Source organism: Macaca nemestrina, chromosome 10 (assembly GCF_043159975.1).
Source record: "Macaca nemestrina isolate mMacNem1 chromosome 10, mMacNem.hap1, whole genome shotgun sequence".
Lineage (NCBI taxonomy): Eukaryota > Metazoa > Chordata > Mammalia > Primates > Cercopithecidae > Macaca > Macaca nemestrina.
In genome coordinates this window covers 41222912-41367090 of record NC_092134.1, presented here as the reverse complement: position 1 = coordinate 41367090, position 144179 = coordinate 41222912, and the positions used below count along the sequence as shown (strand labels likewise).

Genomic DNA, 144179 nt, shown 5'->3' with positions numbered 1-144179 from the left:
TAAAGCAGATCTCTAGGACCAGGCAGCAGTTGTCACTAAGTAGTGTAGGATAAACACTGAAAATTCTTCTTCTCCCTCTTGTACACAGTTGTCCTTTTCTGAGTAACAGTTGCTTCAGTTACATTCCAGACCTAAGGATGCCACTGTGATTCTAATGGAGACTTTCCTAGGCTTCCTCAACAAAATATTCATAAACAATATTGATATACATAATTTTTCAGAGGAATCCTTTCATCTTCCTTACTTTGATTTTTTATCAGTTTTATCATCAGAAAATGACCTTTCATGATTGCATGAGTGTGTGTGTGTGAATGTGAAATATGAACTACAACTTGATAACTAACAAGAACATTCTGTAAACAAAGACCTAAATAAATAAGAGATGGAGTCAAGAGTCAGAAACTAGATGGGACCAGAATTAAAGACAGAAGAAGTATAGCGGTAATAAATAAAGACAGCCCAAGACGGCTGCCACAAATACTACTAGTATCAGAGTTGTCAGCTAATGTGCAAACTAGTATGTCTGGAGGTGTTAGGCTGGATGAAAATAGAAGATCAAAATGTACCTATGTGAATACAGCATAATGTGAGATTGCCAAGAACTAATCCATTGGAATTATGAGGAAGCAATCATACAAGCAATCATACACTATCTACCAAAATAGCTGAAACTGGTTGTACAAGTGGTATACTTCACAGATCTAAGGAACACTTCACATGTTAGTTAAAATAAACTTCTATATTTCTTATACATCTATGGCAGATAATAAGGATACATCTTAAGGAAAAGGTGTCTTTTTCAAATTCACATAAAGTTGCCCTACCAGGTAAAGTAATACCAACTATCACTTTTGTATAGTTGGAATGCAAATGAGAGTAAAGGCTATAAAGGAAACAGTTACCTTAGTATCTGGTCAATGTTAACAACTGTATTTTTCAAGGATAGACAATATATCAATATATTAAGTACTGGGCAGGAAATCAGGCATTTAATTTTTGTCCAAAATCAATTCAGACCACCAAGTTATTTGTTAGCCACCTAGCTGTGGTAACAGCAATTGGTACTTTTAGGATTTGAGTTAGATGAATTCTGAGCCTATACTTTGATTCACAATAGCTAAAATTTCTATGTTCATGATAAAAAAATTTCCATCTTTGAACTTTATTTAAAATTTGAAAGAAACTCTCTATATTTCTCTCTCTCTCACACTCTCTGTCTGTCTTCTTGAGGTAAATTGGACATCCTGTGAGTTTTTAGGAATTCTTTGAATTTTCTTAAAGCATGTGATTTTTGTGGCAGAGATTAAGGAGAGGAAGAGAGATCACAAGAGAACAACTTTAACAATTGGGCTTGAGATGCTGGTGAAAGGAGGCAGAGGATGTCTCTATTAACAGTGCTTCAGTGACATATCACCGCTATTGCGAGGTTGAAGAACCAGTGGTTTATTTTATAATTTCAAAGCCAAACTAAAGGTGAATGGAAACTCCTTCTGTCTTGGACATATTCCCATGGGAGACAAGCAGCAGGTGTGAGAGCATGGGGCTACTGCTGTTGGCTGTTGACTACTCTCTGTGTAATTGGAAAAGCTCTCTATTCCCATAGCTTTATGTAATATATCAACAGTAATAGATTCATAATCATTATTCTGTCTACTGGAGGTTTGGCCACTGTGACAGATGTCTTCTCAATTTCATGTTGTATGCTCTCAGTGTTCTCCCCTTTTCTATGGAAAATATTTTACATAAAAGTTCAGCCTTAATGAATCTGCTAGGAGATTTTCATATGATGGTGACACTAGTTATCAATCTCAAACTTCAAATGAATAGTTAATCATAATGAGCCAATGCCCAAGCACCAATTCAGCTTACTTTATTTCCACTAGATTTTATAGCAAAGACTACTAGACGATGCAGAGTTAAACTACGCGGTATGCCTTTGTTTTGAATATTTGAGATGATCAATTTTGGGCCTATATATTTAAAGGCATTATCTTGTGTTAGAGTCTTGGAGATTTTATCTTAAATTTTATTGTGTGTCTCAGATTTTTGTCTTAGAGATATTCTATCACAGGATGGAAAACATAGAGTAGTTCTCTAATATCTTCACCATGTCCAGCAGTCATCCCAAGACAGAAAAGGTTGTCTGTAGTACCTATGTAACATGGACAACCTCTGTAAGGGCAATTGACGTCTGTTGTAAGGGAAATTCCAAATATACTCAACACACTTCATATTTTAAACTCTTATCCAGTGGACTTTCAGTGAATATATAAAAAAGGAACAACTATATTTCCCTGTGTTTATTTAGTTTCTTAAGAAACTCTTGAGTTTAAGGCACACATATATTTACTATAAATATCCATAAAACTAATTAGGCTTGAAGGAATACCTTTGGGTTTCTGATATTATTCTTATAATTGTCATTCTTTTAGCTCTGAATAAAAATTGTTATTATTTTTAAGTATCTGCCACCTGATCTGTTTCATCTAATTGCTGCCTCTGTTCTCATTTTCATTGTATTTTTTAAATAGAATTAACCCTTGAGCAAGGCAGGGGTTAGGGGCACTGATCCCCTGCACAGTCAAGAATCTGCATACAACTTTTGACTCCCCAGAAACTTAACTACTAATAGCCTATTGTTGACCAGAAGCCTTAGCAATACCATAAACAGTTAACACATATTTTGTATGTCATATGTATAATAACTGGATTTTTACAAAAAGTAAGCTAGAGGAAAAAAATGTTCTTAGGAAAGTAATAAGGAAGAGAAAATATATTTACTCTTCATTAAGTGGAAATGTATCATTATAAAAATCTTCATCTTTGCCTTCGTCACACTAACAGGCTAAGGAAGAGCAGAGGTTGGTATTTGCTGTCTCAGGAGTGACAGAGGCAGAAGAAAATCTGCATATAGTGGACCCATGCAGTTTAAACCAGTGTTAAGGGTCAACTGCATATTGTACTAATTGCTTCTTTTAAATGGTTTGGAGAATCTTAGAAACAGGCTTGGATAATAATAATGAGTATGTACCATACAGAGAGAGAGAGAGACAGAGACATAAAGAAAGACCTCAACAGAAATTAGGTCCTTTGTAAAGTTTTCTTTCTTTCTTTCTTTTTTTTTTTTTGTTTTTGTTTTTGTTTTTGTAGCTTACCATCACATCACCCAGAAAGCAGGTTAAAAGCTTTAAAAAAATCTCTCTCACTTGAGTTTGAATGCTTTTTAAAGCGCTTACAACATTGCTTCCCAATTTGCATGTTTTATTGCTCTGACAGTCAGTGGGAGGTGAACTGGAAAGAACTGTAAAAAAATATATACACTTTGTATGGAAGAGTCTGAGATTTCCATAAGCATTTCCATTTTCTAACAACTAAGATCAATTTCTTACAATGACATTGAATAAAAACCTGTTAATGCATCACTTGTAGGTTCTAAGCTGCCTATTCTATGAAGCATTTCTTACATTGATTTTCATTTCTTCTTTAACCCATTAGGAAGCATATCTAGTTGTATTAAAACTAATTTATTGAATGACACTAAAAATATGCCTAAATATTAAGATTACTTTTGTTTATGTATCAAAGGTCATGGTCTAATGGGAGAACCAGAAGCACCTTTCTGTTAAAAGACTGGATATATTCAGAAGATACCGAGGACAGAGAAAATCATTTTCCATCAGTAGGTCAAAGGTAGCTTGCATAGTGGTTAAAACTTTGGCAATAAGACTCCCTGGTTGCAAATAGTAGTGTTCATTTAAATCCCATGTTACCTTGGGCAATTTATTTATTCTTTCCACAGGTTGGTTTTCCTATATGTAAGGTGGGTATAATAGTACCTGCCATTAGGGTGAGGGTTTAATGCAAACTTCTTAAACAGTAAGCTGAACACTGAGGAGTGATAGATATGAGTTACTATACACCATAAGTATAGACAGCATTTAGAAAAGTTGGACTTAATCCATTAGGAACTTGGATAAACTCCATTTTCTCTGGGATAAAAGGAAGGGAATTATTTCCATTTGAAAGAATGCTCCAATAATAAACCTGTGCTAAAAAAAAAAAAAAAAAAAAGGCTACAATGAAGTCTAAGTGGAAAATCAGGGAACTTTTCTAACTGGGAGATTTGATTATTTTTCCCAAGTTTTGAGATTATTGAAGGGGGAAGTAAGAAGACTGCTAAGATAAACTGACAAACAGGGAAAATAACTTGGCAATAAATTCTCAAAGAAGAGTAGGAACCACTGATTTTAAATTTCTTCCTCCAATGAGAATTTTAGCCAAACGGAAAGGATTGGTTCTGTTGCAGTAGATCTGGAAATTTATTTAGTAAGATCTTGAGTTCCACCATATTTGTTAAAATCTAGCCACTATACTCCCAGTGACTGGAGGTGGTAAAATGGTCAAATTCTGACTGTTATCTGAAAGAAAACGGTCTTGATCGTAGCTTAACATGATCGGGCGAGTGTCTTCTCAGGCCACAGAGAATCAATTTTTAATTGGATACCTAGAGTCCTGATTTCACAATCACCTTCTCCTTTTCCTTTTTCTACCTTTTCTTCAGGGTCCAGAGTCTGTTCTGCTTTAACACTTTGTGATCAAAGTTCCATCCTAAAGAGAATATGTTAGATTTTTCCACTCTTCCAAAAAGATCAGCTACAAAATAAACAAATGTCTTATTGCTAATATTGAGTGCCTCTTCTGGCAAATTCCTGATGCTTGAGTGTGGTAAAAATAAAAGACATTCTCCATGATAACAGTGAGGATTCAAAGGAGCAAAGGCAAGAGGGAATCATATCCTGCCACAATTTAAGAAATAAGTAGGAGAAGAAGTTCTCTAAAGTCATGTCCAACCCTGATATTTCCATAGTTCTATAATTCCTCCCACTATACAGAAAAAAAAAAAAATAGTCTTGTTTATGCTAAAACCAGGGCCTTCTGTTTAACCAGACAGTTTGCCTGGAAATAGTTGATAAATTTAAAAAATCAATGTTTCAATCAAATTTAAAAAGACTTTCAGGTGATCTATGAGTTTCAATAATAAAGAAATAGTGATAAAGAGAAAAGAAGAGAGAAAAAGGAGAAGAATTAAAGAAAAGGAAATGAATACTAAAATAAACACTGCCTATTCAAAGTACAGAGAACTAACCTTGCTGTATTTTAAGGTAATCTTTTTGTTTCACATAATTTAGGTATACCATTTGACACTATATCTTCTCTAAATTGTATTGCAGTGATTTTCTTAAAGGAAACAAAATCTTAATTTTTTCCATCTTAGATTGAATAATGCAGCGTAAAGGCTCAAAACATGAAATCTAATCCCATATGACCTCCAAGGTTTTTTTGATCTTTACTCCTCAAGATGCTAGGAGTTTATGAAATGCTAAACACGCAACCCAAATCTGCCATGACCAAGTTGATTTCAGATTTCCATTGTTACCAAGCTTGTGGAATAGGTGGATATGGGCTTCGATGAGTGGTTTATAATTTATCTGGTTGTCTTTCTGTGCTTAATCCGTCTGTGGGAGTGACGGCTTGACATAATCACTAGCTTCAAATAAGTAATTCCATTCACTATCAGTTTTTAATTTTATTTCCTCATTCCTTTATTGATGCAGTAAAATGCTAGTTAATCTGCAGAGCCCAGGCAAACCCAGTGTTGTCAGTATTAATTTCACACTACTGCATCTTCATGTTTGGTCCTATATCGTAATTAAACGAAATCATTATAAAGTTGAAATTAAGCTGCAAGTATAATCCTTGGTTTTAGTTTGCATGAGGCCAATAGATGATTCATAGCAGTCTTCATTAATTTCTTCACATAGCCAAGGTCTTTCTCTTTAGTAAAATATGCAGCACAGTATTTAGTCACATGCATTTCTTTGTTTCATATTTTGTCTATTTTATTTTGTAATGTGTGACATCCCCTAAAAAAATACCTATCTTCTAGGCAGATGGAAGTGATTCTTATAACTTGATGAAGAAGACTTACATTTGCTAAAAGCAGTGGTTCTCCGAATGTAGTCCCAAGAGGAGTAGCATCAAAATCACATGAAGTCTTGGAAAATGCAGATTCTACCAAATCAGAAACTCTGGGGATTGAGCCCAGCAATCTGTGTTTTAAAAAACTTTCTGGCCAGGCGTGGTGACTCACGCCTGTAATCCCAGCACTTTGGGACGTGGAGGTGGGTGGATCACAAGGTCAGGAGATCCAGACAATCCTGGCTAACACGGTGAAACCCCGTCTCTACTAAAAATACAAAAAAATTAGCTGGGCGTGGTGGCACACACCTGTGGTCCCAGCTAGTCGGGAGGCTGAGGTAGGAGAATCACTTGAACCCGGGTGGCAGAGGTTGCAGTGAGCCAAGGTGGTGCCACTGCATTCCAGCCTTGGTGACAGAGCGAGAATCCATCCATCTCAAAAAAAACCCCCAAAAAACAAAAAACAAAAGCAAAAAAGTAACAAGCTCTCTAAGTGTCTCTGATACATGCTTAAGTGTAAGAATGACTCTGTTGGAGTTTTTAAAGCATTTCACATGTTAAGCCTAGTTCCACCCTCCGGACTGCCTGCAGAGTGACATCATTAATCCCATTTCCTACATGAAGAAACTGAAGCTCAGAAAAGTTCAGGGACTTGCTTAATTTCACAAAAATGGCAATTGTAGAGGCAGGAATCAAACCCGGAATTCTCTACAGTGTTCCTTCTACCACATTAATATATTTCAAAAATATTTCATAGAAAATGTATTGCAGATACCTAGTATATACATTATTAAAAATCAGGTATTTCATTTATTGAGATGAAGTTAAATGAGCGTACAAAGCCACATCCACTTGCTCTACCCTCCATCCCCGATATATATACACATTCTCATCTACTCCCGTGGTGGACTCAACCATTTGTTAGTAAATTTTTCAAACTATAATAGGCAGACTTTACTTCAGATTCTGTCCACACTGGTAAATGCCTTGAATGTCATGCTAAAGAATGTAAGCTTTACCTGTAGTTGAGTGATTCCACCTTTCTGGGACATGGATCCTTTGTTATGGAGAGGACTGAAATTTTATAAAAGGTCCACCAATCCAAAAAGGGAAGCAAGCAGTGACTTTAGACAGGATGATGAATATCTCATTCAAATACATACTACAGCTCTTCAAATGTCTAGTGATTAATAATATATATATTTACCTAAGAGTGCACTAAAAAAATAATTTTATGTCATCATGGATTTTTTCAAGCAACAAGTACTAAAAGTTAAACTACTAGCATGTAGTCACCTGCAGAATTTTCTCATGTTGAAAGGGAAATTCAGACTCAAAGTTTGACAATTCCTGTCGTTTAAATCTCTATTCTTGGTTTTCTACAATCTATTCACCACCATCTCCTGCTGTCATCCAAATTCAGGACATAATTTGCCTTGACTATCAAAATAAATTGGGTGACCAAATAATTTATGGGACATTTTTGAGAGGGAAAGAGGGCATTAATAATTACACTGGATAGTTGCCGTAAGCCAAAGGAACTCTCAGCAAAGGGTAGGGGGATATGGTGATTCCAACAAGAACCACTCACTTCTCTCCCTCTAGCCTCTCTCTGTTCTTATACAGAATGCATAGAGTTTGTTTCGTTCATACATAACCCTAGTCATATTATTCCTCTGTTCAAAGCTCTCCTCATTCCCAGACACAGTAAAATTTAGGTGTCTTACTCGGCCACTTAAAATCCTGCAGTATTTCAACAATTTTATTTTAATCATTTTTTTTTTTCCAGTCAGGACCAGCTATGTAATTTTCCAGGCCCAGTGCAAAATGAAAATGCAGGGCTTCTTGCCAAAATATTATTTAGAATTTTAACATAGTGGCAACCGAGAAATAAATCAAGCACAAAACTCCGTAGAGCCACATAGGCCATGCTTCCATGAAACCTGGCCTGGCATCCAATCAAACCAGACCATCCACTGGCCCCTTTCATGTCTGGGCTTTCCCACCTTAGCCCAGGCCCTCCTAGATGCCTTTTCTCTAACAGCTTTCCTTCGAAACTCAACTTGTATGTTTTAAAGTCTTGCTTAGAAGCTATTTCATTCTCCATATACTCCATCTTGATTCTGCCAGCTCGAAATAATCATTTCTTCTTCCTTTGAAATCCCAGTTCTATTTCGTGTGCATGCTTCTCTTACGTCATGTGACATTTTTGACTATATTACTTTAATCATTATCGCCATCTATTTTCCAGTTCAGTTTAGTTATATAAACACAAAAAGAATTTCAAGAAAGTTTGCTGAAAGCTTTGGGAAATTTTTTTAAACTCACTTCCTTTCTAAATATGTAGAATATTATTTGTTGATATTTTTAATCCCAATTTTACCTTACATTTTTCAACAGTGCCTAAGGATATTGGTTCATCCGCATTCAGGGGAAATTCTTCCATTTATACTTCAGTAGATACACATGTTACCTAAAATTTTCTTTCTTCTTGTTTTCTATGGAGAAGGGAAATATTATTCACTAAGCACATATCAAACAAGTAATGGAGTACGAATGTTTATAAAATTGATCTAATTTACTGTTTGCAAAATGTATGTGTTAATATGTCCATATTATAAATGACAAAACTAAGACTCAAGGGGTAAAGCTACCTGCTCAAAATCACTTTGCCAGTGACAGTCGGGATTCAGAGCAGTATCTGCTTGTCTCCTGCACCTTCCACCATAAAATACTGCATTTCTCAGAGCAGCCTGTCAAATGATAGGTGGTGACAACCCATTCATTTAATCTTCAGTTTATGAATCGATGACGACAAACTGTTAGGGCCATTAAGTTAAGGGAATAGGAGACCATTGGCCTAATGCTGACTCTATTTTGAGTGCCTGTGTCGCAAACCACAACCGAACTTAGGAGTATATTTTTATAACAAACAGCTTAGTTTCAGCCAATCGTAAACAGCTAAGCTTCAGCCAATCACAGGCAGCCAACCAAACACACCATGTCCAAATAAGGTAAACACCTGCCTGTGGGCAATCAGATGATTTCTCTCCTTCATGTCCATGTTGGGCCAATAAAAGCTGACTGTTCATGCTGCTGGGCAAAGCTCTCTGAGCCTCTTCTGCTTCTGAATGCTACTTGATTCATAATTTGTTATTTGCTCAAATAAATTCTATTCTATTTGTCTGAAGCATTTCTTTTAACAGTGCCAAAGATTGGCATTTTCACAGGGACATCTATCTGGCTGCATCTTTTCCTTACATTTCGGGTAAAGAAACAAGGTATCCTCAGGATATGATCAGTACTGAGACCACTCTAGAAGATTGGGTGACCTGGCAGGGATTTTCAGGATACCCACAAAATTCTGACCTCCTCTCCCTTCTGAATATAAATGGATGAATTAAAACTTTATGCTGATCCCAGCAATGCTCTGTAGCCTCTAATATTTGTTGGCTAAAAGTGAATGAATGGGGATATTATAAAACTCCTGAGTGTCCACAGCTGACTCTAATGAGAAACACACCTCTGCTAACAACTCCAGATGGAAATAAACATTCAGATTCCACAGAGCTCCTCCACCACCCATGGCCAGCCTCCTTAGGCAAGGAAAGTTTCTCTGCGGAACTCCCAAATCCTGATTACAATATATCCTTAGTTGTTGGGTCCTTGGCGATGTAAAAGATCTTGCCTTTAGATCAGAATTCGTAATCCCGATTTTCCGAATAACTGCCCAGCCCCAAGAATTGCCCTCAGAATCAATACATTAGCATTTGCATTTCACAATTAAGAAATACCTGGAGCTCAGGAGACAGGCCAAGAAAAATTTTTCAATAGTTGTAAGAGGTTCACTTCAGGGTAATTACTCTGAGGGTCTGAGGTCCCGGAGAAATGGGAACAGGTCAAAACAATCAGAGGAAAAGTTATGCTATACTGACTAATTAGAAACCTCTGTTTCTAAAATGAGGCGGTCCTTGTGAGCTAAACAATGCCCCTGGGGTGAATGGGGCTTTTAACTCATACTTCAGAGACCTGCCACCTTCTCTTTAGATCCCAGGTTATCACAGAGCTTATCACTTATTTCTAAGGCAAATCACAAAGGCTCAGAAAAGTCAGTGAGAGACCATTTACTCTCTAATTCTAACACTGATCCATTCCCTAAGATTCAGCTCTGAAGTCAAATTTCTCTGAAGCATTCTCAGTTCACAAAGAAGAGATTGTAAAATGTTATAGGAGGAAAAAGCTGTGAATTTGGGAAATAGTTCAGATGTGGATCTACTTGCTGCTGACCTCAGGCACACAACTTAACTTCTCTTTGCCTCATATTTCTTCTATGGTGATTCTCAGGCAATCAGACTTGTATGTGGTGGGTGTCTGGTTAATGAAAGTTGGCTTTCTTCTCCTCATTGTGTCCCCATCATAACCAGTACCAACACTGTAACACATCTTGGACTTTGCCTTAGAGTAGGTTTGATATACATGACTTGTCTCCTCCTTTATGGTTTAAACTACTTTTCAAGAAGGGCATATGTATACCCCTGTGGGCCCAGTGTACCTTCCACAGCATATGTTCAGTGCATGCTCACAGCAAGGAATTAAATTAATTTTTATTTATAGGAAAAGAGTGAACTTTGCTTCAAAAGGCAAAGTAAATGATAATTAATGTAGACATTTCTCCAAACAAGATGCGCAAATGGCCAATAGGTATATGCGAATATGTTCAACATCACTTATCATCAGGGAAATACTAATCAAAACCACAATGAGATATTATTTTACACCTGTTAGGATGCCCATAATTAAACAAAAAAGGAGAAAATAACAGTGTTGGTGAAGACATGGAAAAGTTGGAACTTTTGTGCACTGTTGTGGTAAAGTGGTATAACTTCTATGTAAAATAACATGGAGGTTCCAGAAAAAATTAAAAATAGAACTACCATGTGATCCACCAATCCCACTTCTGGATATGTATGCAAATGAATTGCAAACAAGATCTCAAAAAGGCATTTGCATCCACATAATTATTTCAGCGTTATTCACAATAGCCAAGAGGTGGAAGCAACCTAATATCTATCAGTTGATGAGCGAATAAAGAAAATGTGGTATATACACCTATGGAATATTACTCAGCCTTAAAAAATATGGATATTCTGCAATATGTGATAACATGGATGAAACCTGAGAGCAGTATGTTAAGTGAAATTAAGCCAGGCACAGAAGGACAAATAGTACCCAATGATTCCATTTCTATGAAGTATCTAAAGTAGTCAACCTCATAGAAGCAAAAAGGAGATTGATGGTGTTGGAGGCTCAGAGAGGAAATGGAGACTTGCTGTTCAATGAATATAGAGTTTCAAGCACGCAAGAGGAAAGAGTTCCAGAGATCTGCCATACAATATAGTGCATACAGTTAACAACACTGTGCTGTGCGTGCGAAAATGTCTTAAGTGGGTAGAGTTCATGTTATATGGTTTTACTACCATGAAAATAATAATCATTAATAATCTTTTTCTAATCCTGATTCCTTGTCAATCTTCTTACATTGATTATTTTCTTAAAAAAATATATTGGAGGGGGGCCAAGATGGCCGATTAGAAGCAGCTATGGTCTGCTGCACTCGAGGAGAGGAACAAAAGAGGCTAGTGAATACAGCCCCTTCAACTGAAATATCCAAGTAGTCACACTGGAACTGATCAGGGAAACAACTCAAACCACGGAAAATGAAGAAAAGCACGGTGGGGCTATGGCCCATCCTGGAGCAACATGGAGCCAAGGGAACTTCCACACCCAGCCAAGGAAAGCGGTGAGCGACTGTGAAACCCTGGGAAACCACACTTCTCTCACAGATTTTTACAACCCATGGATCAGGAGATCCCCTTGTGAGTCCACACCATCAGAGCATTGGGTGGGATACACAGAGCTGTGTGGAGTTTCAGCAGAGCAGATGCTCAGGCACACAGAGACCCAGGAGTTTTATGTACTCCAGCCCCTAGATGCGCAACAAACGTGTCTGCAACCCAGACAAGGCGAGAGGTCTGCACATACCCCTAGGAAGTGGGCAGAATCCAGAGAGCTGATCAGCCTTGTTCTGTTGGCCCCACTTCCAGGGCACCTCACAAGATAAGACCCACTGGCTTGGAATTCCAGCCAACCACTGGCAATAGGGTGGAGCCTGCCTGAGACTGAATGGAACCCCCAGGAGAATGGGTATGCACCATCTATGCTGTTTGATTGACTCAGCCGCTCAGGCTTTGGAGAGTCCAAATGGTCCAAATGAGGAAGGGTTCCCCAGCAGCTCAACACAGTGACTTAGCCAGATCATGGCCAGACTGCTTCTCTAAGTAGGACCCAGATCCATTCCTTCTCACTGAGTGGTTCCTCCCAGCCAGACCCACTGGCAGGTATTATTATGGACAGAGCTTTGATCTCTCCCTGGAACAAAGTGCTGGGGGTTGGGGAGGGCCGCCACCTGGGTTGGTTGGATGACTTAGTCATTCCAGCCTGATGGCTTTGGAAAGTCCAAGCTGACAGGTACAGAGACCATTCCTTATCACAATATAGCTGTTTTTGTCAAGGCATGGCCAGACTGCTTTACGAAATCTCCTCTTCTTCAGAGGGTGGGTCCTCCCAGCCAGGGACTCCACTCACCCTTGCCACTGTTCTTTGAGGGGACAGAGCTCCAATTTCTCCCTGGGATGGAGTGCCTCAGGGGTGGTGCAGGTGTTCACCTTTGCTGTTCTGGCTCCTCAGCTGGTCCAGCCTGGGGGCCTTGGAGAGCCCAGATCAATCAGGGGCTGAAGGGGTCCCCAGCATAGCACAGCTGCTCTACCAAAAAGCAGCCAGACTGCTTCTTTAGGAAGGACCCTGATTACATTCCTCCTGACTGAATGGACCTCCCAAATGGAGTCTCCAACCACTTCTTAAAGGTGCATTCCAGCTGGCAATGGGTCAGTATTCCCTGGGACGGAACTTCCAGAAGAAAGGGCAGGCTGCCATCCCTGCTGTTTTACAGCCTTCATTGGTGATACCTCCAGGTATGGGAAGAACTGAGGCAACTATGGTCTGGAGCAGACCCCCAGGAAACCACAGCAACCCCATGGAAGAGTGGCCAGATTGTTAAAAGAAAACAAAACAAACAGAAAACAACAACAACAACACAGAAAAACCATGAAAACCTCATCCAAAGATCAGCAGCCTCAAAGACTGAAGGTAGATAAGCCCACAAAAATGATAAAGAATCAATGTAAAAACAGTGAAAACTCAAACAGCCAGAGTTCCCCTTTTCCACCAAATGACTGCAACACCTCTCCAGGAAGGGCTCAGAATTGGGCTGAGGTTGAAATGGCTGAAATGTCAGACATAGAATTCAGAAGATGGGTAATAACAAACCTCACTGAGCTAAAGGAGCATGTTATAACCTAATGCACAGAAGTTAAGAATCATGATACAACAATACAGAAGGTGACAGCCAAAAGAGCCAGTTTAGAGAGAGACATAACCAACCTGTGTAAAAACACACTACAAGAACTTCACAATGCATTCACAAGGATTAATAGCAAATAGACCAAGGAGAGGAACGAATATAAGAGCTGGAAGACTGGCTTTCTGAATTATGACAGGCAGACAAGAATAGAGAAAAAAGAATGAAAAGGAATGAAGAAAACCTCCAAGAAACATGAGATTATCTAAAGAGACCAAATCTGTGATTGGGGTACCTGAAAGTGGAGGGGGAAGAATGGAAACATATTTGAAAACATAATTCAGGATATCATCCAGGAGAACTTCCCCAACTTAGCAAGATAGGCTAACATTCAAATTCAGGAAATGCAGAGAGTATTTGTAAGATACTCCACAAGAAGATCATCCCCAAGACACATAATCGTCAGATTCTCCAAGGTCAAAAAAAAAAAAAAAAAAAAATCTTAAGGGCAGTCAGAGAGAAAGGCCAAGTCAGCTACAAAGCGAAGCCCATCAGGCTAATAGCAGGCCTCTCAGGGGAAACCCTACAAGTCAGAAGAGACTGGGGGCCAATATTCAATATTCTTAAAGAAAATAATTTTCAACCCAGAATTTCATATTTGGCCAAACTAAGCTTCATAAATGAAGGAGAAATAAGATTCTTTTCAGACAAGCAAATACTGAGGGAATTTGTTACCACCAGACCTGCCTTGCAAAAGTTCCTGAAGGAAGCACTAAATATAGAAGGGAAAAACCATTACCAGCCACTACAAAACACACTGAAATACACAGACCAGAGACACTATGAAGCAACCACATAAACAAGCCTGAAAATAACCCACAAGCATGACGATGATAGAATTAAATCCACATGTAACAATACTATATTTAAATGTAAATGGGCTAAGTGCCCCCAATTAAAAGACACAGAATGGTAAGCTGGATAGAGTCATGACCCATTGGTATGCTGTCTTGAAGAGACCCATCTCACATGCAAAGACACACATAGACCAAATATAAACGGATGGAGGGAAAATTACCAAGCAAATGGAAAACAGAAAAAAACAGGAGTTGCAATTCTAGTTTCTGACAAAACAGACTTTGAACCAACAAAGATCAAAAAAGACAAAGAAGGGCATTACAAAATGGTAAAGGGTTCAATTCAACAAGAAGAGCTAACTATCCTAAATATATATTCACCCAATATAGAAGCACCCAGATTGATAAAGTAAGTTCTTAGAGAACTTCAAAGAGACTTAGACTCCCACACAATGATAGTGGGAGACTTTAACACCCCAATGACAATATTAGATTGAGGAGACAGAAAATTAACAAAGATATTCAGGACCTGAATTCTGCTCTGAATCAAGTGGACTCTGGATCAAGTAGACAAAACTCTCCACCCTGAAACAACAGAATATACATTCTTCTCCTTGTTACATGGCACTCACTCTAAAATTGATTACACAATCAGAAATAAAGTAAAACACTTCTCACAAATGCAAAAGAACTGAAATCATAACAGTCTCTCAGATCACAGGGCAACCAAACTAGAACTCAAGATTAAGAAATTCACTCAAACCCACACCAGGACATGGAAATTGAGCAATCTGCTCCTGAATGACTCTTGAGTAAATATCAAAATTAAGGCAGAAATCAAGATGTTATTTGAAACTAATAAGATCAAAGAGACAATGTACCAGAATCTCCAGAATGCAGCTAAAGCAGTGCTAAGAGAAAAATTTATAGCACTAAATGCCCACATCAAAAAACTAGAAAGATCTCAAGTTAACAACCTAACATCACAACTAAAACAACTAGAAAACCAAGAGTAAACAAATCCCAAAGCTAGGAGAAGACAAGAAATGATCCAAATCAGAGCTAAACTGAAGGAGATTTAGACATAAGAAAAAAAAATTCAAAAGATCAACAAATCCAGAAGCTGGCCTTCTGAAAAAATGAATAAAATAGATAGGCCACTAGCTAGACAAATAAGTAAGAAAAGAGAGAAGATTCAAGTAAACACAATCAGAAATGATAACAAGGATATCACCACTGACCCCACAGAAATATAAGCAACCATCGGAGAACACTATAGATACCTCTATGCACATAAACTAGAGAATCTAGAAGAAATGGACACATACATTCTCCCAAGACTGAACCAGAGGAAACTGAATCCCTGAATAGGCCAATTAAGTTCTGAAATTGAGGCAGTTAATAAATAGCCTACAAACTAACAACAACAACAACAACAACAACAAAAACCCAGGACAGACAAGGCAGATTCACAACTGAATTCTACTAGAGGTACAAAAAAGAGAAAGAAGAGTTGATGTCATTCCTACTGAAATTATTCCAAAAAATTGAAAAGGAAGGAATCCTTCCCAACTCATTCTATGAGGCCAGCATCACCCTGATACTGAAACCTGGCAGACATACAACAGAAAAAGAAAACTTCAGGCCAATATCCTTGATGAAGATCAACACAAAAATCCTCAACAAAATATTGGCAAACTAAATCCAGCAGCACATCAAAAAGCTTAGTCACCACGATCAAGTAGGCTTCATCCCCAAGATGCAAAGTTGGTTCAACATACACAAATCAATAAATGTGATTCATCACATAAACAGAACTAAAGACAAAAACCACATGATTATCTCAATAGATTCAGAAAAGGCCTTCAATAAAATCCAATATCCCTTCATGTTAAAAACTCTAAGTAAACTAGGTATTGAAGGAATATACTTCAAAATAATAAGAGCCGTGTATGACAAACCCACAACCAGTATCATACTGAATAGGCAAAAGCTGGAAGCATTTCCCTTGAAAACCAGCACAAGACAAGGAAGCCTTCTGTCACCACTGTTATTCAACATAGTATTGGAAGTTCTAGTCAGGGCAATTAGGCAGAAGAAAGAAATAAAGCATATTCAAATAGGAAGAGAGGAAGTCAAACTATCTTTGTTTGCAGATGACATGATCCTGCATTTAGAAAACCCCATAGTTTCAGCCCAAAAGCTTCTTAAGCTAATAAACAACTTCAGCAAAGTCTCAGGATACTAAATCAATGTGCAAAAATCACCAGCATTCCTACATACAAATAACAGGCAAGCCGCGAGCCAAATCATGAATGAACTCCCATTCACAATTGCCACAAAAAGAATAGAATACCTAGGGGTAGAGCTAACAAGGGAAGTGAAGGACCTCTTCAAGGAGAACTACAAACCACTGCTCAAAGAAATCAGAGATGACAAAAACAAATGGAAAAACATTCCATGCTCATGGATAGGAAGAATTAATATCATGAAAATGCCCATAGTGCCCAAAGCAATTTATAGATTCAATGCTAATCCCATTAAACTACCATTGACATTCTTTACAGAATTAGAAAAAAAAAAAAAACTCTTTTAAAATTCATATGGAACCAAAAAAGAGCCCGTATAGCCAAAACAATCCTAAGCAAAAAGAACACTGCTGCAGGTATCACATTAGTTGACTTCAAATTATACTACAGGGCTACAGTAACCAAAACAGCATGGTACTGGTACAAAAACAGACACATAGACAAATGGAACAGAATAGAGAACTCAGAAATAAGACTTCACACATACCAGCATCTTATCTTCAACAAACCTGACAAAAACAAGCAATGAGGAAAGGATTACCTATGTAATACATGGTGCTGGGATAACTGGCTAACCATATGCAGAAAATTGAAACTGGACCCCCTCCTCATACCATGTACAAAAATCAGCTTGGGATGTGTTAAAGGCCTAAATGTAAAACCCAAAACTATAAAAACCCTAGAAGAAAACCTATGCAATACCATTCAAGACACAGGCATGGGCAAAGATTTTATGATGAAGATGCCAAAAGCAATTGCAACAAAAGCAAAAATTGGCAAATGAAATCTAATTAAACTAAAGAACTTCTGCACAGTAAAAAACAAAAAACAAAACAAAAAAAAACACACACTATCATCAGAGTAAACAGAAAACCTACAGAATGGGTGAAAATTTTTGCAATCTATCCATCTGACAAAGGTCTAATATCCAGTGTCTATAAGGAACACTTAAATTTAACAAGCAATAAACAAACAACCCCATTAAAAAGTGGGCAAAGGACATGAACAGACATTTCTCAAAAGAAGACATACATGCAGTCAACAAACATGAAAAAAAGCTCAACATCACTAATTATTAAAGAAATACAAATCAAAACCACAGTGAGATACCATCTCACACCAGTCAGATGACTATTATTTAAAAGTCAAAAACAACAGATGTTAGCAAGGTTGTGGAGAAAAAGGAACACTTTGACACAGTTGGTAAGAGTGTAAATTCGTTCAACCATTGTGGAAGACAATGTGACTATTCCTCAAAGACCTATGTGCAGAAATACCATTCAACCCAGCAATCGATTACTGGTTATATATCCAAAGGAATATAAATCATTCTATTATAAAGACACATGCACACATATATTCATTGCAGCACAATAGCAAAGACATGGAATAAACCTAAATGCCCATAAATGATAGACTGGATTAAAAAAAATGTGGTTTGTGTACACCATGGAACACTGTGCAGCCATACACAGGAACAAGATCACGTCCTTTTCAGGGACATAGTTGGAGCTCGATGCCGTTATCCTTAACAAACTAACGCAGGAACAAAGAATCAAATACTGCATGTTCTCACTTATAAGTGGGAGCTGAATGATGAGAACACAGGGACACATGGAGGGTAACAACACACTCTGGGGCCTGTCAGAGGGTAGTGGGTAGGAGGATGGAGAGCATCCAGAAGAATAGCAAATGGATGCTGGGCCTAATAACTTGGTGATGGGATAATCTATGCAGCAAACTACCATGGCACACGTTTACCTTGTAACAAACCTGCACATCCTGCACAGGTACCCCTGAACTTAAAAGTTGAAAAAAAATCTTAAAGAAATAGAAGCTTTTTTTGTGCCTTGCTACTTTACTACCCTGGGACTAATGAAAATGAAAATGTAGGCTTCTGTGATCCAACTTGCCTCGAGAACAGTGGTTCTTAACCTGAGCACCACAACAATCCAACTTGGTGATGTACAGAAAGTAAAACCATACAGCTGAGTAGGGGAGAACCCAAGCTAAGAAGGCAAACCCCAATTTCATCTCGTAATGGCTATTTTCCTTTGAGCAAATTCCTAGGCTTTGGGGCCCCTGATTTACTCAGATGAAAAATAAAAATAATAACAATGCTTCTCTCATAGCACTATTATAACAATTAAACGAGATCATAAACACAAAGCACCTAACTCAGCCAATGTAACTCTTACTGTTAATTTGTACTCAAAATCAGTAAAGAACCCAGGTTGCAAGTATGTGTGTGTATGTGTGTGTGCACTCATATATAATCGATTTATTTTAGACATATTATCCCTATGGCACCATGAGTGTTACTTTTCTGCTATGGTACAAATAACTACTTCATAATTCATTCATTTTGTCGAGTTTAATTTTTTTCAAAGTGGGCCACTTTTCTCTAAGCTTGTCATCTACAAATTATGGATGCTTTTAAGACAGATTACACATGTTTTTTTCTATTCTTATCTCTCTCGTCATCTGCACTCCAATGTGTAGTAGAATAGATTGTCTATTTAGACTTTCTGTAAAATCTTTTCAAATGAATAAATAACTACACATTTAAATTTTGAAAAAAAAATGTAATGAAAATTTTTTTATCAAAAGATAAAATGTGTTCATTTTTCTCCAAATATTTTAAGTTGAGCATACCTTAACTGAAATATCTACGTCACATTTTCCTTCTTGGGGAGCAATTATGAGAGAGTTTCTATTTCATAAAATTGTTTAACAGTCGGGAAGATGCTAAAGAACTGACAGCTCATTTATTATGATTTCTTATTTTGTAAAATAGGAAACTAAAATCCAAATTGACCTAGAGAGTTGGCTTACCAAAGACTCAATTCATAGTCTTCAGGTTTCTGTACCAGGCTGCATTTAATCAAAATCTCTTGCTAGACACAGCTGAGACCATGGTTAATCTAACAGCTTCTAATGGATTTAAGAGTATTTGTGTTTATCGGGAAAGAAGTACATTAGCATTCACTTCATCACACCCTCTCAAAAATCTCTTCCCCTCCTTTCAAAAGTACACACACACACACACACACACACACACACACACACTCAGCCAAGAGCCGCTTGTAAAATCCATCCGGCCACCAGGGGGCCACCAAGAGAATGAAAAACCAGAATAAACTCCTGCCTAAGATATCCCCCTTATTTTGTCAAGAAAACAATTGTGTGGATTACTAGAATATAAAAAATATTGTCTTCCAGAAACTGGAATCTTAGTTTAAATGACAGTACTATAGCTGCGTAAAGTCATTCTGCCGGTAAAATGTAGTGTAGCCCACGAATTTAGATTCAATACATTTCCATTCACTAACTGAATTCAAATTGTAATTTTCTTTCAACAGTAACTGGATAGTCTATAATTTTAAGAAATTACTATTCATTTTTATTAGATAAATTGTATTGGGGATAGTTTTTAAAAAGTCCTCAGCTTTTAGAAATATATTTTAACTATGTATTTATTTATAGGTTTGTGGCCTAGGAGCAATAAGCTATACCATATAGTCTAGGTATGTAGTAGCTAGATCATGTAGGTTTGTGTAAGTGCACTCTGTGATGTTCACTCGATGATGAAATCACCTAACAACACATTTCTTAGAACACATCCTTGTCATTAACATATCACCTTATGACTGCATTATAAGAATTTGGGGACATTAAAAATTATATACAAATGAGTGTGTGTACGCATAGCTACACTTATTTCCCCCGAAGTAGAATATTGTCATGTTGGACCACTTCTGAAATAGGTGCTTTACATGCAAACTACAGGCAGATTCCTTCTTTCCTCCAAGTGTATCTATGCCTTAAGGACTTAAGAGTAGTGATTGTCAAGCAGCATCCTGCCTCTGGGGGTTATATGGCAATGTTTGTCAACATATTTGGTTGGTACATCTTGGAAGGGAGGTGCTGTTGGCATCTAGTGGGTAGAGGCCAGGGATACTGCTAAACAATGTACAGCACAACCTCCAAACACAGAATTATCCTGCTCAAATTATCAGTAGTACCAGCGTTGAGGAACCCTGTCTCAGAGTCACATTATTTTAGATCTGGAAGGAGCCTTAGTTCCATACAATACCTTCATACTTGAGATCAGAAGGCAAGAAAGGTTTCTTTTTTTTTTTTTTTTTCTCAATAACTATAGAGTCAAATGTTCTCTGATACTGAATTAGGCCCAAGTCCCTGAAAATCCTGTTAAAAATAGCTCAAGGTAAATGTGTTTTTCTCAGATTTATATTTTGTAGTACATAGTGCTCTCAACTGAGAAGATTCCAAACTCAAAGATACCAGTGTGGTTAATTTTGGCCTCTCCCTTGTACAAAGTAAGTGCTCAGGAAAGCTGTTGAATCAAATCCAAATTTTAGTACTCACTACAATAAGCAACTTGATTTTTTCCCCCAACAATTTGGATCAAAATTCATTGTCCGAGTTTGATATGTTGAAAGAGATTGTTTTGGGGAGAAGATTTATGAATATTCATGGTCATCTTTAAACATGGGAAATCAATTTAAAGATCAATTTTCAGCACTTTTAATTGGCTTCTGCCAGTATCATTCAAATCACACGGAGTCTCCACAGAATTATGGAGTGAGATGGAGATAGCAAGGCTAACCTACATTAGGTAATGTTAGAGAAATAACATAAACATATCTAAACATACCAACATGATAACATAACAAGGACATATAATTTCAATATATCAGTGATTTATATAGGCACTTTAAATGGTCTTGAAATAGAAAATCAAGCCCAAAACATCCCCAGTAGATTTATGAATCTGAGCACAGAAGCTCTTAACAACTATCAGCATCACAAAAACAGAGGTGACCGGCCATTACATGCCCCTTGTCAGAGGAACACATCACTACCTTTGTATTTCTCCCCATCACCCGAAAAAGAGACTGGAGCATTATCAAGATATGTAACTACCAATTTACAAGAAACCCAGACTATGGGACATTCTGTGGATCAAATGACCTATGTTCTACCACTAAAAAATTGCAAAAAAGTTTGCAAAAGAAATGAAGATGAGGATGGATGTTTAGATGAAAGAGATTTAAATGACACATGAATCAAAAGCAGAGCCAGGCACAGTAGCTCTAGCCTGTAATCCCAGTGACTCAGAAGACTGAGGTGGGAGGATCACTTGAGGCCAGGAGTTCGAGACCAGCTTGGGCAACAGAGCAAGAACCACCCCCCACCCCATACTCTAAAATAAATAAGTGAAAGCAGGCAAAACTGAACTTCAATGTTTAAGGGTGCACATTTGGGTGATAAAACTGTGAAAAAAGAAAGAAAATTATTAAAGTACAAAATAATAATGTCTTTTAGGAAGGAAAAAGAGCGCCTTGATTGAGACGGGATACCTAAAGGATTGCTTGGTTCACGATCAAAAGTCTGTGTCTTCATCAGAGAGATATAGGCGTTTAATAATCCACTAAGCTCACACTTGCTTTTTGCAGTTTCCTGTATATTTTATAATAAATAATACTTTAAATTTTACAATAAACATTTTATTAAAATTATACTTTATTATAGATAACTATTTTACAAAAACAAACAACTTAGAGTCTAACATTTACTCAGATATCCCAGGTGATCTCACAGACTCGAGGGAGTCACATACAAAAGTTCTGTGCAGTAACCACAGTGCCACAGAGTGGGCATTGCCCACCCAGATTGGCATGATACAAGCAGAGTTTGAGTTGAATGTTCTTAAACCATACTTTTAACACAAACTTTTTGCTCATATTTGCAGTCTCTTAGTACTTTAACTGACACAAGCTGGGGAAAAAAAATGACTTTCTGATATAAAAGGTAGTAGGTGTTCCCATAATTGTAGTACTTAATTACTATTTCTACGACAGTTTACTACTATTGAAAACTCATATCTCTAATCCATCATGTATAATGATAAGTACTGCATGTTTAGCAAAATTACATTAGCATTTCATTAAATATACAGAGTAAAATGGGTGACATTTCAAAAGCCCTAATGACTTGTCATTTGCTGAAATTGTTTAAGCCAGCAACCCTGATCGCTTTGCTCATTTGTAGCCCAGTCTCGATTATCCATGGGTAGCTTACCCATAGCAGACATTGCGTTAAAATTCACATTAACAGTCATCCTTTTTTGTCTACAGATGTGAGTTCAGAAGGACACTTTAGAAAACATTTGTTCCAATGCCTAATTTCACAGTGAGGACAGCAAAACTTGGAGAAGTTAAATGACTCGCCCAACATCCATCACCTGATAGATGGTAAAATGATGGAACTAGAACCCAGGTTTGTTTGATGCCAGGACAGCATTCTTTCCATCAGCACCATTTGATCATTTCAATAATATATACACTTTGTTATTTTTCAAGTCTTATAGAATTTAACTTGTTTCTAGGAAGTTTACAACACATGTTACTTGTGATCCAGAAATAACTACCACCACTCGTGTTTGTGCTTCAGTGGAAAAATACACAGTCTCTAGCACAGCTCTCCCCAGTTTTAAAGTTTTGATTCTATGGAATCTGTTTTGCAATTCTATGAGTTGTAGATAACTGATAGCAATGCAAAAATAAGTCTTATCTCTAGACATTTAAGTTCTCTACAGTGGGCATTCAATTGTTTCCCCATCTCCACTACGGAAGAAATCAGTTTTGCCTCAATTTTTACAACCATATTAATATTACAAATCTATAAATGTGTCTATTCTTAGGATTCTCTTTTGAACTGGTTATGATATCTGTTTGGTTGTTTTATTGATTAATAAGTTAAATAAAATTTTTAAATAAAATTGTTCATTTTCAGCTGTATGAATGTCATGATTTCCCTGTTTATTGAAATTATCTTTTAACAACAATTACTACTTCCTGATACCACATTGTAAACTAAGGAAAACAACCAACAACTGCTACTCCTAATTACTTGCACTAGCTCATCTGACTTCCACAAAAATCCTATGAGGTAGGTAAATCCTATTATGACTTCCCTTTCACAAATAAAGTGCCTGAGGCCCAGGGAGGTTAACCAACTTGCACATGGTAACACAACTGTTGTCAGACCTAGACCTTGATGCCCAGTTGCATCTGACTCCAGAACTTACGATGTTACTCATAACACTGTATCGACTGTCAACACGACACCCTTTTAAACCAAGGTGTTCTGTCTGCTGGAGAATAGGAGCAGAAGTACTATTTACAAAAAAGTTAGGCCACTCAAGTAAAACTGATGTTTGGAAACATTTATTATATGACTGCATTCATACTTATTCTGAAATATGAATCTGAATCTGGACAGGGAGGGAGGATCACCACAAGGCCAAGAGAATGAAGTTGAATCTACTTAGCTCTCCATGAGTTTATTATGTTTCAATTATTATATTAAAGATATTTTAAATTCTTATACTATTACAACCTAAATAATATGGTACAATAATACAAGAAAAAAAAATATTATCTTAATGTCAATAGAAAAATGTGTTAGAATGTTTGCTATCAATGGTTATTTCCTAATTTCCTTCATTATTCTTAAAAAACATAGTTGGACCATATCACCAAGTTCAATAAAATATAACCAAATTGTACACAGATCACATCTTTATTTATCCAGCAGACACTTTCAAAACATTATTTGTAAACATTTTCATATAGAAAAAGAGATGTAAATTTCTGACATTATTTGTCATTATTATTATTATTTTATTTATTTTTGAGATGGAGTCTCGCTCTGTCACCCAGGCTAGAGTGCAGTGGCACAATCTCCGCTCACTGCAAGCTCCGCCTCCTGGGTTCATGCCATTCTCCTGCCTCAGCCTCCTGAGTAGCTGGGATTATAGGAGCCCGCCACCACGCCCGGCTAATTTTTTGTATTTTTAGTAGAGATGGGGTTTCATCGTGTTAGCCAGGATGGTCTTGATCTCCTGACCTTGCAATCTGTCTGCCTCAGCCTCCCAAAGTGCTGGGATTACAGGTGTGAGCCACCATGCCCGGCCTGTCCTTGTTAATTTTTGTGTGTTGCCTGAGATTGAAAGCCCATCTTTTTGCTTTCCATTTTTGCATTTCTAAATGTTACCAAATTTCACCATCTTCTGGATTTTCATGGTATTCTTTTTCATTTTTCTCTTTTGGAACTAATTACATTCCATCTTTATTATCGGGGTCATTTTACCCCAAATCTTTGCCTTCAGGGCTATTAGCATAGGACTGCAAAGTAATGTGGTAGTAAGTCATAGCTCCAAGTTTATTGAAACTTTTAACTACCCACTGATGAAAACATTCCCCCACTGAGAATTAAGACCTGTAATTTGGCAGAACCTAAGGTCGAGGTAATGGGAAACATAAATCTGCAAGTGGGTTGGTCAGTAAGAATTATACTGAGAGGCTAATGATAATTTTCATCCATTGGTTCCTAAACTCATGTGTTCTAGCTCTTGAGTGAATACTTATTAGCCAGAGGTTCAACATGCACTTCGCATTCTGCAAGACGTTGTCCCTGAGCACGATTGGAGCATTTTCTAGGTCTGTCTCCTCAACCTCATATTCGTTATTTAACAAGTGTGATGCATGCTGTCTCCAAAACTTTTCTCACACTTGACCCTACTGATACTGCTTTGTTTCAAGTCCTTTTCCATCTCCTGCTTGACTTTTGCAGTTGTTTTCTAACTGATCCTTTTGCTTCCTCTCTTTCATCCATTTTCAGTGGTGTCAGTAAGCATGATCCAAATGAAATGGACCTCCTGCCCTGTTTCTCAACCTGCATTTGGAACTGCTTCCAATCCCTATTTATTTTTTACTGTATTACTCGTTACCCCACCTACAGCTTCAGCTGACTCTTCAAACTTGACCACTGGCATCACCTTTTGCTTACTTTGGCTGCATTTTTCAAACTGTATTTTAAATCCTCCCTCTGGCTACGCTGCCTTAAGCTATCTTGGTCCAGTCTACACCGGGACTATGACAATGAGGTCTGGACTGGACTACTGTGGACAGTTCTCTTGCCAAATATGCCCTGGCCTGCCAAGAAAGACCTGGACTTTTTACCACTGAATTGGCTGTTTGTTATGCCATGGATGCTTTATATATGCCAGTGTCTGTCTAAATGTCCTCTCTTGCTCCCTACTGGCAGGATCACCATTCAAGAATCTGCTCATGTATTGCGTTCTCTAATACATCTCCCCTAGGCACAATAAAAGTATTCAGACATTCTTATAATACTTGACACATAGCAGTCATAGTGCCGTTACTTTTAATGGCAAAACTGCAACTACTTTTGCACCAACCTAATAGGATTTGTAAATGTCTATTATATGCTGGTCTGTGTTAATCACAGGGATTTCACTGGCGTATGTGAATCAGTCAGCTCCCAAACTGTGGGCTTCTTAAGGGGAGAAATCTATTCTCTTTTCCTTCAATGTAGCCCAATGCAAAGCCATATAATTAGTGTTCATAAATACTGAACTAAATTAAATCAAATTGTTTGAGATGTACTCAGTTTACCACCTTTTCTTAGACATAGTTAACAAAACAGTGATTCTTTCATATTATGCCACTTAACACATTCAAATTTCAAACTTAATTCTTGCCTGAGTCATTCTTCCAGATGACTGGGTTCAGTCATTCATAGCAATTCAATTTACCCTAATTTTAGCCTCTTGTTACGATAGTGGCTTCCAGGTCAACAGAAATAACTTTAAAACTTATTCCAGTAAGTATCGGTGAAGGTGAGGGGAGAGGAGAACAAGCAATAGCCCGATCACGTTTGGTACACGGCATGTTTGCTGTACTTTCTGTCGTGTGTGCTAGGGCCTCTGTTTAACTGACTTGAGGACTGAAGTATTTAACAAGCAAAGAATTGCTCAACTCCCTGGGTAGGAGGGTCTCAGTTAGTATTTGACAGGCAACCCTGTCATTTGAATGTGATCTGTACTTGTTGGGAAATCACTGTATGATCTATGTACAACGTCTTTGCTGCTCACCAAGGTTGAAAACATTTAGTAGTCCACCTATGGGAAACTGAAAGTCTGTCTTGCCTCCAGCCATTGAAGCTTGAAACAAATTAAGTTCCCATCTCTCTCCTGGCTATCTGGGTTTGAACAATCTCTAAAGTAGTCTAGTAAACAGGCAGACAAGATTCCACTTGAGATGTAACCCTATGTATAACCTAAAGCTAAGGAGTTTATGGAATCAACAGGCTGGGGCATGTTAGCTCTATAGTGAAAAATCAAAGAATCACAATTTAGAGGTAGGGGTAGGGCAAGGCTGTGCTGTTGAATAAAAATGAATGCAATGTGTTTTGTATTTTCAACATGTCTCGATGTGAGAAGGAGGTCAGAAAAGCTATGGGAGTGTTCAGAAAGTGATCTGTGTCACTGAAGTGTGGCAATGGGCCTGTGTAAATTAAAGATCTAAGCCAATGTGGAAAACACATTTTCAGCAGTAAATAATGTCATTTAAGGAGGCTGATTGCCAAAGCAGCCTCATTGCCTAATGGGGGCCTAGTCTTTCATTCAACAAATATTTACTGCCTGGTCCTGGAGCTGGCACTGCAATGCATTGGTAAGCAATAACCCCTGCCCTGTAGTTGTAATATTTTTATATAAGAGACTAATAAGGAACAAATACAAAGATTTTTTTTAAACCCTACAATTTGGAGTAAGGGCCTGAAAGGGGTGAAGGGAGTGCTGGAATGCTGTTCTTTCAGTCACTTGGGCAAAATACACAAGAATATTTCTATTCTGACTTATGTTTGTAGAATGTCTCTCCCCAAAACAATGATCCAGACACACACACACACATACACGCACCAAACCCTAATCCTTGTGATGCCTCAATTCAGATCTGTTCCAGCCATGAGTTTTGATTGTTCTGCACTTTCCCATCAGTCAATATGAAAGACTAGAAGACCTGAATTATATTCATAAAGGACGCAAGTGCTTATGGAAATATGACTCTAAGCTTAGAGTTTAAAAGTTTAAATTGCCCAGATCAAGATCATATAAATAACATAAAATAAATGACAGACCTGTTTTTCCATTTCATTTAGTCTAGGTACCTATGGATAATGCTTGTTTAATATGTAGTAATTATAATGTCACCTTCACACAAAATGCAGTAACTCTGTTAACAGTCTAAAATAAAAAAAAAATCATATAGGGGAAGAATTGTAGAGGAGCTGCCAAGAAGCTAAAAGCAAGAAAATTATCATTAAAAGATAAACTTAACAGTACCACATGGCAGAACTAATCTCTCCTAACCTAATGATCCATCTATTATGTTACTGAAATGGCATTTTTCAGAGGAAACATTTCTCCCCATCCTCTCACCCAGAACAAAATCCTAATAAGATTTGGATTTTGAAGAGCTGGGTGCCTAGCTCTGTGGTACACATTCTGTAATTGTTCATGAGTATTTATCAATCAGATTGTAAATATTTCAAACACAGACATCCATTCAAAGTCTTATTTTTAAATGTCACAAGTATATACAGTCAGGTTCACTGTGCCTTTAATATCTTCAGCTATTTTATTTAGTTATTCATTCATTTATTTCAACAAATAATAAACATTTGTGAACACAATACCCAGGCCAAGAGCTAGAATACTGACAACTGGTTACAGGTATCTGGGTTCCTTCCCATCCTGTCCTTGGGCGGAAGTTTCCAATACGAGCTATCCATCATTCTGCCTTTTGTATTTTTATTTTTCGTGTGTGTTATGGACTGAATATTTGTGTCTCCCCAAGGTTCATATGATGAAACCCTATCCCCTGATGTGACGATATGAAGTGGGGAGGCTTTAGAAGGTAATAATAATTAGGATTAAATGAGGTCACAAGGGTGGAGCCTCTTAGAAGGGATTAGTGCTGTCCGCTCTACACTGTGTAAGGATACAATTCAAAGTTGGCTGTCTGTGACCTGGAAGAGTCCCTTCACCAGAACCAGTCTAAATTCTAGAGATGCAAATTTGCTAGAAAACCCATGGCACTTCTCCAGGTAAAATGATAATGATGTATTCATATCCTGCATGATGATATAGCCCCACTGGGAGAAAAGGTAGAAATTATGCAGTGAAAACTCAGTTACTAGCCTCTCAGAAGAAAGAGATTTTCCTTTTCATAAATGAATTTGTTCTTATTTTTGGCAAAAATTAGAGATAGATTTGTTTTTGGAACTCAAATATCATTCGCTCTGTACTAATCAGTACAGAATTGTTTGGTTGCTTTTCAGAAGAAAACATAGTTCATATTCCAGTTGCAAATAATATCTCCTCATAGACAAACTTAAAGTCAGTTTGAACAATAAATAATCTTTCGATTTGTTACACCTTTCATTTTATGATTTCTAATATTTGCACAAAATAACTCAACCAGTATTGTTTAGTTGAATATCTTGTTTCTTCATTTTCACAAATGTAGACTTTTGTGATTATTCCTAGTGTAAGTACATATTGTCGTCATCCATAGATAGAAATTAACTGTTTTGTAAATTAATTCTCACAAATTAGTTATAGTATACACTTTTATTTAAAGTGTCCACTATTAATGTGCAACTTGCTTTAAGTCATCTTTAATGTAAACTGAAAGCTTTCTTCAATAGGTGTAAAGGATATCGATGATAGTGCCAGAGTGGTAGATGATTTGAACAGGAATGAAGAGAAACAGAATGGAAAGTAAGTTGTTAATCATGGTGACCAGTGGAGCTTCGGCAATAAGGTGGTGCCTGGTGATCACTATCCAAACCACTTTCAGTAAAAATCACATCCAAAGAATCAAACAACATGCCTGACGAATGGTCTGTGGGAAGGGATACAGCAGGTACTCAGTGAATTCTGACTTTGAGATAGATTATATATCCCTTAGCTTTCCACTTTCTAGGGTAAAATAGCGCTCTGGCAGGTTTTAACCAATCAACCAACAAGTATGTATTGAGTATCTACAATGTGCCTGGTACTTTGAGGGAAACAGACAAACACACCCTATTCTCAAAGAACTCACAATTTACATGAAAAAGCCTGATTATAAGTATATAGTTAATAGTTTCAACTTTTAAAACAATTTTGTGCATTCCTTTTTTTTCCCTTATCTTGTCATTCAACAAACATGCTTTTTACATATTCAATACAGAAAATACAAGAAGTCCTACAGGGGACAAAAATATAAGTGATGTAATTTCTCTCCCTTAAAAAAGTTTAATGACTACTAGGGAAGGTAAATATAATCATACAGGTAACCACAATAGCACTGAATTTGGGGTTAGATAAAGTGTGTCGATACATTTAAAATGCTTACTGTTTGACACATACAAAAATTCATGAATTATTTATTATTATTATTTTGTTAGTATTATTACAGCTGAGTCTGCACAGATGTGTGGGTCAAATGGAGAAGAGAAAGAAGGGTATGACTTCTCCTACATATACATTAACCTCCTTAACTCTGTGTGTGTTTGTAGCCTCCTCCTCTCTCCTAAACTTCAGATCTACACTCTCAGCTTTTTATGGCCTCTCTCCTTGGATGACAACATGCAGGCTATAGTTTAAGGGAAGGCAAGAGAGGGATTAGGCAATTAACAGCATATACTAAGGGAAGATCCAGGATGCTTAAAAATTTCCTAAATGTCAAGGATAATAGAAGACAGAAAAAATCAAAGAAGAAAGCAGAGCAAAGGCATTCGGGGATAAAATATCACAAATGCCAAAGTGAAGGCAGAGGGTTAGGGTAGAATGGAGGCATTTATACAGTCAGATGGCTTCCTACATATAACAGGATGAGCTTTTTCCTCCCTACTTTGAGGTATATCCAAACATAAGTTTGTTATTTTCTGAAAGTCTCTGCAGCTCAAACGTGTACAATAATAAAGTATCTTTTTACCCCAATCTCTTCTAAACCTAGGACATTTAATCCTTTGTGGAACTTGTGGGATTATTTTAGATCCCTTCTCAACAGCACCAGCAGCCATTGTGCAGTGATTTAAATTTTGCAAACAAAATCAACAGCTGGTGAGGGCATTGCTGCTTATATTGCAAAGCTGTGCCATCTGTTTAGGCAGTGCAATTCGCAAGATTTCTTAGATGACATATTTCATGATCATTTCATATGTGGAGCTCATGTTAAATCCTTCTAGCAGTGTCCTTGGAGGAATCAAAATTAGCATTTATTATGGCTTTAAAAAGGACCCCATCCAATATGAGATATTGTTGTATATCACTGAAATTAAAAGAACAATTCTGCACATAAATATCCGCAACATACATGCAGAATTATTGATGCTGAGAGCTGTTAGCATAAAATCACATAACCGGGGACATTTCAGATTCATGATCTCCAATCTTAGTTGTTGCCAGGCTACATTTCTCTTGACTGCTCCTCCCTCACCCTTACTTATGATGTTATATTCTATTTGATTAAGATGAGACCATAAAACAAAAGTTCCTTCCACCTTTATCTCCTAGTGCTTAGAGTACATTTTAATCACCACATTCTCCCAGAATCTCCTCCTGTCTTTGTGAAAGGGGATTTTCTCATTCTACTCCAAGTTCTTTCACCTGTGAATTCCAATTTCTCTTCTGGGACTTTATTTCATCAGGTACTCTCTCTTTTCTACCCCGGTCCTCTTCTTTTTTTCTTTTGCTTCCTCTCTCTCTCTTCATCATTCTCACACACACACTCTTCTTTTCTTTTTTTCTCTCTTCTGGATCTTTTCTAAAAATTTATGTACATGTTTGAGTATACATGCATAGTTCAATAAAGAAATGCCTTTCAAGGACACCATATTCCCCTCTACCTCTACTTTTTGACTGTCGAGCTTCTTAAAAAATTTCCCGCTACTTGCTATCTCTACTTCATAATAATCAATTTATTCCTCACCCTGCTGTGATCTGCCCTTTGTTCTCTAGCTCCACTGCAACTTTTCTTGCAAAGGTCACTAAGGATTTTTGTATTTCCAAAGACAATGTATAATCTCAGTTCTTATCTGACATGACTGAAGCAGTTGCCCATCTGAATATTTTCTCTCCATTCTGAAAACATCTGCCCTCTTTGTGTCTGTGAAACATCATACCTGTTGGTGCTGTGTAACTTCATAGATGTCAGGCCCTCTTGGGTTGAATTTGGCTTGGTTTTCTTCTCCCCGCCTTAGTTAGACTAGTACACTGACTCTAGACTGGATGCAACAACTCATTAATTCTGTTTTGTGCTTCCACTCAGAGCTGTCAATGTATTCAGTGTTCTTCAACCCCAATAATTATGATCCGAACTCCTTTTACCAAGGGCATCTAAACAATCCAGGCCACATACTTTGCTAGGGAGAGATATAAAAAAGAACATAAGAATTTCTCTGTGTTCTGCAAATGGTGGTGTGGAATTAAGTATTCTCTGTCAGTAATTTAGATGTGCTACTTGTTTGGTTCTCCATTCAAAGTCAGTAGTGGGAAAATGATGATTAATATGGTGCATTGGGTGGGATGGAGGGTGGCTAAAAACATGTGCTTGTTATTGTTGGTATATAGGGTTCAAAGTAAAGTGTAATGAGAAGTGAAGTTGGACAGGTAGAAAGTCTAACCATGAAGAGCCTTGTATGTTATGACAGTGTGTTCTGTTCATTAAAGGCAAAGAAAAATATGGAAGTTGTAAAAAGACATATGGTATATGTCATACTCAGAGGTTTTATATTATTAGTTCTGAGATTCAGGTCAGAGAAAAGCTTTCCCATACTTCTAAAGAAAATCACCATTTGAGAACCATTATACTAAGAAGTTTGGATTTGAGGGGAAATTATATAACTAGGTAATTGACATAGTTAAAAACTTGTGATGCAATCTGGCCACTTCTTTCCACATAGTTTCTATTTCCACTCTCTACAAGTTGCCACCATCAAACAGAGACTCGTTAATTTCCCCTCAACCAGAATCACAACCTATCTTACCTGGATCCATCCTTTTCTATTTCCCCTCATGTAGCTATAGAATCAATGTCCCTTTCCTAAGACTCACCCCCCTGCCTGTGTGTGCATGCCATTCCTTCTTCCTCCTTCAGAGACCTCTTTTCTTTGGTAATAACTTCTTATGGATGGTTCTTCAAATTATCTCTTGTTTTTCTATGAGATCTTTCTTATCAGCATTCAAAGGCCTAGCAACCCTAGTAACCTTTAAAAATAAACAAAACTTTCATGACCTGATAACTCTCTTCAGTTACCATCCTTTCTCTTGCCTATCTTTCCCAGCCAAATGCCTGGAAAAGATGCCTACTTCCTGTCTCCTATTAACTCTCTTACTAAGTCCATTCTGACTACTCTTATTTTGCTAATACAACTTCTCTTGCTAAGATCACAATGACCAACCTATGACTAAGCATAATAGATACTTCTTAGACAGTTTGGACATCTCAGAAGTATTCAACATAACTTACCATGATTCTCTCTTTGAAAGAAACTCTTTATTTTTGGCATATATGATTCCACCTTATGCTAGTTTTCCTTTTACTTCTTTAGTCTCTCCTTCTCAATATGCTCTTTTGGTTCATCCTTCCCTGCTTAACCTCTAATTGTTAGAATTCCTGATAGCTCCATCCTGGACATTCTTTCTTCTCGTTCTTTATTGTAAATTCAGACTTATATCTATAACTGCAATCTCAAACCTAACTCTTCTTGCTTATCTCTTCAGCATGCTCTTTACCCACTTTGCTTCATGATGCAAAAGCCAGGATGTCTGAAAAGCCCTAACGCCACTTTATTTACCAGCTTATGTCTATCTTAATACCTAAATGTGTCTTAAATATATCCACCTCCCTGTGATACCACAGTCACCTTACAGTCTAAGGCACCATCTTGTCTTGGCTGGAATATTGAGCCATGAAATCCCCCCCCCCCCATCCAGATCTACTATTTTAAAACTCAGCCAGAGTGATTCTTATAAGCTACAATTGGATTCTGTCACATTCCTACTTAAAATTCTACGACAGCTTCCCATAGCACTGGAGATGAAATACCACATCTTTTATATGGCCTATTACCCCGTATCATCTAGACTACATCTCCCTCTCTAGTCTCACTGCATTCCATTTTTCCTGTCATTTGCTATACAACAGATGCACAGATGTTTTTCCCTGCTCCTTAAACATGCCACGTTCTTTACCACTTTAGGATCTTCATATGGAGGCTACTCCTTCTATCTGAAAAGTTCTGCCTGCCTCTCCTATCTTCATACTGCCCCTCCAACCTTCTCCTCATGTTTTGCATTATGAACCTCTATTCCTGCTTCAGGACACAGTTTAAATGTTACCATGTCTGCAAGGTTTTTTGTCTTGACTCTCCTTGCTATGTAAGGGCCTAATTATAATCTCTCAACACACTCATTGCTTTTTCTTTGTGCTTCTTATTGAAGCTTATTGCTAAACATTAATTTCTGTGGTTGTTTAATAGGTCTTTCTCTCATCATACTATATGCCTCATGAGACCAGAGAACCAAATATCTCATTTGTTTATATCCTACCCTCAGCATAGCACAAGATTTAACATACAGTAATTACCAACACATATGAGATAGACATTCAGAGGTGTTAAGCTAATTGCCATGATAAGACTTAAATTTCAAGGGATCCAGGTAGTGACATTGAAGAGAATGGAATAGAGAAGGGAAATACTCCTAGTAAGGAGAGAATTTTAAGAAGCTACGGTAGCAATCTGAGCAAGATATAAAGAGAAGTTGAATCAGAAAAATGTCCACAGAAATGGGAAAGAAATGACAGATTTTAAAGATGGTTAGAAGATATTGTGAACAGGGCTTGATGAGCAATTTAATATGGTTTTATAATGAGAGAAAGGAGCCAGAATGACTTCCAGTTTTATAGTGTGAACAAAGAGAACTGTGATGCTATTAATAAGGTCAATGGCATACAAAAAGAAGAGAATTTTGAGATAAGTGGATGAGAATGGTTTCAGACGTGTTGAGTGGAAGTCCCTGTGATACGTATAAGCAAAGATGCCTGGTTGGCATTTAGATACATATCAGGATGGATTGGAAGTTTTCTAAGTATGAATGCCACTGGGAACAATGAGAGAGAATAAAATATGTCTTAGGGAAAGAGAACAGTGTTTAGGAACAGTAGATAAAATTATAATGTTATCAAGAAATACCTTCTAGAAACCTATGAAGATGTAAGCTTTTTAAAAAGTAAACACACTCAGACAAAAATAAGAGAAAGGAATACAACAGTGACAAAAGATGCCAACAAAATTTACAGACGTATTGAGGCATAATAAATAATTTTAAGTAGTAAAGTCAAATTTGCCAATGAGATACAAATCAATTGAGCCTCCAAAAGTTTTTTAAAAATTATGTGGAAGGCAAAGATAAAGGGTAGGGCTGGAAACCAGATTGTTAGCTAAAATTTTAAGGTTCTCAGACTCATAACCAGATAAATACTTCTCCTTGGCCTAGGTAAGAGAACAGTATGTATGCATGTATGGATGGATGTATGGATGTATTTATTTTTGAGACAGTCTCACTCTGTTGCCCAGGCTGGGATGCAGTGGTACAATTTCGGCTCACAGAAACCTCTGCCTCTCCAGTTCAAGCAATTCTCCAGCCTCAGCCACCCAGGTAGCTAGGATTACAGGCATGCACTACCATGTCCAGCTAATTTTTGTGGTTTTTAGTAGAGATGGGGTTTCACCATGTTGGCCAGGCTAGTCTTGAACTCCTGACCTCAAGTCAAGTGATGTGCCCACCTTGGCCTTCCAAAGTTCCAGCATTACAGGTGTGAGCTACCACGCCCAGACAAGAACAGTTTTTAGTCTTTAAAACAACTGAGCCAGAGACATTATGGGTCATGGGACAAAAGGTATAGCAGAAGGTAAGTGTAAGTATGCAAGCTGAACCAAAGGGAAACTAATAAGTCTACAGGTTTAACTAGAGAATACCAGCTGCCTTTGTCGGCTCAACACCCAAATACAACCAGATTTACATATCTGAAAAGACTTGTAGGTACTGAGTTTTAAGGATTATATAATGAAGTGGTATCGTCCTCAATTGATCAACACAGAGTGAAGCCCAGTGTTCAACAAGCCCATGGCCCAATACAGAAAGTGTTTGTTATTCCAATATTGTTAGACATCTAAGGAACAACAAACATAAGAAGAGAGTATACAACATGAAAAAAATCAGCTATAAAAGAGGAACAAATATTGTTAAAAAAACTACGACTGACATACCCAAGGAGATAAAAGAAGACAACTGCATTCTTAAAACACCACATTCTTAAAACATATCATTAAAAAAGTTATTGAACCATAAAAAGAAAATTCTGGAGAATAAGAAAAACGTTTTAGAAATTAAATTACATAGATAAAATTAAAACTGTTATAAAATAATTGAAGATAAAGTCAGGGAATAAATGAAAAGACAAAAATATAAAAATAGAAAAAATAATCAAGATTAATTTAGGAAGTCTAAAAATTGATTAATAGAATTCTATAAGATGACAATGGAGAAAAATAGAAGAAAAGAAGTTATCAAGACATAACACCAGAAAACTTTCCAGATTAGAAGTTTGTAGTATCAAGGCTAAAAGTACCCACCCATTAGAAGAAAAATCAAATTAAAAAGATCTCCACCAAGGCAGGTCATCATAAAAATTTAGAATACCAAGGACAAAGATGAGATTATGAAAGCATCCAGAGTTAGTTTGTAACATGTTTTTGTCATGGACTTCTAAATAGCAACACTGAAACCTGAAATGACATTGGGCTTCTAAGCAGCAACACTGAAATCTGGAGAAGAATGTGGCTGGCTACAGTGGCTCATGCTTATAATCCTAATTCTTTGGGAGTCCAAGGTGGGAGGGTAGCTTGAGACCAGGAGTTCATGACCAACCTGAGCAGTATAGCAAGACACCATCTCAAAAAAAAAAAAAAAATTAGATCAGTGTGGTAGTATGCACACGCAGTCCTAGCTACCGAGGAGACTGAGGCAGAGTCCAGGAATTCAAGGCTTCAATGAACTATAATGGTACCATTGCGCTCCAGCCTATGCAACAGAGTGGGACCCTGTCTCTGAAAAAATAAAATAAAATAAAATAAAATAAAGAAGAAAGGAAAAGGAACAATGTCTTCAAATTTCCAAGAAAAAGTATTTTTAGCCTGGAATTTTAAATCCAGCCAAACTGTGTGAAGTAGAAATATAGGATAAACATATTTTCAAATAAACATGAATTCAAAATGTTTATCTTCCTTGAACATACTTGTAGGAAGCTATAGGAAGATATACAATGTCAAAATGAACGAATTAAAAAATAAAGAAGGGAGATATAGTGTAAGAAAAAAAAAAAAATCCTACACAGGAGAAGCATGGGAATTTCCCAGAATGATAGATAAAGAGAAAACCAGATTTTTCTAATTTAAAAATTACAAATTATTAAGCACAAAAATAAAAACTTTAAAGTTTGTATTTATATTACCTCTAACACTCATTTGAACTCTCACCAGAATTAAAAATAAATGCCCACTGAGAAAATAATTATATTACCTTAAAAATTTTGGATTGCAATTTCAAGGTACTTTTGGGGTTCTGATGTATGGTAGGAACAATTCTAAATTGATCCCCAAGATCTCTCCATGGTGTACATAACTTCTATAATCCTCTCCCCATGAGTGTAAGCAAGACATATGAACAAAATGAGATTTCACTCTTGTGATTACATTATATAGCAAAGATCAATGAATTTTACAAGTGTAAATAAGGTGACTAACTTGGAGTTAATCAATCAGAAAAGACATTTGCCTAGGTGACTCAAATCTAATCAGGTGGGCCATCTAAAATACAGTCCAGGCACTCCCTTAAGAAAGAGATTCAAAGAAACACAGATTCTCCTGGAGTCTATAGAGAAACAAACAACCATATTGTGAACTACCTTTCTTTCTTTCTTTTTTTTTTTTTTTTTTTTGTTTCTTTTTTATTATACTTTAAGTTCTAGGATACATGTGCACAACGTGCAGGTTTGTTACATATGTATACACGTGCCATGTTGGTGTGCTGCACCCATTAACTTGTCATTTAATTAGGTATATCTCCTAATGCTATCCCTCCGCATTCCCTCCACCCCACAACAGGCCCCGGTGTGTGATGTTCCCCATCCTGTGTCCAAGTGTTCTCATTGTTCAATTCCCACCTATGAGTGAGAACATGCGGTGGTTGGTTTTCTGTTCTTGCGATAGTTTGCTGAGAACGATGGTTTCCAGCTGCATCTACGTCCCTACAAAGGACATGAACTCATGCTTTTTTATGGCTGCATAGTATTCCATAGTGTATATGTGCCACATTTTCTTAATCCAGTCTGTCATTGATGGACATTTGGGTTGGTTCCAAGTCTTTGCTATTGTGAATAGTGTCACAATAAGCATACGTGTGCATGTGTCTATAGCAGCATGATTTATAATCTTTTGGGTATATACCCAGTAATGGGATGGCTGGATCAAATGGTATTTCGAATTCTAGATCCTTGAGGAATCGTCACACTGTCTTTCACAATGGTTGAACTAGTTTATAGTCCCACCAATAGTGTTAAAGTGTTCCCATTTCTCCACATCCTCTCCAGCACTTGTTTCCTGACTTTTTAATGATCGCCATTCTAACTGGTGAGAGATGGTATCTCATTGTGGTTTTGATTTGCATTTCTCTGATGGCTAGTGATGATGAGCATTTTTTCCTGTGTCTGTTGGCTGCATCAATGTCTTCTTTTGAGAAGTGTCTGTTCATATCCTTGGCCCACTTTTTGATGGGGTTGTTTGCTTTTTTCTTGTAAATTTGTTTGAGTTTTTTGTAGGTTCTGGATATTAGCCCTTTGTCAGATGAGTAGATTGCAAAAATTTTCTCCCATTCTGTAGGTTGCCTGTTCACTCTGGATGGTCAGTGAAATACCTTTCAAACGAAGCACATAGCAAGGCTCTAAAGTCAGTCTCTAGCACCTGAGGGCAGTCTCCAACACACAGCCAGAAATAAAATGGGACTTCAGTCCTACAACTACAAGGAATTGAACTCTGCCAACAACCAATAAATTAAAAAGATGATCCCAAGCCTCAAACAAGATTGTAGTTCCAACCCATATTCTGCTCAGACCCTGAGCAGACAACTCAGTAAAGCCATAACCAGACTCCAGACTCACAGAAATGCTGAAGTAATAAATATACATCTTTTTAAGCCCCTAAGTTTAGGATGATCTGTTAATTGAGCCAAGAGAAAACTAATTCATCATTTCAGCTGATTGAGTTGGCTTAGCAACCAGAGATTTCACTGCCTTAAGATCTAGGAGTGAAGGTATTTGAGACAAATCCTCTTACTATTAGAAGCACAATCTTGAGTCTCCTATAATTTCTACATTGCAGAAAATAAAATTTAAAGAATTCATGTCCTCTGTCAGTTTGAGTCACTTCACATATGTATCCACACCACTTGTTTCATTCAATTAATCTACTGCTTCATTCCATCCTTCCTGAATTCCTTTTCTTTTTTCTTTTTTCTTTTTTTTTCAACATGGAGTCTCACTCTGTTGCCCAGACTGGAGTGCAGTGGTGTGATCTCGGCTAACTGCAACCTCTGCCTCCCAGGCTCAAGCAGTTCTCCTGCCTTAACCTCCTGAGTAGCTGGGATTACAGGCGTGTGCCACCACACCTGGCTAATTTTTGTATTTTTAGTAGAGACAGGGTTTCACCATGTTGGCCAGGCTGGTCTTGAACTCCTGGCCTCAAGTGATCCACTCTCCTTGTCCCATCTAATTTTTTCTTATATTAAAGTACTATTGCCTAATTTTACATCATCACATCTGGCTGAATATTGGATTGTGAATAGTTTTTATAGTTTATACTACTTTGAGTCATTCTGCTAAGAAGAGGGCTAATTTAAAGTTATAAAATAGGAAGAAATAACTAATGGTGTCAAACTCAAAGAAGATCATAGTGGATAGGACCCGGAGAAGAGGTGACAAAATTAGCATTAAACTGAATGTTGAATATGATTTTGACCAAAATGGTAGAGAAGAGAGCAGATAAATGAATTTCGTGAAAGACCCACAGCAAAGATAAGAGGCTACTTGCTAAAAGATCTCTAATTGTTCTTTGAAGTTGGAGACTACTCTGTTTGGCCAATTTAAGGTGGGTTAATGAAAAGACTGGGATCTTGAAAAAAATTATAAATGGCTTTTTGGGAAAATTATAGAAAACATTAACTGGAGACACATTGAATAAAAGACAGCTAAGAAAGTCTACTGAAATATTGGGAAATATTATATATTATTGCATAGCCTCTATGTGAGAAGTATTTGTCTTTGCTTTATAATGTTTGGCTTGGCCCGGTGACATGCTTTGGACAATGGAATATAGGCAGAAGAGACAGTGTGTCAGTTTTCTTTGTAGATCTGAAAGTTACGATATATTTCTATTTCATGTCTCCGGGAGTTTCTGACCCTACCGTAAGAACTTGCCTCAGGTAGTTCCTGCTCCTTCAGCCTGGGCCTTAGAAGAAAAAATGGAAAATGAACCAAAGCCTAGAGCCGAGTCAGCCAACCCACAGACCTTTCCAAACTGACCAGTACAAGTGTCAATTGTGAACTGCAGTAATGGCCCAGAAGCCTGTGTGAATTTTGTCTGGCAGTGATCAGTAATTCAGTAGAGGACAAGGTGTATAGCTAACTTGATCCAGGGACAGAATTTTTCCAGGGCAAAGCTGAAAGAAAAATGGAAATTGAGGGCCATGGCAAAGAGCCATTGATAATGATGAATGTTTCAGTCTTGGCTGAATAGAAAAGGAAGTGAAAGTAGAAGGGAATTGTAGGTTAACATAGAGCCTCACACCACACTGTTTTTACTGCAGAAGAAAGCTTCACTCATTATAAAGCCAACACGATTAATTTCCAGTTCCTTTCTTCTCACATTCCTTATTTTCTTCTTTGCAACCTCTATATTCTCAATTCAAGCATTTTTTTTTTTTTTTTTTTTTTGAGTGTTTGGTGTTGGGGATATAAAGAAACCAAGTGGACTTTCTTGAGCTTGAGTTTTAGGTTAGGCCAGGTGACAGGTGACAAAGCAACCATATTTGAATAAATGTGGACTCTTGTATTTTTCACTAGATAATCGCACAATATCTATGTCTTCACAAGTCCTTCTGCAGTAAGACCCTGCTACATCCCGTTAAGGAGTTGACTCCATGGACCCTCTCCTAGAATCTGGGTGGACTTTTGATCACTTTGAGCAGTAGATTATGGTGGAAATGTTTTTATGTGGCTTGGAATGCTCCCCTCCTGACATTTTCCCTCAGAATGCTTTCTCTTGGAACTTGGCCACCATGTTGTGAGAAAGTTAAGAAATTACATGTAGAGGAGTTGTGGTCCACCATTGAAGGTAAGCTCAACTTCTGAGTTATTAGAGTCCAAATACCAGTTATGCAATTGAAGAAGTCTTCATATGATTCCAGTCCCTTAGACATTTTGGTTGTCTCAGCATTGCCCCAGGTACTGTGGAACAGACCAAGCCATCTGTCCGTACCCTGACCAAATTTTTGTCCTGCAGAATTAATGAGTATAATAAAATGGTGATTGCTTAGATAGTAAGATTAGGGTGGTGTTTTGGAGGCTGGAACGATATGATATATGCTGGCATAAAAGTTGGTGCAGAGTGCTCTGACAGAACTGAGAAGGCAGTGGATAGCTCTAAATGAAGAAATGGGTCTGATAACCCAAGGAGATTTGGAGGGTGAAAAAGAAAACTGGAGATCTCAGAAAACACTGAAACCACTTCGAGGATTTGGTAAGTATATTTTATCACCATTCTATTAGTTTATTGGGGCTGCTACAATAAGTTACTATAAATGTGTTGGTTTAAAACAGCAGAAATGTAGGCTCTCATGATTCTGAAGACCAGAAATCTGTGATCAGCATCACTGGACTAAAATCAAGGTGTTGTAGGGCTGCATTCTCTCTGGAGGCTCTAGGAGAGAATTCCTTCCTTGAATCTTGCATCTTCTGATGGTTGCTGGCAACCCTTGGTTTGTGGCTGCGTCACTTCAATCTTCAAGGCCAGCATGTTGGAATCTGTCTTCACTTTGCCTTCTCCTCTGTTGTGTATTGTCAAATCTCCCTCTGCAGCCTCTCTTGCCGTCTTATAAGGATTCATACATTTGCATTTAGAGCCCACCCTGATCTTCCAGGATAATCTCTCCATCTCAAGATCCTTAACTTAATCAAATCTACAAACAACCTGTTTCCATGTAAGGTAACATTTATAGGACTTGGAAATTAGAATCTGATACATTTGAGGGACCATTATTTAATCTAACACAAACAATCTTAGGGTGAAATTTCTTCATTTTGAGGACTGCTTCTTAAAGCATATTGATGGGATTCTATTTCAATCTCAGCTCTCTAATGTAACAGTCAAAACTCTTTTCTAATTACCCCAAATTAAAATGCAGTTCTGTTAGTGGATGTGTTTCCCTTAGCTAAAGTTTTATGCACCAATAAGTCAAACTATTACCCAATATGCCCTTTAACCTCCAGCAAATAATAAGCCCATCAAGACAGTGCAGTCTGTTAAGGTTACCCCGATTGCCATTATTGGAAGAAATACACAAGATTTTTTAAATTACTCAATATATCATTCTATGTTTGAAAATAGACATTAGGCTTTCTACATTTTCACAATGGAATAATGCTTCAAACAAAAAATCCTGTCTCAAATGTCTACAAACAGCCTGAACTAAAATCTAGCAAGACAATATTTTATTTGGATGGTTCTTAGGTCCATATTTATATTTGCATTATTACTATTATTACTGTTATTTTAAGTGATAAGAAAGTGCTACACTGGGATGTAGGAATGTTAAAAAGAAAAACCTTAGACAAATTACATTTAACAGAGTTCAATTGAGCAAATAACAATTTGTGAATGTGGCAGCCACAAACTAGGTTCAGAGAGATTCCAGTACTACCTCATGGTTGAAAAAGATTTATGGACAGAAAAAGAAAAGTGATGTACAGAAAATGAAAGTGGAGTACAGAAGCAGCCAGACTATTACAGCTCTGTGTTTGCCTTATTTGAACATGGTTTGAAGAGCTGGCCACCTTTGATTGGCAGAAACGCCATGATTGGGACAAGAGTAGGTTACAGTCTATTAGCTCATCCAGTTAGGTTACAGATCACTATGTACAAAGAAGGCTTTAGGCCTAACTTAAAATATATGAGAAGGCAGGTGTAGAGTAAACTTAATTTAACAATTCCCCCTTTTGGTCAACCTCTCAAAATTGGGAGGTTGACCAAAAGTTTAGGCATTGACACCACCCTGTTACTATAGTAAATGTACTTATTTAGTCTCAAATCTCACTGGGAAATAGTAGAACAGCAGATTTTTATAAGGTGGATAATAGTTAGAGTAGATGGGGGACCTCCTTGCCCTGGAATCTCCTGTTTATAGAAGAACAACAAAACCTGGTGTGTTTTAGGACCTATCCACTTCCTTAAAGTTTCAGTTTGATGATGTTGCATTTAGCATGAGGGATTCCATTTTGGTTTTGTTTGGTCTGTTGTGGACAGGCCAAAACAATGGCCTTTCATAAAACTTAGATGTTTAAAAATTTTCTCCTTTGGGTCAGGTTTCTCATTTAAGTGAGAGTGTGACAAAAACTTAGGGCTTTAGCACCACTCTCAGTTACCATCTTTTTGGGTTTCTGGTCTCATCACCTCATTTATAGGTTATGGTGTTTTCATAATCACACATTTCTTTGCCTATTTATTGTTTCAGTCAAAGAGAGACCATTCGACATTTTACAGATGGCTCCATACAAACATTTACAATTTTTGAGGGAATGTGATGCACCATGAAGACAACTGTTATAACTATCAGGAGAATGATACCAAGAGTTTGGAGTATGCTGCTTAGTCAGGTTCCCCATAAGCCAAACCAACTCAAATCAAATAGATCAAATAATGAGCTAGATAAAGAGTCTACTAGTTTTAACCAGACAGTCTGTTCATTAATCTCCTCAACTGACTCTCTATAATACACAATGTATTCCTCATGTGCAACTAGAAGCATCAGCAACTGCACAGATATTTCTCTGTTTAGCCAGTAAGTAATCTAGGGCAATTCTATTATATAGCACAATTTTAGTAAGAGAAATTAAAGTATGTTGTGTAATCATAGCCTTTGTAGTAGAATCTGCTATAGAGCCTATTATAAGGGATACATTTCTAGTCATTGCTTCATTTACCCCAAACCATGGAAAAAGAGGCCTAATAAATGATGCCCATCCAGAAGAGTGAAGGACTCTTGGCAATGTTCTTTTTAACCTATGATACAGGTCAAGAGGAGTGGCCCAATGTTCTGTTTCTCAGTGATTAAGAAGGAACGAAGATTTTACTAAAATTTCTCCCCACATTAGCCCTTTATCATCCATCTGTCAATACATAAGGTTGTCCATGTATAAGGTGGGTTGCAAAATCCTCCACAAATGAAAGTACACCCCATGAGTACACACAAAATATCCATTTTTAAGTTCTATTGTTTATACAGATATAAGCTAGGAAAAATTGAGAGATAAGAGTTTCATGATAGCAGGGAAGTCTTGACTTGTGATTGTGGGTTAAAGCTATCCATGTCTAGGATATTGTTTACTTCTGGGGAGAAACTTCTCTAGTTAGCTTTACCTTAAGGTCTCCAATGAAGGTTCAAATCTAAGAGTCTGAAGTCCTTCTGAATTGCGAGATTATGAACCCAAGATCCAAGGTCCCAAAGTTTTGTTGCAGTGTGGGTGGCAAGGGCAGTCTTTCTCTGATGTCATTCTCAGAAGACTCAATCTCTGGGTGGGTTCTGGAATGTAAAGGATTTGGTTGTCTTCAGTTAGCGGACAATCAAATCGTTTCTTTACCTGGGAAAATACACTGTGGCATAATGCATTAAAGCCTTCCAGCATTTAGTCATATTAAAGTTTAGGAGCAGAAGACACATGAGATTTTATCCTTAGGGGCATAGGTTCTCTAGTGACTATTTCGTGAGGGGTCGGTCAGCTTCTATTTTCCCCTGGAAGTAGATCTTATTGTCATCAGTCTGCAATAACTTTGATCATGGCAATCCAATTAATTCAGTTGCCTTTGCCTAATGTTATTGTATCTGTAATACATTGTTTAATAATTTTACAACTTGACTAGTGAAATAAATGCCTTTATCACTGGAGATTTTGTTACAAATTTCTCATGCTAAAAACACATTTTCCAATAACCTTTTAACTACAATTATAACATCTGCATTCTTATACTGGAAAGCTTCTATACTACCAGAAAACATACACTGAAAATGACAATTGAATGAAATCCCTCTATAAATGTTTGAATGGCCCATCAGGTAGTAGAGATGTACCTGAAGTTTTGATTGTTTTCCCAAGATTATGGGCTTTACAAACCAAACATTCAATTCTGATTCTTTTATCTCTTCCATGATGATTCATGGTATGTAAAGCTTTAAATAATAAAAGCTTTAAGAACTCAGAAGAACCAAGCGGCAGAACAAACTCTCCATGAGTCCAGACTTAACACTGGGTTTATATCCTCCTAAATATGAATTTTGTTTCTCCAATTAAGGTAGATAACAATGTCTATTAGATGGGTTATCATAGGTAATTTCACTTGGACCATGGAGTTTATTCAAATTGCCTAAACAAAAATTGTTTAATTTCAGGTCTGGCTGATTTAGCATGAAAATCTGCCAAAGTGTTTTCTTGATATTTAATTAATTTTTGCCCTGCTTAGGTTAACATTTTAAAAACCAGTCAGTCTCTTTATTAAAGTTCTTGGAATTCTTTCCCAGACCAAATGATCCTAACGTTATCAGAAACTTACATTTCAGATTGCATTATTTTCATGAATCTTTTTGAAAACACAATACACTAGAATTTTATATGCTTGTAAAGTTTTCAAAACTCCACTAGAATTAAGCAATTAACTGTGGAAATGACTTTAAATGATTATACTTAAAGACACAATCAACAAATAAGTTTGGTTATTTCTGTAGCCTATAATAATTAAACATAATAACCATAATTATAAGTGATAGCATATACCCAGACATATCAGAATTTTAGGGGTCCCATACACTGTTGGAACATATATTAATAACATATTCATAAAAATATAAAGAAGAAGGTTAAACATTATTTTTTATTTGAGAATGCTTTCTGTGTAAGTTAACACATCAGTTAAGCCTGCCTATTATCTCTCTTTTGTATGCCACCAGAGCAAAGCCCTCCATAGCATTCCAAAGCTAGAGGTCAATAAAAAGAATGTTGAACTTATAATTTGATTTTGGGGAGTCTGTCAAGCATGTCAAAACGCTTGACCAAATATGTTTAAAACGTTTGACCAAAACAAGATCCCACACAGTGTAAAATAATAGTCATTCATTTAGCCAAAATGATAATTAAAAATTTTACCAGCTACTCGGGAGGCTGAGGCAGGAGAATGGCATGAACCTGGGAGGTGGAGCTTGCAGTGAGGCGAGATCGCACCACTGCACTCCAGCCAGGGCAACAGAGCAAGACTCTGTCTCAAAAATTAATTAATTAATTAAAAAAGCAAAAGTTTTATTCTTTAATGGAGAAGAAACTCAGTTTTCCAAACAATCAGCAGACCTGAGAAAGACAGCATGAGACAAAATTTGTCTCTCCTTAATTCCTCTTTTTTGTTTTGTGTGGTTTACTCAAAAGGTAAACAAAAATATTTTACTGTGTCTTATTAATACTATAAAAATTTTTGTTCAAAAGATAAAACCAAGCATTTCTTTTTTATGTGTATTATCAATAAACACTGAAGCTCATTTTAATAAAACTTTGTAAACAAATCTATCCAATTTCAGTCAGCTTTTGATCCTACTAGATTTCCATAAACTATTTATAATTTCTTGTAAGTATTTTTATTATTATTTTTAAAGATAGGGCCTTGCTCTGTCACCTAAGCTGGAATACATTGGCATGATCATAGCTCAGTGCAACCTTGAACTCCTGAGCTGAAGTGATCTTCCTAATTCAGCCTCCCAGGTAGCTAGGACTACAGGCACATTGCCATTATGCCTTGTTAATTTCTTTTTCTTTTGTTTTTTTTGTAGAGAAAGTGTCTCGCTATGTTGCCCAGGTTGGACTCAAACTCCTGGCCTGTCAAACAGACACAGGCAGATCTGTTTATTAACAGATCTGAATATCTATAGATTTTCTATGTATGCCATATAACAATAAGATGCCAAAGTACATAAACTTAAACTTATGTTTAATAATTAATATTCTAGTATTTTAACTTCAAATGACTCAGACATTTTATGATGATCACTTATTTAATTTAATATAACATGACTTTAAGATTTTAAATTACTCAAAAGAATTTTGAAATAATTTCCCCAATCATCCTGGTAGTCAAACAGCCACACTGCACTTAGGATGGCTATGAGAGGTAGGGCCTGAGTCCTGAATTTACATACCAGGTATGGAGTTCAAGGTAAAAGACAGATCTGTGAAGATGATGTATGGAGGATAGAACCACTTGGAGAATAGCCAAAAGGCAAAGCTGAGCCAGGAGGAAGGGCCATATTGGTCTTTATTCTGCCTTGTAGCTGCTGGTTCAGGCATGGAGAATACGTCCTCAGGTCTCACCATGGTAACCTATCCAGACCCCAGAGTGCAGAGGCTCCACATCAAAAGCATAAACTCACAGTCAAATCAAGAAGTCTCAAAAATATTACAGGAACAGAAGTTTTATGACCTTAAAACATGTAGCAGAGGCAGCATGAACCTGTCTCACCAGTAATTTCAGGCGAAATAGCCTGAATTATATTTAACTTACAATTTTGAAGCCATTCCTATTTTTTCAACAACTTAAAAACTAGCTTTATGTACCAAATATTATCACTTACACTTAGCAACGAAGACATGTGGACATACTGACACAGAAGCAGATCTTATAGGTTCCATACAAAATTTTTATTTGCCAGCTTTTAAGATATTTTTTTCAAGCAAAATTTGACAAATTGGATCTAATTAAAATTAAAGAGTTTCTGCACAGCTAAAGAAACTATCAACAGTGTAAAGAGACAACCCAAAGAATGGGAGAAAATTTTTGCAAACTATGTATCTGACAAAGGTCTAATAGCTAACATCCATAGAAACTTAAACAAATTTACAAGAGAAAAACAACCCCATTAAAGCGTGGGAAAAGGATATGAACAGACACTTTTCAAAAGACATACATGCAGCCAACAATCATATGGAAAAAGCTCAATATTACTGATCATTAAAGAAATGCAAAGCAAAACCACAATGAGATACCATACCAGTCAGAATGGCTATTACTAAAAAGTCAAAAAATAACAGATGCTAGAGAGGTTGTTGAGAAAAAGGAATATTTTTAAACTGATGAGAGGGTAAATTAGTTCAACCATTTTGGAAGCCAATGTGGCAATTTCTCAAAGACCTAAACAGAGAAACCTCATTTGACTCAGCAATCCCATTACTGGGTATATCCTCAAAGGGATATAAATCATTCTGTTATAGAGACATATGCACACATATGTTAATTACAGCACTATTCACAATAGTAAAGACATGAAATCAACCTAAATGACCATCAATGATAGACTGGGTTAAGCAAAATGTGGTACATATACACTGTGGAATACTATGAAGCCATAAAATGAATGAGATCATGTCCTTTGTAGGCACATGGATGGAACTAGAGGCCATTTTTCTTAGCAAACTAATGCAGGAAAAGTAAACCAAATATCACATGTTCTCACTTACAAGTGGGAGCTAAATAATAAGAACACATGGATACATAGAGGGGGACAACACACACTGGTGCCTATTGGAGGGAGGAGAGTGGGAGTAGGGAAAGAATCAGGGAAAGTAACTAAGGCGTACTTGGCTTAATACCTTGATGACAAAACAATCTGTACAACAAACCCCCAGGACACAAGTTTACCTGTGTAACAAACCTGCACACATACCCCTGAATTTAAAAGTTAGAAAAAATAAAATATATATATTTTTCCATTTAGACTCTCAATTTTCCAATTAGCTGTTTTATTGTCTTAGGTAATTGTTAGCTAGGTGATATGGTTTGGCTCTCTTTCCCCACCCAAATTTCATCTCAAATTGAAATCCCCATGTGTCGAGGGAGGGACCTGGTGGGAGATAATTGGATCATGGGGGCTGTTTCCACTATGCTGTTCTCATGATAGTGAGGGAGTTCTCATGAGAGCTGATGAAACTTCCTAGAAACTTTTTGAATGGTTTTGACCAAAATGTTGATAGTGATATGAAAAATGAAATCCAGGCTGACGTGGTCTCAGGTGGAGATAAGGAACTTATTGAGAAATGAAGCAAAAGTCACTCTGATTATGCTTTAGCAAAGAGACTGGCAGCGTTTTGTCCCTGCCCTAGAAATCTGTGGAACTTTTTACTTGAGAGAGATGATTTAGGGTATTTGCAGAAGAAATTTCTAAGAAGCAAAGCATTCAAGAGGTGACCTGGATTTTCCCAAAAGCATACAGTTATATGTGTTCACAAAGAGTTTTGAACACATATATGATTTGAAATTGGAACTTATGTTTAAAAGAGAAGCAGAAAATAAAGATTTGGAAAATGTGCAGCCTGACCATGTGGTAGAAAAGAAAAACCCATTTTCTGGGGAGGAGTTCAAGCCAGCTACAGAAATTTGCACAAGTCACAAGGAGCTGAATGTTAATAGCCAAGACAATGGGGAAAATGTCTCCAGGGCATGTCACAGACCTTCGTGGCAGCCCCTCCCATAACTGGCCCAGAGGCCTAGGAGAAAGCAATGGTTTCGTGGGCCAGGCCCAGGTCCCTGATGCTCTATGCAGCCTTGGAACTTGGTGCCCTGCGTCCTAGCTGCTCCAGCTCCAGTCATAGCTAAAAGGGGCCAAGGTACAGCTTGGGCCATTGCTTCAGAGTATGCAAGCCTCAAGCTTTGGGGCTCCCACATGGTGTTGGACCTGTGGGTACACAGAGGATGAGAGTTGAGCTTTGGTGACCTCTACCTAGATTTCAGAGGATGTATAGAAACACCTGAATATCCAGGCAGGAGTCTGCTGCAGGGGCAGTGCCCTTATGGAGAACCTCTGCTAGGGCAAGGAGGGAAAATGTACGGTCAGAGCCCCATGCAGAGTCCCCAGTGGGGCACTGCCTAGTGGAGCTGTGAGAATAGGGCCGCCATCCTACTGACCCTGCAATGAAAGATCCATCAACAGTTTGTACCATGCGACTGGAAAAGCCACAGGCACTCACCATCAGAACATGAAAGCAGCCATGGAGGCTGTACCCCACAAAGCTACAGGGGTGGAGCTGCTCAAGGCTTTGGGAGCCCACCCCTTGCATCAGCATGTCCTGGATGTGAGACATGGGGTCAAAGGAGGTCATTTTGGGCTTTAAGATTCAATGACTGCCCTGTTGTATTTTGGACTTGCCTGGAGCCTGGGGCCCCTTTGTTTTGACCAGTTTCTCCGATTTGGAATAGAAATATTTACCCAATGCCTATGTCCCAATTGTCCTTGGAAGTAACTAACTTGTTTTTGATTTTTACAGACTCATAGGCAGAAGGGACTTGCCTTGTCTCAGATGAGACTCCGGACTTGCATTTTTGAGTTAATGCTGGAATGAGTTAAGACTTTGGGGGACTGTTGGGAAGGCATGATTGGTTTTGAATGTGAAAAGGGCAGGAGATTTGAGAGGGGCCAGGGGTGGAATGATATGGTTTGGCTCTGTGTCTCCATCCAAATCTCACCTCATGTAATCCACACGTGTTGAAGGAGGGCCCTAGTGAGAGGCTACTGAATCATGGAGGCAGTTTCCACCATGCTGTTCCTGTGACCGGGAGTTCTTACGAGATGAGAGCTGATGGTTTTAAGAATGGCGCTTTCTTGCTCTTTCTCTCTCTCCTGCCATGTAAGACATGCCTGACTTTCCCTTCACCATCCACCACGATAGTAAGTTTTCTGAGGCCTCCCCAGCTATTCAGCTAAACCTCTTTTGTTTATAAATTACCCAGTCTCAGGTAATACCTTTACAGCAGTGTGAAAACGGACCAATACACTCGGCATCAGTTTGCCTTAAAAAGAAAAAAAAAAGACTCTTAGGTAAAACCAAGTAGAAAATTTATACCTCAAAAGTATAAGGATATGACTTGAGGCCTAATTTTTGTACCATCATTTATTCCAACCAAGAATAAAATGTATGTAAAGGCTCAGTTAAAAGGCCCATTAAAGACAATATGGCCAGAAACAGTACCTTAAACAAAAGGTGAGAGTTGTTAGTGACCTAGTCCTCCTGCTCAGACACCCTTACAAGTGACAAAAGCATGTCAAGGTAGCTAGATCTGTGCCAGAAAGGTGCATTTTATTTCCATAGGTGGTCTTTTTAACTTAGCTGTTTCTTAGCTAAAATTTCTGAGTTCAGGAATATCTGTGTATGGATTCAGCAAGGATAGATCAGAAAAGGAAGCAACCCTTCTCTACCTGAGGGTCTACCTTTTATAAACACTTTATCCAGGATAGCTTTCTTTTAACACTTCAGACGGGATAGTAACTAAGCTAAAAGGTTAGCAGGTTCAAATTTTCTTTTAAGCTTTTTATTTGCTTCTTGTAGAGAGACTTTTAAAAGAGGAAATAGGAAGTTGAAAAGTGGATTCCTGCTTTATAATGAAAGTCATGAAGTGTGTGTGTCAGACAAGACTCAGAATGCTAATCAATCACTCAGGAAGCCATTTTAGGTAATTTGGAAGGCATTTTAACATTAGTACTATCTCCCTACTTGAAATTGCCTTCATAACTATATCCACTTCATAAAGAAAAATGTAAGCAGTGGTTTTCTGGCCCCTAATCTGTGAAAAATCTCCCAATACTTTAACTTAGATGTGTATAAGGCAGAGAGAATCTCCAAATGGAACTCCCCTGGTAATTATAAGGTGGTGATAGGGGAGGTATAAATACCAAATGCCTGTGAGTGCTATTATGTTTTTCACATTTTTCTTGTTACTCTGGTGGGATTCAAATTTGGACAAATAAGAATAAACTTTAAAGACCTACGTTTTTTAAACCATTTTCTATTTTCTAATAACATAAGATTTATTTATTCTGAAAGTCTTCTTAACTTAGTTTTGTAGGAAGTAATTTGTGATTCAATGGAAGGCTATGCATTTCTATAACTCACTCTTCTGCCTTATCAGATTCTGATTCAATAAAAGCTATTTTACAACTTTGTGAGTTGTAGATAACTTACAGCAATGCAAAAATAATTTTCATCTATACACATGCAAATGAATTATGTCCCAAGAGGAACAGCCATCCTCCTTCCTCAGAAAGAAAGTTTTGCTTCAATTTGCACATTTAATCCAATATCCCTGATCTACAAATTTATATTTTTATTGGATTCTCCTTTGAACCAGTATATAAAATCTACTTGTTTCCTTCATTATGAGTGAAGAAAAAATATTTATTTAATTTTACATATGCTCAGGGAATGGACATATGTAAAATGTCACATATGCAATGGTGAAGACATCGGTGAACTTGCTCCCTCTGCAAAACAATGAAAATACAGACAAAACAACTAAAACTCTTAAAACCCTAACAATTAAGGAGTTAGCTGAAAAGCACTAATTACTGAACCTAGTTGACAAAATGAACTATCTGGCATTTTAACTTATTATTCCTACTCCTCTTTGTTCCCTGCTCAGTAGTATGGCAAGCAAAAGTTGACAGCATTGTTGAAAATGGAGAAATTGAACCGCTTTTTCAAAGTTTTATTAAAACCTCCGTCCCCAGAAAACAGTCAATATTCGTCTAAAATTGAAGTTCTCTGGAAAAGCTCTATTCTCAGAATGTGTTGACTATTTGATTTGACTCAGAGCTTAATTTAGTTGGGGGGGAAAATGGCCCATCCCTAGGGCATCACCAAAACAATAACAAACTTCTGGCAGTAGCTGTCTAAGGCTGTACTTTTAATTATGACAAACAACTGTATGGCCAGGAATTTAAAAGGAAATGCCAGAGAACTAGATGACTGTAGGAGGAGTCTGAAAACCTATGACATATTCCTGAGCATATAAAAAGCCATTTTCTGCACAAGACTGTGTCCATGACCAGGAAACATGTGGGAAAGGATAAGATGCCAGTCACCCACCTGCAGCTGTCCTTGAGGTCCTACACAAGCAGGAGTTGCAAGTGAAGTCTGTCTTGTAAATTGCATGAAGTATGAAAGGGCCCCTTTTCACACAGATCTCTGTGCAAAGGTAAAAGACATGCATGCAAAATATTTAAGGAAAACTTTTGACCATTCAGAAAATTTACTAACCACTAAATTATCCTGATTTGGGTGTGACCCCTAGGAAGCAAGACTTAAAAATAAAAACAATAACTTAAAAAATGTATTTTTTAGCTAAAAGAGAACTTAGTAGCCATTTACTAGAAGAAATACATAACTATATGATTAGTTCAGAAAACTCACTAAACAAATAAGCAACAAAAAAAATCTGATAGTAGATTTTATAAATTGTTCAGTTTTCAACAAACAAATTAGAAGACATTCCAAAAATAAAATAAATGAATAGGAAAGTATGTCACATTAAAGGGGGAAAAAGTAGTCAACATAAAATGTCCCTGATAGGGTTCAGACTTTGGACAGAGACTTTTAATAAGTGATAACAAAATGTTTAACAACTAGAGAAAAACATGATCACTTTGGCAACACATATACTAAAATTAGAGCTAGAGGAAACTATGTCTAAAGAATTAAAGAAAAATATGACAACATTGTCTTCCCAAGTAGATAGTTTAGCTATTCCCAAGTAGACAGTATCAGCTAGAATAGAGCTGAAAATTATAAAAGTAGCCAAATATGAATTGTAGATATGAAAAATCTGGAGTCAAAATATTTTGGAGTTGAAAACTCTGGAGTTGAATTACAAATTCTGGAGTTAGAACTAAAATGACAAATCCTCCACAAAGCCTCAACAACAGATTTGCACTGGTGGAAAAAAAAATCAACACAGTTTAAGATAGGTTAATACAGATTATCCAGTGTAAGGAGAAGAAAGAGTAAAGACTTATAAAAAATAAAGCCTAAAAGACTTGTGGGACACAGTATTCCAATACATGTGTAATAAGAATCCCAGAAAAAGAAAAGAGAGAAAAGGATAGAAATATATTTGAGAAAATAATAGCCAAAATTTGATGAAATATATGGATCTACACATCCAAGAAGCTCAATGAACCCTAATACAATAAACTTAAGAGACCTATACTGAGATACATCTTAATAAAACTGACAAAAGTCAAAGGCAAAATGAAAGCCTTCACAGTAGCAAGAGAAAAATCAATAATTTCTCATCAGAAACCACGGATCCTGGAAGACAGTGAGATAATATCTTCAAAGTGTTGAAAGAAAAAGACTGTCAACCAAAATTTTTGCATTCAGTTAAACTTTCAAAAATGAATAAATTAAGTCCCTTTCAGATAAAGAAAAATTTAGAGAGAGCACTGCTAGCATTCCTACTTTTCAAGTAATACTATATAAATCCTTAAATCTAAAGTAAAAGACACTACATGCTGAGTCAATCCACCTAAAGGAATAGAACACTAGTAAAAGTAATTGTGTCAGTAGTATGAAAGACAATATAGTTTATTTTTGGTTTGCAATTATTTTCTTCTCCTGTTTGAAAAGATAACTGCCTAAACAATATTATAAAACCATATTAATGGACTTATAAATTTAAGAAATGCCATTGGTATGGCAAAAATACTGCAAAGAAAACAAGGGTAAATGGAAATAAAATGTTTATATTTTATTGAAATAAAATGAGTATTAGTTAAAACTAGGTTAAGTTCATATGCAACCACTAAAAGATCATTTAAAAGAAACATAATAAAAGAAATGACTAGGGAATTACAGAGGTTCACTAGGAAATATCTATTTGGCACACAAGAATGCAGGAATTGAGCAATTATTGAACAGGAAAGTTGTAATATCTGTAGAAAACAAATAGTAAAATGACAGACTTAAATTCTGCCTTATCAGAAATTATGTTAAACGTGAGTGGATTAAACTTCCCTCTCAAAAAGCATAGAATGGAAGAAGGGATAAATACTAAAACAAAACACAACAGCAACATAATATGGCTATATGATATCTGAAAGAGATATACTTTAGATTAAAAGATACAAATATATTGAAAATAAAGAATTTAAAAATAAATACCATTTAGGGAATAACCAAATGACAGTGTGAGTGGCTATAGTAATTTAAAAAAACATACTTTAAAATGAAAGTATTTTACTAGAAATAATGAGGACTATTTTATAACAAGTAAGGTAAATCATGAAGAATACAATTATTGACATGTATGTATATATCAACATTGCATCAAAATATCTAAAGCAAAACTGACTAAATTAAATGGAGAAATAGACAATTCAAAATAATAGAGAATTCAATACTTTACTTTCAAGAAACAATAAATTTAATAGCCAGAATATCAGCAAAAATAAAAAAACAAACAAACAGAACGGAGTTGAAAAGAGCTTAAGCCAACTAGATATAACAAAACCTATCAAGTCCCCAATCCAACAACTGTAGAATACACATTATTCTCTGGAGTATATGGAACATTCTCCAGGATAGACAATATGGTAGGTCGTAAAACAAACCTCAACAATTTTTTTTAATTTAAATAATACAAAGTATGTTCTTTGACCATGAAAAATTTAGTTACAAAACAACCACAGAAGAAAATTTGGGAAATGTACAAATATTTAAATTTAAAATACGCACCCTATATAACCAATAGGTCAAATATAATTCACAAGCAAAATCAGAAAAGACTTTGAGATGAGTGAAAAGAAAACACAACATACTAAAATTTAGGAAATGCAGCTAAAGCATTGCTTTCAGGAAATTTATTGCTATAAATGTTTACATTAAAAAGAAGAGTGATCTCAAATAAATAACCAAATTTTCCACCTTAAGAAACTAGAAAAAGCAGAAAAAACTAAACTCAAAACAAGCAAAAGGAAGAAAATAATAAAATTTAGAGCAGAAGCAAATGAAAAAGAGAATAGAAAATCAATAGGGAAAACTGGAAAAACAAAAAGTTAGTTCTTTGAAAAAATAAACAAAATGGGCAAATCTTTAGCTAGACTGATCAAGAAAAAAAATTTAAAAATATTCAAATTACTAAGCTACAAATAAAATAAGGACATCCACTATCAACTTTAAAGAAATGAATTATAAAGTTAGATTGTCTAGGACAAATGAACAAATTCCTAGAAATACCCAAACAAATATTGATTTAAGAAGATAAAGAAATCTAAGTAGACCTATAACAAATTAGGAGATTTAATTATTAATCAATAAAATTGTCCAGGCATGGTAGCTCATGTCTGTAATCTCAGCACTTTGGGAGGTCAAGGCAGGTAGATCACCTAACGTCAAGAGTTCAAGACCAGCCTGGCCAACATGGTGAAACCCTATCTCTACTAAAAATACAAAAAATTAGCTGGAGGTAGTGGCAGGCACCTGTAATCCCAGCTACTCCAGAGGCTGAGGCAGGAGAATCAGTTGAACCTGGGAGGCAGAGGATGCAGTGAGCCAAGATTGCACCATTGTACTCCAGGCTGGGCAACAAGAGCAAAACTCTGTCTCAAAACAAAAACAAAAACAAAAACAAAAACAAACAAAAAAAACCAACTGTATAAATTAAAGCCCAGGAGCAGATGGTTTCTCAGATGAATTCAACTAAACATTTAAAGAACTGGTACCAATTCTTCAAAAACTCTTTCAAAAAACAGAAGAGGAACAAAAGAATCCCAATTATTTCTATGATCCCAGTATTACCCTGATACAAAGATCAGACAAAGATATTGTAAGAAAAGAAAAGTATAGACCAATATTCTTTATGAATATGGATGCAAAAATCCTCAACAAAATATTAGCAAATCAGATCCCCCAAAAAATTTAAAAATATTTAATTCCATGATCAAAAGCGATTTATCTCAGGAATGCAAGGCTGGTTCAACATCTGAAAATAAATCCATGTAACATACCATGCTAGTAAAATTAAGGACAAAACCCACATAAATCATCTCAATAGAGGCAGCAAAAGCATCTGACAAAATCCAACACTCTTGTTCTGCTAAAAACATTTTGAAAACTACAAATACAGAGAACTTCCTCAACCTGATAAAAGACATTTTATTATAAATTCCATAGCTAACATACTTAACAGAAAATCACCAAATCATTTCCCTCTAAGATCAACAATAAGACAAGCACATCCAAGCTTACTATTTCTGTTCATCATTGTACTGAATTTCTGGGCAGAGTAACAAGGTAAGAGAAAGAAATAAAGAGCATAAGATTGAAAATGAAGAAGTAAAACTATTTTTGTTTGTAGGTAATACGATCTTGTATATAGAAAATCCACTATAAAAACTATCAGAACAAATAAACAAGTTCAACATTGTTACTGAGTACAAGTTCAATATACAAAGATCAATCGTATTTGTATATACTATCCATGAATATTCAAAAAATGAAATTAAGAAATGACTTATAGTAAGAACTAATAATTACATAGAATACCTAGGAATAAATGTTTAAGTGCAACTTGTACTTTGAAAAATATAAAAATATTTCTAAATAAATTAAAGAAGATTTTAAAAAATGAAACAATATCCCATTCTCATGAGTGAGAAAACTTAACATTGTTAAGATATATTACCCAAATTGTTCTACAAATTCAATGCAATCATTATCAGAATTTCAGCTCATTTTCTTGCAGAAATTGAAAAGATGATCCTAACATTCACATAGAAATTCAAGGGACTCAGAATAATTAAACAATCTTGGGAATAAAGGACAAAGTTGGTGGACTCACACTTCTCATTTTCAAAACTTACTATCAATCTATAGTAATTAAGACAGCATGCTACTGATATAAGATTATATATATATATATGAATGAAAGGAATTAAGTTGATAGTTCCAAAAGAAAGTTCTTACACTTGTGGCCTTTTGTTCTGCAACAAGGGTGCCAAGACAATTCAATGTGCAAAGGATAGTCTTTTTAACCAACAGTGTTGAGAAAACTGGATATCTACATGCAAAACAATGAAGTTGAACCTTTATCACATACCATATACAAAAATTAGCTCAAATACATCACAAACCTAAATAGAAGAGCTAATACTACCAAACTAAAAGAGAACTTAGTAGTAAATCTTTGTGACCTTAGGTTAAGCACTGGTTTCTTAGATATGATATGAAAAGCACAAGCAACAATATAGATAGATAGATAGATAGATAGATAGATAGATAGATAGATAGATAGATACATTAATTAGCCTTCAACAAATTTAAAAAGAACACCATCTAGAACATGAAAAGACAACCACAAAATGAGATAAGTTATTTGTAAATGACATAGGATTTGTATTCAGAATTTATAAATAATTCTAAACAATGCAACAATAAAATGATAAACAACCCAATTTTTAAATGGGTAAAGGATTTGAGTATACACTTCTTCAAATAAGATATATAAATGACCAACAATCACATGAAGAGATTCTCCACATCATTAGTTACTAGGAAAATGCAAATCAAAACCACAATGAGACACAATTTCACACCCACAAACATGACTAAAAAGACAGGGAGTAACAAAGGTCAAAGAGGATGAGGAGAAATGGAAACCCTCATAAATTTCTCATGAAGGTGTAAAATAGGGCAGACATTTTGGAAAACAGTTTATCTGTTCCTCAAAATATTAGGCATGGAGTCATCATAAGACATATCAACACCAGTCCCAGGTATACCCAAAAGAAGTGCAAATGTATCTTCACACAAAAACTCATATGTGAATGTTCATAGCAGCATTATTTATAACAGCCAAAAAGTGGAAACAAATGTCTATCAACTGGTAGATATTTATATCTATACAATCTAACATCATTTAGCAATAAAAAATAATGACACACTGATATATGCTACTACTTGAGAACCCTGAATGCATTATATTAAGTAAAAGAAACCAGTCACAGGAGACCAAATATTGTATAATTGCATTTATTTGAAGAGCCATGAACGGGCAAATCCATGGAAACAGAAAATAGAATAGTGGTTGCCTGGGGCTGCGGTGGTGAGCTGGAGAACAGTAATGGGGAATAATTGCTAATGGATATGGGTTGGGGTTTCTTTTTATGGGTTTTGAATATGTTCTAAAATTAGATTGTGGTGATGGTTGCACAACTCTGAACATACTAGAATACTACTAAATGATAAGACAAACAAACCTTGTTTTAAGTAAATAATGACAGAAACAATAACAAAAGCTTGCAGAAAACTCAGCTCAATACCACAACATTTTAAGCTTTATGAAAAAAAAAAAAACTGGATTTTAGGGTTTGAAGTCTGAATTAATGTAATACAACTCCAAAACCCACAAGGATATCTAATAAATCTAAGTTGATGATTCCAAATTTCTTCATCTGGCAAGGTCCTCCTGAGATCCTATCATCCATCCCTCTGCTCAAGCTCAGATAAGTGGACTATTTTCAGCACTGTATTTAAACCCATACAATAAATAGTTTAATAAACTCTTTCAGTTATGGTAACTTGATCTGAATGGGATGCTGAGTGTCAGGGGCAAGAGTTTCTTCCCTGAACCTTTACAATCATGACATTGAATAAGCAGCTCTTGGTTAGAGATGGTGGTAGAGCAACAGAGGAGATAGTGCACCTAAATACCCAGAGAACTGTCAGGGACAGTGCAGGGGTCCCACATGGAGTGGGAGAGAGAGGGCAAGCCAACAGCAGGCCGAAAGAGGACTGAGGCAAGAGACAAATAGGATAGAATAGTTACAGAAGAAGAAAAAGATGAGTCAGGGAAACTTTCATATGACTGAAAGTTTAGAGATGAGAGAGGAAAAAATAGGAAAAAGAAATCAGAAGAAACAAAGAGAACAAAGAATATTTTAGTTTTTTTATCTTTTTTTTTTTTTTTTTTTTTTGTCTCCGGAATGTTGACAAATATAAAGCAAAGTAAATCACTTTGGACCCACCACTTACCCTCGTTTCCACAAGCAGAAGGGGTGTACTATGGAATGAATGCCTGTGTTTCCTCCACATTTATATGCTGAAGTTCTAATGTGATAGCACTGGGAAGTGGGATCTTTTAGAAGTAAATTGCTCGTGAGGGTGGAACCCCTTTGATGAGATTAGTGTCCACATAACAAGGGAAAGAGAGCCACTCCCTCTCTGCTCTCTGCCACGTGGTCATTGTCATCTGCAAACCAAAAAGTGGACCCACACCAGACACTGGATCTGCAGGCAGCTTCATCTTGGACTTCCCAGACTCCAGAACTGTGAAAAATAAATAAATGTTGCTTAAGCCACTTATAGTATATCCATAGGTGACATACCTATGTATATGATATAGGTTTTATAGCATCCCCAGACCAGACTAAGATGATATACTTTATAATGCAATATACAAAGTGATAAAAATATACAGAAGAATTGGTTTAGTGACAAAGCTGTCTGGTCCTTTACATTGCAGCAATTCTGGAAGAGCAAAGGAAAACTGCTTGCTATTTTCTCGTAGGTTAGCTAAGAAATAAATATAAACAATTTTCTTTTATTCAATTTATGATTAATATTAACAGTAAAAATAATGACACAAAATAAAACAAATTGCATATAGTAAACTTTGTTGTTGACTAAAAATAGACAGAAGGAAAACTTTTTAATAAAATCTCGATCTGCAGCATTAGATTTAGAATAGATACAATGTCATACAACAAAATTTCCAATTGCAGATGTTATAAATTTATTAATATAAATTTTAAAACTTGATTAGCAGTACATCACTTTCACTGAAAATTTTACATGGAAAATGATTCCGATGAGAATTATTTCAGCAAAATAAAAATAAACATTTAAAAAATTGGGTATGATTTAAGTATGCTAGATAGAAAGTTGGTAAAGGAATTAAACCAGCTTAATAAGAAAAAAAACTTCCCAGAACAAATTTCTTTTTTCCACATACATTTTTCTCTATGTGCTCTGGAGACATTTCTGAATTTGTGTATGCTGACACATAATGAGCCCCTCTGTGTCTATTTCTGAGGAAGCTTTATTTAGTTGCCCTTCTGATAAACAGTGTAAGTTCAAAAGAATAAGCAGTCCATATTCCCCGGGCTTGGCATGAGGAGGCAGCAGATGATCTAATAGATTTTGTTGCTTCTAATTTTTGTGACTAATATAGAGGTTCTGTTTTGAAAGCACCCGGATCTGGCTTCATTCTGGTTTAGATATTTGGAACAAAATGTACTCTTTCCCAAGAGTCACTTTCTCAGAACTATCCGAAGCATAATTTTTAAAAACATAAGTACATCAGGAATAGTTCAGAATGACCATGAAGCTTGCCAAAGGTCTAAAGAAGCTCGAAGTGGCTTAATTAAATTTAGACAGTGGGGCTAAGAGAAGTCCTTAAATAGTAAGATGAGGGACTCTTTCTACTCCCTGTCCTAAGATTTCGCTATGGAGGGACCACCTCTAGAGAAAGACTCAGATCTCTTGCCCATTCTCCTCCCTTAACCCTCTTTATAGGATTGGTAATTTGAAAGAAGGAACTGCTAAAATACTCTTCTTAGTCCCTTCTAACTCTCTTTGGGAGCCAGTCTGCCTTCAAGGAAGATGCTATTGCTGCTTCCTATTGCTATAAAATGGACGGGGGTACACTCCCCTCCCCTGACACTTTTTCTATTTCAGAAACACTAGGATTTTTTTTCTGTCTCTGCCTGGTGAACAGATGGATAAATCTTTCTCATCCCAGGGGGTATAGAACCATTAAGCCCATTTTTCTCCATGCACAAGTCATGTTCCCCAACAGACAAAGGTCATATTTTGATGGTCATCCTGACTCCTCTTTCTCAGTGGCTCCAAACTGAGGCAGGGAAAAGTGGGAGATTAATTATTTACTTCTTAAGTTCCAATGTAAATCCCAATTTGCCTTCTTCTCCCTTTTCAGCTATTTCTTGTCATGGAAAATGAAGCCTGTGGGGTTTTGTTTATAGTTAGTGTGTGTGTGTATGTGTGTGTGTGTGTGTGTTGTATTTGTTTGTTTTTCTCCGTATTTTTAGGCAAAGGAAATAAAAGTAAGATTTGGGATGCAGATAGCATTTTGGAGATCTTGTAGAATTTAAAAGCCATAAGGCTTATTTACATTTAGAAGACATACAATTCTAAGGAAAAAAAAAAATAGAGATCCAAACAATGAAAAGAAGCTGAGAGGGTAGGACGGAGAGTCATGTTTATCAGGAACAGGCTCATTTTGTGTAGAAAGGACATTTGAAACAAATATGACATGTTTTAACATGTAATCTGGGGGTGATGTAAAATATGCAACAGTCTCTTGAATAAATTTTCTCTTAAAGTCTCAGAGTATACTCATTTTTTATGGAATTGATCTTAGATTTGGAAAATTGGTTCTGAATCTCATGAAGCTCACCTTTTAAATAAAATTGGCATTGTCGGTAATGTTATTACTTTGCAAACAGATTGGTAGTTTTTTTCTGTATTCCCAAATCCTACCGTATTTATTCAATCATGTAATAGAAAATACTCTATAAGGAAAGTAAATGTACCTTTCTATTTATGCTTGTATTTACCATTAACATCGATAAGCACCAAAAACTGTTACTGCAATTAAATGTAGAAAAGAATTTTTTTTTAAATCTTGACAAATAAAAAACTCTCTGAAATATGAAAATGAAGAGTGCTTTTCTGGCTATACTGAATGGCCTCCTAGGAGATTATAATGTGAGTGAAGTTTGTCTTTCAGGGTTCTCTTTCTCTGAGTTCTCCTCCTTAGGCATTTTCTAATCTTCTGCTGCCCTTTTAAGCTTTGAATTTGGCCTATTTTGACTGAAGCAAGAGGAAGATAGCATCCCAACCTCTTATTTTATTTTTTTCCCCCAAACATTCAAGTGTATTTGACTTACTTTCACATATCCATCAAGAATGAGCTGAAATGCTCCCTTCTCTGAGTTAGAACATTTTCCTTCTCTGGAATGTCCTTCTTTCTGCTTTTACAATTGCCTGTGTATACATAAACAAGGAAGAATAGAAGAGATGTCTCAGCCCAAAGGATAAATCGCAGGTGTAGGAAAAGTCAGAGACGATAGGCCCTTGTCATAGCCCCACAATCACTACAGACACATTGCACGCTCTGCCTTCCCCTGGGTTTGCCTTACTCTATTACTCCATTTCACGCCGATAGAAACTGTGAGATAGGAGCCCTCGACATGAGTATTCCTCCCCATAAGAGGAGCATGTCTTCACAGAAAATTCACTGATTGTTTTAACCTGTGTCTGATGCAAAGTTTCACTGGCATTACTAACAGGTGCAGAACCAATTAACTGATTTGAATTTTATCATCATTGTCATTGTCAACAGACACTTAATGGGTATCTCTAGAGTGCTGCACATTGCACTAGATACCTAGAGCTCATCTTCTTTCCCCTGGAGGATATTTTAATGAACAATGAAATAGCGAACATCTAGACATGAAAGTGGAAATGCAAGAGAAATAAAAGGAATTAATAACTTGTCCTTAAGTAAAAAGTTGCCTGGACCTTTCCTATGCCTTCCTAATACCAATAATCACAAGCCATTTAAATGTATTAAAAGATCTGTTTATACACACACACTGAAGAGAGAGAGAGCAAGAGAGAGAATGACGATGATGGATGACAGACATAAACATCATGCAAATGTACATAAAGATCTATAGATCTGTACAAAAATATACATGGCACATCTATTCTTATAGATCTTTATTCAGACTTATATGCAAAGACATAAATGTAAAACAAATTTTATTAGCAGCTTTTAATATATGTAAGATAAGTAAATAATAGCTTTTACTTCACTGATTGAAATCAATTGGGTGACAGTAAAGTCTTTCCTAAAACGTCATTCGAAATTCCACCTTCAAATGTGGGTTTTATGGTTACAGAGTTGTAGCAGTCTTGAGTAACATTCAGACAAGAGCAATAACCTTCACTCAGGAACTAAATGAAGAAATTTCAAGGCTAAATACAAGTAACTGAGGAAACATGAGAGCCTAGGCCTAATTTAATTTATAGGCCTCAAAGAAAAATAGGATTAGTTAATCTAGTACAAATGAGTTCTCCAAAAAGTCTTTATCTTTAGCCCAGATAATGAGAAGTGAGTAAGTTCAGAACATGTAGAGATCTGAATCACTAGTCAATAAAAGAGTTTTCTGAAGCAGTATGTTAACATTGAACACATTTTAAACAAAGTTAAACATTGATGCAGACTACATTCCTGAGATGCAACCCAATGTTACCTGGGCAATGTACTGGATAACTAAAAGGAGCTTCATACCTAATGTGTGACATGTTTGTCTATCCATTTAAGTGACACACTGTTTTGTTTCAGGTGAGGTTGATTTAAGGACTTTTCAAAGTTAAAAAGGACATTTGTTGATAAAAGAGAATGACTCTCACGCAACTTTGTGTAGACATTCTTGAGAGATCGCATTTATCACATATGATGTTCAAATGTACCGGAAGCCCGAGCCTTTCACCTCTACTGAGCAATAGGCATTTGAGAACTTAGTCTGTCTGGCTGCCATCCATTATCTGCTCATGCTAACAAAGGCAGAACCAATCACATGAAAATACAGCAGAGTGCACCTAGCTGCCAGCCTACTAACAGCAGGTGTGTGCCTCTCTTTGAATCATTACTTCCAGCCTACTCTCCTTTAAAGTCTGATTCAGATTTGAAGGCCTCTGGTAACCAGCCCCCTTTCTGGGTCAAGATCTTCCCAATCTTTTCTTTCTGGTTTTATGGCTTCATGTTTCCCAGCTTATAGCTAAGACTCCTGGTTCTTACGACCTACATTGTAATAAGGATTAAATGAAACTTTGAACGTAGGAAGTCCTCAGCCAGTAATAGTTGATGCTGGTTGTGTTGCCTCTCCTCCAAAACTTAAGCTAAGCCTACTTTTCTAAACAAGCTGGCCTTGGGGAAAGACCAAGATAGGAGAGACGAAAGAGCTAACTGGCCTGTGACACAAACCTTAAAGACTTAATCGGTGAAAAAAAAAAAAAAAAGGGTTGATTTATAAGCAAGTGGAGGTAGAGTCACTGCCAGAAACATCATGAGGAAGTAAATTAAAAGTTTGTGGAAGCCATCTTCAAGAAAGGCAAGATCAGAGGTAGAAGGTACGGTCAGAACTCATGTAAGTTGTCTCACATTAATAATCTCTATCCCATATGTTCCTCTGTTATGTATTTATTATGCACTGACTCCTAGTACAGGATTTTTTTTTTTTTTTTTTTTTTTTTGTGAGACAATTTCACTATTGTTACCCAGGCTGGAGTGCAATGGCACTATCTCGGCTCACTGCAACCTCCATCTCCCAGGTTCAGGCAATTTTCCTGCCTCAGTCTGGCAGCTGGGCTTACAATCCCGATCAGCTGGGATTACAGATGCCCGCCACCATGCCTGGCTAGTTTTTTGTATTTTTTGTAGTTTTAGTAGAAATTGGGTTTCACCATGTTGGCCAGGCTGGTCTTGAACCCCTGACCTCAGGTGATCCACCTGCCTCAGCCTCCCAACGTGCTGGGATTACAGGTGTGAGCCACTGCACCCAGCCTAGTACAAGATTTTGCTTGAATTATCAGAACCTCTTGTGCCCTATCATTGTATCAGTCAGCTTTTCCTATGTAACAAACTACCCCAAAATTTAGTGATTTCAACCATTTATTTAGCTCCTGAATCTACTGATTAACAATCTGGTCTAATCAGATCTGGGCTTGGCTGATGGTGACTGGATTTGCTCAGATATCTGTGATCACCTGGCTAGTTTGCTGAGGCTGACTGGTTTATGATGACCATTTCTGAGACAGCTCAGATGACTGGAGCTTCTCTTGACATTACTTTTCATTCTCCATCAGCCTACCTTCAGTTTTTATCACATGGTGATGGCAGAGTCCCAATGGCAGTAAGGGCAGATCAAGGCTCAGAACATCCACAGCACCTTTTCTAGCATATTTTTACTGACCAGCTCAAATTCAAGGGGAAAAAATAAATTTTACTTCTTTGTTAGAGGAGTTGCCAGGTCACATTGCAAAGAGGCATGGAGTCAGAGAAGGGATGTATTTGGAGACATTTTTGCCATCTATTACAGCCAATAAGTGGATCCAAATTAAAAGAAGTCAAAGGCAAGTTTTCCATGCTAGAGAAAGCTTTATGATGAGCACTGATGAAAGGGAGCAACAAACACACATAGCATCTTCACGGATAGATATCAGACATCCCATAACTATGACTACATCCTCAAATTTCATTCTACCAAAATAACATAGCATATACAAGAAAGTATTTATATCAGCATACCTTAAAAACTCATTAGAGTCAAAAGTGCCTAAATATGTCACAGCAGTTCATATTTTCTGTTACTTAGGGTAGGATCGGAAAGAGTAAAGAATGATGAATTTTCCTATTGTTTGCATCTTTGGGTTGAGGTGCGTTAGGGGAGAAAAGGGATAGCACACAGGAAAGCCTGGGCATAAACCTGAGTGACAGTGTAAACCACAGTTGTCCTTTTCCAATGGAGAATTCAGTTGGCCAAGAAGAGCTAACTAGAATGGTAAGAGAAGAAAAAGAGAAAATCAGAAAAAGGGAGAGAAAGAGTAGCTGTCATTTGGCTTTGTATATTGTTACAGAGATAGTAAAATATTTTTCATGGACATCTACCCTTAAATACCAATAATTTATTGTGCATTTTAAAGCAACTAAAAAAAGTGTGATTGGAATGTTTATAACACAAAGAAATAGTAACTACTTGAGGTGAGAGATATTCCATTTACCCTCCTGTAATAATTATACATTGTATGCCTGTATCAAAATATCTCATGTACCCCATAAATATATACACCTGTTATGCACCCATAAAGATTAAACATAAAAATTAAATACCATTGCCCCCCCCCCATTTTACTCATTGCATAAACATATGTTAATCAAAGAATCAATGTCAAACATGGCATTCACTGTATGAAAGTCAAGAGATGTGCTGGATCTTTTCTTATATTCAAGTAACTTTCCTAAAAGAGATGCACCCCAAAACAAATAACTGTAAAACAATAAGTGGCCGTACTAGAACTCAGGGAGGCACAGCAGAAGGATCCAGAAAAGGAATTTACCATGAGAAGGGACATTGGCAGGAGTGGTTTCTGGAGATGGATGGGGGATAGATAACAAAAAGCATAAAAAGATATTCCAAGACACAAATGCTTGAATCTGCTCTTGAAGAGAAGTGGATTAAGGGGAAAACCTGCAAGGATGCTCAGAATTGGAGAGAAAAACCTTTCAGACAATGGGAACAGAATTAACAGATGTCCTGAGGCATAAGAGAACATTGTTTGTTTGGGAAACAAGAATTAAGAGTGGCTAAATTATATAGAACATGAAGGAGTACAAGATTGACGTCTGAAAAACTATTCATTCTGTGCAAAAAAAACTTGAAGAATATCCATAAGCTTTAGGTTTGCATCTTGGGTAAAAATAGAAATCATGTGACACTCTCCACCCTCACAAATACATAATATTGAATGACTAATATTTTCACCTCTGTTTTCAATGATTCATCAAAATCTGAAGCCCAGTTGGTAGATAAAACTCTGCCTTAGTCATATTATCTAAATAATTTAAGTTAGAAAACTTCAAATAAATTGTGTGCGTGTGTGTTTGTAAATTTTCCCTTGAAAGCTGCCTTTCATTTTTACCAATTTCATTTCTCTATCTTCTAAGGGCCTAACTTCATTATAAACCCCAGGAGTATGCTATCTTTCCCACAAAAGAGGAAGGGGGAAAAAGATAAATTTCCAGGGATGGTTTTGCACACCAATGACAGGCATAGGTTTCTAAAGGACAGTTTCCAACCTGTTAATAGTTTTCAATACACAACAGCTGCAATCCATGAAAGAGATAAATATTCATGGCACAAAGCATTTATATGTATCAAATGTATATTCATGAACAAATGGCTTCCCCTGCCTTTAATAGTGTTTGTTGTGCAGTCAGTAAAGAATGGACCAAGTTTTCCCTGGCTCCAACGGCTGGGTCTCTACTGTTGCATCTCCTGAATGTCGGTTTTGCAGTGATTATAGACAAGACAATAGCCATGGGAAAAAAAAAAAACACACACACACAAAATGTGCCCAGAATCACTCCCCACTTGTTCCAGATATTGGATAGCAGAACCAAATATTAATGGCAGATTTTATATGGCTGCCAACTTATTTTTCAGGAAAAGCATTTTACATTCAAGCCTTGTGTAGCCATATGTGCACTATAATATCCACGGTTGACCCTCCTCTTTCAAATATGCTTTGTCACAGCACCAATGCCACCCCAAAGGGCTTTCCTAAGAATACTGGAACAGGAATTTGCATACATTGAATAGCACTTTCAGGTGATCATCAGCATCTGGTTGTCATGCCCTTAATCAGAGTGTTCTGTGCAGCCTGGAAGCAAAAGAATGATGGTGCAAACTATGCAAGCCTTTGTTTTTCAGTAAGGTTTGGAGGATGGTATGTGCTTCCGAAAATTGACATATTGTTTAATAAAAGTGTTTTTTGCTCCATTAATTTCTCCAAGAGGGAAGCAAGAATATTATAGAAACAGTGAGGAAATATGCCTTTTGCTAAACAAGAAAGGCATCATTATAAGGTTTTAGGGTACTACACAAAGTCTGTTAAAAAAAACTTAATAATAAAATAATTTAACTTATAACTTGCATGGAAAGAAGCCCTTCAGTTTTGCAGACAGGATCTCTTAATCCCCTCTCTCTTTTTTTTTTTGGGCGGGGGGGGCTCAGCTCCCAGCCTTCCTTTAGGGTTACAAAAAAAATAATTCTGACTCTATCAGAAATGTCAAACTTAGGCCAGGTGTAGTGACTCACACCTGTAATCCCAGCACTTTGAGAGGCCAAGGCAGGAGAATTGTTTGAGGCCGAGAGGTCAAGAAATGTCAAACTTCCCTTTTCTTTCTTTTGTCATTTGCTGTTGTTCCACTACAAGAGATGTGATTTTTAAGAACATTATGATAAAATGAAAATATAATTTGAGATCATTCTCTCTACATGTTTTCATAAGGGTACCTAGTTGTGTCTGAATTTGAGTTTGCAAAGTTAGGTTGCACCTCTCAGTAGATTATGCAATATGTTGCAACATTACTGATGCCTCTCAGTAGACTAGGCAATATATTGCCTCAAAACCTAAGTGTAAACTAGTATAAAATATGAAAAGATTTTAGCTCTTGGTGTTGTGAGACAGAGATTGCATATGATAACTTGTTGAGGAGGAAGTATGTTGTTGGATATGTCAAGGTTCCAGAAATATGGACTGTAGCTGTAGCTGGCAAGGATGAAGTGGTACCACTCTCAAAATGAAATTATTTCAGTATTTAAACTATAGTGTCAGTATTTGAAATAATTACTAATATTTCCTAGGATAGTATTTCGAAAATTAAACCTTTCATAAGAAAATCTTCCTTCAAGTTCCATAAATAAATAGAAGAGGTGCTCTAGAGTGTGGTGTAGACCAACAGTTAATTCCTATACACCTACAATTAATTCCCTAGATCCTTTCCACTTCTGATGCTAGAACTGGGGGCATCTTACTATCATCTTTGTCCCCTGTCTCAATGAAATGGTTAGCATACGCATCAGAATCCTTTGTGTTAACTTTTTTACACTCTCCTCACTAATGAGCAGTTCATGTTGCAGCTCAATAGCATATCTTCACTGCTGGTCACCTCAGCAGAAGTGGAAAATTTATTTATCTATTTGAATTCTTTTTTCCATGCCTATCATGTTCTTGTACTGTGCTATTTATTATAAACACAGCTCCTTCTCGCATGATGTTTTTAATCTAACAGAGAAAATAAACGAAGTAACCACACAGTTAGAAAGCAATATGCATTCAGTAATGCTCCAGCACAGGAAGCAGAAGGCATTATGAGATTTAAAGAGTATCAGACACTTGCCCAAGTTCTGACAATAAGAAATCAATAAAGCCTGGTGTTGAACGCAGGTTTATCAAGCTCTTAATACTCTACATAAAATGTTGATGTAGCTGTACCCAAGCTCCTATATACAGAAGCAGCCTTTTGAGAACAGCCATAGGAGATTCTCTTCTCCTGCTCCTATGTAAGATTAGTTAGAAGTATGTCACATGTCTGATCTCAGCCACAAAGGAGGCTGAAGCTGGGAAGTAGAAAACAAGTTTCTCACAACTCACTTGGGTAAAGGTTCCTTTAGCAAAGAGCAGAGGCAGGAAGACTTGGGCTGCAAGTGGGGCTTCCTGCTCCCATTAGGCTCCTGGTTCTCGTTTGGTCCTGTAGCCAGGCTCACAGCCCACTGCTTGAATCCAAGGGCTGGAATGAGGCTCATTCCACCTGTTTGGTTCACTGGCCCATGGGAAAACTGGTGCCCACTGGTCCTTGGGACTACACTTGATGGAAAGCTGTTGTCTTAGACAGTGAAGGGTGGTGCCACCGTCCCAGCCTCACTCTGGCTTTATTGCTTTGGGTCTCCTACCCTAATATTTGCTGGAGTCTGCACTGGAGCCTTTGTCATTTCTTCTACCACCCTCCTCACCTCTCCTGAGCTGGTGGTTAGATTCTTAATCAAATTTTAGTTTATTATCAACCATGATATCACAGGGAAAGTGATAAACAAATCATGATATAAAAACTAATCACAAAATACCACAACAAATGTATCATAATTGTGGCCAGCTTCAGAACCATCTCCCAAAAGTTTTGATGTGGAGAATGACTTCTTCCCATCACCCAACATTTCCAGATTAAGAGGAGCATCAGGAAAGAAACTAAAATCAGGATGGAAACTAGGATAGGGAGAAAAATGGAACTAACTCTAAGCCAAATACTGTGCTGGGCACTTTCTAATACTTGACTTCATCAACAACTCAAGATAACCCTAGCCAAAAGGTATTATTAATTGAATAAAAGAAGCAGCAAGGTTAAATATCATTCTTGAGATCTCATACCCAACAAGTGCCAAATCCAAGATTTAAGCTCAATTATATGCCCTTTCCACCACCGGAGCTTGCCCTGAAGACAGATGTGTCCTGGCACTCAAACTGAAAGAGGAGATAAATACTGAAAAGCAGGATTTTTTTGTTTTTGTTTTTGAGACAGGGTCTCACTCTGTCACCCAGGCTGGAGTGCGGTGGCATGATCTGGGATCACTGTAGCTTCGACCTCTCTGGCTCAGGTGACTCTTGCACCTTAGCCTTCCAAGTAGCTGGGACTACAGCACGTGCCATCATGTCTGGCTAATTTTTTTTTTTTTCTGGTAGAGACAGAGTTTCACCACATTGCCCAGGCTGGTCTCGAACTCCTGGGCTCAAGTGATCCACCGTCATCAGCCTCCCAAAGTGCTAGAATTACAGGTATAAGCCACCATGCCCAGCCTGAAAAGCAGTTCAGTGTAGCTTTTCTCCTCCAAGTACAGAACAATGATAACCAAATATTTAAAAAGAAAGATAAAAAGGCATAAATATCACACTAAAAATTACTCACATACCAGAAGGAGTTCAGTGCCTTCAAATTACCAGGCCCAAAAGTGTTCCAGGGGATCTGGAACCAAGCTCCCTCCAATACCCCGAGAAATCCCACTGCTCCTTGGAGCTACCACTTTAGGGGAAGCTGCTGTCTTGGTTTGGGAGGGCTGGTGGCCCAGACCCCAGCCTCCCACTGGCTCTGTAACTGGATTTGCAGCATCCTAAATATCACCTTTGTAAGTGCTAGTTCTAGTCTAAAAGTCCAGGAGGCCCAGGGAAGGATCAGCTAGAGCCTAGACGGGGAGAGGTAAGCACAGGGAAAAGGGTGGGGGGCGGGGGGGAACATTGTGAAATATGTGGTTAATTTCTGGGATCAGTTCACTACCTTGCCCTACGACTCATGGGTTGGTACTAAAATGAAAGTTGATGGAGAACCTACGTGTTAACACATTCTGAGACTTAAAAATCTGCCTCTATAAGTAAGCAAAAAAGCAATAAATAAATTTATTTTATACACACACATGCACATACACACTTGTGTGTATATATGTGTATATATACATACACACACACATATATATAGAGAGAGGGAGAGAGAGAGACAGAGACAGACAGACAGACAGAGAGGGAGAAAGAGAGTCAAAGAGCTTGTCCTGAAGAAATTCTAGAAAGAACTTGCAATTGGGAAAGTGTGAAGCTACTTAAGATGGTTTATATTAGGATATTTGCCAGTTGGAGTTCACAGCAAACATCTACAAGTATAGATGAATATTATAGTTTTGCTATTGTTGGTCCAGGAAAAAGTGACTAATTTAAGGTAATTTCAAAACTGTTAGGAATATTGCAGCTTCTATATTGATATCCTGAACCAACATTTATTGTTCACATTCCACTGACCACCAGTCAAACATCAGGCACTCTGTGCAAGCGGGACCTTGGTGCTTTTGTGCAGAGGGAGGAAAACTTCAATTTTCAGGGAAATTCCAAAATTTGTAAGTGCAAATCATCACATGGGTAGAAGTTAGCTGATCATAGTATATTTACACACCCATTTCAAACAAACAGTGGAATCACTCAGAGTTGCCATCCTGAGCTACGGACTCCTTCCTGCTAAAAATTCTTCTCCACAGGAACTAGCTGTCTTAGGCAACCTAGACTCAAGCTTAATCAAGTCCTCACTGAAACTCACCTGTCTCATAAGGACTTTGGAATTGCTGTGGACAGAAAAATTTGCAATATGACTTTTGCCTCACTGAAGGAAGTGACTCAGGAGATATGCGAAAACTGCCCTGAGTGGATTCAAGCTGACATTTGTTGCTCCTATACCGCAGAACCCCAAAGCAAAAATGTCTATATGTTTTCCCCATGACATAGAACTCCATGAAGGTGTACAAAAACAAGCAAACAAAGCCAAAAACAATGACAAAAGTGTGTCTGATAGGTATTCATTAAGCACAAAGCCGCCGTTGTTCCCGGTGTTGAGCAGGAAGTCATTTCAAGGCAGGGATAGGCATGTCCCTTTGGAACAAAAGCTTTCCCGACAAAGCCTGGCACAGGTGTTCACCCACAATGGATATGACCATGACCTTTTCAAAACAGTGACCACAAAGGTCTGAGGAAGCTGATGTCAACCTCCATATCCGATCCTGCCACTCCCCATTTTGAAAATTCCATTTCTAGAAAGACACAGTTAGCAAGCAATTCTTCACATAGATCCATGTTCTGGTTGGAAGTCCGACTGGGGCAAATGTAAGGGGTAAATTCTGTCAGCTCTGTTGAGGAAGCTCATCTTCCTCCTGCCTAGTTTCCAAATGGGGGCCGTCTGCCCAGCCTCTGAGGCAGACAGGCAGGCAGCAGGTGTCAAAGAAGAGGTGTTGAAGCAACATTAGAAGTACATCAAAAACACTGTTTATTGTACACATGAAGGTTCTTGTATGCTCAAGGTGAAGCAAAAAATAAAATCAGTTAACTATTCTGTGTTACGGCCCTCTAAGAAATACAGAAAAATTCCCACTTCATTCATCCATTATTTAGAATTCACAAAATATACAAACAGAAGGGGATAGCTATTTAGGACTCGACACTCCGCTGGCCAGGGTATGTGCTCCCTTTATGTCTCGTTTATGTTTCAGCATCAGCAAACTCTATTTTCATTTATAGAGGTGTGTACTTTACAGCAGGGTGCTATGGCAGTCTCAAAGTTTCCGTTCGCCATTATTTGAAATAGGTTTATTCACCTTCAATGACTCCCATCAGGAAAGGAGCTACTTTTTTCCTTCATAAAGCAGGAACCACTTTGAGGTAGATGTAGACAAGTTATGCTCCAACATATAAATTACATGCATTTAATCCTTTCTGAAAGCCCAGGAAAGAAAAGTAGCTGATGCATAAGCACCAGGTCTTGTACTACTAGAGGCTCTTTTGCAATATTCCATTTATTCCTCCCTAAACTCTGTGATATTGGTCATGTTGTTAGTCCCATTTCAACAATATTTAATAATCAAACACGAAACAAAGTAATGTTATTATCTAGTAAGTCTTAGATTTGAGGTTTCAACCCCCCTCTTGATTCTAGAACCACTGTTCCCTTCATGTTACCAAAATGGAATTTTTTTGCATTGTAACACCTGTATGGGGCTGGGTATGGTGGCTCATGCCTGCAATCCCAGCAATTTGGGAGGCCAAGGCAGGAGAATCACTTGAGGCCAGATGTATGGGACCAGCTTGGGCAACATAATGAAACCCTATCTCTACTACAAACAAAAAACAAATATAAGCCAGGCAAGGTGGTGCACGCCAGGAGGCTAACACTGGAGGATCCCAAGAGTTCAGAAGTTAAAGGCTGCAGTGAGCTGTAATCACACCACTGCACTCCAGCCTGGATGACAGAGTGAGACCCTGTCTCAAAAAAATAAATAAATAAACAAAAAGACCCTCCCACCAAAAAACACCTGCTTGCATTTATTTTTCTCTTACCCTCTCAATATCCTACATGAAACATGCAGTTACCTAGGCAGCAGAGGCAGTATTTCAAAAAAGCACATGGAGAGCAAGGAAGGGGAGTTGAATAAGAAGCAAGGCTCTGAAATTAAACAACAACAACAATATATGCTGAGCCAGGAAACCTTGTAAACAGAAAAAGAGGATAGTTGGGGAGGGGAGGAATGAAGAGGAAGGAAAATGGTTATGTTATGAACGCTGAGGGCTGGTTTCAATTTACTTCGAAATGAAAGTCAATGAGAATACCATTCCTTTCTAGATTTCATGTAACTTCCCCACTGGTTGTGTTTTTTTGTTATCCTCATCTTGTATTTTCTAGAAGGGGAAATAAAAAAAAAGAAAAAAGAAAAAAAAAACATCTTTTCGAAGATTAAAGAATTTTTCTGTGGCACTGCAGAGCTGAGGAGCAATTGGAAACCGAATGAGGAGTATAGTGAATCTGGCTCCTAGAGAAGGCCTCTAAATGGAATAGCAGGTAGTAGCAATGGAAAAGGCCACACTGATGAGCCCTAAGACTTTCAATAAAAAGAGAATTGCTCAATTTCTCCTTCGCTAATATAATAATACTTGACATTTGTGGGTATGTTCCATGTTTGCAAAACTGTTTTAAGCATGTCATATCTGCTAATAAAATCCCCACAAAATCCTATGGGATGTGTACTATGACTATCCCATTTTACAGAGAGGGAAATTGAGGCCCAGAGAAGTAACTTGTCTATGGTTATATGGCCATCTTTTTCCCTCTCTTATTTGTTTTATTTCTTAAACCATTTCCTAAGGCCAAGATCTGAGTTTACTTATCTTCCACTTAACTCTAATACAGTAAAATTTAACTTCCAGGAATGAAGAAAAGTTGGTTAATATGTAAAAAAATACAGTTTGATAGAAAGAATAAGTTCTAGTATTTAATAGTACAACTATTATAGTTAACAATAATTTATTGTAGATTTCAAAATAGAAGAGTTGCAATGTTCCCAACACACAGAAGAAGATAATTAATGTTTGAGGTGATGGATATACTAACGACTCTACTTTGATCATTACACATTGTACACAGGTATCAAAACAGCACATGCACCCACAAATATGCACAACTATCATATTTATATAATAACTAATATATGATAATTATACATATTTTGGGGGTAGATGAGATATTGACTTTTTGACTTTTTAAATGTAATCCTATAGGATAAAACATAGGGAAGGAAGTCAAATTAAAAAATATATATCTAGCAGGGTACCACACATACACATATATATACACACACACATATATATGTATATATAGATATCCCGTGTGTGTATATATATACACACATGGGGTATATATATACACACACACATATACACATACACACACACATACATATATATACACACACACATATATACACACACACACCCCATATATCTATATCTATCTATCTATCTATCTATCTATCTATCTATCTATCTATCTATCTATGTATGAGGTACCTTGCTATGTGTATATTTTTTAATCTGACTTCCTTGCCTCTGCCTCTCCAAACATACATGCAAACACATCTTTCAGAAACACCAACACTGAAATTCCAGTGACCTACTTTTATTCCTCATTCTACTTCACTTCTCTGAAGTGTTTCATTATGTTGACACTCCCCTTCTCTTTGAATACCTGTGTACATCACCTACTTCTAACTTCGCTTCTATTTTGCTAGCCACTTGCCTTCAATTTCTTTATTTCAGCCACTTGTTACGTTTCTGGACAGCTCAAGGCTCTTTCCTTCATTTTCTTCTCTTTTGATTCTGGGTCTAAAAAGTGAGACTCAGTGCAATATAGGAGGCATAGGCAGGAGGAGACCAATAACTGGGGAGATTTTTAAGATTTTTGATGGCCCCTTCCGAGACCCTGGCTTGTTCTGCTATACCCCCACACTTTGTTGGTGATAGAGGCAGGGAGAAGCACGTACCTTTGCCCCTCCTTAATGCCTAGTGAATTTAGCCAAAACTATTTGAGGAAGACAGACTCATTCTCCCATTCACACACACCCACCCCAGCAAAGGGTTCTGCCTCCCTCACTCCCACTTCCAAAATGGACACCGCTTCTAAGAATCACATTTGCCTGCCTTTGCCTGACCTTTTAAAAACTCTTTTAAAGGGCATGTATGTATTACAAATCATGAAAAGCGGGAACTGGAGGATGGGGAAGAGAAAAAACAGAAGTGGATGGCACCGGCAGTGTGTGTTTCTGTGAATCAATATTGGGGAAAAGATATAAAGGAAGCTGTAGCCTTGGAATCCATGTCAGTTCGTCGTAGGGGAAACAGGCTGAACTGAATAGCCAAGTCCAAGCAGTCAAGGGCATTCAGATTTGCTGTGGCAAGAAGTCGTCAAGGGTAGAGACAGGCTTGGTTATGCTATATCTTGAGGTGAGTAAGAAGTGCTTAGGATTGTGACCTCTTTGAGTACAAGAGGTTCTCTCCTTTAATTCCCTCCATCTGAAAATAACAATTAATAATCATAATAATTTAAGTATAATTATTTATAATAATTCATAATAATTTAAGTATCAGTATTTAATCATATAAGTATAATTTATGAAAGTCTTCAATGAGTAGTAAAACTACTATTTGTTGGGCCACATACTTTGCTAAGAACTTTATGTGTATTTCTTGCTTAACCTTTACCACAATCCATGTAGCAGACACTATAATTATATATAAGCCAGGCCTGATGGCCCATGCCTATAATCCCAGCACTTTGGGAGGCCGAGGTGGGCAGATCACTTGAGGTCAGGAGTTCGAGACCAGCCTAGCCAACATGGTGAAACCTGCTCCCCAACACCCATCTCTACTAAAAATACACAAATTTGCTGGGCGCGTGCACCTGTAATCCCAGCTACTTGAGAGGCTGAGGCAGGAGAATAACTTGAATCCGGAAGGCAGAGGCTGCAGTGAGCCGAGATCGCACCACTGCACTCCAGCTTGGGCAACAAGAGCGAGACTCTGTCTCAAAAAAAAAAAAAAAATTTAAAAAGAATTATATGTATACTTATAAATATATATTCTATTTATATGTACACTAAAATATATATAATATTTATATATTCTAGTACAATGGACACTTACCAGTCTATGGCCTGTTAGGAACCAGGCCGCATAGCAGGAGTGAGCAACTGGCAAGTGAACATTATCACATGAACTTGGCCTACTGTCAGATCAGCAGGGGCATTAGACTCTCATAGGAGTGGGAACCCCATTGTGAAGTGCACATGCAAGGGATTTAGATTGCCCTCATTAAGAGAATCTAATGCCTGATGACCGGAGTTGTAACAGTTTCATTCCGAAACCATGCTTCCCTCTGCCCCATTCATGGAAAAATTGTCTTCCATGTAAACCAATCCCTGGTGCCAGAAAGGTTGGGGATTGCTCTTCTAGTGTGTATGCGTGTGTATGCGTGTGTGTGTGTGTGTGTGTGTGTATGTTTGTAAAATTCGGGTAGCTGCTATATGGATATACATTTTAGAAAGAAGTCAAGAATCTTGATGGGTGGGAAGCAAAGCAGGGATTTGAACCAGGGTTGGTCTAATATGAAAACTGAGTCTCTTCAGCAGTATTATTCCACATCTAAATATAATTATTCAATGTCATCAGTCATAATGGAAATGCAAATTAAAACCACAATGTGACACTAATATATACCCATCAGAATGGCTGCAATTAAAACTGGCAACAACAAGTGTTGGTGAGGATGCAGAGCAACTTTAACTCTCATATATTGCTGATGGGAGTGTAAAACGCTACAAACACTTTGAAAGAAACTTTGACAGTTCCTAATAAATTTAAATTTGTGTGCCCTTTGACTCAGCAAACTCCTATATATTTACTCAAGAAAAATAAAAATAGATGTCCACAGAAAGACATCTATAAAAATGGAAATAGCAGCTTTGTTTGTAATAGCCCAAAACTGGAAACAGCCCAGGTATGAAAATAATGGAAAAACAAATAGTGACATATTCTTTTAATGGACTACTACTTGACAATACAAAGGAACAAACTGTGAATACACTCAATGGCATAAATGCTCCTCCCAGACATTATGCTGTGAAGAAAAGCCAGACACAAAAGAACATACGCTGTATAACTTGATTTATATAAAGTCCTAAGAGTGGCAAAAAAAAACAAAAAACAAAAAACAAAAACAAAAACAAAAAATAGTGGATGCCTCTTAGCAGAGTGGGAGGGGTTGACTTGGAAGAGATATGGGGAAACTTTCTGAGTAATAAAAGGAATAAAAAATACTTTTTATCTTGATAGGTGTGTGGGTAACATGGGTGTATGCATTGGTCAAAATTGTACAGTTAGTGTATTTAAATATATGTAAATCTTGACTCAAAAAGAACTAAAGAAAGAGGTATTAATAAAATAGGAGAAGATGGGAAGAGAGGAAAGGTAAAACAAACATGACATTGATAGTTGATAACTACCAAAGCCAAGTGATAAGAACATGGGGAAATATTCTGTTTATTTCGATGTGTTTAAAACTTTCCATCATAAAAACTTCTATAAAGTAATTATCCAACTTTTAGTCATGTGTTGTGTTCAGGTAATTAAAATACAAATTAGTAGTGATTTTGAGGCCAGACTGCTCATCATCTCGGCCCAGTGCAAAAAGCAAATCTGATCATGTTCCCTCCCTTCTTAACGATGTTAACAAATTTTCCATTCTTCACCATAAAGAATAGTGTGAGTTCCTCAGAGTGGCTTTGGTATGAAGAGACGTCATACCATAGATACATGCCCAAAGCAGTGCACAGAATTCTGTTAGTTATTTATGTAGACTGAGACCATTTCTATGAAGGTTACTATCCCATTTTATAGATAAAAGTGTATATCAATGAAGGGACCCAGAACTAGATGGATAGTGACAGTGACAGGGCCTATAGAAAGTTCAAATGTTGGATTTCTTCAGCTTTTTTCTACTTCGATTCTAATAGAAAGAGCTCTAAGATTCTGACTCCTGGAGTCCCCAACCTGTTATAACATCCTCCCCTTGAATGTGGGCAGAGTCAGTGAATACAGTGGGATATCACTGACTAGTAATCATGTGACTTTGAGCTCATCCAAAGGGGGATGATCCTGGGTGGGCCTGACCTAATCAGATGAGTGCTTTAAGGGAAGGGGAAATATCACAGGGAAGCTCTTCCGTTGGCCTCAAGGTGAAGCAAACTAGCATGTTCTGACCTATGGAGAGGCCATGTGGGTGACTTCTAGGACTTAGAGGGGTCTCCAGTTAACAGCTAGTTAGAAGGAATTTTCCCAATCACACAGCTTCAAATAACTGAATTCTGCTAACCACCATGTGAACTTGAAAGAGGTCCCTAAGCCTCAAATGAGATTATAACCTCAGCCAACTCCATGATTTTAGCCCAGTAAGATCCTGAACAGAGGACCTAGTTAACCATACCCAGACCCATAAAAGTCTAAAGATAATACCTATATGTGTTGGTGATGATTAATACTGAGTGTCAACTGGATTGGATTGAAGGATGCAAAGTATTGATCCCAGGTGTGTCTATGAGGGTGTTGCCAAAGGAGATTAACATTTGAGTCAATGGACTGTGAAAGGCAGACCCAACCTTAATCTGAGTGGGCACCATCTAATCAGCCACCAGTGCAGCTAGAATATAAAGCAGAGAGAAAAACATGGAAAAACTAGACTGGCCTAGCCTCCCAGCCTACATCTTTCTCCCATGCTGAATGCTACCTGCCTTCAAACATTGGCCTCCAAGTTCTTCAGTTTTGGGACTTGGACTGGCTCTCCTTGCTCCTCAGCTTACAGATGGAAATATTGTAGGACCTTGTGATAGTGTGAGTTAATACTTAATAAACTCCCCTTTATCTATCTATCTCTTATTAGTTCTGTCCCTCTAGAGAACCCTAACTAATACAGTATTGTTTTAAGCTACTAAATTTGTGGTCACTCGTTATGCAACTGTCAAAAATGAATATGCCCCTTCTCTCCCTATTTCTCTCAATGTTCCAGTCACTCTGAACTTTTCACAGTTTCCTAATTGAAATATTACTTTCCTAAATGTTGTTCTGCAAGAACTATTCACTTTGCCTGTAATGTCCTTATTCTCTTTTCCACCATTTGATTCTTTTTTAACTTTTATTTTGGGTTCAGGAGTACATGTGCAGGTTTGTTATATAGGTAAACTTGTGTCACAGGAGTTTGTTTTGCAGATTATTTTCTCACCCAGATACTAAGCCTAGTATGCAATAGTTATTTTTTCTGCTCCTCTCCTTCTTCTCACCCTCAACCCTCAAGTAGGCCTCAGTGTCTGTTGTTTCCTTCTTTGTATGCCCATGAGTTCTCATCATTTAGTTCCTACTTATTAAGTGAAACATATGGTATTTGATTTTCTGTTCCTGCATTAGTTTGCTAAGGATAATGACCTCCAGCTCCATTCATGTTCCTGCAAAAGACATGATCTCATTCGTTTTTATGGCTGCATAGTATTCCATGGTGTATATGTATCACATTTCCTTTATCCAGTCTGTCACTGATGGGCATTTAGGCTGATCCCATGCCTCTGCTATTGTCAATAGTGCTGCAATGAACATTCACATTCATGGGTCTTCAAGGAAAAAGGATTTATATTCCTCTGGATATATACCCAGTAATGGGATTACTGGGTCAAACAGTAGTTCTGTTTTTAGCTCCTTGAGGAATCACCATGCTAATTTTTTTCAAAGGTTGAACTAATTTACACTCCCATTAACTGCCTGATGGGTATTACCCATCCTTCAGAACCCAGATCAACTCTTCCTCTCCTGAAAGCCTTGACTGATTGCCCTAGGCAAAGTTGATTCCTCTCTGCTCTGGATTTCCACCATACCCTGTTCTTTCTTTCCCTTCCTCCCTCTCGCATTTCTCTTAATAGCATATAACTGAGTTGAAAGCAGGAACTCATAATGTTCATGCTCATGTCACTTTGAATTAGGATATGATTATGCTCACAATGTAGTAGCCACTCAGTAAATAGCTACTGGGTTAATACAGATATTGTTTTTCATTAGAATGCTTCTGGAATTTATTCAAGTTAACAAATATTTATTTTTCAGGACCTCTGAAAGCTGTAATGGACAATAAGAAGATTAGTAGGGCATGTTTCCTATCTCAAAGAGGTGGAATAGGATTTGCACAGAAAAAATAACTACAAGGCAAAATATGACCTGTGTCACATAAGAAACAGTATCTGGTCTGTCGGGGGCTTCTCAGAGACAGAGAGATTGAAAGGACACAAAGATAGATGTGTACCCGCCCCCCACCCGCTACACCCTTGTTCTGCTCTCTAATCTTTGCACGTACCAGAGGTTTTGTAAGTTCTGTAAGTACATGTTTCTCTTTCTGAGGCCAGGTCACAAGGAATGTTTAAGTAAGATAGCCAGGTCACAAGGTGTGTTTAAGCAAGATAGCCATAAACTGGTCGTGCAACCTGATGCAATATAATTAACTGCCTTTGTGTAAAACTGCTCTTCTGCCTCAAGGGTTGTACTGAAATATCAGAAATGGCGGGAACCAATCATAGTTTGCCAAATCGCTTTGTTCAAACTCCAGCCAATCATACCTCTAATTTGTATAATGATTCTATGCCTACTTTCCTTAGACTATATAACATTGTTCGGAGCTCAGTAGGGGAGCTCTCCTGCCCGTCTCGTTTCACGAGCAAGTGAGAGCTCCAGGTTCGAACCTGTAATAAAGATCCTTGCTGCTTAGCTTTGACTCTGGACTCTGGTGGTCTTCTTCGGGGAATAAACGGTCTGGGCATAACAAATGGGGGCTCGTCCGGGATTTCCCCCAAGCCCACCAGACCCCCAAGTCAACGGATCTTAATCTGTAGGTAAGCCGGCTTTGTCACTGTCTCTGTCTTTGTCTCTGTCTGTCTCCCTGAAATTTCGCGAAATCCGTAATCTGTAATCTGTATTGGTCTGTTCTGTAAGTGGCACGGTCTTGGCGGACGCGCTAGAAGACAGCCACTCGGGACTGGTGGGAGACGTTCCCCAGTGCCCATCTGGGGGCCTCCATCCTTGGTTGCCCCGTCTGACTCAGGTCGGAAGTCCGACACGCGCTCGCGAATGCTCATCGTTATTACTGTCTGTCCGTTATTGTTAAGTGTTAAGTGTAAGCCCAAAACGAAACATAAAACCTTTTCTTCCCCCTCCAGGACCGGACCTGTCGGATACTCCCCTCTGCTTCACACTCATTTTCGTCCCCCCTTCTCTTTGTAGGAGCAGTCCAAAGATGGGCAACAACCAGAGCACGCCGCTCTCACTCCTTGTTACCAATTTTAAGGATGTGAAGGCTCGGGGGCATAACTTAAGCGTAGAACTAAAGAAGGGAAAGCTAGTTACTTTCTGCCGTTCGGAGTGGCCCTCTTTCGGCGTAGGGTGGCCCTCTGAAGGAACTTTCTGTCTCTCTATTATTACTAAGGTAAAAACTAAGATTTTCCTGCCAGGGCAGTCAGGACATCCTGATCAAATTCCTTATATCCTAGTGTGGCAGGATCTTGTGGAAAACCCACCACCCTGGATAACTCCATTCATCCTTGAGCCCTGCAAAGTCCTAGTAACGCGACCTACAAGACAAAAGACTCCCTCTGCTCCCTCGGCCCCTGTGCTGCCGGACAGCCAGGACCCCCTAACGTTAGAACCCACATTTCCCCCACCATATCAGCACCTTATCCCGCAGGACCCAGTCCCCCAGGGTGGTGCTTCCGTAGAGGGAAACCGAGAAGCGGAAGCAGCCGAGAGTGAAAGTAACCTGGGGGGGCCGGCCGGCCGAACACGAGGCCGCGTACAGCGGGACCAAGCTTCCCGACTCCCTGACTCCACTGTAGCCCTGCCTCTCAGAGAAATAGGATCGCTCGATGATACCGGGCTCTCCCGTCTCATGTATTGGCCTTTTTCCACCAGTGATTTATACAATTGGAAGTCCCAAAATGCTCGGTTCTCAGATAATCCCAAAGATCTAACCTCGTTGTTAGACAGTGTCATGTTTACTCACCAGCCGACCTGGGATGACTGTCAACAGCTCCTCCGAATCCTGTTCACAACGGAGGAGCGGGAAAGAATCCAAGTTGAGGCCAGAAAACTGGTTCCAGGAGATGACGGCCAGCCAACTGCAAATCCTGACCTCATTAATGCGGCTTTCCCTTTGACCCGGCCCAGATGGGACTACAACACGGCAGAAGGTAGGGGACGACTGCTCATTTATCGCCAGACTCTAATGGCGGGTCTCCGGGCTGCAGCTCGCAAGCCCACCAATTTGGCTAAAGTATATTCTGTGTTACAAGGTAAGACAGAAAGCCCCGCTGTGTATTTAGAGAGATTAATGGAAGCCTTCAGGCAGTTTACCCCTATGGACCCGGAAGCACCGGAAAATCAGGCAGCGGTAGTAATGTCCTTTGTAAACCAGGCAACACCAGATATTAAAAGAAAACTCCAGAAATTAGAAGGTTTAGAGGGAAAGCAGATTCAGGACCTCCTTCAGATGGCCCAGCGAGTTTATAATAATAGGGATACTCCAGAAGAAAAACAGTACAAGGCAACCAAAGAAATGACCAAAGTCTTAGTAGCAGCTTTCCCCCAGGCAGGAAATGGCCAAAACAGAAAGCAGAAAAAGCAAGGCCCTAGGCAAGGATTAGAAAAAGATCAGTGTGCTTATTGCAAGGAACGTGGCCACTGGATTAAAGACTGCCCAAAGAAACGGAGACCAGCTAACCCTACCTCCGTACTTGTTACCCAGGACTCTGACTAGGGAGGACGGGGTTCGGACCCCCTCCCCGAACCCAGGGTAACTTTGCAAGTGGAGGGGTCCCCAGTTCGCTTCTTGGTCGATACTGGGGCGGAACGCTCAGTCCTAACCAAACCAATTGGAAAAATGTCTAAGAAAACATCCTGGGTGCACGGGGCCACAGGCATCAAAAAATACCCCTGGACAACCCAGAGGACTGTAGACTTAGGAACGGGAAAAGTCTCCCATTCCTTCCTAGTCATCCCAGAGAGCCCCTGCCCTCTACTAGGGAGGGACTTGCTGACAAAGATGGGGGCCCAAATCCACTTTGAGCCTGAAGGGCCCAAGATAACTGATTCCCAAAACAGGCCAATATCTATCCTGACTGTCACCTTAGAAGATGAGTACCGACTCCATCAAGAGCAAAAGCCCCCCGATCAGGGAATTGACTCTTGGCTCCAGCGTTTCCCTGAAGCGTGGGCAGAAACTGGGGGCTTGGGGCTAGCTAAACATCGACCTGCCATATTTGTGGAAGTTAAGCCAGGGACGGACCCCGTTCGGGTTCGGCAATATCCTATGCCCCTGGAGGCAAGAGAAGGAATTACGCCCCATATCCGCCGACTCCTAGACCAGGGAGTCCTACGGGCTTGCCACTCATCCTGGAATACTCCACTGTTACCTGTTCGTAAACCCAACAGTACGGACTACAGGCCAGTACAGGATTTAAGAGAAGTTAATAAAAGGGTCATGGACATACATCCCACTGTGCCCAATCCATACACCCTTCTGAGTGCCTTACATCCCAAAAAACAGTGGTATACCGTTCTTGATCTAAAAGACGCTTTCTTCAGCCTTCCTCTGGCTCCCAAAAGTCAAGAACTCTTTGCATTTCAATGGACGGATCCTGAGAGGGGCATCAACGGTCAGCTAACATGGACCAGACTGCCACAAGGGTTCAAGAACTCGCCAACTCTGTTCGATGAAGCCCTTCATGAAGATCTGGGTGAGTACCGGCGGCAACACCCTGAAATAACTCTTTTGCAATATGTTGATGATCTCTTAATAGCGGCCAGGTCCCCGGAAACTTGTGTTCGAGGGACTGAGGACCTCCTGAAGACTCTGGGGGAGCTAGGCTACCGAGCCTCAGCAACAAAGGCTCAGATCTGCAAGTCGGAGGTAACTTATCTGGGGTACCTATTAAAAGGGGGGCAACGCTGGCTAACCAAAGCCCGAAAGGAAACAGTCCTACGCATCCCTAGACCCCAGTCAACACGGCAAGTGAGAGAATTCCTGGGGTCGGCAGGGTTCTGTAGGTTATGGATACCCGGATTTGCTGAGTTAGCCAAGCCCCTATACCAGGCAACAAAGGAACGGCAGCCCTTCAATTGGACGGAAGAGGCTGAGCTGGCCTTTCAGCAAATCAAAACTGCCTTGTTATCAGCCCCCGCGCTGGGGCTCCCTGATGTCTCCAAACCCTTCCACTTATACGTGGATGAAAGTAAGGGTGTTGCAAAAGCCGTGTTAACACAGTACCTAGGCCCCTGGCAGAGGCCAGTTGCCTATTTGTCAAAAAAATTAGATTCAGTGGCTGCTGGCTGGCCACCCTGCCTCCGGATAATCGCGGCGACCGCCCTAATGGTCCGAGACGCTGATAAACTTATCATGGGGCAAGAGTTGCGCGTTATAACCCCGCATGCCATTGAAGGCGTCCTCCGGCAGCCGCCGGACCGATGGATGAGTAACGCCCGGCTCACCCACTATCAAGGACTGCTGTTAAACCCCCTCAGAATAACTTTTCTGCCCCCAACCTCTTTAAACCCTGCTTCACTGCTGCCAAATCCAGACTTGGACGCCCCGTCCCATGAGTGCACTGAGATACTGGCTCAGGTGCATGGGGTGCGGGAGGACCTGCAAGATCGTCCGCTCCCCGACACAGAACTCACCTGGTTCACTGATGGCAGCAGCTATGTCCACCAAGGCCAGAGGTATGCAGGAGCGGCTGTAACGTCAGAGACTGAGGTAATCTGGGCGGAACCCTTGCCTCCAGGGACATCGGCCCAAAGAGCCGAACTGATAGCCCTTACACAGGCCCTCACCCTAGGGGCAGAGAAAAAACTAACAGTATACACGGATAGCCGCTATGCTTTCGCTACTGCGCACATACATGGGGCCATCTACAGAGAAAGGGGACTATTAACAGCCGAAGGCAAAGAAATAAAAAACAAGCAAGAGATCCTAGCTCTATTAACTGCTTTGTGGAAACCAAAGAAATTGGCTATTGTACATTGCCCTGGGCATCAGAAACCAACTACGCCAATTGCTCGAGGCAACTTCTTAGCCGACCAAACCGCAAGGAGCATAGCAAAAGCTCCCAGTCAGCTCCTCGCGCTCCAGCTCCCCGATCCTGGCCCGCGAAATTTGCCATGTTTTCCCGACTATACCGAACAGGATCGCGAATGGATGAACACGCTTCCCCTAAAACAGGTTAAAAATGGGTGGTGGACTGATATAAATGACCAAACCATCCTACCAGAAAAATTAGGACGGCAGGTGTTGGAACACATCCACCGGACAACCCACCTGGGTGCCCGGCGAATGATGGACTTAATCAGGCACGCCAAGTTTAGAATCAGGCGCATAGCTGAACTGGCCAGCAATGTCACAACAAATTGCAAAGCCTGCCAACTAAACAACGCTTGCCCCCAAACCCAGACCGCCACAGGAATTAGGTGTAGAGGAACTAGGCCTGGTATCTATTGGGAAATAGACTTTACTGAGATAAAGCCTGGAAAATATGGGTATCAGTACTTACTTGTCTTTGTAGATACTTTTTCAGGATGGACAGAAGCGTTCCCAACTAAGAGAGAAACTGCTCAGGTTGTAGCAAAGAAAATTTTGGAAGAAATCCTCCCCAGGTATGGCTTTCCCGTCCAAATAGGGTCAGACAATGGACCAGCCTTTGTTGCTAAGGTAAGTCAGGATTTGGCTTCCATTCTGGGGGCAAATTGGAAATTACATTGTGCTTATAGGCCCCAAAGCTCAGGACAGGTAGAAAGGATGAATCGGACTCTGAAGGAGACCTTAACTAAATTGACCATGGAGACTGGCGCTAATTGGGTAGTACTTCTCCCCTACGCTCTGTTCCGGGCCCGAAATACCCCTTACAGACTAGGCCTCACACCATATGAAATCATGTATGGCAGACCCCCACCCCTGGTCCCCAGTCTAAAAGATGACTTACTCAAACCTGAAACTGAAAATGTCTCTGAGCTCCTGTTCTCCTTACAAGCCTTACAGAAAATTCACCAGGAAATTTGGCCCAGACTACGAGAACTGTACGAGGCAGGACCTCCGCCGACGCCTCATCCGTTCCAGCCGGGAGACTGGGTCCTAGTCAAGCGCCACCGGCAAGAAACTCTTCAACCCAGGTGGAAAGGACCACTGCAAGTACTCCTGACTACTCCCACCGCTCTCAAAGTAGAAGGCATCGCTTCGTGGATCCACTACACACACGTCAAACCAGTGGACCCAACATCCGACCTTCTCGAGCCGTCTGGAGCACCGGTTACATGGACTGTAGACAAAGCTAAGAACAATCCCTTAAAGCTAACCCTGCGCCGTCATCCCCATAGCCGTAACCATGTCTAGCTTACCTATGCTTTTATGCCTTATGCATCTGACTCTCCTCACTGCTGCGCCGTCTAATCCCTATGTCTGGAGGTTCTGGCTCTATGAAAACAAAACTCACCCCGGGGAAACCCCCCAAGCGGGTAAACTGCTAGCTAGCGCAGACTGCCCCCCCTCAGGGTGTAATACTATAGTTTACCTCAATTTCACTAGGTTCCAGATTGCCCAACCAGCAACACCCATGATCTGTTTTGAATATGATCAAACTGAATATAATTGTAAAAATTATTGGTGGCACCAGAGTGCAGGTTGCCCATATAGCTACTGTAAGACGCACTCTGTCCGATACTGGAGAGAACGACAAGGGTGGTATTTTTACAAAACTGAGTCTCCCGTCACTTACACTTGGATAATTAGAGACCCATGGGACTCTCGGTGGACAACCCCACAACATGGGGGAGTATATTACTCATCAACTAGTACCTGGCCCAGTAGCCATTTATATCTGTGGAGAAGTCTAGTCCAGATTCAACCCTTAATCCACACACAAATCCACAGGCAAGAAACCAAGTTATCACAAGACTTGCAGCCCTTCTCCTGGCTAACTCTATTACGGGAAGGGCTAGCATTCGCCAACCTCACTGGTTTAGGCGACCTGTCCTCTTGCTTTATGTGTGCAACCCTAGGAAGACCACCATTAACGGCTGTTCCTCTATCCTCCCCTCCCACAAACTATACAGGTTTTAACTCATCGATAGTCACGATACCCGATGTAGCCCTGTACCGTGACCCATACCAAGAGAAATACCCCTATTGTTATTCGGCATTTAGCAACAGCCTCTGCAACCAATCGGCTACATACCCTAATAGTCCCATATATGCTCCCCCTGGTGTGTTCTTCTGGTGTAATATGACTCTGTTAAAAACTCTGTCCAAAAGCATCTCTGACGGACAGTTGTGTATCCCTGTTACCCTAGTTCCCCGACTGACACTGCTAACCCCGGCAGAGTTCATAGGCTGGGCAGGGACCGCCCCAACTAAAACTGCGCGACATAGACGAGCAGTTTTTCTACCACTAATTGCCGGAATATCCTTAACCACCTCTGTCGTCGCAGCGGGGTTAGCAGGAGGGGCCCTACAACACTCCATGATAGAAAACGACAAGCTGTTACAACAATTCTCTGTTGCTATGGAAGACTCCGCCTATTCCCTAGCCTCCCTTCAGCGGCAGCTCACCTCCCTAGCACAGGTCACCCTTCAAAACCGCAGAGCCTTAGACTTACTCACGGCTGAGAAAGGAGGTACCTGTATGTTCCTCAAAGAAGAATGCTGTTTCTATATAAATGAGTCAGGGTTAGTTGAGGAAAGAGTCCAACGCCTACACGAACTAAGCTTAGAAATGAAAAAGCAACAATTCACTACAGCCGCTAACAATTGGTGGAGCTCTTCAATGTTTTCCCTTCTGGCACCCCTTTTAGGCCCCCTAATGTCTTTACTACTTCTATTCACTATAGGCCCCTGTGTGGTAAATAAAATTTTACAATTTGTCAGAGAAAGGTTTGATACCATCCAACTAATGGTCCTCCGTAGCCATCACCAGCCTCTCCTGCACCCAGAAAGTGAGGCTATATTATAAGACTCTGGAAATCCAAGATTGGACATCCAGTTACTTATGAGAAGGGAGAAATGAAAGGACACAAAGATAGATGTGTACCCGCCCCCCACCCGCTACACCCTTGTTCTGCTCTCTAATCTTTGCACGTACCAGAGGTTTTGTAAGTTCTGTAAGTACATGTTTCTCTTTCTGAGGCCAGGTCACAAGGAATGTTTAAGTAAGATAGCCAGGTCACAAGGTGTGTTTAAGCAAGATAGCCATAAACTGGTCGTGCAACCTGATGCAATATAATTAACTGCCTTTGTGTAAAACTGCTCTTCTGCCTCAAGGGTTGTACTGAAATATCAGAAATGGCGGGAACCAATCATAGTTTGCCAAATCGCTTTGTTCAAACTCCAGCCAATCATACCTCTAATTTGTATAATGATTCTATGCCTACTTTCCTTAGACTATATAACATTGTTCGGAGCTCAGTAGGGGAGCTCTCCTGCCCGTCTCGTTTCACGAGCAAGTGAGAGCTCCAGGTTCGAACCTGTAATAAAGATCCTTGCTGCTTAGCTTTGACTCTGGACTCTGGTGGTCTTCTTCGGGGAATAAACGGTCTGGGCATAACAAGATTATGGTCCACAGGATAGGGCATCTCGCTGACACTTCCAGGGTATATTTTAGGAAGGCACACCTTTCCATCATTATCAGGAAGTTTGGAACAAGGAAGGGGAAAAACAGTGGCAGTTCTTTTCTTTCAGGTAGCTGTATGGTGAGCATGCCTTTCCCAGCAATCTGTTGTTCTTTGTGAGCAGACTGGAGTGTGACAGCTGTGAAAACGATCAAAGGGAGGTCCCAGAGAGGAAAGGGCTGATGACAATGCCAGTTTCCCTCTAAGACCCTGTGGACAGCAGGGCAATGAGGGATGCTGTGACACTGCGTCTTGCTTGATGAAGTGTGTGGTGCTACTCACAGGAGTGGGTTCAGCCACTCTTGGTGTGAAACCCAAGGAAAATGTCTCTGCCGCAGCTGATGTCAACATGTACAGCATGTGACCAGCTTGCATTGTGAGTCAGACACCCACATCCTGTTGCTTTACCCTCTAACTAGAGTTCTCCCTTTAAGTGATTTATCAAAGAGGATATGCCTTATTTTTTTCATACAGAAGTCTGTTGTTTTTCAGCAGAAAGGAGACGTGTGCATGAGTTCTGCAGAAGTACACCAAATGTGGGCCAGGGTTATTTCCCCAGTGATGCTCTGAAGCTTTTGCCACAGGACAAATGGTAATTCGACACATTTAATCATTTGTGTGTTAATTCAGCATCACTTAAACACTTCCTTCTTTAAAGAAATCTCATCCATTTAGTTTGCGCCATTCAAACAAACTTGCAGAACATTCCGTAGAGTGTTTGTAGTGTTAAAGTCCACTTACACTTTAAGCCAATTAGACATTTTGATCTGGCCATTTCTCTGAGCTTACAAAATGCTGTGGATATAAAGGTGTGGTTATGTTTGATTTGGTTTTATGCTTTTGAACTTTGCCCATTTAATTAACCAGGCTAAAATAATAATCAGATTATTAGATCAATGTAAGTGCTCACAGGAGTTCTTTACTTTGCGTTGGGTATTTTTAGCTCTGCATGGGAGGAGAGGAGAGAAAAAGAGGTCAAGATTTATTGAAAATAAAATAAGATGCTGGAGAAACTTACTCTATTTTTTTCTAGTTTGGAATATCCCTTCAATTCACATAGCTCTCAATCATTTATGGAATAAATTTGATAGCATCCTAGTTACCTGGGGTAAGGGTCACAGAGAAACCCCTCCCTTAGCAGCCACCTCACTGTGGGACTTTTCAACACTTTGCCCAGTCCCTAATGTACTCATTGTAATGATGATGACACATGTCTTGGCAATATGTCTCCGTGCTCAGAAGTAGAACATCTCCAATGTTTCTGATACTATTTCAAGCTTTACTAGAGTTGTCTGCCCACCACAGTCTGATGTCTTTAAATTTGGCCTAATTTTTTTCAAACTTTAGTTTGGCCAGTCATACCAATTTTTCAGGATAAAGAGATAATATTGCCTTCTAGAGTTGGAGGTAGATATTAGAGAATATGTTATCTTCCACTATCAATTTCCAACATGATGGTCTCCATTAAAGTTAGTATATGCTTACAAGGCTACCACTGGTTTTCGCATTAAATGTGATGTGAAACATAGTTTGTGAAAATACACTCATGATTTCTAAGTTATCAAGGAGCTCTTACAAAGGGTTCCACTTTTCACCTCTTTACATTAACCGGTTTTATTTTTTCTTAATTGGCTTCTGCAATGAACCATGGATTGGCCAAACTGAATTCCAAAAGTCTAAAAGGTCATTTATGATGGAAAACAGGATAAATAAAAGAGATATTATAAAAAACAGATAATCCTTAACTTTTGCAAATTAATCTCTAAAAAAAAAAAGCTGACACATTCTCATCCACTACATATAGAAATTTCTTTTGGAAGTGTGTATATAAACTGATGAATGAAGAGACAGTTGTTTTTCTCCAATGGGAGTACTTGTTTGTTTGCCAAGAGTTCAGGTTTAGAAACATTCTTATTTTTGTTTGTAAAGCTGAGTTTGTTTTATTGCATTCTGTTCCTATTAATTTATTAAATTAATGAAAATAAACAAATAAAAGTAATAATATGAGTTGTCAACCTTGTAAGTTTAATATGGTGGAAATAAATGAAATCAATATAATAAAATGTTACAGGATAGTTACTGTACTAGGTCAGGTCAACCATTCAACATATAAAGAAAATTAAAGACAAGCATAAAATCATACAAGTAGATCACCAAACATTATTCTAATAGCAGAGAATTAATTAGGAATATTATAAATTTATTTTAGTCTCTGAAAATGGAATGTCCTTTATGTGATTTTTATAGTTTAGATTGTTGTGCATATTTTCAGCTGCATATAATGTAAAAAGAGGATATTAACTGTGGGCATTTAAAAGACAAACTTTGAAATCAGATGGAACTGGGTTGAAATCCCAGCTCCTATATTACCTAATGCAGCTTACTAATTATTTTGGGGTGTCAGTTTTTTCATTTTAAAACTTAAGATCATCAAATTTGTTTTCTTAGAGTTGCTTATGAGGGCAAAAGATAACATATTTTCTGGATATGGAAAGGACTTATCATGGTATCCAGCATGTAATAGGCTTTCATGAAATGCTAAATTTATATAAGAAGCTATATATCATTTATTTACTAACTGTGGGCTGATTTCTAAATATATTCTTAAGATAAACTGAAATGTATTTACTAAATACTAAATGTGTTTCATTGTATGCTGGTAAACCAGGAAACAGGAAGTACACTAATGCACTGGAGTAAAGAAGATTCATCTGCTCTTAGCTACCTACCATGCCAACACTCCTGAGAAAGCTCACAGAGACCCATCATGCCTACCTGGATCTGAGGACCTGGAAAGCCACAACAGGCAACCATAATCTGGGTCTTCCCTCAGCCAACCCCCCAGATAAAGTGAATGAATGAAAACCCATCTTATATTAATCAGGGTTCTCTAGAGCAAAAGAACCAATCAGATGTGTATATATAGAAAGAGAGAATTATTTTAGGGAATTAGCTCACATGATTATGGAGGCTGGTCAATCCAAAATCTGCGGAGTGGGCTAGCAGCCTGGAGACCCAGGGGAAGGCTAAATTGTAGTTTAGATCAGAAGGTCATCTACTGGCAGAATTCCTTCATCTTCCAGGAAGGTAGATCTTTTTCTACCAAGGCCTTCAATTTTTTAGATCAGGCCCATGCACATGCTGAAGGGTAATCTGTTTTACTCAATATATACTGATTTCAATGTTAGTCTCATCAAAAAGACCTTCACAGAAACATCTAAAATAATGTTTGACCAAATGTCTGCATACCATGGCCAAGCCAAGTTGACACATAAAATTAATTATCACACATCCCATGAACACCATCCCCAATAGATGCTCATGAACATTGTGGTTAAGATTTCAACTTCAGAATAAGGCTGAAACGTGTTCAAATCCTGACCCTTTGATGTATCAGCTCTCTGAAAACTATTATAGGTCAACTTTCTAGACTTTACATGAAAAACAGAAAGCAATATACCCACAGCATAAGATTGTTAGGATTGTTAGGTATAAAGAAATTTAAACAGTGATGCAGTTGAGATATTTAGAATTGTAACTGGCATGCACTTTGTATTAAATAACTAATGACACCTTTTTCTGGTAAAAACAAAATAAGTCTGACTAAAAGAAGATGAGACCAGATTAGTTGATGGCTCTGCCTGGGTGGGCTCCTGGCCCATGTGAAATTGCATTACTCTTACGTAGTGCCTTTTTTGTTATTGCTAAAATAAAATAAATAAAACACTCTATTTTCATACTTTGTAAAATGCACTTCTCATTCAGTTTCTCATCCTGTGCCTTTTCCCTATTGTCTATTTGCACACAGCTGTTTTCTTCTGCACATTTTCATCACAGAGAATTACCAGGTGTAGGTCAAAAGATGCCACAGAGAGCATAAAGGAAAGGAAAAGCTTTTCTGCACTTCTATCCTTGTATGCACGAAAATTAATCACACTTTCAGTAAACAGGTCAGGTAAGTCAGTCCTGCACTTGAACATTTTCTCCCCAAATAAATAGTTGAAATGGGAATGTCGATTACTGTATTTGAACAGAAATGTATTAGTGCAGCTTTCAAAAGAAGACTACTTTCTCTATATGCATATCATCAGACCCACAAATACACACACGCATACATTCACAATTCATCCTAACGTTGCAGAATATTCTAAGAGTAACACGTTTCTGTACAAATCAAGCAGCAGCTTTTACTTGCATGCTAATCTTCAAAAAAATTCTGCAATGATCCATTCATTCCACATCCCAACCTACATCCTCAGAAAAACAAAGATGTAAGTAAGAAACTCAGTATAACCTGTTTGACTTTAGATGCTACTCAAATATACTCAAATTTTATATGAATATGGATATTGCTCCCAGATTAGGCAGCTCAGAAAACAAATCTTGATTATTCTTAGTTACAATGTAGTATAAAATAACAACAATTTCATGTCAACAACAGAGTCTCCTAAAAGATCTTATAAAGATAAAAAATCTTGGGTGTTAGTCATCAAAGACTAAGCTGTAAATGTATCATTATATTTGTGTAGTTGATAAAACCCTAGACAAGATATGGGTTCCAGTTCTTGATCCACCACCACCTGTTTACCTTAAATAAGTCAACTAACCTTTCAGGGCTTCATTATTCATCCTAATATCAGGATTCTTGCAATCGTTAATTGAAATATTGTAAATGAAAGTACATTATAAACCTAACCTATTAATTAGTAGAATTGGTAGGATTAGTATAATCAGTTCCCCTTGGCTACACTTTCACGTTTCCAGGTTTCCATTCCTGTAGTCAGCCATGGTCCACAAATATTACAATATTTTGAGAGAGAAAAAGAATACATTTACGTAACTTTTATTACAGAATATTGAAATAATTGTTATATTATTATTGTTGTTAATCTCTTACTGTGCCTAATGTATAAATAACTTTATCACAGGCATGTTTCTATAGAAGAAAACATAGAATATATGGGGTTCAATACTATTCATGGTTTTAGGTATCTGCTGGGGGTCTTGAAAGGTAATGTCCCCAAGGATAAGGGAGGACTACCGTAGCTCATGTCTACTGAATAATACACATAAGACTAAAAGAGTATCAGATGTATACTCTCTTAATAATACATATGTGTGTTTCTAACTTAATTTTAATAACAACACTCTGAAAGAAAAATTTTTATGCTCCTATCATGGATGAAGAAATCGAGGCTCTTAGAAACAGGTAACTGAATGGAATCACAGTGACAGGTGCTAGAAACAGGCTTCAAATCCAGGCATTCTGGCTGCAAGAGTCCATGAACACTAATTTCTACCACGATCAAGGTTAGAACTTTAAAAGCTTCTAACATTGGATAGCCCAAGCCCACCCTCATTCCATTTTTGCAAATGACAATGAAGCCAAGTGAATGTAAATTTCACACTGTAGACTGTGTGTGGTGGCTCACGCCTGTAATCCCAGCACTTTGGTAGGCAAAGACAGGCAGATCACTTGAGGTCTTGGAGACCAGCCTGGCCAACATGGTGAAACCCCGTCTCTACAAAAAATTCAAAAATTGGCAGGGCTTGGTGGTGAGTGCCTGTAATCCCAGCTACTCTCCAGGCTGAGGCAGGAGAATCGCTTGAACCTGGGAGGCAGAGGCTGCAGTGAGTCAAGATCATGCCACTACGTTGCAGCCTGGACAACAGAGCGAGACTGTCTCAAAAAAAAAAAAAAAAAAAAAAGTTCACACGGTAAAACTTCAGACACAAGACATTTCTCCTACCTTCAACATCAATGGTTTCTTCTTCTCTGAAGGGAGATGATGGCCAAGAGAAAACATTATGTAAGCAAATGTCAACCTGAGTGGTATATGAGACCCAGCTGGGAAGATGTAAAGCCTCAAAATGTGTAGATTACAAAGACAGATTGTGAGGTTGATGAGGGAAAAAACATGAAGGATAAGAAAAAGGATTTAGAATATTTGAGAGGTGAAAATTTTACTTCTGGGTTTGCTTTTCCCCTGGGTTCTTCTAGAAGGGATAGCAGGAAGTTGGGAAGATCAATGTGAGTTCTGGAGTCAGGTCTTACCTCAAATCCCTGGTTTATATGGATAATGAGGCAAGACATAATCAACTCGGAGAAAATCTATTCCATGCTTAGATTAGTAAATGGGCCGGTTTTTTCTTTCTAGACATACCGTTTTGAGCCCTTTTCATCCTTATCTGCCACCAGTGATACAATGAAAAATAATGAGAAAATTAATGCGACAATGCTTTTAAGATTTTCCTGACAAGTTTCAAAAGAGCATCTTATAATAGATGCTTATCTCCAATGAACTATTGAACCCTGCAGAGTGTGAACTGATTGAACCTTGTGTATTGCGAACATCAGCTATAGTATCCCACCAACTGATGACTTCTAAGAATGTCACATACTGGCAATGAACATTAGAATATAAGCTTTTATTTAAAATAACGTATTTTGTACTTTTGCCGATTCATTCGGGAATTTCTGTATTTCACAGCTAAGTCACTAAAACAGAACTCTAAAAAAAGCTAGAGAAATACATAATTGGTTTCGTTTAAAAAATTCACAGGATGGGGAATTTGACTAACATAATGTGTTATATATGTATATATTATATACAACACACTATGTTATAATGTGTTAAACATAATGAGAAAAAAGCAGAAGTAATCTATCCCATAATATAAAAATCTAGCTATTTTATTTTTTTCTAAGTGTCATAATCCAGGGAGAGATAAATCATTAGTGTTTGGGTTACTTATTCATTCAGTCTTTAAAATAATGCCTTTCTCAGTGTTATCCCCAGGCACAAGTACAAAAAGAAAAAAAATATATTAATTAAAATGTGTAACGGTCAATAACAATTTCACAGATTTATAGGAAAAGAGCTTATTAGAATGCTACCACATTAAAAGTTCTCTTCTTTTGGAGAATTCTAATATTTAAAAGGTATTTAGCACTAGGCCCTGATGACCAGAAGCTGAGTTTAAGTCAAACTGACCTAGGGCTATAACCGTCCATGGTCTGACAAAGGAAAATAAGAGTGTGGTAATCATTAGTACTATTTCACCACGGACAGCAGAGCGGTATTTGTTACCATCCTAATGGCAAGTCGTTCAGTGAGCGGTGGTGTTTACTTCTTTTCAGGCTTGACTCCCTGGAGAAGGAGTGTCACTTGATCGCATCTATAGCTCTCTCAAACAAAGTGACAGAAGTCTTATATGATGTAAACACATAAAACGAATGAGAATAGCTACCGTTTATTAAACACCTACTATAGTCCAGTAATGATATACATTCTATCACTTAATCCTCATGATATTTTAGGAGGACATTATTATTGTTATTTTACAGATGGGTAAACTGAGGCATTGAGAACTTACATAACTTGCTTAATGGTGGTATCTATGCAATAACTATTAGACTAATTATGGTCATTATTATTAAAAAGTGAAATGGGTTGATCCTGGAATGTATTGTGGCGTGAAAGTTAGGAGCCCACTGTTTCACACAATGGAACATCTTATTCACTGAAATGTTAACACCCGTCTGTGATTTTACAGAAGATGAAAAACAGTTCTGGTAAACAAAGCAGGGATCCTGGCATTGAGCGTTTCAAATACATACTTTGATATGTTTCCTGGGAATAGTAAACCCGAAAACTATGCTTTAAAGAAAAACTCCATCCAAAATGTAAATAAATGACTGCCCTCAACGATGAACCTCTGCATTCATGAGTGATCATTGTTCACCGCGTCTAAAAGGGAAACCTCCTAATTGAACATGTCTTACAATCAGAACTGAACGACTGACCAGGCAATACAAAGGAAGGGACTTACTTTTCACAGAGAGCTAGACTGATGGGTTACCACTGAATAATAGAATCTGTGCCCAAGACATAATTTGGCTGTTTAGAGTCTTCATGCCTCAAACCTCCATGCCTTTCCCTGGAGGTCTGTAAAAGAGATGGGATGTTTTCACCCTTTGAGAAAACTAAAGAAAAAATTAACCTAATTTGAACATGAGAATGGAAGTAAACTGATTCCCAATGAACCACATGTCATTTTAAAATAATGCCTTTGACCAGTTTGACATGAAATACGTGACAACTCACACGTGCTTCTTTGCTAATGACAAGCACACCACCATCTACCACGTACCTGGGTCCATTCATCGCTTCCTTTTCTTTCACAGCTTTTGTTTCCTTTGTGTCAAACCTCTCACTCTTCAATGCTAGTCTCACTGAAGTCATTGGGTGCTTGCAGTTGTTGTTTTCCCGTTTAAATAAAGCATTATGAAGGGAAAACATGTTTTGAAAAAACTGAAATCATTGATGTTCACATACACACATATGTGCGAAAAGCAAATGAAAAAGAATTTAAACAGAGCCATGCCGAGTCTGCTGCTAAGTGTTAGATTGGCTGACAGGAGACTATTTGTAATTTTAACTAATGCTTTTTATAAAAAAGTTTTTTTAAAGCCATTCTTTTCTAAGTCTTAGGAATGAGCAATTATACTTTTTTTGGAAAAGTATAACTTAAACACACAAATCTGTTCAAAAGAAAAAACAATAGAGACATTTACATTCTCCTTCTAGGATATATTCAAAAGCTAGTTTGAGAATATTCTATTTAGTGTCTTCTACTTGAATGTCTGTTTTAATGTTTCAATTTCTGAAAAAAGACTGTAATATTTAATTTTAGCCAATAGTTGAGAAATTATTTAGAAATACACTAAGGCCTAGAAGTGCCAAATAAATTCTACCCATTCCCAAAAAACAGTTTCATAGAGTTTAGCAATATATTTGCAGGAAACTAGTTTTAATTGTCTGATAGGGTCTCTTTAAACTCTGAGATTCTCACATAACTATTTTTGTTGGAATCAAAATGAAATTTATCTTGGTACAGAACAGACTTCAAGTACCACTCTATTGTTTCATGGAAAAAAATATGTTTTGAAATTCACATAATGACGGACAGAATGAGAGCTTTGGTCAAACTGATCACGCCTGTATTAAAACATTTCACTCTTCAGGAGAATATTTACATTTTTGTACGGACGGATCTCATCCGACAATCTCATCTTGATAAAAAGTCAAATTCCTTTTAACTTAATTGTATATCCCATTTTTTTCAAATCACATTCCTAACATTTGAAACATTGAGTCATCAAGATTGAATGTAAGGCTTTACATTTTTGTTGTGAGCTACCTTCTCAGATAATAAGCAAACAGGAAAATATGTCAATCAAAATCCATTATGAAACTAAGACCTTTGACTAACTGGCAGCCCAGATTCTATAAACAAGCAAGAGATACAAATGAGTGACCTTTCCTAGCTTAAACTCTACAGATGGCACCTAGGAGGGATCCATGCCATAAAAAGGCTGCTGTCTATTGTATATCTTAAGAAAGATACTACATATCAGGCTGGGCGCGGTGGCTCACGCCTATAATCCCAGCACTTTGGGAGGCCGAGGCCGGCGGGGCCAATCATGAGGTCAGGAGGTCAAGACCAGGGCGAAACCCCATCTCTACTAAAAATACAAAAAATTAGCCAGGTGCAGTGGCGGGCATCTGTAGTCCCAGCTACTTTGGAGGCTGAGGCAGAGAATGACGTGAACCTGGGGGGGCAGAGCTTGCAGTGAGCCGAGATCACACCAGGGCACCCCAGCCTGGGCAACAGAGCAAGACTCCATCAAAAAAAAAAAAAAAAGGAAAGAAAGAAAGATACTACGTATCTTTAAAAAATACTACGTATCTTTAAAAAATAAGATAAGTAATTACCTCAGTGTCCATAGCCGATGCCAACACACTGACTTCTGAATCATGAATATTGACCTGGTGAGCCAATCTGTCTCAGATTTCTTGGCCTGGATTCCTGAAGAGATTGTTGAGAATTTGGATTTTTTTAATAATCAACTAATATTGCTAATATTTACTTGGCCTGACCCAACCAGTCCTTGGATGCAAGGTATTTTCAGAGGCACACTGATTCCTTTAAGCTCTAAAATGCCATTTAGGCCATTGAAGCAGTAATCTACTAGATGTCATCTGGGTCTGTGCCTCATCAAGTAAACATCCATCGTTCCTATCTCCAATTTCGCTGAACTGGAGGAATGGCGATACATGGTCTTTACAATAAAAAGATTTGTATTCAGTCTTGTGTGAGAGTTGGAACTCAACATTTTCCAAAGATGTTTACAACTTAATTTTAAGTCCCATTACCTCAATGGACTCAATAGATTATTTCCTCATTTTACTTAGGAGCAAATGCATAGGGCTATATTCCTGGAGCTAAGTATCTGTATAGAAGCAACTCGATTTTGCGAAAGGAAATGTATCACTTTCCTCTGGTCACAAAATAGCTAATTATTAATACTTGCTTGTATGGGACTATTGTCCTTGAATCTATTACATTTGTTATTCCAGCGAGTGGGCTGCACGCTGGGTTCTAAAGTTTTTTCCAACAAATTTCTACAAATATATATACTATCTTACTTGCATAATATCTGAGATTCAAGAAAGCAATTTTGAAAAATGCATGGTCCCTGTTTCCTAAAGTGTTGTCAATTTAATTGGAAACAATTTAACTCTAAGTGAGAGCTCTTATATGTATACCACTGGAGCCCAAATACTGCATTATATGCAATCCTAAGAGATTTCAGATGGAAGAGATTGTCAGAGGAATACTTCCTGATTAGTAAAATGATGCTTAAGATAACTTTTACTGTATATAGGATGACTCTATGAAAAAGAGTGTTTACATCATTGAGGTTAATTACTCAGATTACTTGCTTCAGGCTTTATACAATATTTCTAGTTAGGTAAGCAGTCCTTGGCAGCAGATTTTCCTATCCAAACCATATTTAACCTTTATAAGAAAAGAAAAATCTTAAACACTAAAAATTAATCTTGACTTTCTGATATCTATGCATAAAGCATAGAGTAATAGAGCATATGGAAATAACTAAAAGATGGGAATTCTGGGTTCTAATCTGCCATGAATTATGACCTTGGGCAAATCACTAGAATTCCTTATCAGTTTTCAAGGGGATATTACAAAGACTTTGAAGAGTTCCAAATATCAGAAAAACCTAAATTTGAATCTCTGCCCTGTATTAGCTGAGCAAACTTTAACAAGTTCAAAATGTATCTTTTTGCTTCCTAATTTTTACCATGAAATGAGATAACATATAAGGTTCTTTACACAACTAGCACTCTAATATTAATTCATCCTTGAGTAAATCTAAAAAAAATTTTGAGAATTTATAAGCTCTAATCAAATGTAAGAGATTGCCATTATTATTTACAGCCTATGGTTAATGCTTAGAAATTAATACCAACACAAAAGAATGTTCTTAACCAAGTGTATTAGTCCACTCTCAAATTGCTATAAATAACTACCAGAGACTGGGTAGTTTATAAAGATAAGAAGTTTAAAGGATTCATGGTTCCACAGATTGTAAAGGAAGCATGACCAGGGAGGCCTCAGGAAATTTACAATTATGGCAGAAGGCAAAGGGGAAGCAGGCACATCTTCAAATGGCGACAGGAGAGAGAGAATGAAGAAGGAGGTGGTACACAATTGTAAACAACCAGATTACATCACAGGAGCAGCAAGGAGGAAGTCAACCCGCATGATCCATTCATCTCCCACCAGGCTCTTCCTCTAACACTGGGGTTTACAATTCACCATGAGATTTGAACAGAGACACAAATCCAAAACATATCACCAATTATTACATAATTTTATGGCTAGGAATACCGTTTCAATATCTATCACTAAGCTTAGTTATCTGTTTTTTTAATGAGATGTTCTATGTTAATTACAACAGTCATGAGTCATTCCACATTAGTTTACATATCAGAAAATATAAAAATTTCACACTTTTGCAATTCTCAACAAGAAATCAGCCTCAGAAAACATAAATGTCAGAATTATGTGCTCCCTTTGTAACAAGCTTTTTAAAAATTTTAGTTTAATAAACGATTATCTTAAAAATAGACATGTGAACGTAACTCTAATTGTAAATTGCAACATGCCTTGCTGTGGACCATGGTTAGTGTTTGATCTTTAGAGATGACTTGCATAAGATCCTTACTATGCTTTTTGATTGGACCTTACGTAGAGAGAGACATTCTTGATATTCCTAAATAAATCACTTTATATTTTAATGTACAGAATATGCAGAATGATGCTGGGTTATAGCCAAATATGTCAGTGAGTTGGCAGCATCCAGGAAAATCTCAAGATTCCTTTATTTTTGTGTAATTTTGATTCATCCTAGGGCTTATTTCTCCTAGATGCTCCAGCTCCATTATTCTCCTCTCTAGCCATTGTATCCCACGAGAGCTCTAAAAAGCTTTCCCTCACTAGGAGCAAATAGAAACTGCAAGGTGTTAAAGACTCAGTAATATTTAATAATTTTTTTTTTCTCCTAAATGAATTGAAAGAAAAATCTGGGAGAAGGAAAAACTTTCACAGTAAATGTTGACGGCATTCTAAAGCAGTTTGTGACAGCAACTGAAGTACTCACCTAACTCTCCAATTGTGGTAGTTCCTGATTATGAACTCTTCAATATATGAGAGAGTACTCTAAGTGTGTCATCTATTTGCTTCCTATTTTATTTAAAAAAATGTTGAGGAGGTTGTTGGATGTGACTCAGTGAGTGGCCAGAATGGAACTCTACTCAAATCTCTGTTGCATACCTATGAGCAAGTTTCTCTTTTATGATATATATATATATATCATAAAAGTGAGTAAGACAAAGACTCTATTCTCAGGGAGAGATAGACCTTATCACAGTTAACTCTTGCACCAAGTACAAAGTGGTACTCCATAAGTGTTCTTTTAATTAATGCATTGCTGCCAGAGTTCTAAAAGAAATATTAGCAACACACCAAGGAAACATAAGAGGAATGGGACATTCATACCAGCAAATTAGGGAGGATGTGGCATTTGGACTGAGCCTTGGAGAATGAATAGAATCTCAACAGGGAAAGATAAAGTGGAGGGAAGATGTACATGGCAGGGATGTTGGAGGCGCTGTGTGCAAACATGATGGTAGGCTGGTACTGCTGCTTCACTTCACAAGTTCCTTGTTTCTTTCATCCACTAAAAAAAATAAAAATCTAAACACATTGTTGTTAAAACTAATGATAATTTGTCTGCTGATTTGACCAAGCCTCTCTGAGTTCCACTTCCTCATGTGTAAACTAAGAATCCTACTCACATCATGAAAGGGTGTCTGAGCATTAAATGAGATACTACACTATGACAGAGTCTGGCACGTATGAAATTCCCAGTTTGCCATAATAGTGACAATTTCAGAAATAGCAGCTGTAGATTGCTTAAAAGATCCAACTTGCTTCCAAGAAAAATAATTGTGGGAATGTCTGAACATAATCAAAGCAACTATTTTTTCCTGAATACAACTTAGCTGTACTCCCATGGTACATTTTTTTTAGCTCTTCTGGATTTTCTGTGAAGTTGAGGGGAAGCATTATGTTTAGTTCTGTGCTCTCAAAATCTTGAATGCGTGTTCTAACTTAGATCAACTGACACACATCTTAAAGATTAAAACATGTCTTCATGATTCATGTAACATGAAGATGACTTCAAGTGATATTAACCCATATTGGAATATTTATCCATGGTGTTACATTCCAGAAAACTTTATAACATGTGAATGGCTTTAGGCTACAAATATTTATGTTACACGTTATAGAATGGCTTATTTTTTAAATGTATTTTTATACAAACTCATAAAGTATCTAGACTTTAGGCTTGGCTGGAGTGTTAAAGTGTAAAATATGAAGCCCCAAAAGCCAAAAATTAGATTGCCAAGGCATTCCCTGATTCATTGTTTAGGATAAAATAGCACTTTCATTATTAAATGCTTACGAACATAAGCCATATATCAATTGTTTCAAATGCACTAAAGTAAATAGAACAAAATGGATTGTTTTGAAACCTATTACACTTATCTGTCAATTAAAAGAGTGTTTAGATTTCAGTCCAGAAATTGGCAAATATATATAAAACATACTAGCTAAGACTGGGACATTTAGATTTTAAAAAACATTTATAGATGACAGTAAGAAAAAAACATTTTTCTCATTAAAAATACTCTGGATTGTATGAAAGAAACTGAAATTCAGTTGGGCATTCTCAGATGTGCAAAATAAGAAAAGGGCACATATTTTCCTGTCTTTTGGAATAATTTTTTGTCATTTGGGGATGACTCCACAGATACATTTGTATATTTGAGTGTCTAAAATTATTGTTGTCCCCAGGAGTGAGAAAAATGGTGCTTACCATAAGTAAGCATTGCCCTGAAGGCTTTGGCCGAAGGACAGGAGATTACAAATCAAAATACTGACTGAGTCATAATAAATGAAATAAAAAGCTTATTATGTTTTTCTGAAAGATGCTTTTATTATAAAAACAGGAGAAAAATCCTAAAGTTGGGACTACCTCAGAAAAGAAAATCATATAAGTTAAAATTTGGCTTTTAAAACAAGATTGGTTTGGATAACTGTAAAGTCCACGAACACACACAAATATTTCCGTGCATTAATATAAAAGCAATCCCTCTTTACTTACCATAATGACTAGTAGAATTTCTTTCTTTTTCTGAATTACTTTACAATTAAAGGTGAGGAAAGTGCAGCTCCTCTCCACCACCATTGCTGTTCACACTGAATTACTCTGGAAGGATTACAGAATTATGATACTATCAATTAAATTTTAATAGCAAATGTCATCCTTATAGCATTTTACAAAGCGGTTGCCTCTATATTATATCATTTAGTCCCAGAAACTCTGTGGAATACTTTGGGTGGGTTCCTAATTTACAAATGAGGGACCAGACATTTGGAAAGTGATTTATGCAAGGTCACATGTGCTATAACTGGTAGCTGAATTCAGGACACTGTCCCCGGATTCATCTTCATCTAAGCTTCCAGTGAGCTTCCATATAAAGTATAAACTCCCTCCCCTCATATATACAACATAACTTTTGAAGGTTTGTAAAAACTATTTAGGATATATGGATTATAATTAAAAATTTCTTTTCCCTTTCAGCAAAAAGTTATTTTCCTTTTCACATTTATTAAACTTCCACGGTACCCCGAGAATTGTTGTCCAAGGTGGTTCTCTAGTGGGACATTTATGGAGAAGTAGTCTAATCAAACAACTACTTTTACATCTTCAGTCTGTTATCAAATGGTAAGATTGATATAAAGCCCCATGTTGAAGTCGGGAGAGCAGATGCTCTAAAGCTGTTTTGTAAGCTACAGTAGCCACTAATCACGTGTGATTAAATTTAAATTCATTTTAATACATTAAGTGAAATAAAAATGGCAGTTCCTCAGTCACACTAACCACATTTCAAGGGTTCTATAGCCACAAGGGGCTAGCGACTATTGTACTCTATGAAGCTGTCCTCTAGGGTGAGTAACATCAGAGAGGTGTGTGTGTGTATGTGGTAATAAACTATGATTTTGTTCTCCCAAACAATATTAGAGAATCAGAAAGTCACAAATAAACATGGGCTATTTATGTGGCTTCTGTTGATGTGGGAGGAAACACTTATCCCCCTGGGACTATCAGACAACCCTAAGATCATTTCAGTGATACACTGTTTTATTAACAGCTCTGTGTGATAGGGAGAGGGCTGAAGAGTGCATCTGTAGTTTCTGGAGATTTGTGGACAGGGAGGTCTAATGGGAGGCCTCAGCATTTGGAGATAGGGTAGTTGGGGGAAAGATAAGGAAAAGAGATCCCTCCCATGAGAGAAGCACATGCAAGAAGCCAGCAGGGCCCAGGAAGCACCCAGGAAATCTGTGTCCCATCAGCTCCACCTCGGGATTTTCTTTAAGGAGCCAGATGGCTGCCCTGGCTAGGAGAGTGAAAATAGAGAAAAGATGAAAAAACCTCAGGAGAAAGAACTGAATATTGTTCTTACCAAGCCATCTACTGCAGATGGCCAGGCATTCCTGAACTATAAAAGTAGGTTAATCTGAAGAGGCAGTGGTTTCGGAGTCTGGGGCACACTCGGCCAGAATCCTTCATCTGCTACTTCCCACCTCTCTAGCTCTGGTCACATTTAACCTTTATGAGCCTCAATGCTAAGCAACCATACTGATTCTGCTGAAGGCTAACCATGTGACAGCCAGGGTGCTTAGGTTGGGTAACAAAGATGATTACATCAAATAACAAAGAACTCACACAAATACGTAATTATCACATAATTCTGTGAATGCAGTGATCAACATACACACAAGGAAAGTATATACCTGGTCGGGGTTGGGGAGATGGGGTTTCCAAGGTAGGAAAAGACTCTGGAGGAGAAACTGATACCTGGGCTCAATCATTAAGGATGAGGAGCAGTTGAGAAAGGAATAAGTAGTTCATGGAGAAAAGAAAGGAAAAATAAAACAAAAAAATGGAGAAAAACATATACATGTCTATATCTGTAGATATCTATATCTATACATATAGAAAAACATACATATCTAGATCTATAGAAATAGATATATATACACAGATTTATATTTTTAAAAAACTGGTCCTTTCTCAGTATAAAAGGAGAAAGACATATGTAAATCAGGAAAACATTCTATGCCTAAACAGGTAAAGATTTAAAAGAGCTAGAGAAAACTGAATGATTGAAAAAGAAAGAAAAATAAGAAGCATGACTAGAGACCACTCCAAATAAATCCTTTTCCATGAAGAATATCCTTTCTTTCTTTATGTGCTGCTGTTGCCTTTGCTGTTTATGTGCATTTGCACAGACAAGTTAGCAGTGGTGTTCATACAAACTCTCTCTCCTTTGTGGTCAGACAGGTTGCACCAGTGAGTACCAGATAACAGACATACTTGACAAGTAAACTTCCTCAGGGACCCAGAGCCTCAGGGAACACAGCAGCAACCAACACTCCCCCACATCGGTGCCTTTCAGTGGCTTGCCTATTGGATGACCTTCAGCCAGAGCTGGAAACCCTTCTCCCATTGCTTCGACACTGAAAACTGGACAGGATTTGGCTTCTGTCTAGTGCAGTTAATCCATATTATAGAGTAAGAAGCTGGTACTGAATTTAAACACTAATCAAAACCTACAAAATCATCACCTACCACTTTCTGATTCTAGGTGTCTCATGAGGCTCCAGTTGTTGATGTCCAGGCATCTTTTATTTGGAACCCCAGTGTCCCAGGGTGCTATTTAGAGAAGAGCAACCCACTGTTTGGCCCCTAGAGAGGCTACCATGTGAGTCATGAGCCCATTCACCTTGGGAACTGTGTTTCCGGAAGCATGAACCAGAGAAGGTGCCCTCATGGAGAGCTGCCCTTGTTTTATTAACAACAAAAAAACTAAGATGGGGATGGTTAATGGGTAAAAAAAAAGGAAAAGAAAAAGAATAAATGTAACATACTATTTGATAACACAATAGGGTGACTCTAGTCAATAATAACTTAACTGTAAATTTTAAAATAACTTAAAGAGTGTAATTGGATTGTTTGTAACTCAAGGGATAAATGCATGAGGGGATGGATACTCCATTCTGTATGGTGGGCTTATCTCACATCACATGCCTGCATCAAAGCATCTCATGTACCCCATAAATATATACACCTACTAAGTACCCACAAAATTAAAAAAAATTTAATACTGAAAAACATTAGTTTTAGTGACACCATTCACTATTAGCATCTTAGACGCTTCAACAACACTTAAGTTAAGGCTCCCTGAGGCTATTACCAGGTTTGTGAATTAAAAGGAAGATATTCGGCCGGGCATGGTGGTTTACACCTATAATCCCAGCACTTTGGGAGGCCAAGGGGGGGCGGATCATGAGGTCGGGAGTTTGAGACCAGCCTGGCCAGCATGGTGAAACCCTGTCTCTACTAAAAGTACAAAAAAGTAGCCGGGCATGGTGATGTGTGTCTGTAATCCAAGCTACTCAGGAGGCCAAGGCAGGAGAATTGCTTGAACCCAGGAGGAAGAGGTTGCAGTGAGCCAAGATAGCATGACTGTACTCCAGCCTAGGCGACAGAGTAAGACTCCATCCAAAAAAAAAAAAAAAGGAAGGTATTCATATTCTCCATGGGATGGTTGGTGGTTAAAGAGTTGTAGAGAGAGATGGCCTATATTTGTCATCATAACTGTTTTCTCTCCACTCTCCACTCCACCACCACTGCCACCCAGAAAAAGTTGGGACCGATCACCATTATATACACATTTTGGGGGGTAGGAGTGTGGGACATGGACCTGTAGGAGATGTCAGCAAACTTTTACCTATAGGCCAAATCTAGCCTGTTGCCTGTTTTCATAAATAAATTTTTTATTGCAACACAGCCATATTCGTTTGTTTACATACGGTCTATGGCTGCCATTTTGCTGGCATTGAACACTTGCAACAGAAACTATGTGGCCCATAAAGCCTAGAATATTTGCTATCTGGCTGTTTAGAGAAAAAGCTTGACTGGATCAAAGGTAAAGCAGAGACAGACATAGGAACTGATTTGCTCAATATTTACCATCTTTTAAGTCATTTGACAAATACTTGTGAGGTACTTATAGGTGCTAGGCTCTGAGGATATAGAAGGAAATAAATCCAATGGAGTCCTTTGCCTCAGAGAAGTAAAAACTTTTTTATAGTTTCACTGCAATTGTTCCTGCTCAACTATTTTCCTCCACGGTTATTATAAGGTACAGGCAACTATCGTAACACAGTAGTAGCCACAGTACAGGATATAATTCAGGATTTTCAGATAAAATATAAGACATTCAATTAAATTGAGCACATTTGAACTCAATGTAAATAGCAACTGTGAATAGAGCCAAAGACAGTGAAATTATTCTCTCCCTGAATGATGCATCAAGAGAGGGACAAAGAGAAGTTTTCAATGGACTTAGAGTGTTTTTTATTTTATTGTCAGGAAACATAGGATAGGAATGATACAGGCAATGGATGTTAAGTATGAGGACAAGACTATCCCTATTATGAGATATATGTGTCAAGCTATTAAAAATTATCCTGGCTGGTCACACTGGCTCACACCTGTAATCCCAGTACTTTGGGAGGTTGAGGCAGGTGGATTGCTTGAGCCCAGGAATTCAAGACCAGCCTGGGCAACATGGTGAAACTCTGTCTCTACAAAACATACAAAAATTAGCTGGGCATGGTGGTGTACAGCTGTAGTCCCAGCCACTGGGGAGGCTGAAGTGGGAGGATCACTTGAGCCCTGGAGGCAGAGGTTGCCGTGAGCCAAGATTGTGTTACTGCATTCCAACCTGGGCGACAGTGAGACCCTGTCTCAAGAAAAAAATTCCTAATAAAACTGCAATTCTTTCTTTACTAACAATTTTTAAAGGGAGGTATGAAAAAAAGAGAAAGTTGGAAGTGCAAGGGATAAAAAGAGAATCTATACCTACTGCACGGAGAAAAAATCCAAGGTGAATAATTCATGGGTGTTGAGAAATGTGACGATTGTTCATGTGTACAAGTATGTATCTCATGCTAAAAATGCCTGGCTTTACACATCTAGGTGCTTAGTCTTGTGATTATAAGAAAGGAGAATGGGACAAAGAAAATTCGATAGCAGCTGAACTTGTCTCTTGTGTGTAAAATCTGCATCCAGAGCATTCATATAAGCAGAATAGAAACCCTTTTAACAAGTCCTGCACAGCCAATCCCCAGAGACAGAGAGGCATGCAAAAGGAGACATGGCGTTTGCTGTCTAAATAGATGAAAGCATTAGTCCTACTCATCAAACTAAATGCTTGTGTTTACAGCATCAATAGATATTTAACTCACACACACACTGTATAAAACAAAACACAGAGAAAGAGTTTGTTGTCAGTCAAAAAAAAAAAAAAAAAAAAAATCAAGCCCGGACTATATTAGCTAAATCTTAAGCAGTCTCTAAATTCCAAATGTAAATGAAAAGTGGCTTGCTTCCAGGTCACCCATGAAGGGTTTTCATCAGATCTTCAGTTTGTCACAGTAGTCGACTGCAGATTTCTCTTCCCTAGCATTTCCCAAAAAGAATTTTCTGATTTGTCACACACGTTCCCATTCATTGGTCCAGTGCCCTGGCAGAACCAGAGATTCTAAACTTGTCAGGAAAAGAGTTTCATAATTCATCATGCATACTACTCTGTTGGCTTCAAGAGCAGTGGCCTGATCCAAGTGCATGCTCTTGGACACTCATGTTGACTAAAGGGACCAGAGTTTTGATAAACTAATGTATGACAAAGGAAAAGAGCCAGATAACACAGGCCCTGTAGCTAAGATGAAAGAGAGAGAAAGGGAGTGAGGCTACTAAAGGATGAGGCTATAGTGAGTGGAGGATGCTCCCTTCGATGAGTGTCCCGTGAAAGAAATGTGTGATTGCACTGGTTGAGAGAGGTTGCTCCTTGCAGCAAGGAAAATTTTGCCAGAAGAGTGATGACAGGCTTGGAACAGGAAGAGAGGGGGAGGACAGGAACAGGCGAAAAGGACAGCCTGGTGAGAGAGCAAATGTGCTAGAACAGATCATTTTGGAAAACTCGGTGCCAGCCAGCCAGCACAGGAAGTTCATGTTGAGGGCCATCCTCAATGTAGGGCATCCATCTTCCTTGGCGTTGACAAAGCTGGGGGCGGGGGATTAAGAGTGATGAACATGGGTGCATGGGATCCACGTCATTCTAATGTTCTTTGAAAGTGCCAATTTGTCTACAGAGGTAAAATATTCTGAAAACTTTCCCGTTTCCATTGTGTTCATAATGATTTCAGCAGTAAGCCATCTGAATTCAAAATTAAGATTTACTTTGCTTGAAATGTTTCACCTTAGAAAGATGGAGCAGAATCATAAGAAAGGAATATGTTTAACCATTGTTGTTAAATCTAAGTATTCAGTCAGCCTTCTTCTCCTGCTGAATATTCAAATTGGAGAACTGCAGAGGACAAAGAGAAAAATAAATGCATTTCTGATTAGAAAATGCAAATTAATGCCTGCATTCTCCGTAAGTCCCTCCAATATATGCTTTTAGTTTTTTTTTATTACCATCTGACTAAAAACCTTATGTAATTTTTCTATTGTTGGTAGGTGAGTGGGAGTCTCTTTGTAAATTTACTTATTTTTAAAATTGTACTGATAATTAAGGCAATGTTAATTAAAGCTACAAAATAAGAATTTTCATATCAAAATGTTGAAGATCCAAAATACTGATCATTCCTCAGGTTGGAATAGTTGTGACAAAACAGAAACTTTCAATAGTCTTGCTGTCCTTATAAATCGATATTACAGGTTAGAAGGGCAATTTGGAAATGTATCTACACTTTAAATCCTTTCATCCCAAGTATTTCATATCATTAGATCTACTGTACAGAGATACCTGTGCAATTGATCAAATATATATGAACAAGGATGCTCATTACTGAATATTTCACAGGGGCAAAGAACTGGAAATGACTAAAATATTCACCAGTAAAGAACTGACTTACTAAATTATGGTACATATTTTTCAACAAAAATCTTAAACACTCCTTAAAGGAGTGATCTACATTTGCATGGTGTGGCATATACCATATATTGTTTCAATACACTTGATGTGAGAAAAAAATAGAATCATCATTATACTGTGATGATGTTAATCTGATTTAAAATAATATATTAATGGATAGAGTCCATGAATATTTGATAGGATTGTTTAAACAAAGGAAACATCTAGAAGGAGTCACAACAAAATATAAGCCCTGCCTACTTCTGAAAAGCAGCAGGTTGAGTTTGGCAAAAATAGAAGCCTTTTTGTTGTTTTTGTTTTTCTTCGTACTACACTGTATTTCTTCCTTTGTTTTTTACAGACCTGTGTTCTTTCCTAATTCAAAAACTAACTTTGTATTTATTGAGAAAATGTAGTTCACATTTTTTCCCAGAAATCCTAGGATTTGCCCATTTCTCTGACCAAGTGTCATCATATCTGAAAAGCTTTTACCACTCAGTACTGGTTTTTCCACTTTGTTTTAGTGATTGTCACTCCAGGCTCCTAAAAGTCTTTGGAATGTGGAGCACATTCTCAAATCAGCTCTCCCATTCCTGCTCCTTTTCTCCACCATAGGCACCTCTACCTTTGTCAAAAGATAAGCTCTTAGGGGCTCTCACACAGAAAGCAAGGTGAAATTTCAACCCTCACTTCCAAACTCTCACCAGGACAAAACTCTACAATTTCATCTCAAATAATAAAGGCTGATGATCTATCATTGTGTAAGAAAAAAAATTTTGAACCTTAAAATAGTGGAGCTAGAAGGCTGACATTATCTAGTTGGGTAGTTCTCAACCCTCACAGCACAAATAAATTATCTCAGGAGCTTTGCAGGCAGAGATACTCAGACCGTCCTCAGATTACCTAACACCAAGTTTATTTTGGATGCACAGCAATGACTGAAAACCTTGTCTAAGCCCTTATCAAAAAGATAAAAACACGAGTGCCAGAGTAGGTGAACGAATTGACAAGGGTCATTCATGTGCAGGTTGGAATATGTGTTATTACCAAGGTCTTAATTGCTGATCTAGACTGCTTGGTAATGAATAACCCAGGCAGTGGAATTAAACATAAACATGATTGAAACTTGTTATTAAAGCATAAATTTGTTATTAAAGCATAAACTTGTTATTAATATCAGAAAGTCAGAAGGGATATTTTTATATTCTAATACAAATTTTGCCTGAAAAGTAATCTTACTGATGAACTTTTCCATGTCAGTCCAATATTAGAAAAACAGATCTCATGATGCCTTGATGGTATATAAATAGTTTCTCAGAATATAGTGTCTAGAAGACTTTAATTGCTTGCATCATAACTCATCAGTCCATCAAACACATCAATAAGAGGCTCAATGGCAGATTTAAATGTCTTAAAAGAATATAACAACTATATTATCTCTGGATAGAGCTCAGCATAAATTAGAACAGAAAAGTAATTTTCAAAATCATCTCCTTGTGTTTAAATCTAGGCAACCATATAAAATGTGTCAAATTCTCATAGGAATTAATATACAAAGCTTAAGTTTTAAATTGTTCTGCAAATAAATCCCAGCGCATGTCTAATTATTATGAACATTTCTAGGAAGCCACTTTTTTATCTCAGATATTATATTTGCATCTCAACCTTTTAGTCAATGAAGAATTTGAATTCACTTCAAGTGTTCATAATAAAGGTAAAGTAACCCTCGCATCCACAGGCATACACACACCATTAAATATGGTTTGGCTCTCTGTCCCCAAATCTCATCTCAAATTGTAATCCCCACATGTCAGGAGAGGGCCTGGTGGGAAAGGGATTGGATCATGCGGACAGTTTCCCCCATGCTATTCTCATGATAACAGTAAGTTCTCACAAGAGCTGATGATTTTAAAAGTGTTTGGCCGTTCCCCTTTTGCTCTCTCTCTCTCCTGCCACATGTAAGAGGTGCTTTGCTTCCCCCTTCATTTTCCACCATGATTCCAAGTTTCTTGAGGCCTCTTCAGCCATGGGGAACTGGGAGTCAGTTAAACCTCTTTTGTTTATAAATTACCCAGTCTCAGATAGTATCTTTATAGAAGTGTGAAAATGGACTAATACAGATAATTTGTACTGGGAGTGAGGCACTGCTATAAAGATAATCTGAAAATGTGGAAATGATTTTGGAACTGGGTAACAGGCAGAGGTTGGAACAGTTTGGAAGGCCCAGAAGAAGACGGAGAAGTGGAAACGTTTGAAACTTCCTAGAGACTTGTTGAATGGTTTTGACCAAAATGCTGATAGTGATATGGACAATGAAGTCCAGGTCTCAGATGGAGATGAGAAATTTATTGGGAACTGGAGTAAAGGTCACTCATGCTATGCTTTAGCAAAGATACTGGTGGCATTTTGCCCCTGCCCTAGAGATCTGTAAAAGTTTGAACTCAAGAGATGATTTAGGATATCGTATCTGGCGGGAGAAATTTCTAAGCATCAAAGAATTCAAGAGGTGACCTAGCTTATGCCGAAAGCATTCAGTTATATGCATTCACAAAAAGACAGTTTGAAATTGGAACTTGTTTAAAAGGGAAACAGAGCATAAGGGTTTGGAAAATTTGCAGCCTGACCATGTGGTAGAAAAGAAAAACTCATTTTCTGGGGAGAAATTCAAGCTGGCTGCAAAAATTTGCCTAAGTAATGAGGAGCCAAATGTTATTAGCCAAGACAACGGGGAAATGTGGGGATGGTTCCCCCATATGGAGTCTCCACTGGGGCACTACCTTGAGAAGTTGTGAGAGGAGGGCTGCCATCCTCCAAACCCCAGAGTGGTAAATCCACTGACAGCTTCCACCATGCACTTGGAAAAGCCACAGACACTCACTGCCAGCTCATGAAAGCAGCTGTGGTCTGTACCCTGCAAAGCCATAGAAGTGGAGCTGCCCAAGGCCTTGGGAGCCCATCCCTTGCATCAGCATATCCTGAATGTGAGACATGGAGTCACAGGAAATGTGGGAGTTTTAAGATTAAATGCCTGCCCTGCTGGGTTTGGGACTTGCATTGGACCAGTAGTCCCTTTGCTTTGGCCAATTTCTCCTATTTGTAACAGTAACATTTATCCAATGCCTGCACCGTCATGGTATCTTGGATGTAACTAACTTTTTTATTATTTCACAGGCTCATAGGTGGAAGGAACTTGCCTTGTCTCAGGTGAGACTTTGAACTTGGACTTTTGAGCTAATGCTGGAATGAGTTGACTTGGGGGGATTGGTGGAAAGACATGATTGTTTTTGAAATGTGAGATTTGAAAGGGGCCAGGGGTGGAATAATATGGTTTGGCTCTTTGTCCCCACCCAAATCTCATCTCAAATTGTAATCCCCCATGCGTCAGGGGTGGGACCTGGTGGGAGGTGATTGGATCATGGGGATGGTTTCACCCATGCTGTACTCATGATAGTAAGTGAGTTCTCATGAGAGCTGATGATTTTAAAAGTGTTTGGCAGTTCCCCTTTGCACTCTCTCTCTCTCTCTCTCTCCTGCTGTCATGTAAGACATGGTGCCTTGCTTCCCCTTCACCATCCACCATGATTCTAATTTTCCTGAGGTCTCTCCAGCCATGCCGAACTGTGAGTCAATTAAACCCCTTTTGTTAATAAATTTATTAACAATCCCAGGTAATTTGTTAATAGTCCCAGGTAGTATCTTTATAGCAGTGTGAAACGAACTAATACAGCACAGAAACCATAGTTGCTCAGCTTTCCCTTTAAGAGAGTTTGGGAGCAAGAGGCTGCTATTGACTCTTTTCAGGCAAAATTCTAAAATTTTCCTTGCAGTGGTTCCAACTTCAATATCTTAGATAACTGCTTCATGAAGCCTGTGTCAAAACATACTCCCAATGGACTATTGAGAGAATCATAGAATAAAATTGTAGCATTCTAGGGTTAGAATTCTAACTCTTTCTCTTTGAAGCATATTCCATCAAATATATCCTAATATAAACATGTTTCAATGCAAGACAAAGGGCAATAATAAATATACCGTAAGCAATAAGTACTGATCGTTTCCCCCTCTTTGAATGGGAAGACTTTAGTCACTACTCTGGGAGAATCCATTATAATGCTGTTGTTTTGTTTTAAAAAAGCATTGTTTTTTGTTTATTATTGTTTGTTTCAGTTTATATTTTCCCGCATGAGAGAATAGTTAATTTAAAAATGAGCTTTCATTCATGTCTTTGAGGCAGCCTCATTAAATCTTTTAGGACATTAAATGTTCCACCTTTTATTCTTCTTTTAATAATATGATAAATCTGTGGGGTTTTGCCTGAGCTAGACAATGTCGCATTTATTTATTTATTCAGAAGAATTTTCAGGGACTACCTGAAAAAGTTTGTTTCTAAAATCCTTAATAATACTATCCTAATCCATCATGTTACTTGCTATTTGCATAGTCATTTCATTGGATAGTTTTTTGATAAATGGAAGGGAAAGTATTTTCTTACGGTGCCATTTTTCACAAGACTCACTTTCTTATGAGAACATGAGAAGCAGTTTCTTCCTGAGACCGACTTTAGTTTGTCCCAACGTTCTGAAGAGACATGGGGCTGCCCTGGCAGTCTGCTGATTTTGTGCAGTGACCGCTGTCCCTGTCTGCTCTACTCTTTTTTCACTTTGACTCTGTGAAGACAGTCTTGTGGAAAAAATGGACATTTCAGTTTAGTCAGCCAAGAAAACAAGCTATTAAGTTTCTGTCACACCCAAAGCTTCTGTGAGTCATTGAATTTGCACTTCTTTTGTCACCTCTACTCAAGTCCCTTATGATCTTAACAGGTCATGTCCAAACTTGTCAGAGCATATTCATCAATTGTCTAAAGAATTCCATTGTTATGGCCTGAATAGTGTTCCCCAAAATTCATATGTCAAAGTCCTGATCCCCAGTACCTCAGAATGTGACTATATTTGGAGATTAGATCTTTAAAGGGATAATTAAGGTAAAATGGGGTCATATGTGTACACCCTAACTCAATATGACTGATGTCTTTATAAGAAGAGAAGATTAGGACAAAGATATGCACAGAGGGAAGACCATGTGAAGACACTGGGATTAGATGGTGTATTAGTCCATTTCCCATTGCTATGACAGAATACCACGGACTGGGAAATTTCTTTTAAAAAAAGAGAGAGATTTATTTTGCTAACAGTTCTAGGGACTGTGAAGTCCAATAGCATGATGACAATATCTGTTTGGCATCTGGTGAAGGCCTTCTTACTGTGTTATCACATACTGGAAAGGCAGAAGGGAGAAGGCCTGATGGGAGAGGGTAAGAGAGAGAGACAGAGAGAAAGAGAATCACATTCCCACAATAATGGCATTGACCTAATCACCTCTTAAAGGACCCACCTCCCAAAACTGTTACAATAGCAACTAAATTTTAACACAAGTTTTGAAAGGAACATTTAAACCACAGCAGTCAGCCATCTATAAGCCAAAAATAGAGACCTCAGAAAGAATCAACCCTGCCAACACCTTAATCTTGGACTTCTAGTCTCCAAAGCTGTGAGAAAATTAATTTCTGTTGTTTAACAAAAATTCTGTTGTTTAAACCACCCGGTCTGTGGTAATTGCCTACGGCAGCTCTTGAAAATTAATACAGTTATTTTTATCTAGCTCAACTTTGAACACCTATGAGAGTCTGAGGGAAACTGACAAAAGGTAAGACTGGTGAGGAAGTCTTGCGTAAGATTAGGTATGGTTTTCAAGGTATTGGAAAGAATTAGAATTTTATTCTAAATGAGATGAAAGAAGGCTGTGGAATTCAATAGCAAGGACAAAACCCTTTGAGAAGGTAAGATTTGAGCAGTTTAAATAGAGAAGTAATGATGTAAGTCATACAGTGGATTAAAAACTGGGTAAGTTTTAGTAAGAACACAGATTCAGGGAGTAGAGGTGATCAAAGTACCTATGCCTTCTTTCTGACAATAACCCATGTAACTCTGACTTGTATTTAATATGAAGAATTAAATACAAGTTTAGTGCCTTGATCTAATTTTTTTTTCATCTTCAGTAGAAAAAGAACCAGCAGGTTCCTAACGAATTACTTAGACCTATTACCAACAAGAAAAAAAAATGTAATTTCTCTGTATCTTATATTTAGGATAATCTAAAAATATGTTTTCCCCTGCAGACTGATATTTATGGACTTGCATCATTATACTATATGGAGATAGAAAGTTAGGAAATAAATAGCAAGTCAGAAGATTTTTTTTATTTTGCCATAATGCATTAGCTATCATTAGCCTTATACCCCTAATCATTGATATTTCACAAGTGAACATTAAAAAATCCTCTTTGTGCTGCCCTGTGAATTTTCTTTCTCACATAAAAATTCTGCAGTGATTATATAAAACCTTAAGTAGGTCATAATCATGTTCAGAGATTATCAGTTGCTTGCCAGTGCAATCTTGGAAGATAACACTACATTTCTTAAATAGGAACTTTTGTTTCAGCTCACCTAGCTAAGAGTAGTCATAGTACAATTGGGACTTCACTTGAAAATGTACAGTAATAGCCAGAATCGAGTGCCAAGTTTTCTTGGGAAGTTGTCAGAAATATTAAATGTTTACCATTGTTTTGCTATTTGGTCAGTTGTGATTTAGACTTCTAATTAAAATTTAGTGAGAGAAGGTATGAAAAATAGCACAATTCCTGGTATTTGGTGGACATTCAAAAAATGTATACTGAATGAGTTATTAAATGAGTTAATGAACGTATCCTAGTTAGAGCAGAAATGTAGCTTGTTATCAAAAGGAGACTGAAACCATGTCCTAGAAAGTTGTCAGGGACTCAAGCCATACCTTTGCTTTACCTTTATTTCTGCTTCATTTTTCTCCCTCTCTACTAACTGGCTTTCTTTGCTACTTTGTTCCCATGGTTGTCTCATTTCTTCTGAGTTTAAATGTGTGATATGCTAATGTGTTAGCATATCAGAGACTGCCTTTTGTTCTCAGTTTCAAACCTCTGGGATCATCTGATTGGTTTACTTAAAGTAAGGGTCCACCCTGGTCCACTTGGTTTTCACAAAGAGGACAGATTTGCACATGACAAGCGTGGCTCATGAACAAATTCTCTATGTGTCCCCATGAATGAAAAGCCAGTTGCTAGAGAAAGAATATAGTATATTGGGCAGATACCTAAAAGGTGTCGTCTGATGACTGTGAGGGAGAGGAGAAGCAGTAAAATTTTACTGGAAAATAAATAAATAAAAGGACATCAGGACAAGATGCAAAGGAAAGATGAGAAGATGATGACTTTGAATCAGAATGGAAGAGAGATTTGAAGTCAACAATCACAGAAGAATCATCCATAATTTAGTGGGTAATCTCTCTACTCTTGGTCCCAAGTGAACATTGAGTAAGTATTGCCAGATATATATGTTTCAGATGTGTCGATTTATAGCATACACTTGCATCAGGATTAGGCAGTATGAGACTCAACCTACGAATATTTTCCCACTTCTGTTACTTCTTCTACATTTATAAATCAAGAGTAGCACAAAAATTCATTTCAGAGTACATTATTTTGATATTCTTTCATTATTTGAATGAAAAGTAGCTTATATTTAAAAGGGAGAGAACAAAAACACCAACTAACCTTGAGTTTCTGCTGAAGTAGCTGAGGATCCAAGATGCTGTAGGCTGCAAGCTGAAGTTTGGAAAGAATTCAACCTGCTGACTTTTATCCTCTCTTTTGGACAAGATGACTGTGGGCAATTGGGGCCTCTGGCTATGAAACATGAACCTGTCTATCCACATTATTAATGGATACTTGATGGGATGAGCTAACAATGACTTTGGTTTCTTTGAAAAAAGGAAATTTCTTGAGATGGGAAAAGCCAAATAAACATCAATACAGTAACAACAACTAACATTTATAGACTGCTTATGACATGCTAAGCATTGTATTAAGTACTTTAAATGATTTATTTAATTTAATACTTACAATCAATCTATGGCATGGATACCATCATTACCCCTATTTTCTAGATGAGAAAATCAAGGCTTCAAGAATCTAAGTAACTACTCAAGCTCACATTAGCTAGAAATAGAGTGGAACTGAAATTTTACTCCATATACTTTAGAACCATCATTTTCCTATAGACCTTAACATATTATATTTTGCTGCATTCTTCATGTTGAGAATGAAATTCCAGGCCAACCAACAAGTCATGAAAATAAGTCTTCCTTTCTCCGGGTTAAAATATAATTGGATTTGTTTACAGCCATATCAACCTGAAAGCACCCAATCTTGCCTGAAATATAACTGAATTCATTAAAGATGAGATGAAAATATCTGGGCAGTCAAGACAGGTGAAAAGATTTTATATGTATTTATACCCTAGTTAATTTAATACACAAACTTCTAATATTACTTGTATGTCAGTTTTTCAAATTATTCTGAGCCCAAAAGTTGGAATTTCTTATTCATAGATAGGAAAAGAAGGAATGAGGATAAGTAGATAGAACGGTTATACCAAGGCTATAATTAAGTTTTTGCAGGAAACACCAAGGAGCTACTCCATAAGAGGGAAAGAGTGTTCTACCTTTCAAATTACTTTCTTTCGAAGTACATTGTAAGCCCAGATGGAAGTTTAGTTATAACCCCATGATATGGTTTGGTTGTGTCCCCACCCAAATCTCATCTTGAATTGTAGCACCCATAATTCCCACATGTCATGAGAGGGACTAGTTGAAAGGTTGTTGAATTATGGGGCTGGTTACCACATAATTCTCATTATAGCGAGTGAGTTCTCATTATAATGAGTGAGTTCTCACAAGATCTGATGGTTTTACAAGGAGCTTCCCCCTTTGCTCGGCACTTCTCCTTCCTGCCACCACGTGAACAAGGACACATTTGCTTCTGCTTTCAACATGATTGTAAGTTTCTTGAGGCCTCCACAGCCTTGTGGAACTGTGAGTCAATTAAACCTCTTTTTTTACTCACCCAGTCTCAGGTATGTCTTTATTAGCAGTGTGAGATCAAACCAATACATCCCCAAATATTTGTAGCAAAATCCAGCTCCAGGCGTGACCCCCACCCATGGTGAAATCATATTACCACTTTTCTTTTGTTTAATTTTGGATAGAAATGGGCACATTTGTCCTTAGTATATTATATAAAAGTGGATATGGATACATAAAAATATGGATATATTGAAAAGATTCTAAACAAGAAAGAAATTTGCCCATATTGTTTTTTCCTAAGTGAGATAGGCAGATATCCTAGGGTGAGATCTCGGTGACCTTAATTGTCATAGCTTGCTTAAAACAACAGTTATAATTTATTATTTTCATCTATTATTATGAGAAGAAAACATTAACACATTGGTGTTTCAGGAATTTCAGGCTTATTTGTTTATTTTCCCAGTGATATTCATACCACTTTCCCACTACAAACTTCTAGATTTGCTCCTAGAATGTGTATGGAAATAAAGGGAAGTCAGAAACCTCTCAGGAACCCACTGAATATGGCACAAGAAAAACATGGTCAAAGAGTTTGTCATGAGAAAGAGAAAATGATTTTCTTACTTCATACAACATTAGCAGTTATATCTAAAATCCTAAACTCCAAATTATTTCAACTTTACCACAGAAGTCTTCATCAAGAACACTCTGTTTTAAATTTACAAGAAAAAACAACAACAAAAATTAACAAGTGGACAAAGGGCACGAACAGACACTTTTCAAAAGGAAACATTTATGCTGCCAACAAACATATGAAAAAAAGCTCAACATCACGGATCATTAGAGAAATACAAATCAAAACCACAATGAGATACCATTTCACATCAGTCAAAATGGCAATTATTAAAATGTCCAGAAATGACAGATGCTGGCAAGGTTGCAGAGAAAAATAAACACTTTTACACTGTTGGTGGGAGTGTAAATTAGTTCAACCATTGTGAAAGACAGTGTGGGGATTGCAATACCATTTGACCCAGCAATCCCATTACTTGGTATATACCCAAAGAAATGTAAACCATTCTATTATAAAGATACATGCATGCATATGTTTATTGCAACTCTTCACAATAGGAAAGACATGGAATCAACCCAAATGTCCATTAATGATAGACTAGATAAAGAAAATGTGATACATATACACTATGGAATACTATGCAGCCATAGAAAGGATTGAGATTATGTCCCTTCTAGGGACATGGATAGAGCTGGAAGCTGTTACCCTCAGCAAACTAACACAAGAACAGAAAACCAAACACTGCATGTTTTTATTTATAAGTGGGAGTTGAACTATGAGACATGGACACGTGGTGAGAAACAACACACACTGGGGCCTGTCCAAGGAAAGGGGTGGGAGAAGGGAGAGCATCAGGAAGAATAGCGAACGGATGTTGGGCTTGATACCAAGATGATGGGTTGATCTGTGCAGCAAACCACCATGGCACACATTACCTATGTAACAAACCTGCACATCCCGCACATGTACCCCTGAACTTTAAAATAAAAGTTGAAGGATAAAAAGACCATAAACCAGTCCTTGGAGCATAAAGAAGAAAAAAAAAGAATATTCTGTTATATCTTAAAATTCAATAAACAGTACACATCATAACCTTGTTCAAATGCATATTTTTTTCTTGGTTAATGTATAGGTTCAGAATTGGAAAACATAATTAAGTGGTACCACATCAAGTATTTTCAAGTATTTTGAAATCCAAATTTGAAGGGAATTTGAATGAATCTATTAGCTTTTTAGCCCTGATTCTTTGCATTATTTTTAGTGATTGCTTTTGAATGACAACATTCATCTTTACCTTCCCACAGTCTTCTTAGAATTAATATTGAGCCACTTCACATAAAATAAATTTTTCATTATATAAGTCCCCTCACCTTTATCTTCTGTCCTTTATGCTGTAATTGTCATATGCATTCATTACATTTTCATACAGCAAAAATCTTACATATAATATTATAACTTTTCCTTTAAGCAGTCATATATATATATAAAATATATATCTTGAAGAAATTAAGAATAAAAATTAATTTTGTGTTTATCCAATTTTCTGTAAATTTTCCGTTCTTTATTCCTTCCTCAGGATTAGTTTCCATCACTATCATTTCGCCTAATACTGAATGATTTCTTGTAGCGTTTTTTGTAGCACAGGTCTGCTGGTAATTCATTCTCATTTTTTTTTAATCAGAAAATGTTGTTATTTTGCTCTGTTTCTTGAAGGATATTTAGATTTTATTCTGGGTCTAGAACTCTGGGTTGAAGTTTTGTTCTTTCAGCACGTTCTTACACTGTCTTCTGGCCTTCGGTGTTTTTGCAAATAGGAATTTGATTGCCGTTTAACTGTATGTGTCATTTTTCCTTAGCTGCTTTTAAGATTTTCTTTTCAACTTTGATTTCTAGAAGATTGACTATGATGAGCATAGGTGTGGTTTTCTTTCCATATGTCCTTTTTGAATGCACTAAACTTGTTACTTTAGCTTATTTATTTCATATAAAACGGGTAGCTTCTCTCCTTAAACATGAGGCAAATTCACTAAGAAAATTGAGGTGTCTGGAGATATTTTAATCAAAGAAAAGGCAACTTTATGACAGAATAGAATAAAAGATAATTCCGAAAACACTGATGACACATCAGATGATAGAAGTGATGTATTTGGGGAAAGGAAATCAAGAAAAATATTTTACCGGAACTCAAACCAGGTTTGAATTACTCCATTTTTCTATGATGTTGATCACCCATGCTATATTGTGGAAGAATATTAAAACTAAAGACACAAAACAGCACTGAACATGGAAGAGAGAGGGGGAAGCCAGTGCAGTATTTTTGCAAGAAATAAGAAAAAAAAATCAGCAAAAAGGGTTATTTTAGAAAATGATACTGTTTGTGTTGCCTAATAACAAAAGCTAATTTTAGAAAGGGTTCTGACATCTAAAATTAAAATGGCAGGCCCTTTATACAGAATTGGGCAAGTATCTTGAATATTATCAAACATATTTAAAGAAACATTCTTTCTTTGGGATGTCATCTTTATTGGCCCCCGCATAACTAGCTATGGTGGAAAATAAGGTAAAACATTTTAACAATCTACAAGAGTTTCAAGAATGCAACTTCTTTAGTAAAACCTATTAGTTTATCAATAGAAAAGCACTTTCTGATCACCCGTTTACACAGAATTCCTGCTGCTGAGTCATTTACACATTAAAGAGCACATTGATGTAGGTTGACAGAAACAACCAACTGATCAACCTGAACAAGTGTTTGCATTCAATAATAATTTATATTATGCATAAGCAAAGGTAGGTGCACTCACGATGGGGTGGCAGATAGACAGACTAGCAGTTTCTTGTTGAGATAGAAAGACCTGACAAGGAAGAGCTCATTAGGGTCTCTGGAGAGTGGCTGACGACTGAGGAGCTGTCGGCTCTGTCAAAAGACCTTTGAAAACAGTTCTTGTTTTTGAATCAGTATTTTCTGAATCACCGGCAGGATGCCAGAATCACATTGTTTGCCTCCTTGCCTAGTTCCTCACCCTTCAATGCTGTTAGAATTTGCCCAAAGCCTCAGCTGCCTTCAAAACTTTTTTTGCTTTAGTGTGCATGCTCACAAACAAACTGGAATCTATTTTCTCAGAAATCCCTTTATTTTTCCTTGCTTCTATTTCAGCTCATTACTGTCAGACTTTGCTTTGACATATGCAGCTACTGAGAATATGTGATTGTGTGTGTAAGACACACACACACAATATGACACTGTATGGTCAATAACAGACAATCTAGATTCCTACTCAGATCTGACCCCCAAGCCTTTGTTTCATCTTAACCAACATGCTAGCCTGCCACCCCTGAAGCCAGCTTCTCTATCCTTAGTTGATGTTTGCAGGCTGTTTGGAAATTACAAGATGTATGGAACCTTAACTCCCAAGGCTCATAGTAATTCAATAATCCCTCTTGGTAACTCAATCACTGCTGCGTTACTTCCTTTAATGGAATCACAAAACCTCTGGTGTGTATGGTTACCTTGGTTTGCTTCATGATCTGACTGCTTCAGAACTGTGATTGTAGTTGGGTCACTGATCAACTTAAAACAGGTATTATCATCATCTCCCTTTTATAGTGAGGAAATTGAGACTTACTGGAGTTGTGCATAGTCAAGATCAAACTCAAGGTCTGTTTGTCAACAAAACTCCTTGAGAATGGGAAACTTACCTTTGTATTATCTAGAGTTCTAGTCACACCCAACACATTTTTTTCACTTGAATTGCCCTAAATAACTCCTTTCAGTATAACATCTTTCCTATGCCAGCTCTCTCACACTGAGCAGGACCTTCTAGCGTGCTCCAACATTCTGATCTCAACATGATCTCAAAATCCCCTTTATTTTCTTCTGCAACAAGTCATAATCCCTAAAAGAATAAAGAAGCATATTATAAGGCTTTGGATTTTTTTTTTCTTTTTTAATAGAATAACCACTTTCCCAGGGATGTAGGTAGGACTAAGAGCATCATGCTAGAAAGAGAAGACTCAAGTGCCCAGGAATTAGCAACAACTGGGAATCTATAATAGCCTGCTGGACCTAGAGAGACAAGAAAGAAGGATGGTATTAATGGAGCCATTAATGGAGAGCTGGAGCCTTGGAAGCAGGGTCATCCAACAGGAGCAGTGGTTGAAGGAAAATGGAGTCACTCTCAAGGGTGGTGAAGCAGGAAGAGAAGAGAGGGAATAAATAATCTATCTCTTCCCATTCTTCAGTCAAATGCTGGGCCTTCCATTAGCTGAATCCAACTAGGAGCTCAAGTACAAGGGAACTAGGGTGATTTAGGGCACAAAGCAAGACAGAAAGCAAGGCAGAAAGAAAATGTATCTAGAGGGAAAAACAGAGAGCCACCATCTACCTCCCATCAATTCAACTCCTTAATATATATCAAAGAGAAATGAGTGTGTATAACTACCAAACCATACGCACAAGAATGTTAATAAGAGCTTTATTTAAATAGTCTAAAAGTGGAATAACCCACATGTACCTCAACAGTAGAATGAATACATTGTGGTGTATTCATAGAATAGAAAATCACAGAGCAATGAAAAAGAATAAGTCACTCATCGGTGCAACAAGATGAATGAATCTCACTGATATTATATGAAGTTTAAAAAACACAAGACTACTACTGAATGATTGCATTTATAAAAAGTTCTAAAATAGGTAAAAACCAACTTATGGTGATAGAAGTCAGAATAGTGTTTACCTCTTGGTGTATGTGGGCAGGGAGATAGAGTTGTGTATTGACTGGGAAGGGGTAGGAAAAAGCCTGTGGGTGGTGGTCACTTGGGTTTAGGACATGTAAAAATTCATTGAGCTGAACAGTTAACACAGATTTACTTCATGCAAGTTGTATCTCAATCCTAGCAATAATAACAAAGATCCATTACTGTTATTCTTACCCTGTTCATGCAAGTTTTATCTCAATTCTAGCAACAATAACAACTACCATTACTGTTATTCTTACCCTGCATGGAGCAAAGTCATCCAGAATCGGGTTGTCTGCTGGGTGATAATAGCCAGTAATAAACTTCATCAAAATAAACTCTTCAGGTTTGTAAACTGTGTATTTCTCATTGATGACAAAAATGAACAGGTGAGTAAGATGCAAATGACGAGGCAAAACCAATTTCATCTTCAGAAAACAATTGAGCAATGAATTCAAAGCAGCCCTTTTGGAAACACAAGAAGACTGTAGGTAGCATTAACATTTTTGGGAAGGCAGGCCTTTGAGGCCCTCAAGATCATGCCATGCTGGCTGGTGCCTGTGTAAGTCTGGTTCACAGCACTGTCCTAAAATGTTGCTATGTCACACGGGGTTAAAGTCTTCGAGAACTATGACAGATAATCCATTTTTATGAAAAGTGGCCAGAAATATTGCGTTACTGATTTTCAAACATAACTTATTTTTTCTTGGTAAATTAAGTAGAACATAGAATTGAGTGAAATTACACAAACCCACCTGGCTTGCTGTTTTCTCATTTACTACTATGTTGGTTTTCAATGCACTAGTTTTTAATATTTCTAAATAGGAGCTTCAATTACATGGCATTTTAATATCCTGACCCACAGACAAGAATTTAACAGATCTTTTTGCTATGCCGCTATCTCAATGGTCCTGATCCTACAGAGAAAAAGCCGTACCCTGGGAATAAATTGTTTCCCATAAAAGTGGAATTAATGTTTCTAAGCACCATGGCTCCATTGCATAAATTGTTTCTCCATGGTATTCTATTGGGCTGCCAAAGTCCAGAGTATAGAATTGAAACACAAGAGAAAGGACGACTGGATTTCAGGATAACTGGATCTGGAATGAAGATCCAGGACAACTAGATACAGAAGCAAAAATTCCAAAGATGATCTCAAGACCAAAAGGGGATTTAGGGCTACTATTTTTTGTGGAATGTGCATACTTCATGTCTCCAGGGCCACAATAGCTTATAGATTCACCATATATGGTACTTCTCTGGTATTTCCACCATATATGAAAACTCCAGCCCAAATTTCTGTCAAATTCATGTGGGAGTCCCCAGAAGTCATCTCGTATGTATTCTGTGAACAAACCAGCAAGGTTACGGTATGTTGTTCACCACTTTCCTCCTTTCCCACCCAGCCCAAGCTGGGCATGTCTCTTGTTAGGCCAGCATTGCTCTCCAGAGCTCTACGTCTGTGCCAAAGCCCTGTCTTCAGCCAGTGCCTGTGCTGTCACCAAATATTGTTGCTGTTGCCTTAGTGCTGTCTCAATGTCAGAGCGATTTCAGTGAAACGGCTGTTAGTTTAGGGTTTTTTAGCTTCTCATAAAATATATGATACATTAAAAAGAGTAATAATACCTGTAATAAGTAAAATAAACAACTTGTACCTACCATTCAGCTTAGGAAGTAAACCATCACTTTCTAGACTCCTCTACCTGCCTAAACTCCTTCCTCTGTTCCCAGTGTTTATAACTAAACCTCATCTAGGACATACTATTTGAGGTTTTGTTGATTTTCGAAATTAAGCAAGACCTTTATATTTTTTTCCAAAAGAGGGTCAGCTGGGGCAAAACTGGAAAGGAGTTCAGACTGGAGCAACAGGAAAGTGGGTGGGGCAGCTTTTCCTGAGCATGGATCCCAATAGCGCCACTACAATTTCCAATAGTACTGGAATACTGGGCCTAGGGCCAGCACATAGGCAGAGAAGCCAAGTCTGGTATTCTGATGCTGAGCCTAAAACCTTAAAGCAGGCATAAATTCTCCTAAATCAGTGATATCTCCTGGCTACTTATAAAAGCAGAGGCAGAAATAGAAGCAAACCATCTCTGGAGAAAAGATATTTTAATTTAGGTACATGGAGATCATATGTATTAAAATCAGGCAGTAAATTCAGACTCAAAGAACAGCAAATATAGTCAAAGAATACACAAGCAACCATGGGTGAACATCAACAAAAATGATAAATAATAGCTAGAGATAGTGCACCCTTGGAGGACTGTGGATACTGAAATTATTAGGCACAGAATATAAAATAGGTATGTATGAGATATTTGAAGAAATTAAGGACATAAAAAACAAAGTAATCAAGCAACAAAGATTTTCAATTTTCTGAAACAGCCTAAACCCAGAGTTTTTAATCCTTTTTTTGAATGGGAATTTTTTAACTACTTGTTTAATTACATTAATCCTTTAGAACACTCAATTTGTATATATTTATAGAATTAGACATACATAGAAATAGAAATATATAGAAATATATATATTAAAATACATCATATAAATATATAGAGACATAGATCATATATTGAATATGTATTATACTTTTATAAATATATAGAAATAGAATGTTCTAAAGGATTAACTAAATAATCCCTAGGATTATAGCTATAATAATTGTATTGCTCTCCAATATACCTGTTTTATCTGTTTCCAAATGTGTTAACAAAAAGTTGTTCACATTTTCGTTAAATTTATCCTTGCAGCATTTTTAGTTACCTTTTTTTCAGTCATAACATTGTGGCTTTTTTCCTCCTTTTTTTTACTCAAACTTGTAAGAATTTTGTTTTGTTTTCCCAATGAATCAAAATTTTGTTTTGTTGGTCCTCTCTATCAAATGTTTATGTCTTGTTTTATTTCTGCCCTTCCCTTTGTTTTTTCCATCCTATGCTTGCTTTTGGCTATTCTGTTGCTATTTTCCAAACTGTGCAATGAATGATGCACCCGGTATTAGGAGTTCCAAATCTACTTTCCTACCTCTATTTTGTGATGATGGTTCTAAAGACAACATGTCTCCTTTGTCAGAAGGCTTACTATTAATTTCCATCAATAGGAAGAACTGGGGAAGACTAAATGGCAGGAGAAGGGGAGAAGAAACTTGTTCATTTCTGCTTGTTTATTTTTTCCCATCAGATCACCCCACTTTGGCCTTTTACCCTGGCAGCAGCTGTTAATTACAGCTTTCAGATCATTGCCATTCCCACTAACAGATTCATTGTGCCCCTTCACGAGCACCAGCTGCAGAGCCCACTTGTTACGTGTCTGCATCTCAACAACACAGGACCTCTTCCCAACTTCTGAGGTACCAGCACTAGCTGGGTATCATCCTCACTTTAGAGGTTAGGCCCCCATTGTGTGAGTCCCTCTCTCCAAGCTCCTGAGATTTCAGTAGCATCCAGGTAGGTAACACCCTCCTTGGAATTTTGAGTCCTAAATCTTTGGGCCCTTGTATGAACCTTGTAAGTTTTGATCAGCTTCCCGATGAGCTTCCTGATCTCAGCTTCCTTTTATTCCTCCAGCCCGAGGGGAGGTAGCAGCTTTTTGTAATGTTCTCTTCTAATGTTCTCATTTTCCTTTTCAGCTCCCCATGATCTGATTAACAAATTCCCTATATTAAATTATCTCTGTTGAAATACCTAGTGGAGTTTGTTTCCCTGAATGGACCCCAAGTGATACAGGTCGAACATCTGTAATCCAAAATGCTTGGGATACTCAACCTGTTTTAGTGTTAGATTTTGGAAGTGCTTAGGATTTTGGATTTTTTAGGGGGCAGGGGGGTTGGAATATTTGCATACACATAATGAGATAATATGGGGATAGGATCCAAGACTAAACACAAAATTCATTAATGTTTTATATATACCTTACATATTAATGTATAGCCAAAGGTAGTTTTATACAATATTTTAAATAATGTTGTGCATGAAACAAAGTTTTGACTGCATTTTGACTGTCACCTATCACATGAGGTCAGATGTGGAGTTTTCTACTTGTGGAGCCATTCTGGCACTCAAAGCTTCAGAGTTCAATCGGTTTTTCAGCAGTTTGGATTTGGGATTTTCAGATTAGGTCTGCTCAACCTGTGTAAATGCTAAAGTTTATTTCTTTCCATTCTTTTTTCTATTGTAAACTAAGGATTGTGTGAGAGTCTTTGTTCTTTCTCCTTTTGTGTCACACCTGTATAGCAGAGGAGAATCTGGGACTGTGTCTCTCAGAATAATCTTCGCCATGTGTCCTGTGTTTGGATTTGGATTAGAGCTTCTCTCTTTCTTTAAGAAGTGAGGCTATGACTAGAAGAGTGGACACAGGCCTGATAGAGAATTCACAGCTTCTTTTGGGAGAGCTCGTTTTATTCCGTGCTTCAGGTAGCCAGATTATTCAATGGGAGCTTCCTGGATGTTTTTGAGATTTTTTTCAGACTTTTGTGAAAGCCCCTGAGAATAAACTAAAATTTCTTTTCATTTGGATTTTAAAATTGTCTTTTGGTACATTTGCTTAACTAACTCTCAAGTCATACTTAACCACTTCTTTGGGGTCATCTTATGTTTCCCATTAAAGTTTAATTACATTAAGATAAACTGATTGATGTCTGTTTTGCTTTTTCTTTGTTAGATGACTCACAACTGAGGCTAATTATCAGAATAACCACAGGAAATTTTAATTACACAGATGTCTGAGGCTCATTCCTGAAGCTGGGTTCAGGTAAGTACATATATTTAAAGTTCTTCAGATGAATTTGAACGATCAACCTTGTTTTGGAGCCTCTGCTCTGGTTTCAACCCTTTAATCCATCTGTTATCTTGTGATCTTAAGATCCATGCTATGTTTTTCTCCCTTACTTGTTTTTTTCCTACTTGGGCCACGGTATCAAAATACACTTCACAACGTCATATGTAAGCTAGTGCTTCAGAAAGCAGGATTTAAAAACTCCTCCTGCCAGACATCATTCCTGAAAACAAGGATCACTTATTTTGTACATGATGTCCCTAACCACGTTTATTTCAGAATGACTGATAATGGTAGGCTCTGTGAGAACATGATGGACTATATATTTCCATTTTATAAATGCAGAGTAAGTCAAGAATGCCAAATGGCAATGTCATAATCCTTCTGTTCTCTGCCAACCTATTACCTTATGGACTCAAATATGTCGCTCTCGAAGCAGATGGCTCTCACCGCTCTCCAGATTATTACATAAGGAGATGAGGTGCAGTGGATTGAGTTTGCCTGATTTACAGGAAGACTAGCACAATGCATTTAATAAGCTCCTGGGTGTAGGGAGACAATTGAATTCAGAACCAGGCATGTCTGGATTTAAATCTTAGCTCTGCCTCTTTCTGATGATGAGAACTTCAGCAATATGTGAAGTTCACTTCATATACGTGGAACAGTGCAATATGTGTCTTTGGTATCTGGCTTCTTTCACTTAGCATAATGACTTAAAGGTTTACTTATATTAGCAAGTGTTAGCATTTTCTTTTTAATTGAATAATATTCCACTGTATGTATAAACCACATTCAGTCTTCACATTCATCTGGCAATAGACTTCTAGGTATTCATCACAACTTTTAACTTTATTTTACCGTATTTTTTTTAGGTTATCTGTCTGTCAATTTACTCTTGTGTTTGCACATCAACATCACCTTCTTTAATCTTAAATACACATGAATATCTAACAACAGAAGCAATCATTTTTGGCCAACCATAGGGCCATACATTGAAAAATAGATAGAGAAATACTTGCTTCCTTTCCTTTTTTAAAATTTTGGAGACTCAAATTCAGGAATTTCTTGCATCCTGAAAGCTTTGACACTGAGTGTAATATTCTTTTTGTTGTTGTTGTAATTAGAAAAGAAGCATATTTAAATCCTGAATAAAAAATTTCGCTATTTCAGCACACAGTATTCCAAGGGCATGTGTGAGCAGCTTTTTTTTTTTTTTTTAAATTGTACTTTAAGTTCTAAGTTACATGTGCACAACGTGCAGGTTTGTTACATATGTATACATGTGCCATATTGGTGTGCTGCACCCATTAACTCGTCATTTACATTAGGTATATCTCCTAATGCTATCCCTCCTCCCTCCCCGCTCCCCACAACAGGCCCTGGTGTGTGATGTTCCCTTTCTTGTGTCCAAGTGTTCTCATTGTTCAATTCCCACCTATGAGTGAGAACACGCGGTGTTTGGTTTGTTGTCCTTGAGATAGTTTGCTGAGAATGATGGTTTCCAGCTGCATCCATGTCCATACAAAGGACATGAACTCATCCTTTTTTATGACTGCATAGTATTCCATGGTGTATATGTGCCACATTTTCTTAATGCAGTCTATCATTGATGGACATTTGGGTTGGTTTCAAGTCTTTGCTATTGTGAATAGTGCCGCAATAAACATACATGTGCATGTGTCTTTATAGCAGCATGGTTTATAATCCTTTGGGTATATACCCAGTAGTGGGATGGCTGGTCAAATGGTATTTCCAGTTCTAGATCCTTGAGGAATCGCCACACTGTCTTCTACAATGGTTGAACTAGTTTACAGTCCTACAATAGTGTAAAAGTGTTCCTATTTCTCCACATCCTCTCCAGCACCTGTTGTTTTCTGACTTTTTAATGATTGCCATTCTAACTGGTGTGAGATGGTATTTCATTGTGGTTTTGATTTGCATTTCTCTGATGGCCAGTGATGATGAGCATTTTTTCATGTGTCTGTTGGCTGCATGTCTTCTTTTGAGAAGTGTCTGTTCATATCCTTGGCCCACTTTTTGATGGGGTGGTTTGTTTTTTTCTTGTAAATTTGTTTGAGTTCTTTGTAGATTCTGGACATTAGCCCTTTGCCAGAGGACTAGATTGCAAAAATTTTCTCCCATTCTGTAGGTTTCCTGTTCACGCTGATGGCAGTTTCTTTTGCTGTGCAGAAGCTCTTTAGTTTAATTAGATCCCATTTGTCAATTTTGGCTTTTGTTGCCATTGCTTTCGGTGTTTTAGTCATGATGTCCTTGTCCATGCCTATGTCCTGAATGGTATTGCTTAGGTTTTATTCTAGGGTTTTTATGGTTTTAGGTCTAACATTTAAGTCTTTAATCCATCTTGAATTAATTTTTGTACAAGGTGTAAGGAAGGGTTCCAGTTTCAGCTTTCTACATATAGCTAGCCAGTTTTCCCAGCACCATTTATTAAATAGGGAATCCTTTCCCCATTGTTTGTTTTTGTCAGTTTTGTCAAGGATCAGGAGGTTGTAGATGTGTGATATTATTTCTGATGGCTCTGTTCTGTTCCATTGGTATATATATCTGTTTTGGTACCAGTACCATGATGTTTTGGTTACTGTAGCCTTGTAGTGTAGTTTGAAGTCAGGTAGTGTGATGCCTCCAGCTTTGTTCTTTTGGCTTAGGATTGACTTGGCAATGTGGGCTCTTTTTTGGTTCCATATGAATTTTAAAGTAGTTTTTTCCAATTCTGTGAAGAAAGTCATTGGTAGCTTGATGGGGATGGCATTGAATCTATAAATTACCTTGTGCAGTATGGCCATTTTCATGATATTGATTCTTCCTATCCATGAGCATGAAATGTTCTTCCATTTGTTTGTATCCTCTTTTATTTCATTGAACAGTGGTTTGTAGTTCTCCTTGAAGAGGTCCTTTACATCCCTTTAAGTTGGATTCCTAGATATTTTATTCTATTTGAAGAAATTATGAATGGGAGTTCACTTATTATTTGGCTCTCTGTCTGTTCTTGGTGTATAAGAATGCTTGTGATTTTTGCACATTGATTTTGTATCCTGAAACTTTGCTGAAGTTGCTTATCAGCTTAAGGAGGTTTTGGGCTGAGATCATGGGGTTTTCTAAATGTATCATCATGTCATCTGCAAACAGGGACAATTTGACTTTCTCTTTTCCTAATTGAATACCCTTTATTTCTTTCTCCTGCCTGATTGCCCTGGCCAGAACTTCCAACACTATGTTGAATGGGAGTGGTGAGAGAGGGCATCCCTATCTTGTGCCAGTTTTCAAAGGGAATGCTTCCAGTTTTTGCCCATTCAGTATGATATTGGCTGTGGGTTTGTCATAAATAGATCTTATTATTTTGAGATGCATCCCATCAATACCTAATTTATTGAGAGTTTTTAGCATGAAGGGCTGTTGAATGTTGTCAAAGACCTTTTCTGCATCTATTGAGATACTCATGTAGTTTACGTCTTTGGTTCTGTTTATATGCTGGATTACGTTTATTGATTTGCATATGTTGAACCAGCCTTGCATCTCAGGGATGAAGCCCACTTGATCATGGTGGATTAGCTTTTTGATGTGTTGCTATAATTCGGTTTGCCAGTATTCTTTTTTTTTTTTTTATCACTTTCTTCTTTTTCTTTTTTTTTTTAATTATACTTTAAGTTCTAGGGTACATATGCACAACATGCAGGTTTGTTACATATGTATACATGTGCCATGTTTGTGTGCTGCACCCATTAACTCGTCATTTACATTAGGTATATCTCCTAATGCTATCCCTCCTCCATCCCCGCTCCCCACAACAGGCCCTGGTGTGTGATGTTCCTCTTCCTGTGTCCAAGTGATCTCATTGTTCAGTTCCCACCTATGAGTGAGAACATAGTGTTTGTTTTTCTGTTCTTGCGATGGTTTGCTGAGAATGATGGTTTCCAGCTGCATCCATGTCCATACAAAGGACATGAACTCATCCTTTTTTTATGGCTGCATAGTATTCCATGGTCTATATGTGCCACATTTTCTTAATCCAGTCTGTCAATGATGGGCATTTGGGTTTATCCCAAGTCTTTGCTATTGCGAATAGTGCTGCAATAAACATACATGTGCATGTGTCTTTATAGCAGCATGATTTATAATCCTTTGGGTATACACCCAGTAGTGGGATGACTGGATCAAATGGTATTTCCAGTTCTAGATCCTTGAGGAATCGCCACACTGTCTTCCACAATCGTTGAACTAGTTTACAGTCCCACCAACAGTGTAAAAGTGTTCCTATTTCTCCACATCCTTTCCAGCACCTGTTGTTTCCTGACTTTTTAATGATTGCCATTCTAACTGGTGTGAGATGGTATCTCATTGTGGTTTTGATTTGCATTTCTCTGATGGCCAGTGATGATGAGCATTTTTTCATGTGTCTGTTGGGTTTGCCAGTATTTTATTGAGGATTTTTGCATCGATGTTCATCAGGGATATTGGTCTAAAATTCTCTTTTTTTGTTGTGTCTCTGCCAGGCTTTGGTATCAGGATAATGCTGGTCTCATAAAATGAGTTAGAGAGGATTCCCTCTTTTTCTGTTGATTACAATAGTTTCAGAAGGAATGATACCAGCTCCTCCTTGTACCTCTGGTAGAATTCAACTGTAAATCCATCTGGTCCTGGACTTTTTTTGGTTGGTAGGCTATTAATTATTGCCTCAATTTCAGAGCCTGTTATTGGTCTATTCAGGGATTCGGCTTCTTCCTGGTTTAGTCCTGGGAGGGTGTATGTGTCCAGGAATTTATCCATTTCTTCTAGATTTTCTAGTTTATTTGTATAGAGGTGTTTATAGTATTCTCTGATGGTAGTTTGTATTTCTGCGGGATGGGTGGTGATATCCCCTTTATCATTTTTTATCACGTCTATTTGATTCCTCTTTCTTTTCTTCTTTATTAGTCTTGCTAGCAGTCTATCAATTTTGTTGATCGTTTCAAAAACCCAGCTCCTGGATTCATTGATTTTTTGAAGGGTTTTTGTGTCTCTATCTCCTTCAGTTCTGCTCTGATCTTAGTTATTTCTTGCCTTCTGCTAGCTTTTGAATGTGTTTGCTCTTGCCTCTCTAGTTCTTTTAATTGTGATGTTAGGGAGTCAATTTTAGATCTTTCCTGCTTTCTCTTGTGGGCATTTAGTGCTATAAATTTCCCTCTACACACTGCTTTAAATGTGTCCCAGAGATTCTGATATGTTGTGTCTTTTTTCTCATTGGTTTCAAAGTACATCTTTATTTCTGCCTTCATTTCGTTATGTACCTAGTAGTCATTCAGGAGCAGGTTGTTCAGTTTCCATGTAGTTGAGCGATTTTGAGTGATTTTCTTAATCCTGAGTTCTAGTTTGATTGCACTGTGGTCTAAGAGACAGTTTGTTATAATTTCTGTTATTTCACTTTTGCTGAGGAGTGCTTACTTCCAACTATGTGGTCAATTTTGGAATAAGTGCAATGTGGTGTTGAGAAGAATGTGTATTCTGTTGATTTGGGGTGGCGAGTTCTGTAGATGTCTACTAGGTCCACTTGACATAGAGCTGAGTTCAATTCCTGGATATCCTTGTTAACTTTCTGTCTCGTTGATATGTCTAATGTTGACAGTGAGGTGTTAAAGTCTCCCATTATTATTGTGTGATAGTCTAAGTCTCTATGTAGGTCTCTAAGGACTTGCTTTATGAATCTGGGTGCTCCTGTATTGGGTGCATATATATTTAAGACAGTTAGCTCTTCTTGTTGAATTGATCCACTTACCATCATGTAATGACCTTCTTTGTCTCTTGATCTTTGTTGGTTTAAAGTCTGTTTTATCAGAGACTAGGATTGCAACTTCTGCCTTTTTTTGCTTTCCATTTGCTTGGTAGATCTTCCTCCATCTCTTTATTTTGAGCCTATATGTGTCTCTGCACGTGAGATGGGTCTGCTGAATATAGCACACTGATGGGTCTTGACTCTTTATCCAATTTGCCAGTCTCTGTCTTTTAATTGGTGCATTTATCCCATTTACATTTAAGGTAAATATTGTTATGTGTGAATTTGATCCTGTCATTATGATTTTAGAGGGTTATTTTGCTCATTAGTTGATGCAGTTTCTTCCTAGCATTGATGGTCTTTACAATTTGGCATGTTTTTGCAGTGGCTATTACCAGCTGTTCCTTTTCATGTTTAGTGCTTCCTTCATGAACTCTTGTAGGGCAGGCCTGGTGGTGACAAAATCTCTAAGAATTTGCTTGTCTGTAAAGGATTTTATTTCTCCTTAACTTCTGAAGCTTAGTTTGGCTGGATGTGAAATTCTGGGTTGAAAATTCTTTTCTTTAAGAATGTTGAATATTGGCCCCCACTTTCTTCTGGCTTGTAGAGTTTCTGCGAAGAAATCTGCTGTTAGTCTGATGGACTTCCCTTTGTGAGTAACCCGAGCTTTCTCTCTGACTGCCCTTAACATTTTTTTCCTTCATTTCAACTTTGGTGTATCTGACAATTATGTGTCTTGGAGTTACTTGTCTCGAGGATTATCTTTGTGGCATTCTCTGTATTTCCTGAATTAGAATGTTGTCCTGCCTTTCTAGGTTGGGAAAGTTCTCATGTATAATATCCTGCAGAGTGTTTTCCAACTTGGTTCCATTCTCCTCGTCACTTTCAGGTACACCAATCAGATGTAGATTTGGTCTTTTCACATAGTCCCATATCTCTTGGAGGCTTTGTTCATTTCTTTTTACTCTTTTTTTCTCTAAACTTCTCTTCTCACTTCATTTCATTCATTTGGTCTTCAATCACTGATACCCTTTCTTCCAGTTGATTGAATCAACTGCTGAAGCTTGTGTATTCGTCACATAGTTCTTATGCCATGGTTTTCAGCTCCATCAGATCATTTAAGAACTTCTTTACACTGGTTATTCTAGTTAGCCATTCGTCTAATCTTTTTTTCAAGGTTTTTAGCTTCTTTGTGATGGGTACAAACTTCCTCCTTTCGCTCGGATAAGTTTGATCTTCTGAAGCCTTTTTCTCTCAACTTGTCAAAGTCATTCTCCGTCCAGCTGTGTTCTGTTGCTAGTGAGGAGCTGCGTTCCTTTGGAGGGGGAGAAGCGCTCTGATTTTTAGAATTTTTACCTTTTCTGCTCTGTTTCTTCCCCATCTTTGTGGCTTTATCTACCTTTGGTCTTTGATGATGGTGACACACAGATGGGATTTTGGTGTGGATGTCCTTTCTATTTGTTAGTTTTCCTTCTAACAGTGAGGACCCTCAGCTTCAGGTCTGTTGGAGTTTGCTGGAGGTCCACTCCAAACCCTGTTTGCCTGGGTATCAGCAGTGGAGGGTGCAGAACAGCAAATATTGCTGAACAGCAAATGTTGATCATTTGCTGTTGATCAGGAATGCCTGATCATTCCTCTGGAAGTTTCGTCTCAGAGGGGTACCATGTGAGGTGTCAATATGCCCCTACTGGGGGTGCCTCCCAGTTAGGCTACTCGGTGGTCAGGGACCCACTTGAGGAGGCAGTCTTTCTGTTCTCAGATCTCAAACTCTATGCTGGGAGAACCACTACTCTCTTCAAAGCTGTCAGAAGGGACATTTAAGTCTGCAGAGGTTTCTGCTGCCTTTTGTTTGGCTATGCCCTGCCCCCAGAGGTGGAGTCTACAGAGGCAGGCAGGCCTCCTTGAGCTGCAGTGGGCTCCACCCAGTTCGAGCTTCCCTACAGCTTAGTTTACCTACTCAAGCCTCAGCAATGGCAGGTGCCCCTCCCCCAGCCTTGCTGCCACCTTGCAGTTCAATCTCAGACTGCTGTGCTAGCAATGAGGAGACTCCATGGGCGAGGGACCCTTCGAGCCAGATGCGGGATGTAATCTCCTGGTGTGCCGTTTGCTAAGGCCACTGGAAAAGCGCAGTATTAGGGTGGGAGTGACCCGATTTTCCAGGTGCCGTCTGTCACAGCTTCCCTTGGCTAGGAAAGGGAATTCCCTTACCCCTTGCGCTTCCCTGGTGAGGCGATGCCTTGCCTTGCTTCGGCTCACACTCGGTGGGCTGCACCCACTGTCCTGCACCCACTGTCTGAGAAGCCCCAGTGAGATGAACCCGGTACCTCAGTTGGAAATGCAGAAACCACCTGTCTTCTGCGTCACTCAGGCTGGCAGCTATAGACTGGAGCTGCTCCTATTTGGGCCGTCTTGGAACCACCGCCTGGGTGTAATATTCTTAAAGCCGATATTTCTCACAATGTCTATGTCAAAATTTCTTGGCCTCTCAGCATCCCATAGAGAGGCATATGTAGACAAAGTCTGACTGTATGGACTGAGGGCTTTTTCTTCAAGAGAAGAGTCTGTTCCTTTCCATTCTCTTTTCTTTCACGCCTCTTATGAGAGGAGCCTTCCAAATGGGATAGAAAGAATGTCATCTGAACTTGGGCACCGGCTTGATTCTTAACTTTAAAGGAGTTGCTCAGAGAAACTCAATTTGGCCTTCATTCTCTTGTCTGTAAAAATAGAGATGATAATATCACATTTGTATGTTTATTGTAAATTTGAGTATTATGTACATAAAGCAACTGGCAAAGAGAAGGTGCACAGTGAAAGACTTCCTTTTTTGAAATTTCTATATTTAAAAAAATTCCTCCTAAGTTTATTTCTGAATGTCATTTTCTCTGAATTAAGGAGGCCACCTGACATGATTTAATGTAAGCACAGGTTAGAAATCCTTTTTCGGGAACCCATAGAAGTGATTATTATAACACAAAGCATACACAGACTGAAATCCCAGTCTGTAAAGGGATAATGCTTATCTGATTTTGCTTTCTCAAGGCACTGGAAACTTGACTGGCAGCCCAGCTGAGTTCAACCAATTTACGTATATAAAAATGTAAATATGTAAATATATGCATGTTGTGGAGTTGGAGGGAGCCACAGGATTTTAAAAGAATGCAAAATAATTTGATAAAAATTACTGAACCCACTCACTGAAATGAGAGCTATATGAGAATATTTTAAACAACAATTTTAAATATACTTACATAAAACAAATGACAAATAATAATAGGGAATTCAGAGTCATTTCCATTTTCACTCCTGAACAGGAATTAGTAAAATGACAACAATAACCAAGGGAATAAATCAAGTACAATATACCATCTTTTACATCCTGCTAAGTATTTTGTGTGTCCTGCATCCCTGTCCCAGCCAGGCAGGTGGTATTTTCTTGAATTAGAACCCTTACATTGTTTCAGTTTTTGAAATGTTCACGTTTGCCTAAGCAGTTTTCAGCAGATTATTGGTTATCAAACATTTCTTGAGTCATGCCTCAAGGCTTATACTCCATCAATGGTAGCCACAAATCAACTTCAGGCTGCTAAAGCTTGTCAGCACACTGCTCCCCCTACACCCAGTTCGCTTGCTTTCTGCATTCAGACTTCTCTGACATGGGATGCCTATAAAAACCTGATTGGTACCAATACATGCATAAATCTGGAAGACTGCCATCCTATGGGGCAACCCTTGGATAATGCAGAGCTGGAGACTGTGGATAAATGCCTTCTCTTCTTCCTCTCATACTGATAATTCAGGGCCGCATCCTATATGGCTCTTCCGAGAGTCACAGTGGAACCAAACCCCAGTTGCCCACAGCTATGATTGGATAGATAATGCATTCTTATTTTAGCAGCCCCTCCTCCCTGATTTCACCCTCCCTAGTCTCCAACTTGCGGCCCTGAGATCACATCCCCAAGCAAACTACCTGGATAAAAGATGTATTTCAGACTCTGCTGGCTGACAGTAAGCCAGGCTAAGATAGTATCAGTAAGGCCAACCAATCAGCTAAGCAAAACTGCTAAGTGCCTGAGCTCACCTACAAGGGTGACATGACTTTCCAACAGCTGTATATTGTGTCTCTCTAAGTGTTCTGTGTTTCTCCCTGTGCTTCTGTTTCTCCGCAATGGCAGAGAAACTGATATATCACTTGATCTGGTGGGCCAGGACTGATGTTCCACTTCTAGCGGGTTCGGATCCCAAAACAGATTCTCCTTGACTAAATCGGAGAAGTCATGACCCTTCCTGTGTAATACTATTAAACCCCCACCTCCACTCTAGAATAATTAGCTGTGGGGACTTTCTGTTTAACCACTTTACCCATTAAGTCATATTGCTTAAACAGGTTCCCCCAAAACTCAAATCTGTTTCCTATAATACTCTTTTTCATGACCCCCATAAAACAGAATACATCCTCCTTCAAATTTTACTTAGGGTGGCTTTTATTTTAGCTGAACAATGCCACCGAAGATGTAGAAATAGAAAATTATGGTATTACATGGCATATTCTTGGCAAAATTCTCCTTGACCTCCTTTCACTTTCCTACTAGAGGATTTTCCAAGACGTACTCTCCCCGCCATCTGCTCTGAGCCAGGGAGTGTTGTCTTGGTGGTTTTCACATTTCCCTGTTACTATAGGTGCTGTGTTTTCCCCTTGTGTATCCATTTCGGGTGGGTGTGGAGCATCAATCTGCAAACGAGTAGAGCCAGCCATATTCTGCATATTTCGATCTGGCCTTGAAGAGATGACTACAGATGGGGCTTCTTTCACTCTAACCTCTATTATCGCCCAAATGCCTTCTGTTCTCTGGTGAGGCCAGCTTTGCTTTCTCTTTTTAATCAGCCATGTGTTTTTGCTAGGTTTTGTTTTGTTTTCGCCACAGGCAATTTCCCCCATCCTTCCAAAAGCCTGAAGGATTTTTCCCCTGACAGTTTTGTTTATCTTACTTCATCTCCCAATACAATCTCCCTTGTTGAATTTCCCTCTTTTTTTTTTTTTGTTTTTTTTTTTTTTTTTGAGCACACGGAAGCACAGAAACTTTGGAGTTGGACTGGCTTGGGGTCTAATCCAAGTTCTATCCTCTACTCTCTGTGCGACTTTGAAGAATTATGTCTGCTTCTGATCCAAAAATAATGTATTTCACATAACCACAGGATTTTTGCAAACAATAAAGAATATATAAGACAAGCACTCAGCAAATGAATATTTCTTCATCTTTCTCTCTGTTAATAGCTATAGTTTTACTGAACACACAGTTGTGTCTTACTCTATTGTTCATTACAGGCAGATGAACTTTTCCCAGCCAACTCTGGTTCTTTTCTCCAAGGTTCCACGCTCACTCTGTTCAAGGCTATTCCTTGGTGAGTTTTCAGTGAATGCTCTTGGCCTTTTAAAACATGTCTTGCATGTTATTGTATGAGTTATCTATTGCTGAATAACAACAAACATTTATTATCTCATACAATTTCTGGGAGCCAGGCAGACAGGAGCATCTCAGCTCAGCTCAGGGTCTCTCACAAGGTTGCAGTCAAGCAGTTGACTAGAGCTGCAATCTTCTCAAGGCACTATGGGAGCTGGAGAACACAAAACATAGGATCTGTCATAGACCCTATCTCAGTAATCAAGCAAACTGTCTGATTCCAGATTGTAGATCACATGATGCTTATTGATTTACTTACTGTACGCTTAGCCTAGCACTTTCCACCTAGGCAAGACATCCCTAAGTTAGGATCAAAGCCATCTTCTAAATTAGGAACTTAACGGTTTGAAGGTCATAAAACATTAGAGGATTTTTACCTTGTGAAAATTTGCCCTATCTCCACATGGAAATTACAGGGCAAATGCAATTAAGTCAGTATTTTTCTTATGGAGCCACTTTGTATGCATTCCAGGGGTTGAAATGTGCCTAGTGGATCCAGAGTGCTGCACTATCTATTTAAGCAGAGATGGTCTGGGATTGCAACATATTTTAAGAAGATTTTAACAGTTCCCATATCAACTATGGGCAAATGGCAATAACTATGATACTGGCTGCTTTCTGTTTGTTCCTCCAAACCCATGCTTCAGTGTTCGGCACTCTGGAAAATGAGCTGTATGGAAGTCATCAGCAGGCTCCCTTGACCTCATCTTCTGGTAGGGTATAGCCAGTTGGAAGCTCTAGAAGGGGATTTGAAGAGCAGGAAGAGAGTAAGGTTGGGGTAGTTGTCTCCTAGCCCCTTTATAGCCGGATGGCAACATTAACTGTGTCTCTCTACTAAAAGTCACAGCCCCTGTTAAAAGGGCCTAATGGATGGGCACAATGGCTCATGCCTGTAATCCCAGCACTTTGGGAGGCCGAGGTGGGTGGATCACGAGGTCAGGAGATTAAGACCATCCTGGCTAACATGGTGAAACCCCATCTCTACTAAAAACACAAAAATTAGCCGGGCATGGTGGTATGTGCCTATAATCCCAGCTACTCAGGAGGCTGAGGCAGGAGAATCACTTGAACCCGAGAGGTGGAGGTTGCAGTGAGCCAAGATCGTGCCATTGCACTCCAGCCTGGGTGACAGAGACTCTGTCCCCACCCCCACAAAAAAGAACCTATCTTCCCAACAATCCACTTCAGGGCCCTGTAACCACACTCCCCTTGCCCATTCAGACTTAGGAGTAACTATTCCCCAACATTATCTAACTTCAGGGTGTTTCGTCATCACTTTTTATTCCTAAGCCCTGCCAACAACGTTGTAAATCATTTTCTATTAATCTCTTCTCCATTACCTAGTTTGAATGTGTCACTGTTCCCTGCCAGGATCCTAACTATGAAGTGGCTGGTTTTAAACACCGTAGCCTCCCAGGATACCTACACTTACACACTGTGAGATAGAGTCACAAGTAATTAAAACAATTGGCTATTGAATTACTCACTTGTGATTTGATTGAAGCTTAGTGACTGGCAGTAATTTTCATTTCTAGCAAATCCATGTGAACAATCATTTATTGCCAAAAGCTACAAGGGCTGAATATTAACTAATTGAGGATCATCAATACTAAACCTGGCAAAATACCTCATGATTTAAAATAACAGGTAACTTGTATTGAGTGCTGAGTGACAAGCATTGTGTCAAATGATACACATTTTTAAGATTATTTTAATCATCATGATCATTCTGTGTGGTATAATAATTTTGCCATTCAATGACAATCATTAAAAAGTCAGGAAACAACAGGTGCTGGAGAGAGGATGTGGAGAAATAGGAACACTTTTACACTGTTGGTGGGAATATAAATTAGTTCAACCATTGTGGAAGACAGTGTGGCAATTTCTCAAGGATCTAGAACTAGAAATACCATTTGACCCAGCCATCCCACTACTGGGTATATACCCAAAGGATTATAAATCATGCTGCTATAAAGACACATGCACACGTATGTTTATTGCGGCACTATTCACAATAGCAAAGACTTGGAACCAACCCAAATGTCCATCAATGATAGACTGGATTAAGTAAACGTGGCACATATACACCATGGAATACTATGCAGCCATAAAAAAGGATGAGTTCATGTCCTTTGTAAGGACATGAATGTAGCTGGAAACCATCATTTTCAGAAAACTATCTCAAGGACAGAAAACCAAACACCGCATGTTCTCACTCATAGGTGGGAATTGAACAATGAGAACACTTGGACTCAGGGTGGGGAATATCACATACTGGGGCCTGTTGTGGGGAGGGGGAAGAGGGGAGGGATAGCATTAGGAGATATACCTAATGTAAATGATGAGTTAACGGGTGCAGCACACCAACATGGCACATGTATACATATGTAACAAACCTGCACGTTGTGCACATGTACCCTAGAATCTAAAGTATAATTTAAAAAAATTTA

The 144179-nt window shown here is 38.1% G+C and overlaps 1 long non-coding RNA gene across 1 annotated transcript; it reads right to left on the bottom strand.

Moving 5' to 3' along the window:
- Positions 1–59669: 59669 nt before the first annotated feature.
- LOC112427046 (uncharacterized) lies at positions 59670–119211 on the bottom strand. The gene is made up of 4 exons (XR_011608528.1): positions 119113–119211; positions 104586–104690; positions 62662–62758; positions 59670–60019 (listed from the first exon to the last, which is right to left on the bottom strand). It is a non-coding gene; the product is annotated as an uncharacterized lncRNA (long non-coding RNA).
- Positions 119212–144179: the final 24968 nt, after the last annotated feature.